The following is a 123,215-nucleotide window of genomic DNA, read 5'->3' as shown; positions in this document are numbered from 1 at the left end:
ACCTCATCTTGCCCTGACTCATGCACAAGCGCTGTCCCAAAGGCAGTAAAACACAAAATATTTATTGGAATTCAAAATGAGTTGTGGGTTGTTTCCTGTTTATGAGCTGTGGGCTCCTCAGCCCACACCAAACATGTAGCAAGCTCCATCTGCAGCAGGGAGGGCTGTGTTACTCCAGGCATGGAGGAGAGCTCTCTTAACCCCTGTTCTGGAAGTGATTCTTCTGAAGAACTTGGAAACATTTTGTCCACAAAAATGACTGGTGATGCAGAAAGTGGTAAAGGAGGAGAATCTATTCCATGTTTAAAATATTTGCACAAGAGACTGTAGTAATTCCTTTTGTACTGAAAGAGCTTTTAAAGTGTAGATTACTGATTTGATTGTGTAAATATCAGTTCAAAACTTAATCCCATACTAAATATAAAAATCCATCAGCTACTTAAATGTGCAAGCTTTTGGAAATCAGAAGTTAGATTATTTACTAGGTTTTTAGCTGGAATAACCTTGAATTAGTGTTATATTCTATTAATATGCAATAACCTTATTACAATTGCCTAAAGCTCGACACTTGTGGAAGAAGCAGCCAGATTTGTGCAGTTGTTGATTTTCCATCTTTCCAGCAGCCAGTTGGCTTTGTCAGAGGCCTGCACAGCCGTGCACAGCATTTCTATCACAAAACATTTTCATTTACAAAATAGAAATGCCTTTTCATTTATTTAAAGGCCAGATATGCAGTCTCTCATAACAATTCTCTGGGAGCAGATGAGCAGCTCCAAGTCAGCAAAGACTCATTCACAAGTCTGGGAGGACAGACCATACCAGGGAAAATTGGCAGCACCTTCACCACCTCCTCCAGCCACGGGTAGAATGCAGGAAGTGGGCTGACCCTGCGCTCAAATATTTGCTGTGGTTTCTCTTGCTGATTTGATGGTAGAGTTTTTAACAGACAATGGGCCCTGTTTTTGCTGGGTCATCGTGAAATACTTCCACTACAAAGTCGGTAGAGCCATAGAGCCTTCCCATTTGAGTATTTATTTGAAGTGGGAACTGCAGAGACCCAGTATCGTAGCCAGCACTTTATCAGTGAAATAGCATACATAGGGTTCTGCTTCTCTGTGAGTGCCTACTGAAGCCTTACAGAACCAACATGTACTAATGGAAAATTAATTACATTAATATTTGGATCATTCTTATTAAAAGAATAGAAGAGCCTGGACAATCAAAAAGCAACAAGTTTTATGAGCAGAGGTCACTAGCAGAAGTCTAGAAAACTGCCAGAGTGTAATTTGATTCTTTTTCTGTATAACTTTGTGCATGCTGGATCCTGCCCCTTTATGCCTGGTCAAAATATGTCAAAGCCAGAAGTTCCATGTGATAATGAACAGGAGAGGATTAAATCTGATTTATTCAATATACGCAGTATGCAAATCATTGTTAGAAGCACAATTCTCTCTCATTAAATCAAGCCCCTTAAAAAACCCCAAACAACTCTAGACATTCAAAAATCAGAGTGGAATGCTGGTATCAAAATGTACTTAATTCAGACCCAGTGAATCTCTGATTAAAAATAAAATACAATGATGATTTTTTTCTCCTAAACTCTAAATCCTTGGAGAGTCCAAGTGGAACAACCAACCATTTTTTGTTGTTTTTTCTGTCTCTAGTTCTTATATTGGTTTTTCACTCCAGAAATAAAAGCTTTACAGCTGGTATGTATATTACACTAATGATGCTTTGATTCAGAAATAGCCAAGAAAACTGGTGAAGAGAAGGAGGAGACAGTGAGATGTATCCACCCTGAGCTTTCCTTATGAAGCTCTTTCTGAGCACAGCAGTCTGGGTACAGAAATATCTGTGCTGCTTTGTTTTGCTGTTGGTTTTAAGTCAGGCTGGATTTGAGGGCTGGTTGTTTTTAGATGCATGTCTCTCTCCTGGATTAGAACAAAGCTCTAAGGCTAAAGGTGATAAATGAAAACATTTAGATAAGTCACATGAGACTCATCTGCCTCATTTTACTATGACAGGTTTTGGATGAAAGCAGGATGCAACTTACAGGTTTACACAAGCCTACTCTTCCACAAAACTATTTAGACATTCAATTAAAAAAAATCTAAAATGAGATTATATTTCCCAACAAAATAAGCAATGAAGCTGTTACTTACATTTAATTTCTGTTAGAGATGTTCACCATGCCACACCATCTATATAAGGCATAGCCTTGGTCATTCAGATAACTTCTTTTCATGTTTGAAAGTTACTTCGCTCATTACTCTTCACTTACTGAAACAATTCATAACTTGTCAGAGCGTCAAGATCAAACATTGCAGGTGTCCATTCATCTCTTCCCGTGTCAAAAATATTTCAGAGCAGTTGCATGTAAGACCATGGTGCTTTAAACTTATTAACCCTTCTTAAGACAAAATGTTTAGAATTCCTCTAATTACTCTTTATGCTGGTGCTGTCATTGTCATTATGGGTTTTCACTACATGACTGCCAGCCAGGTTGAGAACTGGTGAATTAATTTTTTTTAGTGTTTACCCCCTCATCATTATTACAGCCAGTGTGTTTCATTTCTTTGTTTTAATTAAAAATAAAGTTCTTTAAAGAAAACTATTAGCACAGCAAGCACCTTTCCTACAGTAAAGCAGGCTGTTCTAAATCTTTTTTCTGAGGGGGGAGCCCATGCTGGATGGAGAGGAAGCAGAGAGAGAATTACTGACTTGAAAACACCTTATGGCAATAAGCAATTACTCTTAAAACTCAGCTGTGGCTATTCTTTCCCAAATTTGCCCAACCTTCTCATCTGAATAATTTCTTTCTTCAGTGTAATATTGCTTTTCTATACATTTCTTTTTGTGCTGGACACTGCATTACCAGATTCAGCAGGATTTAACAGATTTATTTGTGCATTTTGTTTTTGGTCTCGAGAACTGCTAAAAATCAGTTAAGCTTAATATAATAAATGCATACATTTTTAGAAAACAAATCACTGCTTGGTATCTTGAACTGGGGAGAAGTTTTGTTATTCTCTTTCTGGGGTGGATTGCTCCTTCCTTTCTTTGATGAACGTGGTACTTGCCATAGTGTGACTGAGGGAAAAGGCTTCCTCCTTTTTTGGCAGATTTTTCCCTATTATCCTTGGAAATAAATATACTCTTAATTTAATTGTTTAAAGCATTTTAATTTATTTATCCCTGTATTTCCAGTCCTTTGAACTGAATACTATTTGAATGTTTTCTGTTTCAAAGAAAGAGTTCTTTCTGATCCAGGTTTCCCACTTTTGTTTTGTTGGCTCAGTGAAGCCTTTGTTGCCCCCTTTCCCCAGCTGGTGTTTCATCCATGTCACTGAGATTCTCTTCTTGGGTGATGTACTTCAAACTGTCCCTGTTGTCCCCCCATAACGGTGATTCAGACCTCACTCACAAGTGCCTATTGCAACACATCTTCTGGCCCTCGTTCTCCCCTGTCTCCAGCTAACGCTAACAACTTTCACTGTCCCCTCTCAAGTCTCTTTTCTATTTACGTCAACTCTGTACCCCCTTTGATGTCTGCTTCCAATTCCCAATTCTTCTTTCCTGTAACCTCCGGTGCACTCTCTGCTGTCCTTTACCAATGCTGCAGGAAACTGCTCCTTCCCTGCACAGCCTGTACATGAGCATGACACAGCACAAAAAGAAGCAAAACAGAATGTTTGGTAAATTGTGTTTCCTAATACAATTATTAGCAATTTCTACTTGGTTTTCTTTTTAATGTGCCCTCCTATGTACCTCTGCAGTGTGTATTTATTCCCTTGCATGCCTCGATCAGCTTATGCTGGCACTGGTCAATTTTCCCAGCATCAGTGCTTATCTATCCTTGTCTAGCTTTAGTTGTAGCCTTAATGTTAAGTAGCAGAAGTTTCTGGGCCTTCACTCATGTTTTATGTCGATTTCAAGAAGGAATTGCTGTGAAAATATCAGCTTGTCCTAAATAATTTTGCTTTGTAAATAATTCAGTCCAAGTGCAGAGATGAAAACTGAAGTTGCAGCTGCTGTTTGCCTCCATACCCTGGGCACCTCCTGCACCACAGGTGTAAGCACAGCTTTAGCAAGGTGTGCAGTGGTTGCACCGGTTGCACTGCTGCCAGAGCATGCAGGGAGCTGCAGTGGTTGTGCACACATTGTGCGACCTCAGAGCAGCTGAGGAGATGCAGTGCCAATCGTGCATGTGTGCTTGTTTTGGTGCAAAGTCCGGCGGCTCCTGAAGGGGAGCTCAAAGCTAAGCCGATTTGGGTTTGTTTGGTTTTAGCTGAGGCAATCAAAGGGAAAGTACAGGCTGCTGCCGTTTCCGGAGCTGGCAGCATGTGGCACACAGTAGGATATTCCCGGCTGGTAGTGCTGCTGCGTGTCCACACCAGCGCATTTCCCAGAGCTCATCTAATCACAGATTTGCAGTTCTCCAGGGTCCTTAATACAAGCAGCTTCTTTCCCTTGTACTGCTTGTCCCTATCTCCCCCGGAGGAAGGGGAGGTATTTCTACTGTCAAGTAAAAATGTTGAGTTTGGGTGCTTTGGGTGTGTAAATGTGAGACTTAGTCAAAGCAATTAGCTGAGTAACCATTGAGCTGAGATTGTTTTCCTACCCGGTTTCCAGGCTGTGATTAACACCTTGCTGTGATACACACCCAGCCTTTTCCAGCACTCACAACTGATACACCGAGCCTCAGCCTCAGCTGCCTTGGGATGAACAATCACACAGCTCATTTCGGGACTCTCTGCTCAATCATTGCACATCTAAAAGTCACACTTCAAAACAAAAGCACAGATAATGGGGCTGCTGCTTTGTAGGTACCAGTTTTCTTTTTGAACTTTGACTGTGCACGTTCTTGTTCAAGTACCTCTCACTGCTCTTCACACTGACCAGCTTTGCTGTGTGAATAGGAGCTGCTCATAACCAAGTCCTGGACAGGTTTTTTTAAAGCAAGATTGTACTTCTAAAATTGTTTAAAGTGTTTGATAAAATAATTTGTACACAAAATGTTAAAAAACATAGAAGAGGGAGGTCAGACGAGAGTTGAAAACACATTGTTATAAGATTAACAACAAGCTCATTATTGGCTAGAAATTGGCTTACCCCAGGCCAGCAAAAGAAAGGTCACAGTTTTCTGATCCTGTGGCCTCAGAAACATCCCAGCATTGAATACTACCTTATTTGTCCTCATGCCATGCTGCATCACTCCTCAATGTTCCCAATTCCAGCTTTTTGCCAGGCTGTGCTGTGAACCAGATCAGGGAACTGAAAAATAGTAGAAAATAACAGCAGAAAATAAGAATAATTTCATTATCTAATTCATGGCATGTACCTCACATCCAGGAGGAGCACTGGCTGAATTTTGGTCCTCTACACTACCCTGGAAATCAGCCCGGCACCAAACCCTGGTCCAGCCTCACCAAGAACATGGAAAAGGTGACTGTGGCAGGGAACCTGAGGGATAAGGAAATAAAAGGAAGAGCTTCTTTCAGTGACTGCAGGGAACCCTGGGAAAGGAGGTGAATTTCAGCTGGACCACGAGGAGCCAAGCCAGAGGATATCTGCTGGAGTGTGGGCAAGCCTGGCTTGTTTGGACACAGGAATGTAAACAGCAGCAGGAGCCTTCGTGGGGAAGGACGTCATTGCAGCAACACGAAAGCATCAACTGCTAACACTGTATTTATCCAAACCGTAAAGAACAATTTTAAATAAGAAGAGGTTTCAAAGCTGTGTTTAGCTGGAAGATCTGTGTGGGAGAGGGGTGGATACCTTTGGACTTTGTTAATAATTAAGTGGAGGAGTGTGTTAAAGCCTATGGAATGGACAGCATGGCAGTAAAAATACCGTGACTCATTGAAGCTGGAGGTTAGCAAACAGTCCCAAGTAAACAAAATTGCACATGACAGATCCTTGTGTAGCAAGACCCATCTCTCTTTAGTGAAACCAAGACTGAAATGCTCCATTTGCTTCTGAAAACCTCATGACTTTGTCAAAATGATTTGATGCTGAACGTGCAAGAAACAGAAATTGTGTTCAGAACTAGATGAAAATCAAGCATGTTTTCTAAGCCATACATCTGCAATATTCAGCATATTTTCCAAACAGTTTTTCTCTCATAATAATCCCTGAGCTAATGTCTTTTCAGGTAAAAACCCAAAAACTGTGAAGAAACTGTATTTTCTCTTATCATTTCATTCATTTCAAATGCAGCAAGAGCCAGAATTAAAAATTAGATATATGGTTTAAAAGAGGCAAGAACAAGAACTTGTCTAAGGAGCAGCCTGTGAAGTCTGCTTTTCTTTGTACTATTATCAGACATTTTGTTTTTAACTGAATTATTTCACAGTTTTTCCCCCATTAAAAAAAAAATAAAATTGTTACTATCTTTTGCATATCTTAATATATCTATCTCCCTTTTTACCTCCTGTTTATGTCTTGAGGTACATTTTGCTCTAGAAACTGGCAGACAAAATCCATAAGGTTTGAATGTAGAGCAGCAAATACGCCAAAGCTGGTCTCCTGCCAGCTGCCTCTTAGGGTGCACACACACTGGTTATGTTGGCTTCACCTTTTCCACAGCCATAGCTGGGGACCCCAGAAATTCCCAAATGCTGACAACAGGACAGGCAGATCACTGATGCCATTCTGGGAGCCTCCAAGAACAAGAGCCATCATACAAGAGTGGTTAATTAGAGCTGTGTCATATAGTTTTGCACCCATTTTGAGTTGCTGACAGCAGTTGCCCTGATTACCTAATTCATCTGTGTGCAACTCTGCAAATATTTGTTAGAGAACACAAAATATTTGCTGTTTATCCTGAGCTTCAGCATTACAAATGTTTGTTTAATGTTAGGCTTGGATTTTCAAATGTTTCTGAAATCTCAGTATTCCTCCAATTTATTTCTATTTAATCTGCAGAGAAAAAAGACCCTGTCAATATGCCTGCCCTGTACATTTACACTCTGGGAGTTTGGCTCTCAGAGCGGTGCAGCAGGTGAGTGCCTGTCACTGTGCCACACGTCCCAGGTGTGCCACGCGCAGGAGGCCCTGGAGGCCGCGCAGAGCGCGAGGGACGCGTGGCACCGCGCGGGGAAGGCAGGGCACTGCTCTGTGAGCTCGGGTGGCTGAGCTTACACCAGCCAGCCTGCAGTGTGCTGACATCACCTGATTGCTTGGCCCTGCAATTACGGGAGCTGTGCCTCCTCAGATTTTACAGTTAGATTAGCCATTACCTGTGACTGTGCTCCAGCACCAGCTGTAGGTAAAAACAAACACAAGCCTCTTGTTTTTTTCTTTTTGACCCAGTAAAACTAATTACAACACAAAGTGAAAAAGTGATTTTTTTTTTTTCTTATCAAGGGCAATGCCATAGGCTAGTGTTCAGAGTGGAAACTGAGTCAGGAAGAAAGCCTCAAAGCCAGGTGTCACACAACTGCACTTCAGTGTTCTGGCAGCAGAGGAGCCTTCTGGGGTAATATCAATGTAGCATTGCTGAAAATGGAAAACCACATTCCCTCCTCCTACCCCTTCTTTCAGGCACAGGCTCCACAATTTATCCTCTTTGGGCTTTAGTATTCATGTCCTTTTTCAACCCCCTCAAAAGACTGGCTACTTGTCTGCAGGTGAGGGATTTGCATTGCCTCAGCTGGGAGCCATGGAACAGCAGAGCAGGCTCAAGGGTGAGGAGAGGACACTGGGACAGGAGAGAAGGGAGATCTTCCCCCCTGCAGCTGTAAGGTGTTGCATCAGTTCACTTGTTTGTTAAACCATACTTTGGAAGAAGGTGGTAAAGGCCATATCCTCTTTCTCCAGATATTAAAAAACAGATCAAAGAGTGGTTGAAATCCCTGGTGGGTTGTTTGGTTTCCCATTGCATAAGTATTAGTTTTATTCCTTTTATCTTTCCCCCATCTTCAAACCCCTTGATTGGATCAATGTCCTTCTTCACAAGCACACACTGTCCTCGCCTGCTCTCTTTGTATCCTTCAAGACAGGATACAAAGGATAGCCCTTCAAGCCCTATTTTTTTTGCAAACTTTGTTTTTCCAACTGGCCAACTCTTCATTGACTACTTCTAATGTAATTATACTAAATTCTTGCTCCTGTTTACCTGACTATTCAGTTCTTTGGGGCTAAATCTTACCATTTCTCTCAATTCTGTTAAGTGCTGTTTGCCTGTACATAGCTAAAGATCCTAAGTTATTTTAGCAACTCTGATTTGCTCTTAGAGGAAAGACTCAAGTCAGTCATTACCCCACTATCAATCCCATGAACTGTATGCAGAAAAATATGATTTATTACCCAAATAAAGGCAAACTAGACATTCAAAAATCAGAGTGGAATGCTGGTATCAAAATGTACTTAATCCAGACCCAGTGAATCTCTGATTAAAAATAAAATACAATGATGATTTTTTTCTCCTAAACTCTAAATCCTTGGAGAGTCCAAGTGGAACAACCAACCATTTTTTGTTGTTTTTTTCTGTCTCTAGTTCTTATATTGGTTTTTCACTCCAGAAATAAAAGCTTTACAGCTGGTATGTATATTACACTAATGATGCTTTGAACAACTAACAGATGTTAAATTAATCTAGTCAGATTTGAGTTACCTTTGAGACCTGGCTACAGTGTTTGCTTCAGGAAGGTATGCACATTTAGTTTGTTCCCATGGCTCATGAAAGTCAGGCTGTCTTTGGATAAATGATGATTTCATGTTTTTCTCAGCTATCCACTCATGTCCATAAATTTGAAAGATGTGTATTGTGCTATCGGAGAATGTACTTTGAAGGCAGTTTTAGATTTGGTTGCTAATCTGGCAGCCCTGCTTTTCTCTTCTGTAAACAGTGACAAATAGTTTCCAGTGGGCCTGAATCCAGCAAGGCTCTTCACTGAATAGCCTCTAGGTAGAGTTACTTTGGAGTGAAGGGACAAACCCTACGTTAAAAGAAAAGTTGATAATACAAATGTATGAAAATGAACCTAATCCTTCCTGCAGTATGTGCAGTTTTCTGAATTTGCAGAGCTGATCTGCCTTGATCTGCTCCAGCAGAACAGCGGGTTGTACCCAGTGCAGTCTGTACCTGACACAAGGTTTCTGATAAGCTCCTGGATATCAAAAAGATTATTGAACGAATATGTTTGATACAGTAGGCTGCTGTTTGATATTGTTTTTCCATTCCTAATCACAAGCCATGATAGCACTAGTAGAAATTAGGCTATTCAATTCTAAGGCTTTGCTGCTCCAAGAGAATAAAATTGTACTTTTAAACAATATTCATGTTCCTCAGGAAAAAAGCCCACCTTTATTCCCTGGATTAATCACTTGGAGCAATGTGCTAAGTATACTGAGCTGTTCTTTTTGTGGAACGCGAGGATCAAGCCTTTGTTCTTGGCAGCCACATCCTTCATGCCGCGCATACTGGAACCCACCGCTGTTATTTTTCGTTCCTCATGGAGAGCAGAGAGCTCTGCTGCAAAAAAAGGGGCAGCTCCTCCCACAGTGGTTCGTGCTACAGCAGCAGCAAACTGCCAGGGAGAGCCTGAGGACACAGGGTCACAACAGAGGTCACAATGAAAGCCTGATGTGGCAGCTCTGCTCTGTAAACGCCACGCTGGACTTGGCACCCACATCAATTTTCATGGGTAGTATTCAGATTGAGGCTCAGCAGTGGGAAGCTGGTATTAAAAAAAGGAAAATAGTGGACTGCTGAGACGTACCAAATGCAGAAACATTGAGGAGGAAAGAAACAGAGGCCTTCAAATTGTACTTTTTTGACAGTGAAGAACTCTGAGAGGAGCTGGGAGGCAGGATGGCTACTGACATTTTCACACTTTTGTCTCTATCAGTACCCTGCACCCTCTCTACCCCACACCTTGTGAGCATGTTTTAACCTATTTCTGGGGGGTGCTGTGAGAGAATAATGTGGTTTTTTTTGCCTTGCCAGATTCACTGGTGTAGAAGAGAGACACAGCCAGAAAGTTATTTTATAAAACCCTAACAAACAGTAAAATTGCATTCTTGCTTTCCTCTTGTATCACTACAAAAAGCATAAGTTGTCAACACCACAAGAGTGTAGCTGATAGGAGGTCAGTTCTCCTGCACTCCACATGTACCAGTCACTTTATCCCTTTGTCAGGAATAGATGGATGCACATATTCCTTGTATATAATTCACCTTTGGCTGATGTGTCTCCAAACACCTGGGCCTGAACTTACAGAGAGATGAAGTCAGCATCTTGAAGAGAACACCTTGCTGCATTTAATTTAACTCTTCCAGCATTAAATGGATTTTAAGCACTGCTTTTCAGAAAAGAAAGGACTCATAACCACCTGCAGTGGCTTAGCTTTGTAAAGCTAAGCCACTCAGTGTTAACAAAGTTATTCTTTCTATTTGTCAGCAGGCACAGAAACCTCACAGGGCTGCACCCAGAACTGTGCAGGCCCTGTAGAATCATCAGATTTGGTGAAAATTCAGCCCTGCAGAAAACAGCTGCAACTGTGAGTGCAGATCTTTTGCCCTCAAGCTAGTGAAAATTTGATATAACAGGTGATGTTTTAGACTGACCTTTTAACACTCAAGGTATACACATGGCTTCTCTGCTAAATGAGGATGAATGCCTACTTATTGAATTTATTTTCACATTTGCTTGATAGAACCATTCCTCTCTCATGTAAAAACATTTCTCCTTGCAGTTGTCTTATGGCATTACAAGAACACAAATAGGTCATTTCCCATAAACTAATTTTTTTAAATCCTTATAAAACTTTCTATCTACAAATAACAAATAATATCCCCCTGGAAATTACTTAAGCCTAAAAATTAAATATTTGCTGTTTAAATTTCTCTCTGGTTGAAAAGAAAGCTATAGTCCCTCTTCTGAGCAGACAAAGCACGAGGCACAGCAGGATCTGAGCAATGTAGTCATCAAAGCCACGAAACAAACCCTAAATGCAGTTTTAGCAAACCATACAGTAGCAGCTTCAAGTACTCTGGGAGTAGTTTCATATTACCAGCAGCTGGTTTAAAATAGTAACAAGGCCATTGTGCCATCCTCTAAAATAATGTTTCTATCACAACAAAAATATTTGCATGCAGTAAATGGACATTGAGTAACTGTGGACTTCTGTACCGGTGATTGCACTGTGTAAAAACAAGGTGGAGAGAATAGAAAACACCTGAGACAAAACTGCTTGTTCCCTTTCCATATTGCTGCTTAGAACAGCAGCCACTCACCCTTGAACAAAGATAAAAAGAGTTCTTCTACCAAAAAACCCAAAGCCTACACTCCCAAACCTAAATAAACATAGTTCTTCCTTATTCCTAATGTGTATTCTCTGGTACTCCAAGCTTTTTACTCTTAGATTATTTTGTTTTTCCAGTTGTTGATAAAGTTACATCTCTCAAAAATTTGGAATTGATGTGCTTTGAGTATTTTCATGATGAAATTTCATACCACCTCTCACCCTGTCACAGTTCTAAGACATGGCACTGAAGGTCTCCTGCAATTTTGCATGGAGGGACAGATTAAATAGCAAATTCAAATTAGTTATTTCAACACACCTGGAAAATATTTTGAAAACATAGTGATGCCAATGAATAAAAGACTGTGCTCTGGGACATACTCAATGATTGTTGTTAGCATCAGAGAAATCTCTGTAAGAGAATTTGCTGCACTCTGAAAGAGGCAGTGAAGGAAAGAACAGGCTTTGAAGATCATCTCAGTGTGGTTTACACAAGATGTTCTGTATGTCAGGTGAAATACATTTTAAAATGAGGTTGGATACTCTCCAGGTTTTTCTGTGGAGATGTCTCAAGAGAAAAGCTTACAAAACCAGAAGTTTCAAGTGTTGGAATGGCAGTGATGCTTGGGGCTGATCAGGGCTGCATCCACATAGCCTAGAGCTCTTGGTTTGCTACTGAATTGTTTCTGACAGAAGACTGAACCCAACTCTTTCATTGAACAAAGGAAGGACAGCAGATGATTTTTTATCTCTCCTACAGAAAGCAAAATCGCTGCTCTTGCTTGGATCTGTGGAACAGGGGCATGCCATGGGAACACCTTTGTGAAAGAGAAGGATAAGGGGGAAGTTTCCTTCCTCGTGCTGGGCTGGGTTTGGGCCCTTCAGAAGCACCATGAATGAGCTGGAGTTTCTGGAGCTGTGTTATCAGGAGACTGCAACTGCTGCTTGCTAAATACCCTTGCACATGCCTTTGGCTTGTGGATCTATCCCCATAAATTCATTTAATACATCTCCCTATAGAGATGTGCAGTTGGGAGGCAATAACTTAAGTGGAGTTCTCTGATGTCACCACCCTGTGCTGGCTTAGTTAACTTAAATAACATCTCATTTTAAGCAATTAAATTCTTGGGTTTTTTTCTTAGGCTCTTGCTCAGAAAATCATCATGATCCTCCATAAAATACATAAGTATTGATGAAATGAGCCTACATTTGGACCTGGAATGATTGCTCTACTTGTGTTAGCTTCTATGACTATTCACTGCATTCACTGGGAAAGACCCAATCCAATAAAATTTTACATTTGTATTTTTGCACAGGGCAGCAATATTGACTGTGTAGTTACTAAAGAGCTTGAGAGCAAGTTGGAAAAATTAATAGAACTATTCCTAGCCATAGGAATTGCATGTGTGCCAGGAAACAAGCAAAACCTGATTTCCCAAGCATTTTTGTGGTGGGAACTTCAGCTGGCTACATCCTCTCGCCCCATGTCCTCAGCTCATGCTGCCTGTCCAGCTAGCATTCACTTTTGCAGAGACCAAAAAATTGGTCAGGCAAACACTAATTGTGTGAGAAGAATAATCATTACTGGTAAAAATCACAGCAGAACCTGCCCTATACCATTCCAAATCTATGTGTACTGTACCTAATCATTATTTTCATCACCATTACTGATAGCTTCTCCATTGGTTTTGGTGCAGCACCTGAATCAATGAATGTTTTCTCTGTCTTTGTTGGGAAATCCCATCTTTGTACTGCAGATTTCTCAGATGAAATCGTAACTAGATTTTAAATGCTGTGGTTTGTGAAGAACACATAACCGGGGTGTAAATTCACAGTTCCTCCTTGCTCTGATTTCTAGTTTGTTTTCAGGCAGGCTCGTTTCTAACCAGGCAGCAGGAGAGGTGACTGATGGCAGCGAGCAGAGCGATAAATACCTGACCTCTAGTGGCAGCTCTCTGGGCTCGGTGGGAAGGGAGAGAGCTGGAAATGTGAGGGGAAAAGGGATAATGGAGTAAACTGGACTGTGAAGTACAGCCTGAACTTCCATTAGTTGCTTTGTCAGTTTTTGTTTAATTCCCTTTTCTACTGAAACCTCAGTTCAGAACCCAGGGCATTTCTCTTCCTGAAACTTTTCTTCACGTTTATCACTATGCTTAAGAAGTGTGTGCACAGTCTTCCAAAACAATTACAGCAATATCCTAACAGATTTTATATCTTCATATAGAAAGCTTTTGGTAAGTTTGTCACTTTAGTTGTTTCCCCCCCATGCACAGACAATTATTCAAGAAGCCCCTTTGAGTCCTCATTAGACTTCATTCCTGCTCCTCACTGACACAGAACATTTCCCCAGTGAAAATACACACTTCACTATCAGCAATCTGGACATCAAAGCTTTTCTTCTCATTGGGCTACAACTACAGCAGCTATTCCATAAACAAAGGTCATAACCTTGCTAATCAAGTGGTTAACCCAAATATTAAATCCCCTCATGGAGAAAAAACACTCTTGTTTTTAACCCCTGTAGGATTAAATTTCAAAGCGCTGGCTTACACCAAATTTCTCCTAAGCAAAAATCCATTGTCTGGAAGCTGTGGTTAAACCAACTTTTCATGGCAGCTGGGTGAGGCCTTCAGACCACCAATACAGTCTGTTAATGTGACAGTGGCAAAGCTGCAGCAGGACTGGAGCAATGGCATCATTATTTTCCAGCTGGAGTTAGAGTAACTCACTCTTATTTCCTGAAACCATGGTGAAAATGAATCTACATATCACTCAAAGAATTCTGTACATTAGAAGTAAGTTGATATGGTCATATGAAGAGATGATTTCAGGAAAAAAACCAAAACAACAAGCTGTGCAAATACTTTGGCCCATTTAAATGATCACATTAATTGGGGCATGGTGGGATAAACTTGGGGTTTCCTTATGGCCTACAAGTGCTGACTTGAGAAGGGCACAGAAACAGTGCTATGCTGTTTAATTTTAATGTTTCTCACAAAAACCATTAAATTATCATAATTATGTGCAAAAATCTTATTATGTTTGAGCCATTTATGTGTTTTCTATTTAATGCAAAAAAAATCTGATATATTTTTCATCTCTGAGAATTTGATTTTTCTGCCCTCTGTTGAGACTAGTTCAAAATCTCCTTCCTTATCTTCAAGGTGCTCTGGCACAAGCCCAAGATACCCAATGGCTTGTCCTGCACAAGATGTCAATGTGAATTAACAAAAAAAAGATGTAAATTTAAAGTGAGTATAACTCAAGCATATATAATTTCTCTATGGACACTCATTTAGGAGTCAGCTGGCCATAATTACCTTAATTTAATTCACGCTCAAAATGAATTAAACTGAAGTGAACGAATGGTTTATCAACATGGGAGAGACACTGTACAATGAGCTCGGTGTAAATTCACAATTCATCAGCTGCTCTGCTCTGACTTCCCTTCCCTCAAGGTGCCTTTGTATGAGGTAACTTAATTTTTTTAGGGGGAAAAAAAAGACTATATATGGAAGTGTGGGCTGATTGATGGCAGGTGCAGAAGTGATTGGATTTCAATGGTGCTAGGCTAGAGAAAAGGTCAGCATACATCATCTGTGCAGTTGAAGTTTCTCTGCCATTTTGGGACCACAATGGCACCTCCTATGCTATGGGGTCTGTTCTGAACTGCAGAAAGCCAAACAGCATTTTTGATGTTTCTGTAGCAGGGGAACAATTAGTACCAAGTACCTGGTGTACCATCGACTCATATTTTTATTCACTATTCAGAAAATCACCATGGAGGAGTGCAGAGAAACCCAGGCCATTTCTGAATGAAAACAGCCAAAAGCAGCTACACACTAAAATTTACACAGTTACCCAGCTTGGTTTAACTTTACTGACTATCTCAGTATTAATTTCCCCCTAAATGACTTCCCTTCTTTCTTTATTAATTAGATTTAACAGCATTTTCTGTTAGCATAAGCAAAGCAGTGAGAAATATGGAGAAATATCCCTCCTTGCAGTACTCCTTTAAGCAGCCAGCATGGTCAGGCAGTCTGTGACATTATTATCCAGTTAGGAAAACATCCCTGGCCCCATTCATTCAGCCGTTCCTGCTCATTTTTCCAGGCACAGAACGTTTGTGCCGTAGCAGGCCTTGTCAGATTTGGAGCCCTTCCAGTACCTGATGAGCATATTAACAGTGCTCCCATTCATGGCCCAGAGCCTGCCAGTTCCATCTAATTTTAGGGAAGTTGCTATTTATAGTTGGATGGCTGTGCTGGCTCTGGTGAGAGCCTCGCTGCTGCTGGGCGCGGGGGGAATTTTATTTTTTTGTGCTGTTTTAGTTGGCACAGGGAAAGTTCATGGTTGTAATTTACCCCAGCCCAAAATACTCTGCCATCCTCCCCAGGGAGCAGCGATGCCCTGCCTGAGGATTTACACCAGGAACACTGTGGCACTGTTGGCTGCCTGGTTCTCATCCAGTTCTCTGTGCTGTGTCCAGGCACAGGTGACCCAGAAGTCAGACAACAGCACAGAATCACAACCTTTGCTAAATTACTACATGCAGAAAGGTTTCAAGGTCCAAAGGATGGGGGAGAGGGGGAGAATGTGGGCCCAAATCTCTCTGTGCTCTAACTCCTGTAGTACAGGTTGACCAAAGTGAATTCCTTTTGCCTTGTCCCAAAAAGTACAATAGCAGCAGTAACAATACCTGCCTCTGTAGCACAGGATTTTGTCAGAATTTATTCACTAACTGTGCAGGTAGTGTTAAATGCCAAGACAAGTTACAGGGAAGAGATCCTCCAATGTAGACTTGCTGGTCAAAATTACTAAAATAGGCTGCTATAACTTAGGCATTTCATTTACATACCAAGAACTAACACTACACTGTGTATATATGAACAGGTGTGTGTGTGTGTATGGAAAACTGAGAGAGCTGAGAGGAAATCAGCATTACAGTTCATTTTCTCTTGCAGAAAAACAGCCACATAAAATGTGAGAACTCCAGAACTATTTCATTTAGAAATACAGTGTTCAAATCATACATAGTCTGGTGCTATAAAGTTGTATAATGACCCTTGGGAAAACATAAGTTGACCTCTTCCTGTTCAAAAGATACTTCATTATGTGTTTTAGTAATTGCTAATTTGTTCCCAGTTTTATTGGTGTGACAGGATGGCGGTTGAAAAACTAAACTCACTTTTTGTAAAGTGAAATTGGGGTTCAGCTCATATTAGATTTTCAAAACTAATTCTGTCTTTGGTAGAGGAAGATTTGAGTCACAGAACTTCAGTCAGATTGTAGTGTCTTGGCTTTAAAACACCCAAAGGTGACAGTGTCTGCTCTTGTTTGTCTGTGCTAAGGGTAATATCCATTTCCTACATTTGTAGGAAGTGCTTGCAGGGGCTGTTTACTCTCTTTCTGATGTTGTAACTTGCTGACATAGAATACATGTTCTGCTCATCCCTCATTCTTGTTGCTATAGACAGGAAGACTTAGAAGCTGGAACAGATATGGCTGTGAGAGTAAAAAAATAATCCTTGTACTCATCAATCTTAATTGCATTCTGGTTCCTAGTTAATTGGTGTATGATAACAAGAAAGGAACATTGAACCAGCAGAGATTCTGGTTCAGCTGAAATTCATATTCAGCCTGGCTGAGATTCTGCTGAGACAGAGCTGAACTGGAACTGAACCAGAAAAGCAGCTGAAGAAAGAAATAATGGCATAATTCTGTGGCTAATGTGGTTCACAGGACAAAAAGTATTATTTTCCCTATTAATTTGCAGCTGACTGCAGCATGTGATAAAGCCCATGCCCCACAGTCCAGAGGCCATGGGCTGGCAGAGGACTGTCCTTTCCCTGGCACTGAGAGCCAGAAATGTGTTTTAGCTGCACAGTAATGCCAGTAAGTGTTCTTCTCCCACCCTCCTGTCCAGCTGAAAACAGATGTTCCAGGAAAATGAGGGGTTCAGATGTTCCTGCAGATACAAACTGCAGTTCTGCCCAATGAGAATCACAGGTAAAGCTGTAACACAGCTCTGAAAGGGCCCTGGATGAACAAATATTTGTACTGGTTGGAGCACAAGTTGAAGTCAATGAGGATGAGCCTTGTGTGTTACTGGCAAGGTAACACTGAGCAGTCCTTGCAGCTGCAGGAGTATTTGGGGTTTTTTAGGGGAGTACAAAGAAGTGGTGTGAGTCTAGAGGGGTTTGAGCTCCCTGTCACCAGCAGCCCCAAAGCCTGCAGGGTGGGTACAGCACACACACGTGTGCCACTGAAAGACACAGCAATGACGGCATCTCACCCCCATCTCAAAACTCAATGTGGGACCAGGGGAGTGCCCACACCACGGGTTTTCCTTTGAGCACTCAAGCCAAGGTGACATCCCCCCACAGACAAATTTCCAAATGCTTTGATTCAGCCACTTCTGAGAACCTCCTTCATGCACAGCTTTTCACAAAAACACCCACCACAATTGAGAGACTCTTTCTTCCTGCACAGGCTGTCAAATCTCCCTCCTTGCACTGAATTAGCCTTTCTGGGCTGCCTGTCTCGTGTGGCTTTATGTTGTCAGTTAAGCAAATTAATTATACTGCCCTATTGTTTGTATTTTACAGATCTTTGCAGCCTTCCCAGAAAAAGCTGACATGTTACTGTACTTCAACAAATTGTATTTTCCTCCATGTGCCCTGACCCATGGGGATATTGTGCTGTTTTTCATTGTTATATTCAGGCCCAGTGTAGTTTCTCTCCATAAATGCCTCCAGAGAAACCTAAAACATCATCACCTGTTGCTCTGAACTGTGTAAGAGAGAGTAAAAATCCCTGTATGAGGTGACCAACCCCAGAAGCTTCTCCTGCCACCATCTGGTGGGCTGGGGCTGGGTTTACAAGCACAGAAACTCAATGTTTCCATCCTTCTCCCTGGGTTTTATCTGCTACTGGCACTCCTACTCATCCCAGTCATTTTAGAGCATTGATGGGTTAAATGACAGTGACTTTGTGGAATGATTTTAACTTAATCAGCCAGTATAAAACTAGTGGCTTTTCATATACCTGTGGTACTTGAAGAGTTAGTGAATTTTCCTTTATGGAGAACATCTGGCTGGTAGCAAGGCAGGGATTATAACTTCAGGGCAGGCATTTGCTTATATGCTGAAATAAGACATTTTCCTCTACAGCTAATATTTGCCTTTTTTAGCTATTTTGAGGTAAAGTAATTGCTTCCATCGTTCCTATCCCCACTCCAACTCTTTATGTTTGAGGTGTATTGTAGTTTATTGTTCCCAAAGCAAGAGCAGCAAGATCATTCTTCAGTCTCAACTGATACTGTGCTTCTAGAAAATTTAAGACTTTTATAGTAATGGCCTTCCACTCTTTCTTATGGCAGTAATTTTGGGGTATATAAATACTGACATCTGTACCCAAAGTAAAAGAAAATCTGAAATACTGGATGGATCCTGTCAAGTAATCTTGACAGCTTTTAATTTCCTTTTGCAAGTTCCTTGCTGCTGCAGTTTCTCTCTGTTGGTATGAGCCAAAGCAGTTGAGTTTTTTGTACTTCCTTGCTGCTTAGGACATTCCTGATCAGTGGCAGCCAGCTGGCCAGTGCCTTTACCTATCCATCTCATATTTCTGAACATTACATCTGGGCTTCCTAATCTACCCAGACACTGTAGCTGCCCCAGAGATTTTATCTCTTCCAGTCTCTATAACCTGTAATTACTTCTTGGGAAGCCAAATGATGTTATTTTTTATAATTTTAGACAGCATACAGATCTTAATTAAGACTATTTTGGTATTTTTGATTTTTGTATGACTGTAAGAGTTCAGTTTCTTTAGCTGCAGCAGTTAATCAGCTTTTAAAATCTTGCCTATTATTTCCACTGGGGAGACTGACAAAGATACCACCTGCACTTTCCTTTTCTAGACAAGGACAACATCAGTTCTGTAACATTTTTCCCTAACTGGACCTGTTATACATTTTTACCATGAGCATCTCACTGTGCCTTTTAAGATTCCATGCTGTTTAATTATTTTTGACTAAACCCTCAAGGGGTTAAAATTAAACCTGAAAGGACAAAACTAAACCAAGCAGCTAAAACTGCTCACATCAAAGGCAACACAAACAAACTTCCACTGGGGACTGAAGGAAGAAGTTTTGCAACTCAGATTTTGGGGGAAAAGGAGCACAAAGTCAAAACAGCACTATTTAGAAGTGCTGAAAGGGAAAATAACTTCTATCAAAGAGCATCTTTCTAGTAAGTCAGTAACACTTGCTGCAAAAGAATTTTGTATAAAGGCACTATTGTACATGGAAAACTTGCTAAATAAGTAGGAAGGGAGGAAGATGTTAAGGCAGAATCATACTGGGGGTTTGTAACTCACAGCTAATGCTTCAATGCTGTTCTTCACAATTCATATTGCTTCTTTAGGGACTTTCTTAAACAGAATTTTCTCATATTTGAGATGCCTCAATTTCTACCTTTTGCCAGGGAGCTTCACATGCATCTCCCAGATTCTCAGACCAGTCTGCCAGCTCAAGCTCTACCCCGGATTCCCAAAGTCTGGATGCTGAAGTGTTTGTTTTGTAGTTGGGATGCATCTGTAGATATAACACTTCCACATCCATCCATCCATCCATCCATCCATCCATCCATCCCTGCTGCAGTTCCTGATCATTCTCCAGCTTCTCTTCAGAGCCAGATCAAGTTTATTTCAACTTGATGGGTTATATTAATCTAGTATTTAATTTTTCATTCTTGCCATCTTTAACAGACACACTGACAGTCCTGAAACATGATTTTCTGAGCAGCTTCCCCTTGTTTCTCCCAAGCCCTCCCTGCCAGTTCCCCTGTACCTCCAGCTCCTGTGGATGTTGACACCTGCAGTTTCAGTAACTGTTTCTGAAACCTCTTTTCCCCTGACCGGTTTCCATGACTGCCTCTTTCACATGAGGAACTGAAAAGTTTGACAGCTGCTGAATGTTGAATTGCAGGAGATCCTTCTGCTTGGTTTGCAGAATCTCACACTCTCAAGAGTTCAGATACTGCAAAGTGAGACAAACTCTCACTTTGGAGACCAATTCAAGTGGAGTTATTTTAAGCCAATGTACACTCTGTTAACTAGATGTCCCCCCGAGCAGGAGGAATTTCTATTTTGAAAAAATCAAATCAGATTGATCAGGCTCAGCTTCAGACTCTCTCTAGCATGAGATTTTTATCTCCTGACTGACTAAGCCAACTTCTTCCACTAGAGGTTCACTTTGCTCCCAGCTCAACTAATTATTTTTCCAACATGATCATGTTGCGCATATGCAATCTCAGTTGAATTTCCATCACCTGTTGAATCATTCCCTGTGTCATTCCTTCCTTCTGCTTCTAATTTTCTATTCTCAGGATATTCTCTTCTCTTTTAAGAGAGAATGGACTAGTATCATCATAAGGGTTTCATTCTTAGCTGGGCTGGCAGCACCTTTAGTCCACTAAAAATGTGCTTTACAATCAGGCTGGACACAGCTCAGCATTCAAAGCATTAATTACAAACACCAACTCATTAGTGCACATCCAGGCCTCACTCTGCCTCCAGGATCTCCTGTGCATTAGGCAATGCAAACTTAAAATAGATAGATAAATAAATAAATACTCTGGTACACTGACTCTATCATTCAACCAGAAGGAATGTAGAAGAAGAGATAGGTAGAATTTTCTCCTCATAATGTCCATTAAATTTTGTCTTTTACAGATTTTTACTATGCTTTGAATATTGAGATTTCACTTAAACATGTGCAGTAGTGTCAGTGTTTCCCAGAGATATTGGTTTTGATGTCATGAAAAACAGCACATACTGTGAGGATAAAGCATGAGAAATTCAGTAATCAGCTCAAAAACAGAGAGCTGGGGAACATCTCCCCTTCTGGCAAATGACATCACTCACCTTTTGTGGGATGCCCCTTTGGAGGAGACCTGGAGTCTCAGGAGAACACCCATAGCTGAGAGCTTCTCAGGCTCTGAGAAGCTGCACATGGGAAAGAAATGGCAACGGCAATGGGTGACTGACAAAGCAACAAATCTCTTGCAAATTACTTCCAGCAATTAGCTTATCTGTTTTAACCTTATTCTGTGTTGAAAACTAAAGGGGTGCAGCTTGCTTTATGAATGTGATTCATGTGTGAAACTGGTTAAGAGGAGGCACTTTTGTGGTAGCTGTCAGTGCTGATGTCTGCCTTACATCTCACAAGAGTCCAGGCTTTTAAAAAAAAAGGTGCTTCAGATGTGGACTCCTGGCCTGTGAAATTCCCAAAGAACATCTGGGGACCAGCCTGGCTCAAGTCTCACTGCTCTAGAAAGGGATTACACTGTGAGCAGCAACAAGCAGCTGGAAAACTGGAGAGGATGTAGCTCTGGAAGCTTAGAAGAGCAGGTGAACTATTATGCAAACTGTTGTGCGCCCTCCAAAAAGAAACAGACCACCAGCATCTCACCTGAATAAACCCAACAGAACCTCCACACCATGGAACCTTGCTACAGCCCTAGGCTAGAAGAGAGATAAATTCTTTTCCTCACATGGAGAAATAATAATAAATCTGAATGAAAGGGAGCACACCAAACCTTGTTTTACTAATGGAGAGACTGATCCTGTAGCTGGAGGGGATTACAGCCCTCACCCCAGAGAGAAGAGGCTCCTGTTCTTTGCTTCTGGTTCAAGACCAGGCTCTCAGCAGTAGTCACTGGCTCAGGAGTTGTTGGCTGTATTTATAGCCTCCCTCCCCCTTGGCAGCTGTTTCACTTTGCAGTTTGAGGCAGTGTTTGAGGCAGGCCATGGTGCTGCAGGTGACTCCCTGCAGCTCCACCCTTGGGCTTGAGACACCTTGCACCTGCTGCAGGTCTCACATTGCCCATCTGCAGGCTAAGGGCAAGGCCTTTTTTTCATATGTGCTACAGTTTAGGAATAATTGATGAATATCTGTAAATAAAGTTATAAAGTAGAGCTGCTTACAGCATTATTTTCCTTGTCCCACAGTCTCAGCATGGGAGTGGGCACAGCTTTTACTCCATGTCTCCATGAAGGACTCTCCCAAATGATTCTCCTCCAGCACTGAAAACAGAGATCTGCAGCACACCACTGACCTGGCAAACCCTCAGCTGCTGCCACAGCAAGAAATGTCAGGAGACAGAAAGCCTGCCCACATGAACATGGGGCTCCTACCTACCCTGATGCTGCGTGTCTTTCTGGCACTCTGTGCCTAAAACTCATTTAATTGACCAGCAGCATTTTGGGATTTCCTACATTTCCTTAATCATAACGAAAGACATCCGCTGATGGCAAAGTCTCTGGGCTCAGAGGATTACGTGGGGTAGGGCTGCCTGAGACAGCCCAAATCCACTTGAGACTGAAAAGGTGTGAGCAGTAAATAAAAGGAAATCCTGGATCACCATGTAGTGTTCAGCTCCCACACTTTGACCTCCTTTGGTCCCTTCTATATTTTGTTAAGATCATATTTCTTTACGTGCTGCCTGGCTTAAAAGCCGTCATAAATCTGTGCCGTGCAGCAAGAATAACAGGGAAGGCACCATGTAATCCAAGGCGCCCTAATTCCATCCCAGGCACTCACAGGGAGCCATAAATCACTTTGGAGAGGCTTCAGATGGGAGAACTGGGGGGGAATGCTGGGAAGGCAGCCACAGCCTGGCCCCTGCCACTGCAGCCCATCTGCCCTCGGGCTGAGGTGAGCACAACTGCCTCAAAAACAAAGGGTTCTGATGTCTCCAGATTGAACAGGGATCAAATCCCTCAAATACTCCTTGGGGAGAAGTGCACCCACCTGCCTTTGGTGGGAATGCCCCATGGGATGTGCCACACACTGCAGGTGGGAGCAGGGCCTCCCCCTGGCATCACCTGGGGGAACCAAACTCCTCACCTGGCTGGGCTCACCTGGGGCCAAGGCACTCTCCTGTGCCAGCTGCAGACACAGCTCTGGGCAGGGAAAGCTCCACCACCATCCTGGGCCTTTCACAGGTGTCTGTGAGCGACGGATGGTTCAGGGTGTGTGCCCACACCCATAACTGTCACATTTTCTGAAACATTTCTTTACCCAGGATTCTTCTCCTGGGAAGCTGAGAAGCCTCAGAGAAAAATGAAAACAATCATGATCTGATTTGCTTCTCCTGTGTTTTGCTGCTTTGGAATGTGGTTTGGACATTGTTTACCAACAGGTGATTGTTTCATGGGTTTCATGTAAATTGTTTTAACTCAATGACTAATCATGGTCCAGCTGTGTCAGACTCTGGAGTATCTTTTTTTTTTCTTTAGTATCTTTTAGCCTTCTGTCTGTATCCTTTCTCTATTCTTTAGTATAGTTTTAGTATTCTTTTATATAATATAGATAATAAAATAATAAATTCGCCTTCTAAGAACATAGAGTCAGATTTCATTCATTCCTCCCTCGACAGGGGACACAGGAAATACCACACAGACCCTCACCCAAACCAATGGAGATGTAGCTCCTCCACTGGAAATCTGGGAAGAGCTGGAGCTAGGGATATGCTACCATATTCTAGACAGTAAAATCTCTTTTTCTTTGCTCTGGTGGGAAAAAAACTTTGAAGTGTGGAAATTTTCTGAGGAAGACTTTCCTAATAATAATTTTGCTCAAGTTTTAAAAAAAATTGTGAATAAATTTTAGGTTTTTTTCTGCCAGCTAGTGTAACATGATGAATGTAATATTTTTATAAAGTTTCTTTGTGCTACAGTTAAAACTTATTACATCTTGGAAAAGATGAATTGCAAAGGGGAATGAAATGAGAACATATTTGTCCATTTGAACTTCCAAAGTCAGACTCTTAAGTTTTGCTAAGATGCAGGAATAAAAGGTAAACCACTGGATCCTGGAAAATCAAGAATTCTGTTCTACCCATTTTTTTCAAAAAGGAAAAAAGAGGGGAGAAAAAGAGAATACAACCAAAGTTGTAGCCATGTTGCAACTTTGGAGGAAAAAGCTGAATAAAAAGGAGGAAAAAAGTATGTTGCAACCATGAGTATCCCATGCCAAACCTCAGCGGAGGTCACTGGAATAAGCCAGCAAGCCAAGCCTAAATAAAAATAGGACCTGTGGGATTCCCCATCTGATTTTCAAATAGTCACAGCTACACTACCATTTGTCAAGTTTGCAGGGTAGTTTTTTACCAGATGTGAGGAACACAGCACCAAATTGGGGCTGGAGCCAGAGAGAAGAGTGTATCCTTGCACACAGAAATAATCTGCTTAGGAAGGACTGGACTGAAACCTCCCAAATCCCTGAGTGCTGTGAAATGTGTTTTCAGAATTTCACCACAAGCGAGATGTTTTTGTCACCAAAAGCAAGGTGTTCAGAGGACCTGTCTTACTGTGTAAAGGAAGGGTTAAACTGTCTTTTTTTCACAAAAGGGAAATGCCAATGTATTGTATCAGGAACAATTTTATTTTCAGTTTAGATGTTTGCATTAAGAACCATCTAAGAGTGGTACTTTTATTTGTGTTATTCAAAGTGCATCAAGTGTTTCTCACTCTCTTCCAAGTGTTAATTAACACCAGATATTAATGTGCAAACTGCTGCTCACTTTCAGCTGATTGAGAAACCTTCTTAACACACTTTTGTTTGCTTTATCAAATCTCACTTGGGCTCCTTGAGGATGGAACTATTATTGTTTACATTTGTATGAGCAAGCTGGACAGGAAAAACTCAGAGCAAGAACCCCTGGAACATGAACATAAGACACATCAGGGAACTCATTGGCAACTTTGTTTCTTGACCTGGTTCCTTGTTGGGTTTTGATTTGTGTTGGAGACTGGGCATGAACACTATCCCACAACCAAACAAGTCTTTATACCATCAAGTGCCTAGCATGACTGGTGCTCATTACTTTTAATTGTACAACAATTGGAAGTGTCCATTTGACTTAGGAACACAGATTTATTTGAAAACCAGTGGATATTTTGGCCTAGGTTTTTGAAACAAGTTTTTGATACACAGGTGGGCTGGCAGCACATGGCCTTAGGGTAGTTGTTGGGGTCATCTGCAGATGTCTACCTTTGCTTTAGTGTTTTGCCAAATGTAGTACAAATTTTTACACTGGGTAAGTGTTTTCAGGAATAAGGAGGTTTGCTCATGTTTAAAAACACAACAAAACAGTAAGAGCCTTGAGAAGGTAGAAGAGGCAGAACACTTCACACATCCACACAGTGGAGATCTAAAGTTCAATGGTGGCTTCAATATCAGAGAGCTGCTTAATGTCTTCTCTGTGCCTTCTCCCAAAACACCAAGCACTTTCTCCAGGGCACAGAAGGGAAGCTAATAACTGAAATCTTTGCCTCAGAGAAAATCCCATACCCATCAATTTTTACCTGGCCTGTTACAAGCAAATGTACAAGCTTTGTTCCAGCAAGATGTACTAAGCTTCTGCTTGCCAATCAATATTTGCAGGCACACTAAATCAAAGAGAGATGTTTAAGTGGACACAGACTGTAGAGAAGTGCATGCCATGACACACATTTCTCATGTGATGTTATGTGCACTCATGATTAGCTCCTTCCTCACACCTGATGTGTGCAACAAGCAGCATGACACCTCAAGAAATGGTAATGCTGACTGGAGTTTTAAAAAAACCCAGCTGTTCTTCCCTTGAGATTCCAGCAAGCCAAGCTGCTGCTTACATTTGGACACAAACATTTTCAGTCTGCAGTTCTGGGAAATACTCAGAGCCCCTGAGTTGTGCTTTCACGTTTCTGGTGGAGTGTCATTAGCTGCAATGCCAGCCACTAAGGACAGCCCTGATTATCTGCAGGCTCACAAGCTGCCAAGAACAGGCACATGGTTTTGCATTTACAGTTGATCCTAGAGAGGAGAACACTATGGATATTTTTGGCCCTTTATTTTAATGGCATTGCCAGAACAACTTGAATCTGAAAACTCACAGCTCATTACCAAGAGCAAAATGCTGACCCAGGCAGAGCCAGAAGATTTGAAAACTACTTCAGAGTTGGGATCTAACAGGCTGCTGTAGAACGTGGGCAGCATTTTCCCTCTGTTAACCCCAAGGTCCCAGAGAGAACATTCCCTCTGTAGTTACAGAATGCAAGACTGTGCTCTCCAGCCTGTTCTGCACCCTGGAGAGCAGCAGGATGCTTTAGGCTTCACACAAAGCAATCACTGCCCCAGCTTGTCTCACGTTCAAGCTGCAGCCCTGAGGCTGCAAGAAGGAGCTCAGGACCTGCAGGGCTGCATTAAGAGATGCACAACCAGACAAACAGAGAAGATTAAAACCAGCAACAGTACTGCCTGTTCTCCTGTGGGTGTTCCAGACATGCACCAGCTTTTCCTCCTGTACCAACAGCCTTTATCTGTCTCTTTGAGTCCAAGTCAAAAAGCCTTCCAAACCTTTGGTAAAGGTGTGAACAAAAGGCCCTGTTTTGAGGTGTTGAATGACCTCACATACCACCTGACTCCAGCTAACGTGTGGCATTTTTGGACCAGAGAGGCAATAAAATACCCACTTTTCTGACTACCATGAGTTATTCCTTTTCCTTCACTGTGCATGTCACAGCTCTCCCAGTTACAGAGATGAGGGAAAAGCTTCTCAGGGAAGGCAGGCTTGTCTTTGTGTAGCTGGCAGACAGAAACACAGGATTACACCTACCTTCAATTTTGACTCCAGTCTACAGTAACCAGCTGCTGTATAAAGAAAATATATACTGATGGTTATACTAAACCAGTCTGATACCTCTGGTCTCAAGATAACTTTAAGATTTACAGGACTCCTATTTTTGGGTGTATTTTGCACATAGGAGAGTGATTTCTATGTCTATGACCAAACTCAGCACCTTGTTGTTATTTTCCCCTTCTTCCACTGATTTTTCTTGTAAGACTAAAGAGCTCATATTCTTTATGAAATATCTTTAACTGACAAACATTTTTTTGTCCATAGTTTCTCAGATGCAATTTGAACTTTTTAGATAGCAGAGAATTCTTTTGGGGCACTAAACACTTAAATGAGCCTGTTATGAGAAACCGAGGGAAATAAGATGTCTGGTTTTGGTTTTTTAATTCTCACTCTTGATTTTCATTGTTACAGCTTTTCCCTTGCAATGTAAACCTTACCTGCTGAAGAATGTTGTGTGATTTAACCCAGAACTCTTTGTGAAACACTGCAAGATTCCTGAGGGAGAGGTAAGGTTGAACTAAACCAGGGTATTGCGAGTAAAATTTGTTGCACTCAAACTTAGATGTCAAGCAAATACAAACTTCCTCAATGCAAGTTTGCAGCATTTTTGGAATAATTTCCCCCAGTAACTTCATCCCACTCAAATGAACCAAAAATGAAACAGATCAAGAGCAGGCAAACTTTGAAATAAATAAAACTTCTTTAATTCAATTTTTCATGATAAAGACTTTAAAAAGGGTAATTATTTTGCAGGCAGTTATCAAAAATCTACACTTAAAATCTAAATTTAGAGCTATTAGGGACAGGATAGCAACAACTGTATCTAGACTTACTTTGCTGGTCTCAGAAGTATTTCTCAGGAGTGTATCTTAGCTCTTGTTCCTCTGTGAATTAAGACACTGAGGTCGTTATGCTGCCTATCAGGGAAGGCAGTAGGTTGTATAGTTATCTCCTGATTGGGGCAAAATCACTACCCTGAAACCACACAACCTACTACCTCATCCTGTTAGAGCATCACGTGCATCTTCTGAAGGAAACATCTCACCATTTCTAAGTAAATTACCTTATCACTCTCCAGCCTTAGAGAGGCCATGTGTGACCTCAGCCCTTCCCCACAGCTCCACCTGGGAGTCAGACAGAACTGGTGGAGGGACTGCAGAGACAGGAGAACTGCAGTGGCAAACACTGTCCCTCCAAAACTAGCAATATGTAATAAAAAAGTGCCCAAATAAAAAATCAGTGCCCAAAACTGACTGAAGAGACCTCTTACTCAGGGTTCAAGTATTTACCATTTCCAGGGCAGAACACGACTGACTGGGAAGACATCCTCTCAGGGTTTTGTCCAGCTCATCCCTTTGGAGTTTCTCAAACAGCCTACACCAAGTGGATTTAAACAGCTGCTGAATCAAAAGTACCATTTATGTTTAATATGAACACAGATGCCAGAAAACAAGGGAGAGATGGATCAGCTGTTTCCAAGTGGCCACTCCCATGGCAGTCCCACACAGCTGGGTGTGAGCAAATCCACTGCAGGCTGGGCTGTACCTCTGTGTCCTGCACTCACACCCCACCTGCTCTCCAAAAATGCCACAAGGAAATGCCTTTTGAGCCTGAATGAGAAATACAGGAATCTAAACACTCTGAGGAGTGTTACAGTACATTTGTGTACAAGAACCAAACATGCAGACAGAGCCAGAGAATGGTACAGTTGAAAAATATCTGTGTTGGCTTTTGGAGCCATCCAGCGTTGACATCACAGCCACTTCAGGAAAGACAGTAGATTGTATAGTTATCTGACAGGCAGGGCATAGCCCTAAAACTATACAACCTACTACCTCACCCCAAAGGACAGTCTCATTCTGATCACAGGAAGCACAGGCTGCATTCCCAGACAGCTGGATTGCTTAGTGACAACCTAGAAGACAAAAAACTCTGGAGACAAATGTTAACAGTCTTGAATGTGAAACGGTTTGCTATATACCAGTCAACATTCTGCTTAATGAGCTCCAGTTCCATGTTTGAAATGTTTAATAGATTTGCAACTTGTGAAGTCATGTCAGTGACAAGATACACAAGGGAAACAGGATACAGCATTCATTTTTAATAACTGCACTTGTGTACTGCCAGCTCCTACATGACTGTACCTTATCAAACAGTTTGTCACTTTGGGAAAGGCATCACTATGACTCAGAATGGATGCTGAATAAAGGGATTGTTTAACATGCTTCCAGATCCTTCTCCATTATCCTAATGGGGAAGAACTGAGGTTCTCTAAAGTGAATTTCCCAAGTTCTGCATAGGTAAACCCCAAAGACTGAGCAATGAATTTAAGACTGTGAGGAATTGTGGCTTAGTCAGCAATACTCCTAACTGAGCAGGAACCCAGCTCTGAATTGATGAGCAAATTAAACACACTCCACTGTACCACACAGGCCTTGGCTAGGGGGATTAGCAGAACTACCACTACAGCATCAGCTTCTGTAGCTTCAAACTTCTGCTCAAGTTTGAGGGGGTTGTTATTTCCTGCCACCTGGTTTGATAGACAACAACACTTCCTATTCAGGGTGGATTTAAAGAAGTTGGAATAACTGAGATATCAGTCTGTATTCTAATACAAACACTGCTTGAATATGTAAGCACACTTTTAAAGCAAACAGCCTACCTTAATCAGTGAACTAACCTTTTGCTAGTTAATTGAAGAGCACAATAAATGCTGCATCCATCAGCCCCACATGGATCAAGGAGAGCTGTTTCACTCAGCAAGTCTCACCCTGAGGTCACTTGGTCACACTGCAGGGGGACAGAAACCATCTGCCCTGGCTTTCAGCATCACTGCTGTGGGGATCTGAAAAGAGAGGAGCAAGACAAAAAACATAAATCTCAATTGCATTTCACTGCACACTGAAACAATTACAAGGTGGGTGACAGCATGTGCAAAGCAGAGAGCAGCTTCTTTCTCCAGGAGCTTTCCCATTCACCTGGCACTACCACAGGTACACCACGGCCCACAGAGACCCCAACTCAAAGAGACAGGCAAGAGAAAAGTATAGTGAAAAGAAAATAATTTTTTATTAGATTGACTTGAATACTAGGAGCATTGCAGAGACAGGCAGAGAGAGGTATCAGGTACTTCACCCTCAAGGAACAAACACTTTTAAGCAAAGCAGAGAAGGAAGGAGAATGCAGATATCTGATCAAATTGGATATCAAACTGTTAATCTATAAAGAACAACGTTATGCCATCAATGTCAAAGATCATTTCATGGTAGTGGAGACCATGGAGAAAGAGGTCACTGGCTGCTGTTAGCTGCACATGGTGCCATTTGTTGGACAAAACAGGACAGGTGCAACTCTGACCAAGCTGAGATCACTGCAGGGAAGGAAACACTGTCCAGCCCTGCACCTCACCTCTTGGAACCTCAGAGCCCCTGCAGGCCAAAAAGGGCAATGTTCTTTCAATACCATACTGAAGGAATACCTTGAGAGACTTCAATGTTTCATCAATGCAAAATCCCTCCCAAACTGGTACCTTAACTTCTATCAAGAACCCCTTTGGAAAGCTCTCCAGCAGAAAGCATGATAGCTTTCTCTATATACTTAAGGGTTTTAAATCTCAGAATTTTCTGAGTACCAGCTTTTGGCATGGTCAATTACTCTCCCAATAATCCTCTGAAAACAAACCCTACCCCGTACTTCCATTTTTTAGATAAGACATTTAAAAAGAAACAAGTTCTTTATGTGTGCAATCAGAGATCTCAGTATTTTTCCTCAGAGCTGAGAATGTGAAGTGGAGCTAAACTTCTGTGCAGTTTCAGCAAGGCTGGATGTGTTGCACAGTCAGCTCTCAGAAAGTGTTTTCTGTGTAAAATAAACCCTGTGCTTATATCAACAGAACAGAGTTACATAATATAATTGGAGGAAAGCTGAGTATTGTGTGACTTCAAAGTGTGACTTTTTGTAAGCATCTATTTCATAGTGGAAGGACAAAAACAACACAGCCTTTCAGAATAGTAGCTCTTTATGCTGGATGGTCCAGTGAAGCCAGTTCAAAGAACCAGTCTGGCTCTAAAAGGATACATTCACAGTAGTGAAAAGCCCAAACTATCCCACAGACCCATCCAACTCCAATGACAGGGAATTTTGGATGAAGAACCTTTACTTACAGCTGATCTCAGTGACTCAGATTCAGAGACAGAAATATAGACTGAATGAAATGCAACATTCTGGAATATGTTCTAGGGATTTACACTGCCTGTCTTTAATATATTTGGACTTCACTTACACTTTTGGGGGCAATATTAGGTGGGATCCTAGAAAATGTTCATCCCTGTTGAAAAAAGGGTGAACTTGAATTAATCATTTCTAAAGGATGCTCTCATTTTCTATGATAATGATATTAGAGATTCTTTTCTCTAGGTGCTGTGCTGATATAAGGTTGTCTTAATGTATATTTCCCCACAAAAGTAGTAGTTTTTAAATTCATAATGATATTGAGATAATTACTTGTAAAGTACCATAAACTCTGCGTAACACTGTTTTCTATAAGATCTGTTATTATGGGTATTAGTAATACTCATTAGCAAACAAAAATGGAAAAGAATGTGCTTTATCCAACACCTAAAATTAATTAGTCTTCTGTGCTCACAAGCTGCCCATAAACTTAATTTAATTGACTAGATCACCAAACAAGGATGAACTTTAAAATACTTAATGAAAGAAAAATCCATGTTCATTTTCCTTCTACGAAGACGACAGGCACAAGAAAGAGCTCTCTGGCAAGAGTTATGTTTCTAGTTTAACAATTGTTTAATACTAGGAAAAATATGACATTTCCATATTCCAACTCTCGCTGAAAAACATCTTGGAACTGATGTTAATAAGTACCTCAGCAGTCACTTTTCAAAAGGCAGGGGGCCAAGTCTGCTATTTCTGTGATGTTACAGGAAAGCAGACAGTTTTAAAGCAGGCTTGTTATATCACTAAAAGCCTTACTAATGAACAGACTGGGACAGCACAGAACAAGCGTTCTGTGATTTCAAGGTACCTTCCCCCCAAAACCTCGTGAGGATTTACAAAGGCCAAGCCTCCCTGGCTCCCAGGCTGGGTGCTCTTGGAGTGCACTGTGATTATCAGGGAAGAAGAGTTCTTGGAGGCCTTCTGAGGCAGGGACTTTTCCCTGGATGCAGGCCAGAGCAGCAGCTCCCAAGCTCTCTGCATGCTGTGATGATGTTCTGGCTTCCCAAGTGAAGCACACACACTCTGCTCCTACAGGCTGTTTGTCCATGATTAGAAATGTCACCTGTCAGACTGATCTGGGGGCTGTTTGGGTCCAACCCAGCTAGCTCTGGCCCCACAATCCTACATAGGACAAAAGTAAAACACTGGAGGTGCTCTTCTCCAGGGAGAAAGGGGACAATGGGACAAACCATGTGATCAGTGCAAATTACCAAACACCCAGTGCAAAACCAACGACTAAATAAGCTATTTAGTGCAATAAAACAGTCACCAGTGTGTTAGGGAAGAGCATTGTGGGGAAAATGGCAGAGGATATGCCAAGATGGACACTCCTGACCAAACTCAGCAGGGCTTGGATCAGGCAGAACTGCCACACCCTTCTCCTGGGGCAGGACTGTGGCAAAGCAGTATTGTGGCAGGTAACCTTCCTAGAGATTTTAGTAGAGATTACTTAGAGGATGGAAGGATTCAGTTTCCTTGGATTTACGTATGATAAACTCCACACAGTGTATTTTAAAATATATTTTTAACTAAATAAAACGAAAATGATACACTGCCTTCATAAAGCATGCAAACTTCAAGAAGAAAAAACAGCCTACAGACACAGATGTTGTGACTCCTGTGAAATACAACATGTACTGCAATCTCACTCATTACTTAAATACAGTTGCTTCTAAAATGGCAAACTGCTCTTTCCCCAGTTATGAAACTTTCCTTGGATTTCAGAGAATGATGAAACACTTGATGTCTCAAAGTCTCCCCACAAATACAGAAATTAAACCAGGGTTAAGCACTGGCAGCTCTGTATGTTGCACTTGTGATCTTACACAAATAAACATTTAAGGAGATCTATTTTCTGAAAAATAAGCTCTGAGAGACACAACAGAACTGCTCAGGGCATTACAAGCTATTAGTTTTGTAGGATTTAAAGATCAACCTCCTGTTTTCCTGGCATAATCTTCCCATGTCCTGGCTTCCCAGCTGAGCTGCTGTGCTTGCCCCCAGTGTCTCCCTGAGCTCTCCATGGCAGAGATGAGGACCCCCAGATCACAAAATCCAGAAATTGGGGCAAGTCCAGAGTCCAGGAGAGGTGAAACCTGTGTGGAAATGGCAAATCCATCAGGAAAGTGAGATACACCTTATGAAAAACAAATTTTACAGGTACTCCTGCTATCTTACCATGTGTAAAAGCAAAAGTGCAAGGGCTGAATTATCTGGGAAATGAACCCTGCAAGAGGAGGTGAGGCTGTGACAAATTAGGGATTGTTTTTTACTAGGAAAAGAACAAAGAGAATGTGCCAGGTTTATTTTCTCTTGGCAGATAGACATAGCAAGAGTAAAAGGGGCACTGAACACCTCTCTTACAGTATTTCCTAAACATTCCTCAGTTATCTCCATGCTCCTGGGAGGATAGTATTCATGCAGATCACACAAAAATGAAATGTTAATGACAACCCCCACAAATATTCACTAATTTCAGGGTGTTGAGCAAAGGACCTTATATTTGAAAGAGCTGAGCTCACGTAACTCAGCTGACATCATCTGGATTTGCCTTAACATCTCTGAACACAAAACTGGACACTTAAACTGATCACCCTCATCTTTGACTTCATATGTGATGTCCAGCTCTCCAAAACTGCACCTTTCCCACTCCCCCAAAGCCCTGTGAAAATAAAATCTGGGCACAGTCAATGATGCAGACAAGAGTCAGAACCACAGTCTTCTGTCTCTCCAGCTAAATACTCAGCCACCTCACCAGCAATTATCTGAGTGACATTTTTAATTCTTTTTGGATGGAAAACACCTTTACTGCACAGAAAATCTTAAATAAACCATCTGAATTTTAAGTCAAGTGGATTTGGCTTTTTAGTACGTGCAATTCATACAGTTTCACACCTAACCTATGACACACCACTGAGAAACAGCTATTTTTTTCAGTTCCTTATAGAAGCTAGGAAAAATGGAATAGAGTCACATCTTCTTAAAAAAATGCCATTGCCAATCTCAATCCACTAATTCCTTTTTGGAAAACTGAATTTTCACTCTGAAATTGATTCAGGTCCTTGAAAATTGTTTTTCTTCAAAAAGACATGCAATAAACTAGTATATACAAATCCTTACTTAATTAAACACCAAGAGGTGCTTAATTTGTCTGTCAGGTTAAGCCTCAACAAGAAACTAAATTCATTTTGCAGAATACAGCCATGCCAATAATTACAGTTGGTAGAAAAATGGCTTCTGGCCTTCCTCCCATAAGGCTTTCATTTTAAATTTTAGCCCTTAGTGAGATCAAGCTGACAAGTAGGAGTAAATGAATTAGTGGTCTGGGAGCCAGGAGAAGGTCAAAGCTCCAAATAAGCCAGTGGTAGTGGATTTAGACTAAAATTCTGTATTTACATCAATGCACCCTTACATTTGCCATCACCACAAACAAGATAAAGTTACTTGAGTGCACTTGAAGAAGGAGCTTTATATGATGGCAGACAAGTAAATCCATCCTTTAGAGAGTGTTCCATTTGTGATGATCACTTCAGAGCCTGCAGCATTTGAAATTGAGGATAACATTTTATGGAAAGTTGGCATGAAATCACTGTTCTGTATAGCATGTTTGTTTTACAATATTGTTAAAAGCCTAAAATTCATTTCTATTGCAGAACAATGTTCTGGAGTCTGGACTGCATTTGGGGCTGAGCCAGTGGCCTTGGTTCAGCCTGACAGTAAGCCAGCAGAGGCCTGCAAGTCCACATGCACTAACACGGAGAAAGCATTTGTACAGGCATTGCAAACCAAGCTGCAGTTTGTTTCTGGTTACTTTTGGGGCTTGGGGAGGGTGTGAGGCTACAGACATGATCAGACAAGCCTGCTTGCAAGAGGCAAGTGTTGTCCCTAACCCTGTTAAACATTTTGTGTCCCTGTCAGAGGACCTCCAGGACTCTGCCACTAGCGAACCAGCACTTATCGAGCTCCCTGTCTTCTTTCAGTGACTGTTTTAGTTTGGTCACCAGCACAGATCCCTGTGCACTTTGTTATCACCCTGGGATGGGGTGCTGCCTCAAGCTGAGTTATGATTTCAGAAGCACACACTTGTGCTCTGTTAGGATGACTTTGCCTCTGCTCTGAGCAGTTATTTTCCATTCGGAGCATTCCAAGGACACTGCCAAGAGCCTCACACACACACTCGCCCTGCCCAGCTTTACATGAGTCTTCCACAAGCAAGGGGGAAGCACTGAAAGCTGCCATTGGCACACAAGGCCCACCTGTGCCTGCATGCTGAGGGGGTGAAGGCTTTTGGGGGGCTGGGGTGAATGGGCAGTGCTGCTGGCATGGCACTCACAGGCACAAGAGAATTCCACGTGAATTCCAGGCTTGGGGCTCACACAGCACTGCCTGTGCTCAGCTCCACACAGCCCTCTCCTTTCCCAGGTGACTGTCCATAGATGGACACCAGTGTAAGTTGGTGTAGCTGAGACTCATTTCACTGGTTAAACATTCATGAGTGGGCTGAAGGGTAGAGAGTGAGCAGATCTTTGCCAGAGCTCCTCGGTGTGCTCGGCTCTCCGTGTCCATTATTCATGATGCTGCTGCCACAGGCCCTGATCTTACACAAACAGAAGTCACAAGAGAACTGTTACAAGGAGCAACCAGGAAAAGCACAGGGACAGAGTGCCTTGTCACTTGGCATTAAAAACACAGTTCAGTATTACATTTTCTGGTTGTAAAGCCTCTTGGGAGTCAAAATATGCAACATGTTTTCTCTGAAGAATAAAAAGCTGAAATCTAAAATCTTGTACGTGATGTTTAGAACCAATTTCTTCATGTCCTGTGCACAACTCCATTCCAATTCCCCACATATGAAAAATACATAACCTCTTAGCTCCAAATTCATCTACCTTACAGTTCCTTTCAGCTGCTGTTTAAAACCTACTAAATTCTATCTTGGCTATCATGTAAGCTATTGTTCTGTGGCTGCTCAGGGATGACAGACTCCAGAATTTAAGATCTGTGGTGCCAGGAGCAGATTAAACCTTCTCTGAAGACAGAAACATGCTCATTATTAGTATCAACTGAGAAATACAGCAAGCAGACTTGGTACAACTGAAATAATTGATTCCCTTCCCCTTATCACAAAACACAAAAGGTAAGAGCCATATAAAAGTACCTGTTTTTCTATCTCACAGCAAACACAGTGGACAGTATTTCAATATTTTCCTGTTGCAGAAATAAGCTTTAGGCACAGAATCCATGACATGTAAATTAAGACATACTTCACAAGACATATCTTAGTTGTGAAAGTAGGTCATGCATTTAAGGCATTTCTAGACTCTTGATGTAAATATTCTGAAAATATTTTTGTGTGTATAGAATAATATTTTAATTATTTATCAGACTTCATTCTCTAAGAACACTAAAGGAACAGATATTTCTAGGAGTCTTCATAGGGAAATAAGTACTTCTTGCAACCTTCTACAACTTTATGTAGTGCACATTTTGTTCTTAACGGAACTGCATGCTTGAAGCACACCTCAAAAAAAGTTAATACAGTAGAAAAAGTTATTGTATGAAGATCCCAGACTGCACAGGGAGCCTGACTAAACAATAGTCAGGAATGATATTTTCAAGTGTTTACTACCTTGTATTATTTTGGAACTCCTGGAATTTCCTCAAGACTGGTGTTGGGTATTTGTTCACCTGCCTATGAGCAAGTTATTCCATGAGCAAAGTTAAAGAGGGGAAAAAAAGAGAAGGAAAGTAGAAAACAAGAGAGTCTATGTGTTTGTGATGTGAATTGAGTTTCCAGGCCAGAACTATCAGGAGAATAAAAAAAACACAGAGGCAATTTAAATCAGCACCACTATCAATTTATCCACTAGGTGTCACAAAATAATCATGCAAGCAGATGAAAAGCAATTATATGGAAAATGTGTCAGTGTACTACATCAATGAAGTGCTGCTTCGAAACGAAATCTGTGATAAGAGCAGATGCAGGAAAATGTCATGGATCTCATGAATATGCATAAACTGTCAGGAGTGTATGGGAACCTGAGCCATGACACACAAAAGCTGTTGCTAACCATGGTGTACGTCATGTAATGGACTCACATACAAGCATGTAAGTGTTCCATTAAAAAAAAATTCTTCCCAAATCCTAAAAGCAGGATTTCCACTCTTCAGAACTGCAAGATTTATGTTTCTTGTTTTTTAATGCTCCAACTACTGGACAAATATACAAGTATCAGATTCTCTACATAAATGTAAAAATCCCTCATAGACTACAGGGAAAAAATGCCAAGAAAACAAGTTCTGAGGGCTAAAACATATGAAGATGAAAAACATAAATATTTTATCAATATTAGTATAAAATCACCACAACTGCCAAACACTGGAACTGGCAATAACATGTGACAGACACTCCTTAGATCCAGACTGTTCCTTTGGAAGAGCAGGGTAGAAAATTACCAAATGGTTTTGTAGCCATTATTTTCTAGAAATCAACCTCTACTGCATAGGCAGTATTTTTGCTCTTAAATATTCGTGGACCCTTTTAAATTTGTAATTACATAAAGACCTGCACTCATCCAAAACACTGAGTCCATGAAAGGATTAAGGCTGGGCTGTTGATACAGGCACCTTGGTGCTGCACTAAAAAATGGTTCTTTAATAACAGTAACTTTTCCTCAGAGTTGCATAAAATTTTTATGGGCCAAGTAGACTCCAGTGTGCATTTATCATTATCTGTACTCACACATAATCCAGACAATTAAAAATGCTGTAGTCACTAGTATATACAACATTATGAAGTAGAACAGGCTGTTAGATAAGAAGAGGAAACGTATCCTGGACATTTTTTATCATCCAAACATAACAGTACCAGGGCTCTCTATGCTCTGCTGACAAGTGCCATTGCACAAAGCCAGCCTAAGCAATGTCAGAACCCCTTCCCCCCTGTGAGAAATGCAGTAAAGCAACATATGCCCTAGCAGGGCACTGTATGTTTATACTGCAGTTTGCATGTTTTATCCTGGCTGTAAAAATCAGGCTTTTTCAGTGTGTAAGCAAGCTCATACGATAAAGTTCAGATTTTTTACATAGTCTTTCAAGATGAACTGTCTAAATGTCAGAGCTGGCCAACATTTTCCAAAGCTTGGAAACACTTTCTTACTTGGTGACCATAGGGAAGCTTTTCTTCCCTGCAATTTTCCTTCTTTTATTTCAGCCACTCAGTCAAATACTTGTGCTGCCAGGACCATAGGTACAAAGCTGAGAGAAACACCTTTTGTTTGTTTGTGTCCAAAACTAGCATAAGTTAATGTGCATATGCTAAAGGAGTCTGATGTTTAAAATACTATTCTCTGAGGTTCTCCCCACATTAAAACCATTATCTGACTTTAAAAAACCCGCCAGTGATGCCCATTCAAGCTGGCAGAATTCAGAGCCTCCTGAAATCAGTAAGAATTTTGTTATAATGTAGCAAAACTGTGATTTCCCTTTAGGCAGAGTCATACAGAAAAATGCTGAGGTTACTGTTCATTACATAAACTCTTGACTCTTTGATCCCAGAAGGTGAATGGGCCGATGTACAGTATTATTAATTCTATGTACAGTATTATTAATTCCACCTAAGGAACTTCAGTTGCTCCTTTTTGGTCCTTCAATGGTCCAAGTCTGCAATAATTTTTTTTAGTCCTTGTTGTGAAAGGATCAAAGAATGACAGAATTATCCAGGTTGGAAGGGGCCCCTGAAAGCATCCAGTCCAACCTCCTGATCAAAGCAGGTCTAATTAATCAGGCTGCTGAGGCACACATCCAATTGAATCTTGGACACCTCTAAGGATGGAGAACCCACAGCCTCTCTGGGCACCCCTTCCAGCCTTTGACCACTCTGGTTACAAGATTTTCCTTGTATCTGACTGGAATTTCCTTTGCTCCAACTTGTGGCTTTCAGCATCAGGACCCCCAGCTCCTTTTCTGCAGAGCTGCCCCAGCCTGTTTCATTAGGATCTCACTGATGACAGTTCTTACACCATTTCTCAAATTATCTATACTAAAAGGTTTTATGTATTTTTTTTTTCTTTAAAAATTTCATCTATCCTAGGCCTCACTTGGCCTTGAAGTGCTATGAGTAGAACAGCTTAAGAATGTGAATGTACAGCAAATGTGCTTCCCATTAGCTCTTAATGCCATAAATCTAAAATCCTTGATACTACTGTTAGAGCAGTGCTTCCACTCAAATCTTAAAAGGAGCTTTAGACAGCATAGTCAGACTAAGCAGCCACACAAGACACTTAGTGCTGCCTAGGACAGGCTTGCAAATGCACAAGGATCAGAGGTCCTGCCCCTGTGCATCACTATTCACTTACAATGGAATCATTTTAAATTACATTAAGAACTATACTCATATTCTAGTATCACTTACTTTTTCATACCCTCTGCCACCAGAAATATGCTTAAAGATATCCATCCAGCCCCAAGTGAACTATTCTGGGAAAGTTTCCATTTAGATGAGAACATTTACTCTCATAAATACATGATATTTTTTAAGCTTAATTCAGTATGAATAACTGGTTCAACTTGGTGCCTGCTCATGAGTGAGCAGTTGGAAGGATCTGGTTAATCATTGTTTGCCATCTGCTTTGGAGAATCAGCACTGTACAGAACCTTTTCTGAAGCAAATAAAACCCCAATGTACAAAGAGCACTAAAGGAAAATCCTGTTTTCAGATATGGGGTGGTTCCATCAGATTTCTTGGCCAAAAATGAAGGCAGCTCCTTTCAGTTATTTGTTGTTCTCTCAGAAAGGCTCTGAATTTTCTAATCTCTCCAGTCTATTAAAACCAACTCTAAGTTCTTCTGAACAGACAAGCCAGGATTTAAAACACTGTATTGAGTCAAAAAGCACATTTACCTCCTCACAGAAAAACATCAACATGAAAAAATAAAATTGGTTGACTATCTATGCTGCTTTCTTGGCTCATCTTCCCCATCTGGTGTGACTGACAAATGCTGTGTCATACTTGGAGAGGGAACAAAATTTCCATTTTTAGATTTTGGAATCCAGGATTTCCCAAAAAAAAAAAATTGCTTCAAAATGAGGAAAAATATATGTGAATGATGTAAAAAGGTTCCACTTAAACAAAGAAAAATTGCTGGGAAAAGGCATTTCCTAAACTGAGGTTTTATTAAAATACACATTCCTAACAAGTGGCAAAAATATCAGAAGAAATGCTGAGCATGAGAAAATCAGTACTGCTAGGCTCACTGTGATATTGAAGATCTAGCACTGGGGGCCATAATTCAGGTTATTAAAGTCCTTTTTCAACACTGATTAAAGTTCAATTCAGAAACATCAACAGGAAACCCAGGCTCCAACGTTCTTAATATTGAGAGGGCCAAAGACTGCAGTCTTCCATCAGAAAATCAGAATATGTTCCTCCAGGCCTTGCAAATACTGAGCTCTGAGTATATTCAGTCATTCAAAAAACCTGCCACTGAAAAATATTTTACCTTTGAAAAACTTCTTAAACAATCGGAAATGGTCCCTCTGACTTTTTGCTCCAGTCAAAAATTTCAGTTATCTTTCTTTTCTTTGCAGATTTTGTGGGGTACTGAATCATGGAATCACAGAATGATTTGGGTTGGAAGGGACCTCAAAGATCATCCCAAAGAGCCATTGACAGGAACATCTTCCACTATGCCAGGTTGGTGCAAGTCCTGTCCAGCCTGGCCTTGGGCATTTTCAGGGCTGGGGCAGCCACAGCTGCTCTGGCACCCTGTGCCAGGGCCTCAGCATCCCCAGGTGAAGAATTTCTTCCTAATGTCCAATCTAAAGCTACTCTCTGTCAGTGGGAAGCCTTTTCCCATTGTTCTGTCACTCCAGGCCCTTTTCCCAAGTCCCTCTCCACCTCTCTTGGAGACTCTTTGGCACTGGAAGGGGTCCCAGAACCTTCTCTTTAAGTTGTTTTATCCAATGACTGGGGATCCCTGCTGTTGCAGATTCCTGAGACCTGACAGTGGTTTGCTATTTGAAGTAACTGGTACCAACAGAGGTCTTGAAAAAGAGATTATGCAGTGAGCCTTTGGAGACTTTAGGGTTCCAGACTCAGTATGCTCTAATGAGCACAACAGGGCTCTCTGACAGTCCTACTGGGATTTTCCCTCTCTTACAGCTGGCAGTAAGAGAAAGAAAGATTTAATTAGCACAGAAGAGCTGCATTGCCTTCCAAGTACTCAGCAAAAAAATCTTTGGAAGAGGGAAGTGAGCAAGGTGGGAGAGAGGAAAGTCCTTTGGGTATGCAGAAATTTAATGAGTTGGATTAATTTACCAACCAGACCACATATTTCTTTCATGATCATGAGCAAATACTTGGGTCAAGTTCTCAGAAAAATAAGCTCAGTTCTTCTGGCTTCTTCAGATGCTAAAATAACTCATCAGACTTTTCAAAGACAAAGTGCAACTCAGGTGTCAATCTCCCTGGAAATGTTACAAGCTGACCCACACTGAAGACTTCTAAAGATCCATCCCTATCTGTTGAGGTTATGCATCTTAAAGTATCCACAGCTGGGCTTCACTTCCTCACCTGTAAAATATTGTGTTCCTCCTCTGTGTTCTGAGGAGAACAAGTTTGTAATGCCCATGAACCAGCTCTGAGAAGCTTCAGTGCTGGGATCATTTCACTGACACAGGGCATGTGTGTCACAGGGACCTCCTCCTACTTCTGGCTCTGACAGGAAGGGAACTGGGATTCTACAAACTCCAAAGTCATGATCACAAGGTGCCACAGATGCCAGGGTTGCTCTAAACTCAGTGAGGAGTCTGGCTGTTAGTTATGGGAAGGAGGAGAGCACTTTTCACTCCTCTTAACAGGGACTAGTGTCCCTTCTGGCATGTGTCTGTATTGAGTTCAACTGTTTGCTGCAAAGCCTGTTAGATAGTATCTCTCTATAAAGAAGAGATGTTTAGATCAAGACTTGACTTTCCTTTCTAGATTCAGCACTATTCTTTGACAGCTCCAGGATACTTAACCAAACAATTGAGATGCTGGTTTTGAGAGATGAAAACTATGTCAGTACACACATAGTGCATCTTCAAAGTCCCAAATGTGTCTTAAATACCCTGCATTTACCATAAAGGTCTCTAGCTTGCTTAAAATTTAACTAAAACATTGGACTTGGATGCAGTAGGACTAATGGGCCCACTCAAGACCAAGCTCCTGGCATTCCAGATCACCCTTGTAGCATTCCCTCAGAAGGAACACAAGTGTTGCTTGAACTTATTATTCCAGAATAATTTGCTTCTCATTAAGGTGAGATGAGTACAGGTGAAGACATGAAATACCTGCAAAAGTTCTCTCTTTGATCCCTCAGCTGGGTCTAGCAGAAGTCGAGGGTCTAAGGTCTTGCCAACAGGAATTCCACACAACTGATTCCACATTCTACAGCTGTTTCTCCTGAGAAAGACCTGTCAGGAATGTATCAATAGTTTTTTTCTGCAGGCATGAAAGAGTAGGGAAAGCAGATTAATAATGCTAGAGTATCACCCTTAAGCTGGGCAGGAATCAGTATCACCTTTAGGCTGGGCACAGTAAAATATCTCATGTGGACAACTAATTTCAGCCTGTATCTGTGCCAAGACACAGCTATACAGGGCTATATGTTCTTGTAGACACAAGCCAAGACAGAGAGAAGAAGTCTATTTTCTGATCCATTCCTATGGATATCTCCACAAGAACATCTCTGGTTGAGGATCATGTATTTTTTATAGATATATTTTCAACAGCCTTTCTCTAGTACTCAACTCATTATCAACACTCCCCATTTCGCCACATCAACATTTTATTTGAAGTATCAGTCATAGCACCCCATCAAAATTTAATAGCCACTTTCTATAATTAAAGCATATTAACTCTTGGTTTCACCTATGCTAAGGTTTATCTTTCTCCTTCTTTTAAAATTCTAATGATATTAAAAATACAGCACCTTTCTACAGCATGACTCAGAGTTGCATAATATTTCTTTCTTCAGCTCGTGGGTAAGGAACAGAGATACAAACAAAGGCAGAAGAATTCTCTTTCCAAGTCTATAGCTTTATACTGAATCCTGAGTGTCAAACCAATAGGGCTTTTAAGAAAAATGTCAACAACTGTAACAGTTACATAAGACATAGTTAGAAAAATACTTTGCAAGGAAAAATGACAGTTTCTGTCACTTGAGAAGATGATTTATACTTCAGCTTTAGAATGCAAGCATGTGACCTGACATTTACTAAAGAAATCAAAGAAATGTTGAGCAAGATTACAAAAGGCAAAGCACTGATTGCCCTCTACCAGCAGCTCCTCTCTGTACTACAGAAAGATCTGCATAGTCTTCCTCTCAACATTATGCAAAAAAATAGAGAGGGAGGTCACAACAACAGCTCTCCCTGTTGTCACTTTGTGCTGACTTGCCTAAGTTCTGAAGGCCATCTGGTGCTGTTTGTGCTGCCTTTATGCCTTGTGTCTCATTATGTTCTTTATGAACCAGAAGGATTCACAGGTCACATCAGCTGTGTTTTAAGTTTTTTTGCAATAGAATTTGATGGCTAAAACAGTGCATAAAGAGTGTACAGTTGCTGATGACAGAACATGGTGAAAAGGACACCAGGGGCAGGGGTGCCCAAGTAGGAAGGACAGCAGGTCAGGTGAGCTGGGCTTCCTCACTGGTTCTATTATACATTTCCTGTAGGACTTGAAGTGGTTACCCTTGGGGCTCAGTTCTATCACTTGTTAAATATGTTAAATCATAATTCCCTATCTCACAGTGATACTGTGAGGCTTATTCATTAATGGGTTCCACTCAGTGCTGGGCAGATGGTCAATACAAATTTTATGCATCATTGAAGTAACATTTAACCTCAGGACTTAAGTGGCATATAGCCTTGTGCTGGTCACTGAGCAGTCACTGGATAAATATTAAGCATTCACTTTACATAAAATATTTGAGAGGTATGAGTTGTTAGTAGTGCTGATTTTGCATCCCTGAAGTTACAAATTTTCAGGATGACAAATGTAAAAGGATATATTCTTCAAATGCAGTGCAAAACAGGTTCTAAGTGCATCTCCTTGTGATGGTAATAAATGAGGAAGAGAAAATGGTAACACTGCTGAACCAGGCATACAGTGATTAAATGAGTCCATGAAACAAGCACTTTAAGTCTCAAGAATGACCATTGATAGTATCTGGAGGGATTTCAATTTTACTGTTGGGAGAAGAGTTGTTTTTACTGGCCCCAGCCAAAAAACCAATTCATTGAATGTGATTGCCATTTACCTGCAGAAACACAGCTACAATTCAGCATAGTAATGAGTTTAAAGGTGCATCTCAAAGATATTTATAACCAAATAAATATTTGCTTTGCTTAGTGTGGGAAGCACAAAGAAGAAAAAAGTACTTTTCTGAACATCTTTTTCAATGTTTCTGAGGACTATTTTTAAACTTTATTGCCACAAGTAATGTACCATGAAGAGCTAAGCACCAGCAAGAAATGCATCTCCAGTGTGATTACTATGCATACCTTGTAATTTCCTCTGCAGAGATGACCAATCTTCACTTCTTTAGTTTTTAACCTGGTTCCCCAGTAAGTCATTCTTTCTGTTTCTAAAGAGAGAGAAACAAAAAAAAAAGTGTCATCCTTATGATGGAAAAAGAGAGCAACAGACATACAGATATTAAATACAGCCTCCCAAAGTAATTTCTACAGGTGAGGATTCTGTTTCAGAAGAAGGCCAGTGTCCCAAAACTTATTTTGGAAGCCTTAATTGAGGGTAAGTAGGGCATGAATGGTACTTTGTGGAGGGATGACTTTACCCTCAGGGAAGCACTATGACAAGTTCCTGAGACCAGTCAATTTAATAGCTGCAAACCTTGAAAGCTTTGAGTGAAAAAAAGTTTCCTCTACTTTCATAGCCAAGTGAGTTTAAAGAAAAGTTACCAGATAAAAATATTTCAACCTTTACCCCAAAATATCATCCTTATTTCCAGACCTTTAAAATTACTATACCAATCACCAGTAGAAAGATTAATTGTGGTCAGATTAATTGACCAGTCATGGACATCAATATATCAGGTGTAAATCACTCCTAAAATGTAGCATTCAGCAGTTTAGTCTCAGCTGCCAGGGACACTAACACTTTTGATAATGCATTTGTGTCAGTAATATCTTCACATATGCTTTGTAATCATAGTCAAGTACAGAAATGACTATCTCATATAAAAATACATACAGTATGGTAAAAAAAAATCCTAGTTTCTTGCATTGTGATGGTGATAGAACTATGGGGAGCCTAAAAAAACCACTCTCTCATGTCCCCACTATGAGAAGGGGAGAGGAGCTGAGATTCACAGAGCCCCCCAGTGTGGATTAGGGTGAGACAACACTCAAAGTCCATAATGACACTCAAAGTCCATAATGACACTGAAAGTCCATAATGACACTGAAAGTCCATAAGCAACTCTAATGGCACAAATGCTATGAAATGGTGACCCTGTCACAACTGTATCCACAAAAGCTATACAGAAACACCAAATTTAGTGGAACAAGTATTCACTAGACATTAGCCCTCTCAACAATTATATCCACTTAAACTGTGCAGGAACACCACCTGTAATGGAACAAATATTCAGTAAATGTTAACCCTCTCATAATTGAGACTGACCCTGGAATGGGCTCGAGGGCATGGTACTGATAACTCCAAGGTTGTGGGCTCCACCCCTGTCCCACCTCTGGAACTCTCCCTTAGTGCTGGCTGAACTCATAGTGCAGTTACCTGGGCCTCATCCCTTGCACACTGCACACAAATTACTCTGGGTCACTCCAAGGAAGTGATGCTGTGATTGTTCTCTCTCTCATCACATCAAATACTAAATTTATTCACTTCTTACTGCTTCTACTTTTTTTCCCAGCTAATTCTGCTGCTGTTTTACTAAGAAAGGTTACTTTTCTCCACAATAGCCTCAAAATTTGTATACATGTACCAGTCCATTCCAAGTCAATCTTCTTGGAATAATGCTTTCTTTCCTCCAACAAAAGACACCTCCCATTTTGGCATTCCTCACTCTTTGATCACCATAATATCCACGTGCTTCAGAACTCCTTTTGAATGTTATCCCCCAACCTCACAGGAGAAAAATGCCTTTGTAATGCCTTTGTTTACAGAACAGAAAGGCAGAGACAGAGAGAGGATACAGCTGACTTTTACTGTCCCAGTAAAGGTGACCTGATCATACAGTGTCCAGATACAGACAGGGTCCTTCAGAAAGAAATCTGCAGTACATCTCTAACATACATACCCTGAACCAACCCCTTAGGAGCCTCTTTTTCCTCTCTCCATAGCAGCAGCTTAGGAATAACAATTACCTACACATGCACCTAAATTAGATGTAAATGCAAGTGAATATTCTGTTCACTGCCAAGCCTGAGAGCAAAGTCCTATAAAGACTTAAGTATCCTAAAAATTAGGGTTGGGTTACCCACTGTGAGATGATACCTGGCTTTGAAATGAAAGGAAGTGAGGCATCAGAGTTCCCCACACCATCTACAAGGAGAGGTAACAGTCTGGTTTATCTTTCTCAAAGCCACCACCTTGGCACTGCTTTGTTTTGCTTCAGTGTTCAGAGACCACCTCCTCTTCCTCAGCTCTGTAGGTGATGTAATGCTGTGCTCTCAATTTAACTCACTCTGAAATGTGCCAGTACATCTGTGTACCATTCTGAACAGCTGAAAGAATTTATTTTAATTTGTCACTCAGTTTATTAATAGAGAAGAAAAATGCATGTGTATATTTTTCCTTAAAAGAGAATATAGGTACTGTACAAAAATGTACACAAAAATAATCTTTAGTCTCAGTCAGACATCTGGCCAATGGGAACCTACAGGCAGAAAAAAGTCCAGACACAAGATGGGATAGAAATGGTACAGATAAAGAAACTCTTCAAACTTGACAGCCTCAAGACTGTATAAAGAGCATGTGTTGGTACAGTGCCACACTGAGATTTTATAGACATGGTTTTCAGACTATTCCATTATTACAGTAGGCTACAATCCTGCAGATGTTTAGACATGAAGGACTTTATTCAGTCATGTCAGTGTTTTCATGACTGGGTCTTATTAAATTTCTTCTCCAGAGAGGTTAATAAGAAAGCCCTCTCTCTTGGACTGGCTAGAGAAGAACAACAGTTGCCAGATACATTTCTGTTGAAACATGAGAATGCACAACAAGAAACATCATATTAAACTTTCATCCTGAAATGCACAATGCCTGTGCTCCAGGGCCTTCAGGGGCTTGCTGAAATATGGAACTCAAATTAAAGATATTTTTATGGATTAGTCTGAAAGGGGGCATTACTGAACATCAGGGATATTGTTCCCAAACAACAAACATGATCTTTAGCAAGAACGGTATTTGAATGCTGTGAGTAAAAGCAGAAAGAGGTGAATAGCAGGAACATGTTAACTACAGTCTTTGAGGCAGCCAAGTGACCCAGTCAGAGAACTAATGATAATGCTGGTCTAGAAAAGAGTGTGGAGTTTCCTTTGTACTTAATATTTACACACCAAGACAGTTAAGCTCAAGTCTATATCTAGTTTTGGCCCAGAACCACCAGAGCTGGTGGTTCCTCACTAATGCAGTGCACCAAGAAAGGGCACTAGTGATAACCTCAGCCACTCATGGCTGACACTGGAAATCAAATGTGGGTTCAGCTTAACCTGGGTATGAACTTTTGAAGGCCAATGGCATAACCACCCTTCACCATGGCAGGTTGCAACAGAACAGGATTGCTGCTTTAACTCATGATTATTCACACAATACTCTTACACATCATGATGGTAGTACAGTATTGAGCACCACATGTAGAACTGACACTTGGTGTCTGCTAAAATGGAAACCCCCAGTTTAGTGTAGAGCAATGCAAGATGTTTCCTTTGTGGGAAGAAAGGAGAAATTATCCTTCTGATTGATTAATCCCCCATCCAACAACATGGCTGACTGGAACCCCACTGAAATAGGATCTCCATGAAATAGCACCACTGGCCCCATTTTAGCAAAGTGTTGGCTATTAACCTTTTCTGGAATACTTAATCTTTGCAAAAGATTAGTATTTGAGGTGTAATAACTACAGTTATTTCCTGTCCCCATAAGCTCTACAGCCTGAATGCAATTTTACTAAAACACTTCTGTGCAAAATGCAAATTTTTGTGACATGATGCCACTTCAACTAACAACAGAAAATAACTTCTACAGTCCAAGTCCTCAAAACACAGAATCACATAATATGCTGAGTTGGAAGGGATGTACAAGGATCATCGAGTCCAACACCTACAAAGGCTAAAGAAATGGGGTTTATGTTGAAATAATACAAAAAGAACCCAGACAAATAAAATCCATTATTGAAAGAAGCAGGTTACTAAAGTTATTTATAATAAGTTAGTAATTAATTGCATTTGAACATTCTTGTACTTACTGTCACTGAAGATGAATGCCCTCACAAATAGATTATTTGCAAATGGCTGGAACCCCTGGGCTTAGTCCCAGACTTGTCAGCTGTTTGTGCTGTGGCTGGTCCCTATGCCCAATATGTGACTGTGGATCCAAACATACAAATCCAGGATTTTGCCTAAGAATTCTCTGACCTGATGCACCTACAGTCCAGGGGGATTTTCCACGTGAATTCATCAACCACAACACTTCTGCCTATTTATTCCATATACCTAGCCCTTATATTTTTTCCATAAGCACAGATCACTGCTAGAAACAATAGAGTAGGTCCCTTCTGTGTTCCAGAATTCTTATGTTCTTATGATTTTTAACTGAGGAGACTGTTTCTCTCAAAGTTTTGTTTAACATACATGCCTATTGAAACTGCCACATGCTTCTCAGGCTACAATTCACAATCAAATGCTGCAACATGGTATGGGCAGAAAGCACATCACTGCAGACAGAGGAGAGCTGAAACTGAAGCAGAGCTAATGAAGCTCCTTCAGAGTCTCTGATTCACTGCAGCTCACTGCCACTGGAACTGCAGCCTCCTCTTAGCCATCAATACCTGCGGCTAGGATTCATACCTTACCAGAAATTTCCATGGAAAACTTTAAGAAACAAAACTAAAATGCAGGCATTACCAATGAGGTCCTATGAGAACAATGATGAAAACTGTGATTGCACCGGCAGGTGTGCCTGCTTGCAGGTATTTCAGCCCACTCACAGTGCAACAGGAGCCACACAAGCAAGGGGAGGGTGCTCCCTGGAAACCACCTGTGTGCAAGCAGGAGCACCTGAGGCTCCTCAGGACCAGCTTGGGGGAGCAGTATACTTTCCTCAAGAGCTTACTGCTCCTGAGCTCCTTTACACAAAATATGGTATGGGTTCAAAGTACTAGCAGGCAGTTCCTAATGTGTTTGTCAGGAAAACCAAGTGAGGTAGACAGAAAATATATGGCTTATTAGATATGTGAAGTTTTTGTGCCTCTGCTGAATCAGCACTGGTGTCTGATAATGGTTTTGATTCTTTGTTTTTTGTCTTTAAAAAGGAAGACATATAACTCTTGACATAAACCATACTGTAGAATGTGCTGAACAAATATTTCATCAAAGGGGGGAAGTTTATCTTAGAGTCGTTTTGCTGCCAAATGATTTATTAGAACTCAGAGCCAAAACAGGTAAAAGCCCTAAGGAAGTGCTGTATCTTTCTAATAATTCAACTCTAAGAAGAGTTAAACTCTGCATACTGGAGGGCTGGGGTTTGCTAGGAAGCAAAACAAATAAAGATTTCCTACACATGTGTCAATGCAATTCTCTGCATCAATACCTGAAAAAGGAGCAGGCATTAAAGAAATGCACACTTAAAGCCATGACTAATGAGGATACTTCTGTATCACAAAGTCTGGATTAGTCAGTGAATCTTTCAGACAATCTAAGTTGAAAGCTAGCATTTGGCAAGGTCCACTGACATCTGCCACCACTTTCTTTAGGCTCCTGCATTCCCTGAAGGTACCGCCTGGGAGCTGCCCTGCAGCTCCACAGCAACTGCAGACAGCAGGGAATGCAGACAGCCATGCAAAGGGTTTAAAATAGGAAACGCAGCCTCTGTGCTGGGGCTGCTACAACAGGTGGATACATATATTGGGAGCTCATATTAATGAGGCTTCTGTTCCACGTGCTGGGGGTGGCCGGCAGCCTTTTCAGAAGTAGATGGGTATTTTGGTTCGAGTCAGACAGAGTAACCTCGTAGTAACCTCCAGGCTGGCTCACAGCCACAGGGAGGACTCTGAAGGACTGTCCCTTGGTGCTGCATTGATTAGATTTCTTCCCATAATACACCCAGTGTTTTTGCTCAGTAAACCTTACTAACAACTGAATCAAGAATAAAGACTGAGAGGGGAAATAAAAGCCGATCTCCATGTGAAAATGGGCCATAAAATTAACAAGGTTCTCAGCATCAAGTAATTCTGTCTGCTCTGGCCAGAAAGTCAGAGCCTGCACAATACATATGCAAGCAAGTACAAGAAGAAAAAAACCCCAGCCAATCAAACCAAAGCAAAACCAAAATAAACCCTTACAAAAAACCCGCCAAAACCTGAAACAAATAAAATCAACCCAAACAATTCCAAATAAACACACCCCCAATTTATGCAGCAAGTCAAATATTTTAAGATATAAATACTTAAGAAATATAAAAGCTTAACTCCCCCCCTCCCATTTAACTATTACCTTGTATTTTAAATATTTTCCTTGTATTTCCATATGTTATACATGCATAAATTTTGGATACCAGTTCTGCTAGCAAACACACATTTTCCCTAATCTTTTATTGTGCTGTGGAACTGCTAATATACAAGTCTCCTAATTTCTATGTCTTGCAGCATCAACAGTGCACAGAAAGCACCTTTACAAAAGCAAACAAAAAAGTCACACACTCTTAAACAAAATGTGAGTGATAAACTGAGACATAACCAAGTCTACAGGGTAGTAATTTATCCTCTAAGAACATATGGGGGTATGATAATCCCAGAACACTTTGTAATCTAGATATTTAATATGGAGAGTGCCCTGTTGTGGATCACCAATATTTTTTGCTAGAATGATCCTTAGTTGCTGAAAAGGAAACCAAACCCCAAATCATTTTAATCAGAAAGACAACTGTAACACTGAACATTCCAAATGAACAGCCCTTTCTATCAATAATGAATCATCTAGGCTCTGAATAACAATTACAACATTCATGTACTTGGTAATTCATGTAAGAAAAACTATGATCTTTCTAACATAAACATAACCTACTACCAAGTATTAGAACTGAAAGGATGAACAGGATTGTCACGAGTTCAGCTCTCCACACTGCATGGTAACTGATGAAGTAAGCAGACTAAGTATTGTGCAATATCTAGAGTGAGACAGGAACATAATACCTAGGGCTGCTTTAATAAGGCAAGCGGGAATACACAAATAATTCATTTCTATCTTCTCTCATAACACATGCTCTCAGGAAGGGCTGTCTCCCCAAAACCATCAATCTAGGTATGAAGTGTGGTGTGCAACATAATTTTTAAAGGCCTGTAGCTGTAGCAGGATACCAGACCAAATCTTATGTAAATCTATTCATGTTATTACAAGTGCAACCTATTAAATTAGAAGCTAAAAAGCCCTTATTGTTAGATGAAAACAGGTGTCTAATATCAAAGGGAAACTATGGTAGGGACCTTAAAATACTGTCATTTTCTTGAGGTTTTCTCCCTGAGATCTTTTAAATGAATGACTCTGGTAAAGTAATGTCAAGAAGCAATAACCAGACACAAAATGGACAAGTAAAAATTCAGCACCACAAGAAGCCTAACAGAGCTGATGCTGAATGCTAGCAAGCATTTTTGCTTCTGGAAACATGGGCACTGCAAGTTTACAATTATGTTTAGAAAGCTGGTATGACAACTTCTGAACCTTTGCTGTTAACTATGGTAAAGAAATGAGAGCTGTCACTCATCTGGCACCAGCTTGTATTCCTACTGCCTTGGGGGTATCCAAACACTGGGCAAAATATGTGCTTCTGAACTACCTGCAAAAACTTGCAATCTATGTTCAGAGGAAAAGAACTTACTTCAAAATAATTTAAAAAATCAATTAGAAAAAAGAATCTCAATAACTTTTTTCAGGGAGGTTGTTAATGTGTTTTGGAGCTTAAAACAACTCTGTTGTGAATATATTTATATATATATATAGCATATTTTGCACAAATGGTGCTTCAAATATTGAAATACAACTGAAGTTTTTTTCAGTGCCATGCCCTTCCTATAACCAACATCTCCTTTTCAGAAAAGGGTGAGAAGAGAATCAGACATTTGATAATTCCCTGCTGTGGCACTCTGTCCTCGACCACTCAAGCAATGCTTGGAACAGCAGGATGAATTCAACATGCACTAAGCACAAACCTTGTAAGAGCATCTTTGATTTGTGCCAATAAGCATAGTGAACTAAACCCATATATACTTATAAATATATCTGACATAAAAATGTGCAATAATTAACAAAAGCATGTGTATCAACATCAAAATGAAACATGTAATGGGAGGAGACCTATTGGGTCACACAAACACAAAATACAAGCCCTCTCTACTGCTACTTCAAAAAAAATCCTTTCAGATACTGCCTAAAATATCAAGGTAAATGATTTAAAGAAGTTTTGGCTCAAATATCCTGATTTCTGGGACAGTTGTCCCTAGGAAGGATGCACTCACATCTGCAAATCAAAAATTACAGTATTGCTGCTACAAATGCATAAAGTTAGGAAGGACTATCATAAACTGCCTTGTATTTTCAAGGCAATTATTTTGAATTATTGGAAAAACACTTATTAATCCCCTAAGGAAGCCAGATTTCAGACATCACATAAAAAAACTCTTCTGGAAGAGGAAAGCAAACCTTATTAACCCCTAGTTACACCTTCAGAGAATTGAATAGAAATCCAGATGTCTTAACTCTGTAACCTATGATCATCTGTGCTTTTGGCTCCAATTTTACCTCAACTAAACTTGCTTCCATTGAGTTATTTTTTTGTTATACAAATACCTATTTATGCAGGCTACTGTTCAACTGAAACCAAAAATCTCTTTCAAAATTTCCCCCTTTATTTATCTTGGGGCAACAAGAATGGTTGAAATTAATTTTTAACTTCTTGGTCCAATGTAGTGGTCCTACCAGTTTCAGGACTGAAAACACTGTTTCTTGCTGGTCCTATATAAAAAAGCAAAGCCTTTGATCAATACAAGACTGAGGGTCAGTCTCAGAAAAAAAAGCAATCCACAGAAAAATTCACCCTTGAGAAAACCCATGTGGAAGTGAAAATAGAGGTGATGTACAGGTATGTTCTCACTGTAGCTGGTTATTTGCTGGAATATGGTGCTGATACATTTATATTCTAGTTGTGTTAAAAATCCTCTCAGTTAATAGGCTGTTAACATGACTGAGTTATGTATTTCACATTTTTATCACCAACAACAGTAACAGATATATTTGAAGCACACTGGAGGAACTTCAAAGTCATTTATAAGCACTAATGATAAGGAAGCATTAATCCTTATTTTGCAGATGAAGAACAGATGTACAAGACTCTCTGGTGCTTTTGTGTGAATCCCTGCAGCAGAGACAGAAACTGAGCTTGAATTACCTACAGCCTCAATCACCTCTACATGAACAGTTTTTTGTAAAAGCATGGTAGACATGGGACACCTTCCTGAGAAGTAAACAGAAAGGAGCAATTTTCATTGTAATCCTTAAAAGGCAGTACACAACTCCCACCTCAGAAGTCAAAACCAAACCCCAAAACAAAACAGCACATGCTTTATTTTTAGAGAGAACTTTTGTCAGATGGGGCAGTTTTTCTGTCCCTCCTTGCTCAGTTCATTATGCCAATCCTTGCCTGCTAATCAGTCTTGTTTGGAGTTACTCCTTGTTATGCAATTCCAGATATTTTTTGCAGCATTGAGCTTTTACTGTACTTAGGTAAGAAAAAAGGGAAGAATGACTCTGCAGAAGGGTTTCAGATGCTTTATTTTTACTGCCATAGACATAATTTTCTGAGATGTTTGGCACTAAGTTTGCAATGTATTAAAATGATTGATTGATTGCATTTTAAAAATAGAAATACTGTTCTGATACTGGGATCAACTATTGTCATTAAAATATTGCAGAATTCTAAACAGCTTTGAATTTGCACCCTCCTGTGAATGTAAAGTGCCCTTACTCATGTTACACACACAAACCAGAGCATTTCACAGAGAAACAGAGTAAATGCCACTAACTTTGCTCCTCACACAGCTGGTACTGCATCCCTAGGATGACAGGAACAACTCCACAGTATCCCTTTAATTCCTATCACACATTTTTAGCTTGATTTTAGCATATTTGTAATCTAGCCTGGTGTCTTTTTTTTCCTGAACAATGTTATGTGCTGCTCTATGGCAGAAGCTTAATTACAGCTATTTTGAAGGTTCTTATTTTTAAATATCCTATATTTTCTCAATCAAATCTTGATTACTGAAGGGGATGCTAGTAATATTTGGAATAAATAGCTGTGCTGGATTTGGCTGGGGTAGAGTTAAATTTCATTCCAGTGGCTGGTAGTGGCTGTGATTTGGATTTGTGCTGGGACAGTGCTGAGAGCACAGGGATGTTTTAGTTATTGTTTAGTGTAGGCATGCACAGAGCCAGGGACTGCTCTGCTCCTCTCCCACCCCACCAGTGACAGGACTGGGGGCACAAGGCCTTGGGAGGATGCACATCCAGGAGAGCTGAGCCCAGCTGGCCACAGGGACACCCCAGCCCATAGAGCATCACTCCTGTGTACAAAGCTGGGGAAGGAGGAGGAGAAAGGAGGGGACATTTGGAGAGATGGAGTTTGTGTTCCCAAGAGACTGAGCTGGGATGGAGCCCAGCTTCCCTGGGATGGCTGAGCACCTGCCTGTCCAAGGGAAGAGGGGAATGAATGCCTTGCTTGTGCACACACTTTTCCTTTATCTCTTAGCATTTATCTCATCCCACGAGTTTCCTCACTTTTACCCTTCCCAAACCCATGGTAGGGGAGGAAGCAGGGCTGAGCTGTCACCTGGGGTTAAACCACAACAGTGCCATAATTTGGTGGCCCAGTACAGAGTGAGCAGGCTCTGACTCAGGGCTGGGTGAGAGGCTGCAGCTCCAGGGAGACCCTGCCAGCAGCACATTTGTGCCAATAGAAAAGAACAGTTGATGGCACCTACCCAAGGTCAGCTCCTCAAATTTGGGAGCCTGTTTTCTTCCAGACACTGTAAAGTCACTTGTTTAAATGCAGCCAGTCGGCAACAATTAAACATCTAAACAAAACATGCAGATTTGGTGCTCCTTTTGAAATCTCCCCCATGCCATGCTGTTTATTTTCCACTTCTCACAGTCTTAATTATCCAACAATCAGGCTACAAAATGGCGCTGGGAACGAGGCAGACATTTTGTACCTCTCACTGAACAGGACAATGGGACTGTGCTGAGGGAAAGGCAGTGACCCAAGGGGACAAAAGGAGCATGCAGCTCCCTTCTATGATGGTCCAGCTTTTAAGCAAACCCTTTGTCTGATTTTATAGCAAAGCACTGAGGAGCCACCTGACAGCATTTGGCCACTGAGCATGCAAAAACATAGTCCAGGGCAGCTCTTTCCCAGCTGTTTGTGGTGAGTGCAGCTCATCACCCATCTGAGCAGACACTCTTTTCTGGGAGCCACATGGACTCAGGACCACCCATTGACACTGCCTCAGTCACTGTAATCTTAACCACATTCTTCCCTTGAAAGTCAAGGCACCAATGTTTTCTATTACAGCCCCAGGAACTTCACAGTCTTCTGCACAGCTCTGAAAGCACTTGCAACATAACCAGCAAATGAACATGCAAAGAATGAAGGGGAGCCTACACCTCCATCTCTGCAAGTGACTTCTGATTCAGATTTCACTGTCTTGTGTGTAATAAGCCAGGGACAGCTAGAACTGAATGAAGTAACAGCAGAGCTGATAAAAGCAAAAAGTATCAAGAATTAATAAGCACATATTTCCTTCAAATATGTGTCCACCAGCCTCCTTGTAAAAGTATTAGCACCTGATAGATCCTAAGAAACAAATATGCAAATCTTCAGGAAAAACTGCAAAGCACATGCTACTCATTAAAAATTTAGGTACCTGCCTAATTACCAGTTTAGAGATTTAGAGATTTCACACTGTTTCCTGAGAGGAGAAGAAACCACAAGCCACCTAAAAAACAAAACCAAATACCTACAACTTTCTAACGCAGAAAAACTATGGTATAAATAAAAAAAAAAAGGCTGAGGGGATTTTGTTTAGTTTTTTATAATGTAACAGAATAAAAAAACCAGCTGAGCTAGTGGTGTACTTGGAAAGGCTGAGAGATGTAAAAAAACCCCAACACCCTGGAATTATACAATGCAAAAAAAGATCATGATTAATTTTTATGCAGCTCTGATTTTGAGGGACTCGTAATGTAGAAATGAAACCAACAAAGAAGGTAAGAGAGGTACATTCCTATACAAAGGCACACTGAATACACAGGATCACACTGAAGCTAGAAGAGTTTAGGCCAAAGCACTTCTATTCCCTTTATTCCACTTGTTCTCCAGTGTGATGCTGCTACTTGATATTCAAAGGACCATGAAAAGGTGACTGAAGGGGCAGGGCTGGCCCTCAAAAGCCAAGGATGGGCGACCCCTCCCAGAGTGCAGGGCCAGAGTGAACCAGCTACCTGGAAAAGCAGTCAGAAGAAGTATATTTTGAAACTTCATCCCTTGGAAGAAATGGCAGAAAGTCTGACCATGTTAAAAGAAAAATACTCTGAGCCCCCAGGGACAGCAGGGTAAAATGTTCTCAGAAAAGGGAAGAATTTAGCCTAGAGTTGACATGCATTTTCCAGTAACCCATCTCTAAAGCCATGGATTTAAGATCAGCCTGGATTACAGCTGTCCTTTGCTTTTGTTACAAACCCCAAAAACTGTGGAAACAACTCTGAGTTTTGTTACAAACTTGAAAGCAGGTCAGAGTTTAGGAAGAAGTTCCCTATAGTTTGTGATCCTTCAGAGTTAAGATATCTCTAACCTGAGCTGGAAGAAAAGAGCTCTGAATTAACACAAGGCTTTACACTGCAAGTGTGGGAAACTTGTGGCTTGACAAAACTCCCCTGCAAACCCAGGTGAAGTTCAGTGGGTTCTGTGATATTTCACAAAGACTGTCTGGATGCCTTTGAACTTGACACTCAAAGTGGAATCCAGCAGCTGCAAACTTAAACACAGCAAGACAAAGATTAGGAAAAAAATGTTTGCATGTGCTCCTGGGAAGAATATACTAAGTTTCACCTGCTGACATTGGAAAAGCAGAAGTCTACACAGCCTCCAGTTCCACTTCAATTTAAATAAAGGCAGTAGGGAGGGTGGCAAAGGCACATTTGTTACGCTTTTGACTTACCTAAGAGGGTGGCATGAAGGAAGCAAAAGAAAAGTAAAGGACTGTAAGCAGAAAAAGAGAAAGGGAAAGTGAGATGATTACAAACAAATGAGAATAAGGATTAAAAACCAACCCACAAATATTGTGAAAAAGGTTTAGAAACCATACTGAAAATCAGGGAATAGGAATAAAAAGACTAAGTGTGGTACTTATGGCACATTTCTTTGCCATGCTTTTTTTCTTAATTGTAGAGAATTTTTTGAGCAGTAAAGAATTTTCATTCTACTATTAAATCCCTAGAGAAAGAGAAAAAAAAATCCTAAATTTTGTCAGCACGCTTTTCTTCTTCGGGGTTCCACTTCTTTGGTGCTTAGCCACTTGGAAATACTGGAAATCACATATGCTGATTCTAGAATAACAACCCCTGCCTCCCCAGGTCTCCAATTACCCTTTAACTGAGCAAAGCTGTAAGAAAAGTAGCCATTTGTATAAAATAGTCAGGCAGATCACCTCGGGGGCACAGCACCATTCCCACTATGCTGCCATTTCTGCCCATCTGACTGAGCGAAGTTTGGGAAAGCAGGAGCAGAAAAATATTTTGGGAAGAATTACAAAGTACCTCATCTGGGTTTTTTATTATTTTCGTAATATTTCAATAAATTTTCAATATATTTAATAATATTTTTATATTTTTTACATCTGGTATTTTTATTATTTTCTCTGTTTTTGACTAATAGATATCCTAATGGAGGAACTTAGTTACACAGACAAGAGAAACTGGGATTGATACAGGTGTGAACATACAAGGGCTGCAGTTTTTGATTGCAAACCTGGAGAATACTGAAGTAAAAAATCACCTAGATAAAATGAACTACAGCAACAATGCTGTAGTTAGTTTAAGAAAATGCTTCCTTGTTAGTTTAAGCAAAACTGTATTCACCATTATTACCTAATGTATCTCTTTACATACATTCCTCCTTTCTTCATCATTTATGGAAAAACAACTGCTGTGACAACTGAAAGAATTGCTTTAATAAAGCAATGTCCCCCTATATTTTAAATACTGCTGGTTCCTGAGACAAAGAAATCCACCCCACAACTCCAAAGACACAAAATACTACAACACAAAAGAAGGGAAAGGGAAAAAAAGAGAATCCTGCCCACCAAAGGAATTTTGTGGGGATGGTGGTATTTCTGGTTCACAACTCCAAGCACAAGCTTGCTGCCTTTTATAAGCTTTGTTACCAATACCTCCTACACCTCTAACTTCCTTCTGGGTCCCCATGGCAAACCAATCCCAACCTGTGTCTCCTGACTGGGCTCCAATAAAAGCACAGTGATGCAGAATATAAGTGTTGCAAGGATACAGCATTAAGTGCTGAGAGCTCTGCACCCACTGAGACACCTGAGATCAGGTGAAATGTGTGTGAGAGAGGCTCACAAAGGACCCTCTGCACATCTCAGCAAACAGCCTCCAAGGAGGGATGTCTCTGCAGGATCAGGTGAGTAACAATCCCAAAGTTCTCTCTTGGTTACAGAGACATGGAGATGTACTGGCTGCAGATATAACCAGAGCCTGGTGGGAAATTCAGGGAAGGAAATTGTGAACATTTCATTTCACTGCAGTGGAATCTAACTCTGCTGTCCCTGCACACTGCCGTTCTTCAGAGAGGGACTTCACTACTGTGTACTCTGTGCTGCCCTGGAGGGGCTTCTGCCTATAGCAAAACATCACCCAGACCACTAAGAGTTAACAGAAGATGTACAAAAGAGAACAATTGCACATTGTCATGGGAGATGAAATTAAATATCCCAGCAGACATTCCTGTTCATATGACATTCTGGCCAACAGCCTCCTCAGATAGTCCACTGATAACAATGCAACTACTTTCATTACTAATGCTAATTCAACGGGAATTTAACGGAGTAAGTCATTTAAATTAGCATTTTCTTTTAGGAATTCTGGGCTGGCAGTAGTAACATCTGTCTCTCTGAAGTGATAACAGAGAGCTTAAGCTTCAGGTCTGGCCGTTCTGCAACATGACGCATTGCATTACTAACCCAGAGCTAGGTAATCTCTCTCCTGCCAGCATTAATGAGTTTCCAGCTAGCTAAGAGTCCTTGGAACTAATGAGCACAGGTAGGAGGAGTGGCAGGGCAGGAGGCTGGGCCCAGATCTGATCTCATGTGCTGCACCTCAGGCAGGGCCTGGGCCCCACTCTGGGCAGGCCCTGGGGCAGGGCAGGAGGCTGGGCCCAGACCTGATCTCTTGTGCTGCACCTCAGGCAGGGCCTGGGCCCCACTCTGGGCAGGCCCTGGGGCAGGGCAGGAGGCTGGGCCCAGACCTGATCTCGTGTGCTGCACCTCAGGCAGGGCCTGGGCCCCACTCTGGGCACGTTCTGAGGGGCAGCTCTGGCACAGCCCTCGATGCAGCCCTTACTCGTGTGACTGCCTGCCCCCAAGCCAGCCCTGGGCTCCCAGGGAGACTGACAGTGGCACAGCCTGGCTGGATCAGCAACTGCTGTGCTGCACCAACTCCAGTTTCTTTATTGCTTTGCCCATTTTGGGAGCACTTGTCCTTCAAAGCAGGCTCCCAGAGGGCTCTCTGACTGCCAGGGAAAGCACGCTCCACAAACTGAGAGCTTCTGAGAGGATGAAGCCAAGGTCCCAGGAACCCTTGGGCTGGCTCTGTAGTTAACACTTCCTGCTCTCTTTTTTTTTTCTCCCATAAAGTATTTATGTTCTGAAATCCTTTAAGAACTGTGTCATTAACACTCTATTTCTGATTTTACACAGAAGATATTTTGCAGCATAAATTCTGCACAGCTTATTCCATACATGTTTTTAATTTTAAAAGCATCCCTCTCAGCCTATGTGTTTTCATCCCTCACACTATGTATTTTTGAGTAGGAATTACCTACTTTAGAATAAATTAAAGTTTGATGTAATAGTCAAACATTTGTATTTCTTTGCAACTGTGAAAGAGTTAATCTCACATCTTAATGGGAGTTTGCCCTTAATAAGAAAGCATTAAAATAAGCCAAGAATAATAAGCTAGATGAAGGCCGTTCTTTTACTTTTTGTCAATATTTTCATAGTGACAAATAGATCAAACACAAGATATTTTTTAAGGCTTCCCCCCGATCCCCCCTTGCAAATCATAAATGCTTTGGCATATTTAATTTCAAAATGAGTTCCCTGTGGATCAGGATAACACAACAGATTAAGAAAAACCTTCCCAAACCCTACTGCACCTTAGATGGAAAAGTAAAAATAAAATGTTCTTTTGAGGTTTCCCCCTGCTCCTTTTTCAACTGTTCCTTTTTCCCCTACACCAAAGGAACCAAGCTGTCAATGCTAATCAAAAGTTTCTTAGTCCTCTTCTCAGGCTTCAAAACACTGTAATGCATATTTTTTCTAAATAAATGAAGACTTTTAGACTATATTCAGAAGAAAATATTTAAGTGACTACATTTGCTACATCACACAGATATATCTGGTATATTTAGAGAAAGAAAGATCTCCTCTGCAAGATGAAAAGTAAAGGGAATACCTGTGTTTTGAGACAGTCTGCACAAGCAGACTGTTTGTGAGAGACCCACTGGACTGTTACTCTGGCATCTGTACCAGTTTTAAACTCTCCTAAGCAAGGTAAGGAGACAATTCTGCCCAGGGAGAGGTGATTGTAAGACCTGACCAATTTTTCCATGCAAGGGCATTGGCCAGACTCTGAAAATACTCCTTTGCAATACTTGCTTGTCATAAGGGATTTAATTTGCAGACTTGAATGTCCTTTCTCCTGTCCTTCTGTCCTTACTGGTTACACAACACCAAGGGCTCCTCAGTGAAATGCAGAGCACAGCTGTTCACAGCTGCTTTAACACATGGACCCCAGCCTTGTTACTGAACAGGTCAGGACTTGGTTCACTGCCCCACTAAATCTGTCTGATGGCAAGGGCTGTTCCTGGAAAACATTTCTGTAGGAACTGCAAGCTCTGGCCCAGCTGTGGGCAGATGTGAGGGCAGCAGAGCCCTATGGATGTGCCCCAGTGCAGAAGGGGCCTGCCTTCCTCCTCCTGCAGCTGGACCAGAGGATGGAGCCTACAGCTAGAAGCAAAAGTGACAAAACAAGCTCTCTGCTCAATAAATCACCAACTCTTCCAGCTGTGATGTCCCACCCATCAGAATGCCATGGAAGCAGCCTGGGATCATCACTTCCATAGGTGCTGGGTGCCACACTTGGCCCTCACCCAAACAGAAAGTGTCCCCTCTAAACATTTTGCAACAGTGGTAAAGGCAGGGACAATTTACTTAGAAATGGCACTGCAAGATTTACCAATGCCTTTGGAGACAGAGGCCAGCCTGCAGCCTGAACATGAAGGCTAAAAAGTTCTAAAAGCAGCTCTAAAAGACTCTGAATTTCAGCTTGGACATGGTTTTGGTTACTTACCACATATTTGAAATAATTGAAGTAGGTTTTTTCTGTGTTTACTTTGGAGCAAGCTATTTTTAAGGTCACAGTCCCTGCTAAAGGAGGAAACTGTGCCTCTGAGGTATTGGGAATTAAAGAGAGGGAAGAAAAAGGCACAGAGAAAGTAGCTGCCTTACAGAGAGAACTCCAATATTTTGTTTCCTTCCTTATGCAGTCTGTAATCAAAAAAGAACTTTACAGTAAACACTAACTCCTGTTTTATAAAAAAATGAATGTAATTTGAATTAACAGGAATTCTTTTTTAACTCCTGGAATCCCTTTCTGATAAACTGTAATACAAAGAGACATTCCCACTTGCAGATTTCCACTTGGCTTTTACAGTCTCTGAGAACATGCTGACCACTCCCCTGCCTGTGGTGACACATGATGGCACCTATATTCAGTCAAGTGTTTTCTAAAGGAGTTTTCAGACCTGAAGATACAGATGAGAAGGTGGAGAGGAGGCAGCAAATGCATTGAGAACCTTGGAAAAGCCAACCAAGACAGAAATCAGACATTGCAGAGGGTACATTGCTGTGACCCAGACTTTTGTGGTAAGAATCAGAGGAAACCAGTGCCAAAGGGATTGTGCAGGAAAGGACAGGAGTGAGCAGACAGAAGCTGTAAAGACAAGCAAGGAATTCCAGCCCAGGGAAGAGCAGGGTCTGCTGTAATAGACTGTGCTGTTACCAGCCTGCAGCCCGCCCTGCCCCTGGTCCAGGGGATCACACAAAACTTTAGCACAGCAGAGCTACACACTGTGTCTGACACCAGGAATTAACTCTGGAGCCTTAGGTCTTAAATAATGCAGAGAAGGATCAAAAGCCAGCAGCTGTATGAAAAGAGGCTTCTTTCATAACTTAATTGCTCATTTGCAAAATACCAATGTTATTTATTTAAGTAATTATGACCTTTTTGGATGCACTTCTAATGTAAATGCTCATGTGTGGTTGCCAGAAGAAAATCATGATAATAAATACTAATACTTTAGACCAGGAGTTGCCCAATTAACTTTGCTGGGATAGTATTCCTATAGAAAAGGATCTGCACTGCACTCTTTGAGGCAGGGGTTAAAGCTGTTTCCAATTCTGTCCCAGGCTCTGCACTTGCAGAAGACAAATCCATTTGGAGCCATTTTGCAGATGCTTTTTTCTCATGCAAGTCCCATGAGAAATACATCAAGATTTTGGGAATCCCTCTTTCAGCTGGCCTCTGCTGTTTTTGTCATATCCCAGATTATGGTGGATGCCTGTTCCTCCAGCTGTAGTGCCAAGAAGTATTTTTTGAGGTGCAGAAGATATCTTCCATGCTCTAATTAAACAGATCAAACATGTACAGGCAGGGAACAGCATGTGCATCCAGTCCAGAGGACATATAATGTCAGCTGGAATTGGAACAACATCAGGGAGGCCAGCAAGTGAAGAAGACTCTTCCAGGCCTTGACAGTGGTGCACCACTGGACATCATCTGTTCCTTATGTAGATGTCAGCAGCAAGATACAATGATTAAGGGAATATCATTAGTATTCACTTATTGCTTGGGCCAAACTGGGATACAGAACAGCAGTTCTTCAATAGAAGATGATAAATTCTGGGGAGAAAAAAAATGGGGATGGGGAGGGGAAAAATGGGAGGTATATACAAGAGTTCTGGTGGTAAAATAAGAATTTATATGAGTTACTCCTTCAAAAAGGGCATGCTCTGTCTCACACCCAGGTATTAAAGTAAGAATACAGCTTCTGTTTCAGTTGTTTCTCAAATCTCAGACATTAATAGAAATGGGACAGGAGCCCATGACAATATAAGATAATTTTCTCTTCAGAAATTGTCTTTCGATGCATCTACATGTTCATATGGAGCCTCACCTGAGTAGAGTACACACCTGTATTTATTTTCCAGTGACACCAAAGCCTATGCAGTCTTTTTTATTTTTTTTTTTAAATCACCTGCACAGATACTCTGTAACACACATGTATGTTAATGTAAGAAACCAAAAATACACATCAGAGCTGACTGCTACTGGTGGGAAGGGAAAATGTGTGACTTCTCAACCCCAAGTAAACATGTCAGTAGGCTTTAATAAAGTCAAGCAGTATTGTTAGATGTATTAGCAGGACTAAAGAGTCCTCTAGGTATAAAAGAACCATGCATGCAGAATGATAGCACCAGTACATTTAGGAACTTATAGTATTACAGCCATATCATTGCCACCTTAAAAAGCAAGATTTCAAGCATTCAAGAAAGAGATTAAAGCCCTGTAAATCATATTTACACAGTGAATATACAATAATAGCTATATTTTGTTTTGGGACTTGTTTTATTTAAATTCTGCTGCAATCAATATGTATTTTGGAAAGCAATGCAAAACTCCTCAAGCAGATGATATTCTGCAATGTTGTCTGAATTGAGAATATTCCTCTTGATGTGCTGAGGTAATGCAGGCTTACCATGAAAAATGTTCTAAGTGAAACAGGTGAATTAATAACTCTGAAAGAAGGTGGAAGTTGCACAAATAGGAAGAGCACTGTGCCATACTTGACCAAAACCAGTATGCCATGCTGCAGCTCTGTGGAGTTTTCCACAAGGTTAGGCTGTGGCAGGATGTTCTAAGCCTTCCTTGTATGAAGGTTTTGTTTTCTAGGCCTCTGAAGGGAGAAACACTTTCCAAAATGTGAACAGTCTACTGTGCTTTTTAGAAACGTTTCTTGAAAGTACATTTTAGGTATAAAGAGCAGAAAAAAAATGTGTTATCATGAATGATCACTTTCTCAACTACTTAATGCATGTTACGTGACTTACCAAAATACTTCTGCTTTTGAGTAATACTACATCAATTCTCCCTTGTTGGCTTTGACATCATATCTGGAACAGCCAATGGTTGACAGATTCTGATTTGCATGTCATCAGGGAAACTGAAATAACGAACAGAATTTTGTTCAGAATTACTTTTATTCTCCATGCCTCCAGGAACACAAGCACTTGTCAAACTTCAGCCACCACCTTTGTTTAGCAAATACATCACACTGATGTATTTGAAAATCCCAGTGAGCTGTTAAAGACATCATCCTGCTCATCAGAAGCCAGTACCAAAGGATTCCACACATGATGGATCTAAGTGAAGGCAATTTTAAAATAAGGTCTCATCTATGAAATCTTCTGCCTGGTAACACTTACTGTTTAGCTGATGTCCAAGACTAAGTCTGGAGCTTCTTTTTAGAAGCATGCTGTTCAAAATATGATCACTGCCTAAAAATCTAGAAAATTTTCTATTTATGATTCTCAAGATTTTCACTGTGACCATTTAAAAAACTTATGAAAGAATGCCACACTTGTATTTATGAACAGCATGGCTCATGCACCTTCATACTCACTGCAATATGTTATTAAAAGCAAAATCCTTCAGCTTGTTGTAGCTGAACCTTGTCAGAATGCAATGTAGCAAACCAAAGTACCCATCTCATTTAGCTTCATGGCCTTGGTTTTATACATTAATAATCTGATCACTATTTTTTCTGAAATCCAAACAGAGTCCACATGAGCTGATATTGGGATAATGGATCTCAGCCACTGCATGGCAGTGTCAGAGAGAGAGAACACAATATTCTGGTGGGCTCTGCAACAGTTGTGTAATTACACCTTGGGGCTTTCAACACTGACTGTAACCTTAGCTGTCCAACAAATTACATCATGCAAAAAAATCCTTTTGCATTGAATGCAAGAGATTTAACTGGTGGGAGAAAATCATCTCCCTGTAACACTATGCTTTGTCATCTGGGAACAATCCCAAATTGCTCAGGACCGCTCAAAGGTTGTACCAGAGCTTTTCACAGCATTTGAGATTACATAATTTAGCTGCAAAATCCCATTTTGGATGCAATAATGTTTGCTATATCTGGAATTACTGCAAGCATCCTGGTAACAAAGTAAGAACACACCATGTTCCTCTGCTAGGAAGTTGCTGAGAAGGTAGTTTTACCTTCAAGAAACTGTGACCACTCTTATTAAGCAGGACATATTATAATCATGGCCTTTTCTGTCATCACAAGTATGCAACCTGAAAATTGTCACTGGCAAAGTATCTTTTAGTTCAGAAGGAAAGCACACCCATATTGGAATCTGAATTCTGCTTTACTGCCTCTAAAACTTCACAATGTACTGGTTCCAAGAAGAGATGGGCCTCCATTTTGGTAAGCTTTCAGAGGTGGGTCATAACATTTCCCACACCAAAATTATTTTTATTGTCATCAGTACAAATTAGTCTCAAGTCTTCTTACACACATAATGTCAAATTGGACTGATCTAAATCTATTTTCTTTGCTTCACAGATTTTTCTTCCACAATGATTTGTGTAAATCCGTATTCTAAACCTTACTCTATTATTTTAAATAATAACTAGTAGTTTTAAAGAGAAGGTAAAATAAAATATAATAAATTATAACAACTTCTTAAATTATAAATAATAAATTAAAAAGAAAACCAATATTCAGCTTCCACTGTCAAACCTATCACTTCAAACTGCTCTGCTTCTATAAGGAAATTAAAGTTTTATGCCTCCAGTACTGGGAATCCAATAGGAGCCTGATCCTTTGCACATGAAATGCCTCCCTCTGCCTCAAATCTCAAAGCCAGCTCTGCTCTGGTTCTCTCCTTCCCATTCCATCTGAGCACTAAGGATTCCTTTCCACTTTCCTTGGTCCATTATAACAGATATACATTTAACTATGCACACACATATCCATAAAATAAATAACCCGTTCTTTGTTTTTATCCTCTGAAATTTGAATTAAAGAATTGTCTTTGGTGACAGTCTGCTCTTTTGTCTGTGCATTACCAGCAAAAGAATAACAATGCTCAATGGATTTCAATCAAGAATTAACAGGAGGAATGAAAAATATTTTATGCAGTTCCTTTTCTTCATATGCAGAACTAAACCAAGCATGTCTTCTCATATTCATGCAGACAGACAGAGTTTTCACACAACTACAAATAATCACTGAGAGTATCAGCACACTAAAAAGTTAGTGGGGAACAAACACACAAAAATTTCTGGTTTTCTTTATTTATCACTATTTCACAGCACTTTTTCCTATAGCAAGTCAACCATTTTGACATTGCTGAAAGAGTCCTTGTCCAACAACAGCAGGATGAAAAAAAGAAGTCTTGGAATAATTTAATTTTTTTTATAATTTATGATTTTTCAATAAACTAAAAGCAAACCAAAATAGGGCTCAATATTCACATAACATTTAAAATTTTACTTCCCAGATTTTACTGAGGGAAAAAAAGGATAAGCTAAGCACCCCCCTTTGGCTCTCCCATTTTGGTAATTCCTCACTAGTGTATGTACCTACAAAAGACTTCATCTGAATTCCAGTTTAATCTCTCCCTTGACTATCCTGGAGACATTCTGTTTAAACAAGTTCTCATTTTCTCCAAGTCATGTTATGTGTTTCTTCCCTGAAGTGCAGTGTGTTGTCCTGAGAGGGTAATATAGGTAACATTTAGTACCTAATTGTACAATAATAGTAGCATTTATCAACCCTGTGTGCCACTGGCACTACTAATTCTCACAACATATACCCCCATAACTGAGGCCACAAGCTCTGGCACTCCAAAATCCATTTTTATGTCCAGCAGCAGGGAAGGATGGAAAGAGAAGTCCATTTGCATGGAGACCAGTGACAAAACCAAATCTCTGTCCTGGTTCTGACAGTTGCCCTTAGGATTTTCTCTCAGTCTCCCTAAAATACAGCATTTGTAAACCACAAGGAAGTAAGAAAAGCAAAGGAACCATGAAACACATCTGAATTTCCCTTTTAATGGCAGCTCATTTTCCATTTGTAGTTTTGCAGTGAACATTCATTATTTCAACAACAAAACAGTGGATGACCCACAAAGTCTATGGGGAACTCTTTAATTTCAGTTTCCTTTGTGTAATTGCTGATAAAAATATCCTCAGAGCAGACACTTACTAGACACAAACAGCTCTGCACCTGGCTGCAAGGATATAGGTGGAATATGTAAACTAAACAATACACAAACTAATACACACCACTAATGCAGGTGTAACCTTAAAAATCACAACTTCTGTCTAAAATACATAGAATTTCATTTTACAAAAAGATCAGCACCTTTGCTAGTGGAATACACTGCTTTCACCTGAAATACTGTTGCATTTTTCAGACACCTGGAATCAAGTGGCTGCTTTGCCACATGCACTCCAACAAACAGTGTTTCAGCAAGTGGCACTGGAGAAGCCCTCATGTTAAACAGCTTACTGGAGGTCTGACACCCCAAAAAAAGACCTAAGAAAGCCTTCCTGTAGTTGAACACATATTTGCTTCATGTATTAATATGAAGCACCACAACAGTGCAACATTTATGAACATCTGAAAACATTCTGGCTGTGTGGAAACACTATGCCTGCATTCTACACTTTTAAATTTTATTTTGCTCTTGATTTTAATTATCAAAGCAGATAGAAGTTTAAATATTGAAGGATCTAAGCATAAATTCATTAAACTTGTAAGTTGTTTTACGTAAGCAGAGAAAAACAGGAAAGTAAAAACAACTGCAAAATATTTTCAGTAATTGAAATAAAGTAACTGACATTAAGTAGGGAAGAGAAATCTGTATTTTGTTTTAATATGCAATTTTAATATAACACCTACTTAGGGTGGCATTTGAGAGCTAACATAAATATTTTAACATTCTGAATTGCATCTTTACTGAACTGAACATAATCGCATTTATTATTGCAATTTTCACTGAAACAGAAACCTGGTAAACACAGATTTAATCTCAGTACCTTAAAGCAGTAACAGAGCTGTACCTTAGCCTGCACTCTGTGTCCATCTTCACTGTGCCCAGGACTATTTCCAAGTGGAAACGACTCCTTAAGCTATAAATGCACAGTAAGATCCACAAGTGCCTGCATGACTGAAATGGCTTCCGGAAGGAGGAGGCAAAATCTAAACTGTCACCTCCAACTCTGCTTCTCAGTGACACGGAGGCAGACTCCCACAAATAGCTGAAAGTTATATTAGGAGGTTCTGTGATGTCCTGCCAGGGTCTTTACCAGGCTTCTAGAGCACAAAGGTCAGATATTGTTTATTTATAGATAAGGAGGATACTGCACAAACCACGAGGCTTAGGGAAGCTTGTGATTCTAAGCTAAATAATTCTGTGAAATAATGCAATATGGACATTTTGAGAAATTAATTAAAAGGTGTCCCCATTAACTAATATACAGTTTTGATTTCAGAAGAAAAGACACATGTCTAAATATTGCTCAGCTAGGGCAGAGCTTACCTAAGTTACTATTAAAAATAAATTTACAGGAGACTCCTCCTTGTTCAGATAGACTGAGCAGTGTAGTGATGAGGATTCCTCTTACTATGTATTTGTAGAGCATTTAGCACAGCTGTATCTTTTATCTCTACACACAAAACCACTTTCTCCTCTGCATTTGATGGTTGGACTTGGCAATCCTAAAGAGCTTTTCCAACCTAAACAATTCCATGATGTTTGTAGCAACTGTAGATGTTGTAAGGACAATGCCATGTGTTCACCCTCGGCTGCAGGGCCTGGTTAAGGTTTGATTCTCACCCCAGTCCTGCCAATCACTTGGTCAAATCACTCCTGCCTTGCCTCTGCTCCCCTGGGACCAGGTAGGAGAGCGCTAATGTTTGCCAGACAGCTGCTGGCTGCCTTAATTACCTCCACAAAGGGAAACACAATTACTGCAAATTCTCATCCAAGGACCTTAAATGCACGCAGTGTCTGTCAGTAACATCAGCAAATCAGTCAGTATTTTGAGTGCATACAAACACAGGCTGTTCTCTAGCAAATAAACTTTTTTTTTTCCTCTTTCCAGTTAAGGAAAGGACTAAAGTAGCCCCCAGTCCTGTAGTGAATCCTGCTTTACCTCCCACTTCTCACTTATTAACAGGCTGGGAAAAGAAAGCAAATTGTGCTTCTCTCTCCAGACACTGCTTTTATTTGAAAATTTCTGATTTTCAAACCTGACAGAGCCTTTCATAAGATGTAATAGGCAAGCTGAATGTCAGTCCCAAGAGTCAGAAAAACACTCCATGTTAACCTGTCTGAAATGCAGCAAACAGCTTCAAGAAAGAAAACGAACAGACAGAACTAGTTCAGTATTTTGTATTAAGACATTTCTAATGTATCAGTCCGAAAAATGGGTGTACATTTGACATATATTGCCTCTGGAAAATGCATAAAGTCACTGATTTTAGAAGGTTATATTCAGGTGTTTTGCTTAGGCTTCATTCAGTTAGATTAAATACAGTATTTTCCCAATTAAATTCAGATATTAACTGATGTCCTGGGGTGACTTTATGATGCTTGTATCCCCATTGATCTGAAATAAGTTTTGCACCTTAAAGACAGGTTCTGAGAGTGAAGAGGAGAGAGAAGAAATGCAGAGTTTGTTATCAGGAACTGCAGTTGCTCCATCCTGCTCCTGGACTGTGCTGTCTGCACATGGACAGACAGCAGGACAGGGCTCTCCTTTGCTTTTAGTTAGTTTTTGGCTAGCTGAGGCAGAGAAGTTCCCTGGGCTGTGGTTTCTCTTTTCCTTGGGCCTGTTTAACCCTGCTCTGCACAGAACACCCAGCAGAGCACCGGCAGCTCCAGCTGTGGGCACCGGGCCGGGCCTGGGCCGGGGCATTTCCAGCACTGAGGGACTGACAGAGACTGAGTGAGCTGAGCTACAGCCATGGAGGGGCTTCCTGAGTTTGGCATCTCTTTGGAGCAGCAAGAGCTTTTATTGTTTAATATTGTTCTCTCTCTCTCTTTTTTTTTTTTTTTTTTTTTTTTTGGTGCTGGTGAGTGCTTTGCCTGTTAAAGAAACAATTTTTTCCACTTTTCTTCTTCAAGGAAATATTTTTCTGAAGCAGCTGGGGGAGTGGCCACTTGAATCTGCTTTCTGGAAGTTTTCTCCCAAATTTTCCCCAAACCAGGACAACTGATTTCTTACCTTATTTGAGAAGTACAGCTAATGCTCCTAAGGCACAGAGCTGGTCACTGCAGGTCACTCCTGTCCCAGAGTGGAGAGGTTCATGGTTTCCTATGATGATGGGCAGGACCATTTTCTCAATCTCTTGACCCTCACAGTTTCCTTCCAATTTCTGCTCAACAGCAACACCTATGGGGAAAAAAAAAATCCAATTTTTTACTGCTTCCAGCACCTCAAGCTACTTTTGACATGGCTTTTGTTGGGTTGCATCTTCTACTGCCATCAATGCACTGTCCATGGCATTTTCTTCTGACACCTGCTATCCTGCTGCCCTCATTCCTCTCCATCCTAATGAAGACTTTTCAGTCATTCTGTTTCCTTCCCCTTTACTCTCTACCAAGAATACTTACAAAAACCCAGAAAGATATTTTGCTTAGACACTGGGTTAAATGCCAGCATCCACATTTATCTCCTGCAGTGAAACAGATTTTCAAAACAGCTTCTCTATTTTCCACTGCTAGTGACACCACTGGTGACAGGTTTTCAAGTGAGCACAGCATCAACCTGTTTTTGCTCCAATTCTTATGATGGGATATTTGGAATAGCTCAGGGCCAATACAGCTAAGCATTTTTCAAAGTCCAGTCTTCTCTCCTGCAGTCTAAACAGGACTTCTGAATTTTTGACATCGTGACCCTAATCTTTCTGTGCCCCATTATGTCATATAAAAAATAAGGTATTTTGTCTTCTTGCAAGCTTAATCTTTTCCTAAGGAATTTAGGATATAAATAGATCAAATATTTTATTATACACAGCTTGTCTTGAATTTTAACCTGGAACTCTACTCATTTAGAAATACCACTGTTATGTTATATAATGTCCTGTCATGTCACGTCATGCATTATATTTATTTTATTTTGCCAAAAGAGAAGATTTGACTTTTAATACAGTTCAGCTTCAGCAGACTAAGATTTGCAAAGTCCATTTGCATTAAGAAATCTTCTCAAAATGAAATCTAGTAAGGAAAAGTTCCCACAGACAGCAAGACCCTACTGCAATTTAGATAAAAATCAGTCTCTCCATTATTATGACTTTGTTAATTTGTTTGGCTGGTCATTTGGTTTTGCAGGAATAATTTTATTAGTCTACAAAACCTGGTCAACAAATTGTAATTTTAATAATTTTCTCTTTCTAGTGTTTTCCATTTGAAGCTCTTCCTGTGTTCTTATTTCACAGAGGGTGCTATGAAGGGGAACCATTCTGTAGACACACTGGCTCAGGCAGCTGAAGTTACTGAAGTATTTATTAGCCCACCCCAAGGAGATTTTGTGTCTCAGGATGTAACAGACTCAGGATCCATGTTCTTCCTATCTTTAGATTTCAGGGTTCCTCAGCATCTTTACCTCTCTCTTCCCATTACTTCTCTGTCCCATTCATCCCTCCTATCACTGGCAAGCAGGAACATCCCAGAATATGTTGATCTCAATTAGCTCCCAATTAGAATCAGGGCTCTACACAAAATGAACACTATCCAACACAGGACAGCAAAGTCAAAAGCACATGGTGTTAATCCAGCAAACAAAAAAACCCCACCATAAGTGTTTTAGCAGGATTAAATTGTACAAACAGAGAGATACCTCCAGAGTAACACCCAGACTCTACTCCAGCACAACTCAGGCTGAAATGCTCAGAGGAGTTAAATGCATACTCAAATGATTCATTAACTGGAACCCATCAGGAGTTGTCCTGCTATTACCAAATATGCCCATGCTTAAAACTGATATGGCAGCTAAGACTTAACTTCTTTTGAAGCACACACCTTCTAGGTAATACTTATTTCACTCACAAGGCAACCTGGTCCTGGACTACTTAACTGTGCTATAGCCACCACACTAACCTAATGCCTAAACACAAATTACATTTCAAAAATACAATCTTAAAATCCTTCGCTAGTTTTGCTGTCAGATTCATCTCCAACTAGCACGAGGTAGTTTGAAAACAAACAAAAACCAAGTGGCTCTTCACAACAGGTGTGTTATGCTGCAGGACTCCTTGCAAGGGAGGCACAAGGCTCAGAGGGAGGTCAGGCAAGTTTACAGAACAGAAATCACTTCAGTTGCTAATGAGAAATAAACTATGCCTGACTGCATGTTTCTCTGGGGTGGGGGAGCACCAAGAGCTCACTTAGCTGAAATGTGATCTACCATTTCCTTGTCCTTACACACTTCCTTAGGCATTTGGGATCAGACAGGGCTGAGGACAGGTGCCCGTCTGAGCAGCTGGACAGTCCTCCTGCTGCAGATGAGTCCCAGCACTAAGCTCAGATGTTCCAGCCCTTCCTGAAGGGAACTCCGACTCCATGCACACTGCTGTGGAGTGAATGATCAGCAATAATTAAAATAATGCACAGTATTACACACTGAGGCTTAACCAAATCCTGAAATCAGCCCACTGGCTCAAACTGAGCAAAAAAGTTTCACAATTTTTAAATTTTAAGTTATCAGTTTTTTCAGTTCCACTCAAAACTAAAAAGCTCTAGATATAGTTAAAGAATAACAGAAGTTTTATGAATTTTAAATGCAGTTCACTTTTATATTCCAAATGAAATTTCATACTTCCAGCCAAATCAGAACTGCTCTACTGATCACCTCAAGTTCTACTGATCCATTACCAAGTTTATTAACTTTTAAATCAACCTGTCCACATGCACAGATGAGTACTTAGTATTCTTAGCTAAATCACGGAGCAAAAATGATTGAATCTGTGACAAACACACATTTGCCTCTTCCCCACTCCTATCAGAATCAGATGTAAGAAGAAATTTCACCAGAAAAGTTTTTTCAAGAGGCTGCCAACTGATTCTACAGATTCAGCTAAAGGGCAGAATTCAGTGCATTTCTCCAAACAGATTCTCCTCATCTCTCTGCAGAGGATACAAGAACAAAATTAGAAAAGGGGCAGGGGTCATGGCTATGGTAACACAGCAACTCCACAGATTTGTACAGGCCTTTGTGAGCAGCCAAGGTCTTATTTCCATTTTTTAGGTGAGAACTTTAAGATACTGAATCTTGAAATGGATTATAATTTGGCCAACTGAAATTTCAACCAAACACACTTGGCAATTAATTCCACCAATTATAACCCATACACAGAGTCTTGGCTGCAGCCTAGCATGGAGGATATAGTTACTTAGAAACATGCTTTCAGTTTCAGGGATGAAAAGCTAATCTTAATTAAGAAAACTGTTGAATTGTTTAGATTGAAGGTGAAAATTCTGTCTCCTTTTTTTAAGGAATTTTATTTTAAGGAATTCAGCTGTTTTTTTCCTAAATGATGAAAAGAGGACTGGTAACACTTAAAGGAGGCCAATGTGATTTAACCAGGTGAGACTACCTTGGAGTGTGTGCTCTGCATGTACTCCTGCAGGCTCAGAGTCATCCTAACTGTTGTGTCCTTCTTTTTCTAAGTGCAAGGAGAGAAAAATCTGCCCCTCTGAGGTTTGGGATCTAACCCATCTTTGTATCATTTCTAACAGTGATTTTCCTGTGGCTTAAATCAATTCTCCCACTGTGCACAGGAGGTTACTGGGATGTGTCCTGTGAACCCCCTCCTTTTCCCTTAGCAGACTTCTGCCTGATGATCTCATTCTCCACTCATATCTTCTCATCCCATCTGTAGGCCAATAACTCATAAATCTGTCCCTTCTTTCATGGCTTGTCTCATTTAATCTCATCCTGTCTCACGTCTCTTCTTGGGTGTTTTGTTGTCAGTTATGAGTCACTGTAACTCAGATTTAATTCATATCTGAAACTCTCCTCCCTCCCCACATTACTGTGCAATAAATGTGTCTTAGGTTCAATGAATGCCCAGCCTTCAGAAGAAAAAAAAAATAAAAAGGGAAAAAACCCCTAAACTAATTCATTTTCTGAACATTATCAAGGAAATCAAACATACAGACCACAATTTTGAGAACTTTAAAAATCTGAGAGTTTTGCAAAGTTTTATAATTAGGAAAGGTTTCTTTTAAAGCAACATCACCTAGAAATATTGATTGCAGCAAAATACTGATTGCAAGCTTCTCAGGACCCAAAATTACAGAAAATTTGTGAAATGGAACCACTCCTTCTGTGAAAGCAGAACCAAATTAAAAGCTGTATCTCTCAAACACAGCAACACTTGTAAGCAGCTTTATTATACCTGTAACTTGTTTAGAAAATAGTGTATCAGGGTAGTGTTAGAAACATGAAGGGTTTGCAAAAAACATTAAGCACATTTTCTTTCCAAAGAAGGAAAAAATATTCCTTTCTAAAATAGTTTGTTAGTCATAGTTACCCAAATCATATACATTCTGTAATTTCTTAGAAAAAATTTGACTTTTAGAGTTTTCTCATTTAGAGGAATGATCACAGTCTGAAATTCAAAGTCTATTTTCCCCGTAACGATGAGTTTTCAGAACATTAAGGAAGGTTAGTAATTCTCATCTAAAATACTGGATGTTTGATTTGACCACCACCTTTGGGTACAGAATGAGTCCATAATTTCAGCTTATAGAATGTTCTCAGGTACTATTCTTCCCATCTATTGTCAGTAAAATTGGTGTAAGGCTTGTTTCTCCTGCCTTTCAGTGATAACTATTGGGAATGAACTGCTTAACTGAGCAGTAAAACATTTTTTAATCTCAAGTGTACTTATTTTTAAAAGGGTTGAAAATTTAAATTATTTAGATACAATTAATCTTCTCACAAGAAAACAGTATCACTCCTCAAAGCCGAACAGAAACTTTTCCTAAATCTACATTAGGAGATTCTGACAAGAGTTTCCTGTTCTTACAAGAAAACTGTGGTTCTAAAGTGAGACTGAGGATGTTTCTGAAGGCTAATGAGCTGGCTCAAGGTTCTAAAACACTTGGTAGAAAACCAAGAATTTTCACCATTGACTTTGCTTTTTTGGGACACCATGGCAAGCAACTACTGCATTGGAGGTCCAATGCTGAAAAGGTAAAAAAAAAGTAAAAAGACCAAAAGTAAAATAGTTTAAAAAAACCCCAAACCAAAATAACCATAAAAAAGGTAAAAAAAAAGACAAAATACTGAAAGGAAAAGTACTAATAATACTAAATACTGAAATACTATACCATCATTCAGTGATCCCATGTGTTACATCTGCATTATGTGCAGCAAAACCTGGTACTCTGGGATTTGCTATCAATTTTTCATATAACTTATCAAAGTTCTTCAAATGAAGCAAACTGCATGAAGTCCCAGAAGCAGTTTGGTAGCAGAATCTGAAAGAGTACAGCAGTGTCTATGAACACACTGCCAAGACCATGGGAATGGACACATAAAAAATACCAATGTGAATAAATATCTGGAAGCTGATAGAGTGTGTAATTCAGGAATTAAAATAATACCCACAGTAACTTTGATGTTTACTTGCATCTGCTTTTCAGACAGTCACATATGATATAACATTCAACAAGAGTGATTTTTCACCTATCAGTGATATAACCTTTAAATATATACCCTTAGGAGATACCTCTGCTTTTGTGGGTTTGTTTAAAATGCTTCATTATGAACAACAGTTAATTATAACAGCTTAATCATTGCAATGAGATAACATAAGACTGCAAAGACTGTACAAATGAAATGTTTTCTCTGAATGCACCTTGGTATTGGTGCACTTGGCAAGCACAACTCTTACCTTTACTCCCATTAACTCTTACCTTTACTCCCATTACCTTTACTCCCATTAGCAGCTCATTTGCTTCCCCAATTAATCAGCTACAAAGCTGTGTACAGCCAAGCTCTGCACTTACACCACCATACAAACACATGTGGCTGACATTAAGCTGTCACTTTGGCATCCATGCCATCACCTGCTCACACAGAGCATGGAGAAGGAATCACACAAGAATTCTCCCTCCTTCAGAGACATGGAACGTGGACTCAACAGAGCTGTGCTACTTTCTCCTGTATGTATTCATAAAACAAAAATCTATTTTCCTATTATCTAGAAAATGACAACATTTCTCTGGATTGTTCTTGCTTTCCAACTAGAAAGTCTCATTTCTGCACTGAGAACTGTAAAAGCCTTATTTTCTTTCAGCTGTACACAGGACATATACGCAACCTGAAGGTCAAAAAAATCCTTGAGGCCTGGCAAGTGACACAGGACCTCTGGCATCTCTGGGATTCCAAAATTAATTTCTCCCTCAGTGTAGGCCTAGCCCAGGACCTAATTCCTGAGGTCACTGGAAGTGTCACAGTGCCTTAGCCCATCAGCACAGGAGGGGCTGCTCACTCTGCCCCAGTGGAAGGCAGGGAAGGATCCTCTTTCTCCCATCTCACTTCTCAGATGGCCATCATTGCACTGGGCAGTGACAGAAGGTAAAATCTGACCTGGCTAACAGATGTGATGGACAGCAGCATCAATGTGTGCTGAACGTGGAGCTGCAACTCTACCTTTACAAACCTGGCTCCATCTTTAAGCTGAATGGGGGCATTCTGACTAAACAACTTTCATCTTTCACATGACTTTTTGTTTATTTATATAATTTTCTCACCCACTTTGTGTGAGTTAAGCACAAGAACTGCAGAGCATACCATGTGTGTGCACCAATTACTGGTGTAGGATATGAAAGTGCAAATACCTGAATATCTTGCAGATCAGTCTCCAGTGGTTCCTCTTTGTGTGCTCTGAGTTCATTTTGCCAGATTACTTCATTTTATTTTTAGGGGCAGCCTGAGACACATATGCTGGAAGAGCAGAAGAAAAAGCCATCTGAGTATGAATTTAGTCAGAAAACACAGAATAAACACAGCAAAAATCAAAACATTATTATTAAAGTACTGTTACCCCCTACAGTCTGACTGATAAATGCAACATACATGCAGAACAGGTAAACAAGCAACAGCAAACCAACCATGTCATTTCACAGGAAAGGATGGAAAATATTTTCACTGCTCCTTTAGCAGTTGTTCTGAACCTCCTGAACTGAACCACCCTCAAGACTACTGGCAGTGCTTGAAGCTTTGCTGGATTTCGTGGCTACTTTGCCAACCCTTCTCCTGCTCCCCTTCTTTAGTTGAGCCAGAAACCTGTTTTAGCTGGGGTACAACATCTGCATACACAGACACCTCACTGGCTTAGGCCAACTCCCCTGGAGTGTGCACATTAAAGCTACAATCCAAACCTAACAAAACTTTCCATCTCTTGGTTACTCAGGAACTGGTGACAAATGATTTGTCATCAAGACCATATCACCTGCCACAAAAACTGGCATAAGCTTGCATTGAGTAAAGTGATGCTGCAACATTTCATACAAGCAGAGAAATTGGGAAAATGCCCTGTGGAATTGTTCTAAATTCATCCGAATGAACACCAGAGAATTGTTTTCTCTTGAGGCCAGTAAGAAAATGTGTGTTCTACCTCTGTGGAAGAGTGGTTAAGTGACCTTAACATGAAGATAAATCAACCTAAGTACACATATATTGCAACTTCACATAGAGCTGGGTGAGAACAGAAATGTTACACAATGCTCAGAGTATACTTCATTTCTCCTTCTTTGGTATTTGCCTTGATTCTGCTCATCTTTCAGAACTCCAGGCAGCCCCACCAACCAGATACTGCCATGGGCCATATCAGGCACAAGTCCAAGGCTCCTCCAAGCCCTGGCTCTCGTGGTCTCTGCCTCTCCTTACCATTCTGTCCTGATGACTGCATGGCAGATTGATGTGTCACCTCATCAAGGTCACACAGCAGCACAAAGCTCTGATTAAAATCCAGATCCAGTAGCAAAAGACCCACATGCTTGTTCCCAGTTTCAAACACTTCTGTTTGCTAAGTTTATGCCCTTCTCTGAACATAAAGCTCTAGACATCCATTTCAAACATGTTCAAAAATGCATTTACTGTGCATGTAAAGTACTTTCCATAAAGGCATTCTTTCATTAAATATCACTGAGCTTGGGTCTCTTATGAATATTGATGCAAGCCTGAGATTTTTGAAACTTGGGGCAATGTGATTTTAGAAGATATAATCTTCCCTAACAGCAATTTCTAAAGATTATGGGTCCCTCTGAAGACTGCTGAACCTGATCACCCAAAATCATCCATTGTTTTCAAACATTAAGGCAAGGTATATTGTGAAAAAGAATGGAGTGGCCACAATTTGGATGAGATTAAATGATTTACACATCACTAACATCCCATGGAGCTCAAAACCATGTCTTTTCCTGGTAGGCAAATTCTACCAGTAGCTGCAAATATATAATCTCCCTATAGAAAACTGTAAGGCTAGAGTGGAAAATTATAGATAAAGTAAACTGTGCACTGAGTAACTGCAGGGAGTCCAAAGTTGAAGATCTAATAATTAAGTCTTACTTCTATCAAGGTGCAACAAGAATAAGCTGAGAAATGCAAGAATGCCAGACAAGGCCCCAGGCTCTGCACAGCTGCAGAGACACCTCATTGTTCTGGAGAATTTTAAGGCTGATCTCATGTGGAGGGAACACAAGCCATTTCTTTTTGCTGCCATGCTGCTGAGGCAGGTGTCTGGAAGGGGCATTTACCCACACACTCCCCATCACACACAGCCCAGTGCTGCCTTCCCCTCTGCAGGGCTGCTCAGGCACAGGGAACAGATCTGGGGCAGCCAAACTTCTGCTGGCTTGTGGCAGGGAAAACCCAGGGGAAAACTCTCTTTACAGAAAGAGATGTCTTCCTTAGAGTTCTTCCATTTCAAGCTCTGCTTTGCACAAGCAACTATTCTAGATTTATGATTTACTGGTGATTATTACACACTCAAACAGCAGCTGGCACTTCACCCTGCAGACTGAAGGGAACCCCCAGGACAAGAAGGGGCTCACTCCTTCCCCATGCTCTAACACACACTCAGACAAAACACCCCCAGGCTGAAGGGCAGTTGCACACTTCTTGCTCTGGACTCTTCCTCTGCATTTCTCTGGATGTGAGTGTGCCTGAGTAACAAGTTTATGGGACTCTTCCTCCAAACCCAAAGCAGTTTCTCTCTGAAATGTGCAAATGATGTGGCATCCAGTTCTTTCATTTTACATTTACATGGTACTATGGACTAACAGCTTTCTCCTGCTCTGACAGACACTGAATCATGGGTTGCTTACAAATTCCCACTGAAAGCAAGTGGAATGTTCTCACTGGCTTCAAGGAGAGCCAAAATGGCTTTTGTGTTGTTTTAAAGTACAGCAAATGATATCCATGTCCTTGAGCAGCATAAAATACAGTACTTGGTACATAAAAACTGTTTGACTAAGAAAAAGGACCCAACATTTCTCCTTTTAGTGCTTCAAGCCCTTTCAATGGCTATGGCCCTCCAGGCAGCTGCAGTACTTTAACAGAGCAATGGAGGAAGAAAAACTGGAAGAAACATAACTGAAATATGAGTAAACAACCTAATCTGCCACACAGATCTGCAGCAAGCCTGGTTTCACTGCCAGTGAAGTCCAAGTTTCATCTTCACAGCAAGCAGCAGAACATTTTTACTCAGTAAAAATTTTTTTACTCATTTTTACTCATGAAAAAGCATGAGCACTTTACAAGTTCATATATTTAAAACATGTTGCCCGTAATTGGGTCAAGTGAACGTTTACACCACATGAATTTTCCTCCCAAGTTTCCTAAAGCTCTCACAAAGTCCAGAGCCTTCTTTTTGCATTTTCTGAGAGAGATAAAACAGTATGAGAAGTCTGGATTGCCCTGAACCTTCCTTTCTCAAGCAGAAAAAAATGTGTCATTCTTACTTCAAGATTAAGTTTTATTACCTGGGATATTGTTGTGGCTTTCAAGTCTAATTTAATTCACTCCATCATCAACTGACAAAGCAAAATCTGACCTTTTTTTACATAGCCTGCAAAAAAGTATCCCTGGCAGGCTGAAGCACACAGACAGGAACAAATACCTTTATCTGTTCCAGGGTTTGCACAAACACACACTCTTTGCATCCTGCAGAGCCCACATGGCAATTCTGAAAATCTAAGCTCTGCATGGTATACCAATGCTATTTGTACCACAATATCTGCTGTTTGACTGGGGGATGAGATCCACAAAGAATATCACTTAAAAAAAAAATCTGACCCATAAAGTCACTATCCTACTCCATAGGTGTTTTCTCTGCCAAATGCAACTGGTCCAAGTCTGTCATCATGTGTCCCATCTGCCTGTCCAGTGACCCCGTACTGGCAAATCCTACGCAGGTAAATCCCCGAGGAGCTTGTTCCAGGAAGGGCCTCTAATGCTGCATGTGGAGAGGGCAGATGGGATTTGCAGCAAGCCACAGCTTGATCATCCTGAGAAAATGCCACTCCTTAGCCAGCCCCTCTCCTTTAACACTTGTATGGGGGCCCAAATGACCCTAAAGCAAGGGAACAGCCCTGCTGGGCCTCACAGGGGCATTAAAGGCTGTGAAAAAATCAAATGCTACATGAATAACATCCAAGAATCACAGGCACAGCCTTTGTTAGTGCTGAATGCAATGATGATGATGATTTGAAAAAGCCAAACTTTACATCAAGAATCTGACTGAAGGGATTTGGACCTGACTAGAGGGTTTAAGCCAGGAGATGTTCCTCACAGTAACCCAATCTAACTCAATGAGACTGTCTATATCAAATCCATATTTTCATATCCACAGTGGAACTGCACTACCAAACATATTGACTTGAGCTGGCCATAAAGGAAAGTGCTGGCAAAATCAATTCTGAAATAATTTTAGTTACATAAAATGCCTGTGCTGCTCTGGCATGTTCCATCCAGAAACACTTCACAAGGCTCTGCCTGGAAGCTTACACTTATTACTTACATGTACAGAAATCAGCACTTAGGATGAGCCATTTGTGTTTTAAATACAGGGAACTGAGGCATGGAAAAAGAATAATGTCCATCCTCTCCTAAGAAACAGCGAAAAATACTATCAAAAGCAAATAGATTATTTGTGAACTATTACACATTGGACTTTTATTTTCAGTTAGATGTTTATTTCCTAATCCTTTTAGGACCAGAATATCATTAGTGTAATTGAAGACTATGTGCCTTTATTTCCTCCTTCCCCTCGGAGCAAGGCCACACCAATCAGCGTGTGCTCATCCTGAAATCAGCCTCTGGGAGCAGTGTGCCTTCCTCAGCAGCTGGATGCTGCCTTCATCACTGAGCTGCACTCAGCTGCTCTGCTCCTTGCCACTGAAATGCAGCACGTCAATCACTGGCACTGCTCATGAGAATGAGCACAACACAAGTCTAATTAGAAACTAAACACTGGGGTATCTGCAACCATTTGGAGATGGAGTAAGCTGATCTGTGTTTTAGGAACCTTTCTTGCCACACAGTAGTTCGTGATAACACCTACCTCACAGCCCATTAGTGAATCCAAATATTATACTGTATAAATACTACTTTGCTCTTTTCCTTTTTGCAGAAGCCCCAGGTCTCAGAAGCCTCCATTACTGAGCACATGTGCCTTGGTTATATTGGAACATTGTAGGAAATGGAAAGCAGCCCTTACTGTCCAAAAACAGCAAAATGAGAGCCAGTATACTGTATACTTTGGTCGTGTCTCTAGAGAAGCAGCCCCAACTGGCCTCCAGACATTTTACACTGCAATACCTATTGGCAGAACCAAAGAAACTCTACCCTGCATGACACTGCACGGACTGTGAGTCTGTCTGCACTGGGCCGATCCCTTTGCTCGCTCTTTCCTGGAGAAAACAATGTAACCCACTATAAATCCAGACAACATTACTTCAAACTTCAACCTGGAATCCAAACATGAGCGGGGGGGAAACCTGGCAAAGAGCTGGAGCCAGAGATGTGCATGTTTAACACAAGGGAAGGATGTGAAGGGATATGCAGCTGTTTCACTGCACAGGGTTTCTCCAAGGGGAATTGCAGAGCACAGATGTAGCCCACGTTCTCACTTCTAGCTGAGATAAACATTTACAAGCCATTCATTTTAAACAGGAAGGCATAACATTAGGACACGACCTTTCCTTCAGTGTGAAGGCAAGGCAGCCCAGCTCACTGCACTGCAGACATCCAGGAGAGATCCATACTGTTCCACTGCTCTGTTATTACAGGTGGGCTGGATTTGAGATTCAATGAGGAAGGTGCAATTTTATGGCTCTGTGGAAAAATCTCTGAAATGCTGGCGGCTGGATGTCTAATGATGCCAGACTGGTGCTGCAAAACATCACACGCAGATAAAGCGCTGAGGAAAACGTCTGTGTGCCAATGAACGAGCATGTGGGCAAATAATGCTAAACTGTACATGCAGATTTGGTGTCATTACACTGCTATTACAGATGCCTACCCTGCTTTTCTTCTTTAAAAGGGTGCAATTCTGATGCTTTATCATTAGCTTTCTAGCTGGAAGCCGATAGAACTTGAAAGACAGCAACAAAAGACACTGGAAGATTAATTTACAGAGGAAATCTGCAGATTTTGAAAAGCCACAATCTAATTATAGCTTGAAAGATGAAACACAATTCTTGTTTGTATCACATCCATTCTTCCTATATGGATGTATATGTGCAGACAATTTTTACTGTGGGAAACTACCAGATATTGCTTTGTATTAACTGGCAAGTAGATATTTACAGCAATTTCTTATAAAAACTGAAGTAGGTCAAAGACTGAAAGGAGGTAAGTTTGGGCTTTTGTATCCCAGCCTGAGACACTTTAATAGGTGGGTCTCCTGCACAAAGCTGAATGCTTTGAAACCTTTGAAAGGGCTATCAGCCAGTTTGCTAGATTAGCTCCTCAACACTGTAATTTTTACAATGACCAGTGATTTTTAAACCTTGGCTCACAATCTTTAAAAAAATCCTAGTATCCATACAAGCCATGCTAGAATCCGCTAATTCTGCAGGGGAAACAAAACCAAATCAAACAAAACTGTACAAATATATTAAATGTAAAATTCCTCCATGTTGTGAAACTGGCTTCTCATCACTAAAGGCCTTATGTGGACCCTCAGCCTTAGCTTGCAATTCCTTTCAATCAGGAGGAGACAGAGGAACCCCTCAAGAGGTTTAGTTCAGGCTTAGAAAACAATTAATTCCAACACCAACTGCAGAGAAGCAAAGCTCTGAAAGGTGCAATTCTGAAAGCTTGAGAATACTTTTTTGAAGAAGCACCAGACACAATCTTGACTTGGAAATACAAACTGTACCCAACTGGAAAAGGTCTTTTGAGTTATTTAATAACCTGGAAAAATGCTAATGCTGTATTTGATTTTTGAAAACTGCAAACACTCTTTAGTGGAAAGCAAGTATGCTGCTTTTCACTTTTTTCTGGTGAGACAGATATGCTGTGCTCTGTGAGGTTCCAGCATTTTCAGATAGGCCACTCAAACAAGTGTGATTTTTACTAGAAAGTTTTTTTTGCATTCTGGAATACTTTTATTGCCATTGGGTTTTCCTCAATAATAACACGTGTAAAACAAATATTTCCTGACTCTAGGAACTGCTTCAGACACTCTGAGACTGGAACTGCAACTGCATATCCATAATACACTCCACTGATATAGTGGATCTAAAAGCATAGATGAACTTGAAAATCAAAACTAGTGCCACTCTCTCATCAGATCAAAAGCAAATAATTAGGAACATGTTTTAGAGCACCTGGCTGGTACCTCATTGAAAAATGGGGTACAGATTTTTAACTTCAAACAAAAGTCAGTTTTGAACAATTTTAAGCAGGCGCAGGAATTGCCTGGGAGCTTCTGTTGATTTTCAGCTGACTTCCAACTGAAAACATGCAAGAAGTGAAATGACAAGGCCTGCCATGTCCTACTCATGAACTTTTGAAGAGAGCCTATTTTTATACACAGTTCTAGTAAAGGAAAAACAAAAGACAAAAATCCAAATTTAAAGCACTACAAAGAATGGGAATCTATTTGTAAGCATTATGTCAGCAATTACATCAGCATTAATTAAGATTAAAAATTCAGGAAAAAGAAAGATGAAAAGAAGGACCAAAAGACTTTGGGAAACACATAAAACTCACAAAGTTTTCCTTACTTAATTAAAGAATGGTGCTGGTTGGCATTGTCAAGCTCTGCAGTGGCTCTGGCATATCTCAGTTTGCTGGAAAATTCTCATTTTAATTTTCTTTTGTGAAATTTACTGCTCCTGTTTAAAGGGGTTTTCTTCCTATGAGATTCCTATTCTGTTTACATGCAGATGAAAATTATCTAACTTGAGGTGGCTGGAATAATGAATAGAAAAAGGAAAAGGGGGTGCCTCTTCAGTGCAGAAAACTAGTACAATCCATTTGCAGTTTAACAAATCAGTAGGATCTTAGTACAAGTGTATAAAGCTGGATGTTCTTTTTGTTCTAGGCTGGCTTTCAGATTATAAAAATCATGAACCCTTTTTTTCTGAGAATTAATTGCCATAAATCCAGGTCAGTCTGGTCAGATGAAAAGCAGCACAGGGCAAAACTCAGATATGAGAATTTCAGTTAAGAGTCAAAATACATTAATAAAGTTATGACCTTTATAAAAAAATAAATGTTCATACCTACACAATGTATATCTGTATGTTTTCGATTGTCCAGCATTTCTGGTAATAACTGTGGTTATTGCACAGAGAGCAATAATTTGTCCAAACCAAACCACAAATAATGAAGGCCAGGATTTTGACATCGGATCTGTGTGGGTGGATTTTTGCACCCCCGCGGATTCAATGGCAGGATCAAAGCTTAGGAAAGCCAGAAATACACTCAGAATGTGACTATTGCTCAAGTCCATCACCTGGCATTTCCAGGGCAGGGAAGGCTCTGCTTTCACTGCCACCCTCCCATCTGAGGGCCTGGGACAGATATTTGCAGAGTGGCAAATGAAGGCATTCTTGTCCCACCCTGCCCATAGCAGCCAATTCCCACCCCATCCACCTCTAGTTATGAGTTAGAGCTAGGAAAACAACCTGGTGCTTGGAGTTTCACTTCTCCTGATTATTCTCATCAAATAAATTTAGCCTAACCTCTCCTCTCAAGCTATGTATCAAGCTTATATTATAGGCTTTATTTTTACTTCCTAAAAAAATAATGTTCATTTTTATTTCAGCTGTTCTGAAAGCAACCAGAGAAAAGCAACGTGGATTGCTGGTGTTGATGGTGGGCAGATCTGCTGAGGAAGTTGTGGATGGCTGTCACACAAAAACTCACTCCATGTTATCAAATACCCTCGTTTCCCTTGATAAAAGAGAACTTGTTGCAGTAACATTTGGGAATCCTGACTTAAATCATCATCAAAATACAGCCCCCATTCACATGGAATAAAAGGGAAAATATTACAGCTGACATTAAGGACACAATCAGCTCAAATGATGTTCCCCAGTTGCCTTAATTTGTGGGAGAAATTCAAAGCTTATCAAAAATTCAGCTAATTTCCATGGAAACGGGATTTTAACTTGTGAATCAAAACTGCACAAGGGCAAAAATGCCAAACACAAATTATAGAAATATTTTTCCACACTGGGATTCTCAAAATAAGAGGCAAATAGTTAAACAGAATAGAAATAATGAATTCACAAGGGGCTCATTTTTCATCATCTACACGATCTTTTGTTGTATAGTGCATATCTACCTATACATGCCTATGTTTGGAATATTTCATTAAATGTCCTAATATTAAAATACTGACATATTTTTTAGGGTTTTAATATAATCTCGAATAACTTAAAAATAAAATGTGTGGAGAAGATACATCAGCATTTAGTTCAGCATCTCAGTCATGATCTGGACTTAAACTTTGCTCGTACTCTGTTTATGGAAACAGCTAAATACATTTTTAGTGAGTATCCCAGTGGAAACATTATCAATAGCATATTCTGCTTCAGAATTATCACTTCACCTGAATACCCACAAAAATGGATGATTATTCCCCTCAAACACATTGGGAGTATATGGTTTCTCTAAGCAAACAAGGCTCACTGTTGTACTTCTGTCTTTGCAGTAACTTAGGTTCTTGCAATAAATACCTGCAGTAACATTTAACACTGGCAATGACAAAGCTATGTAAGAACCAGATTATTTTATATTTTTCAGTTTTTCAGCATAGGAGCTTTTAGAGTCCTCTTTCAGTTTACACAATTATTCATAATCTACAAAACAAACACAAAAGTGCAAATATCCAGTTTAGCCCAAGGATACAGAGCAGCATGTGGTGTTCTGCATTATACCAAAACTGCTGAATTTTTTAACATCTGACTGTCTAGGAAGAGCTTTTTCAGATCACATAACTTGGAGAAATTTAAAATTCTCTATAAAGATTGCGCAGTGTTAAGGCTCTGACACAGCTCAGATTCTAAATTTATGAAAATAAGAGAAAAAGTTTAGCAACATTGTTTTTCAGCTCTTAAAATAGTGAACAGATTCCCTTCCAAACTGAAGAGTAGTAAAAAAAATTAATTTAATTAAAATTACTAGGAGTCCTTCCATTCCATCCTATGACAATTTTATCCCACACATACGTGGTGGTTTGTTAATTTTTTTTTTCCTTTGGAATATCCTTACCATTTGATCGGATCTTTAAGATGTTTCAATATTTATCCACTAATTTTTCAGTTTTATGCCCAATTTTCTTTTTTAATAAATAGCATGCACTGCAGATATATATTGAAATACAGAAGAATACTTCAGAATTGTGTATTTGTTCTGCTGTGGTTTATTTATTTTTTCTACATAACTCTGTGTTTAAGAAACTTTCAAAGTACTCCCAAAATAAAACAGTGATGTTACATGTAACTTTTTAAGTTAAGGAACCATGGTTTCCTAAAGATAGCTTCTAATGAAAGCCAGGGGGTTTTTTACACCACCTTTACTGATGCAATTATATTTAATCACTGTTAAGAGTCAAGATTTTTAGCAGCTAGATGAAGTATACTGGATTAGCTTAATAGCCATATCTTTCTCAGACTTTTTAAAACCTGTTTTTCTTTCCATTGAAGCAGCGAGCGAGGGGATTGGAAACTTGCAGTGATTCTTTTGTAGACTAAAGTGGTTTAACTCTGCCTGCTCATATAAGAAGACAACTCTAATTCTCACGGGTCAAGAAAGAGAACAAACAAAATCTACATTCCCTCTCTACATTAGCCAGAAGCAGGTATTGTCAGAAATGAAATAGGACAGAAAACATTACCTGCTGTACCAAAATATACAGGCATAAAATAAAATCCTTCAGGAAATATGAGACCCAAATCTTTTCCAAGTTTTATGAAAAGGAGAGCCCATGCATTTAGAGCTAAACTGGATGAATCCATCACTTGCCTCAATACCCCAAGGAAAATGTGGCACGTAGTATATTAAGTTAATAAAAAACAAACAAATGTACAGCTAATAAGTCTGAAAATTCAAACCTTAAGTTCCTCATTATAAAAGCCACAAGTGACTTTCTAAGCAGGACTACCCAAACCACTATGCTGCATCCCTGGGGACAATCAGTTTTCCTTCTCATCTTCTTTGCTGCTTTTGTACTGATGTATAAAAGTTTAGTTGTCTGGGGCTCAACCACTTTCAGGCAGCTTTGAGCAGTCACCAGCCTGGTGATGAGATGACCATACGTGATGAAAGGACAAGGTTAACTCACAGTTTCAGAGTTAGTGTTGGTGTTTCATGTGCCACATGATGAATAACAACATGAGAGGCCCCTATTCTTCTGAAATATAATTGGCTTTTCTTTAGAGAACGGCGTAGAGAAACACAAAAAACCGGGGTAACATTCAGGTCACGCTCAGACAGATTGACTTCCTGGTGCCTCTTTCAAACCTTATCTTCCTCCTTCTCCTCTCTCGGAAATGCAAATGGATCCCCCAACTTTCCTTTGGACAGAAGTGCTTTCCATGCAAACATTTGGTGGTTAACTGGAGATTGCTCACGCAGAGACCCCTAAAAGCTGACTCTGATTCCATTTTCCTTCAGAATGCTGAGCTCCAGAACAGCCTGTTGCCTCGTCCACCTCACTGCCCTGTGGTTTCCTTCTGCCTCCCTGCTCAGCCAGACACAGCACCACTGCCCACTGCTGAACTAAATAAATCCTTGTGGCTCCCTTCCCACCAGTCCCAAATCTTCACTTCTGTGTACTGCTCACAGGTTTATCCCCCTCTTCCCTCTCTCCTGGACTCTGCTGTGTCCTGCAGAAGTGGCCATTGTTTTGTTGCTTTTCCTGGATAGTTCAGCTGCTCTTATCCTTTGATTCATTCCTTTAGGGTTAGATGCTTTTTTTCTCAGCAATTCTCCTGTAAACTGGAATCACATGTCCCACAAATGATCCTGTCTCTAATTAGGGGATCTTTTATGTCTCTAATGTACATGTGCATGCCAGAATTTTCCACCACACAATGCAAGCATCTATCCTCTTCTCTGCTTCTTGCTTTTGGGATTTAGAGAAAAGTATCCTTCTGCTATCTCCTGTACATTTTCCTCAAATATTTTTCCCAGCTGTTCTCCGGTTTGTGTATTCAACTCCTGGCAATTTTATTTCACTCTTTTATTTTGCCTGGTGAAAGTGTAAGAAAGCTCTACCTTCATCTTGTCATTTTTATCCCCTTTGTTAGGCTCATACACAGACACAGCTCTTCCACATGGGCCTGAAATCTTGGTCCAGCAGTTTCACATTCTGAGGGGTCTGGTTCCTTGCAGGGGGTTGCTCTGCTCTCTCTAGGTGCCATTAATCAGATTTTTTTCTCTTTGTGGATCTCTCAGCCTGCCTGATGCTAGCCATGCTTCCATGCACACCATGCTAGGTAAATAACATGAGGGCTGCACATTTTGCAGCAAATTCCATTATTCAGAGAGCTTTACTGCCATAACATGTGAATATCTCAGTCAGGTATGACAACAGTAAAATATTCAGTGTTTCAGACTATGCTCCTCTTTCTAAGTTCCAGTTGGGCTCCCACAGTCACTGTGACAGGAGTTTGCTCTCACATGTTTGGCAAACACTTCCAAATCTCCTCACCTCTGTCCTGCCCAAGCAACAAATTTCTTTTCCTAGACTTCTAACAGCCATCTTTAGGAAAACTAAAACATTCTCTAATGGCAAGTGATGGTGTCAGTCAGTCCCAACTGCAGATAAACATTCTTGCTTGAAAATTCTGCAGGTAAGGCTTATCCCTAACAAATCACCGGGCAGAACAACTTCTCTCTTCTGCAGCACAGCTCCTTGACTCCACAGCAGACACAACATGTCTCTCCATTAATTCATGCCTCTAAAGCTTCCAAGCTCCATAAGCTGAAGGGAAGTTATGTTTTAATCAGGTGCATAAGCTCTGGTAAACAGTCAGAGGCTGTGCTCTGGGAAGATGCTCAACCCCACAGGAGCAGAGCACCCGTGTCCCTGGTGCTGGGAGGGGCCTTGGAAGGTGGGAGCTCCTCACTGCCCCAGGCTGAGAAGCTCCAGTGAGTCTCCAGCACAGATGCACCTGCCTGGGGTGTCCTGGTGCTCCCTGACCCTGCACCCTCAGCTCAGGGCTGGAGGAGGCCAGAAGGGATTCCCAGGACAGGTGGCACATCCAGGAGGGTCCAGTGGGCTGCCACACTCACAGAGGCACAGGTCATAGAAGCAGTAAAAAATCCTTTAAAGCAGTAAAAAATCCCTTAAAGTGCTTTATCAGAGCAAGTGGAAATTCTGAAAATGAGGATGTCAGAATTTAAATTGATCTGCGGGGTCACCATACACTTCATTTGGCCACAAGCACCACCAAGCCACACCACCAAGTGACACATCCAGGAGAGCAAAGTGCTGACATTCATTTTTAAGAGCTGAGTTCTAAGATTTGGGACTGGCACAGGCCTTTCTTTTTGCAAATTCAATTTTAAGGCTCGATTTAATTGTTGCTAAAAATAAGGTAATAGAAGGGTTCCGGTCTTGCACTATAATGAACTGCAGGCTCAATTGTTTGAAGAAGGAAAATTGCATTGATGAGACTGGATCAAAGACAAACAAAAAAAATCAGTTATTTCCTCTTGAGGGTAAAAAATTTGGGAGGCTCACGCTTTTTCAAGCAGCCCTTACTGTGGTTTAGAGGCAGAGAGATATTGTAGTCAGATTTGATTTATTAACAAAACAAAAGAAAAAAAAAGAGAAGTGGGCACATGAAGACTCCAGTGTCAGAGAAGACTCAAAGAAAACCAAATGTAGCAGTTCCTATTACAAAGTGGAACATGTTCCCAAGCTTGCTTTGTTTCAGAAATGAGCTGCAATGCAGACAAGGGAATGGCATTTGTAACAGCTACAACTGCCTGCCATCCCCAAGCAGGAAACCTCCTGCTAAACTTCAGAGGCACCACCATTTTTAATTCCTTGCCAACATACACACTTGTCACGACTGTTGGGATGCCAACCATTTCATGACAGAATACAAACAGCAAGAATTTTTAATTCAGGGAATGCTCAGAGCAAGTTCTGTCAGTCCCTGTGCCTCATTCCAGAGTCTGAAAATAATACATGGCACAGCCATTACAATTAAATCTACACACATTTAAAATTCTTTAGTCTTTCATGCCTTTTTTAAATGACTGTTTATTGTAGCCAGTTTACTAAATCTGAATTTTGTGGACACACGATTTCCTTGTTCAATAATACTGAAATTTAAAAAAATAAAAAGAGTAGAGAGGCCAGGTCCTTGAATCCAGGCTGTATGAAATCCGTTTTATAGATGCCTGTCCTGATTACATCAACCAGCTCAGGAGCCCTAAACTTGCCTGCGATTTGTGAAGCTCTTCCAAACACAGCTGAGTGGTCTCATGGTATTGACTGATCATATCAGGCTGCTGAACCATGTCTGGAAATGGGAGAAAGATACAGGGCACTTTCTTTAAACTACTATCCTGTAAGGAGTATTTGTAGTAGTGCTGCATGAACCTGTGAATTTCAGGCAGTCTGTGTGCCTGTGACCAGCAGCTCCACATTCACACTGAAAACAACACGTTCTTAAAACTTACTTTTCAACAACAGTGTGCACTCTGGAGTTTGCACAGAGCAGAAGCAGCTCCCTCTCATAAAAAAACAACACAAAAAAAAATTTAAAAACCTTCAACAAAATAATTTAAGAGTTATATCCAGAGTATTGCATGCCTAGGTTTAATCAATCCCAGATATACCTGCAAAAGGGCTCCTTTAGCATTCCTTCCTTTAGCATTCCACCTTTTCCTATTCTGCTACCTGTCTCAAGAATTGCTACAATCCCCTGACAGACACCAGGCTGGAAGTGCATGAAGTCTTTGAAAATGTGAGACAGGGGAGACAATGACCTCAGAATGGTGGGGTTTTACTCAGCATCTGAACTGGGTTTCTTAAAAGCCACTATCTCCCATCTCAGGATGGGAAGACAGAGAAGTGACAGGAAAAGGGGGAATGGTTTCACACTGATAAAGGGCAGGGTGAGATGGGATATTGGGAAGAAATTGTTCCCTGTGAGGGTGCTGAGGCCCTGGCACAGGTTCCCAGGGCAGCTGTGGCTGCCCCAGCCCTGGCAGTGCCCAATGCCACCTGGACAGGGTTTGGAGCCACCTGGGATAGGGGAAGGTGTCCCTGCCCATGGCAGGGAGTGCAACTGGATGGGCTTTAAGGTCCCTTCCAACCCAACCCATTCCATGGTTCTGTGATCCTGTGGTTCAATGTAAACGAAAAATTAGAGACCAGAGGTGTCCTGAAATTGTGCTGTTAAAAGCAGCACCTTTTCCCAGCCAGTTTGGCAGGCACTGGTTCCATTTCCAAGCAATGTGGGTGTGGGGATTAGCTCCTGGCACTTCAACCTGCTGGCCATGGGATGCCCAGCAGTGGGCACTCACCACACCTGATGGGGATAAAGCATTTCCAGAAACCACCCTTCCATCCAGAGCAGGTCTGTAAAGTAGGTGGGGAAGCCCACCCATCTCATTTCATCACCTACAGAGAAATGATGCTTCTGGGTGCTTTAAATACAGGAATATCAACTTATTTGGTGTATATCTATCTCACATTTTGCTTTTGTTGGGTATGGAGCTTCCAGAGATAAGAATTCACAGATGCTAATCATTATTTATTTAAAAAATTGCTTTAACTGATTACTAATACAAGCAAGTTATTGGAAATAGTTGAAATTGGAAAATAATTGAAAAATAACATTACAAGACTACAAAAGTACTTGGCAACTTGTTTGGTAATTAAAAAAATATGATATTTAAGAAAAATTAAGAACATTACTTTTACCAAAATCTTTGAGAAAGATCATGACTTGCCCAAAATACTTTACATTAACATTACTCCTGTTCTACCTTTCTCCTGGTTACCCAGAGAATTTAAGCATCCTCTTATGCTATTTCTTGCGAGATCTTTTTGTTCCTTAAAATCTTAAAATAAAATTTCTTTTCTTTCCAATGGCTGATAGAGTTTTTTCTCCCAGGACCTCCTGCACAGGAATCCTGTACAGAGACAAAGAGGCACATACTGAAAACCACTGCTGTGTTTAACTCAAGCTGTCGGCGCTTTTTAAAACCCATCAGGAACAGGACTGAACACACTCTCATCTCGTGATCATTTTTCAGCTGCACACTGAATCAGCCAGCTGACTGCACAAATGAAGAATTTCTTTAGAGAAGAAAAAGGTTATAGCTAAAGCAGAAAGTTCTCAAAATTTAAAAGATGCCAAAGGAAAGGCTGCCCTCTGCTCAGGAAAGGTGAACTGTTATGACTGAACTTGCCTGTGGCAGCAAATCTGAATAATACACTCAGCACTGAAAATTCGCAGCAAATATTTTAAGTTTTAAGGAACTTTGTTATCTATTCTAAGGAACAGATATGGCAGTAAGAGGCAACTAGGCTCTCCCACAATTAACTTCCCTTGTTTCACTACCACCATTTTAGTTGGAGAAAGTCAACACCTTTGCAGTTATCTAACTTAAGGACATGTATTAATCTTTATGTTGCACGCTGTATTTCTACCACAGCACATTCCTTCTCTGGGAAGAAAAAAAAAAAAGGATTATCAGTTATTTCCTGTGGGTTGGAAAGAAATCCAGCTTGAAAGGCTCACAAGAGCAATTTAATATTGGAGCAACTGCACTGTCCATTCTCTGTATTCACTGCTCACCAGCTGAGTGAAGATCAGTTGTGTACAAGGGCATCTGCTTTTCACAGGTGGGTCTGACAAGCTCAAATTATTCTATTTCTTGTGGAATTACAAAGAAAACTGCAGCTAAGGGAAAAAAATCCCACACAACTAAACCTCTTTATTCACCTGAACACATCCAAATTAACTTTCAAGCAATTTAACAAGCATGGGGTCACCCTTTCCTCTCAGCTATTATTTATTGTATACACTGATGATGTTCTGAATACGAATTTATTTTAATTATTTGTGACAATATAATTTGTCATTACCTGATTTTATTGTTAACTGGGTTTCTTCCTCACAAAATGAACTTCAGCCTCCAGAGACTTTAATCTTAACAAGACTTCATACATTAGAGTGCTTGGAATAGACCACTTCCTTAAAAATATATGAGGATCAAGTTTTAGAAGATTTTAATTTAGTTTCTGATGTTGCAATTTATTCTGAGGTCTAGTCCTAAAGAGATACATGTATTACTAGACTTAGATACATCAGAGGTAGCAGTAAGAACTCACTGTTTTCTTAATAAGAACAACCACCTCTTAACCAGACTGATAGTTTTTCTTTCTCTCCATTTTTAAAAAAGAAGACTCTTATGATGAGATATTTGTGTTTTAAATTCAGTGTAAAATATATGGACACACAAATCTCAGCTTTTTAACACTGCTGGCACTAACTAAAGACATAAACCACGACAAAAATCATCAAACTGGTAACATTTCCTCCATAGAAGTCATCTCTCTAGATAATTATTAAAAGCCTCAAATCTCCTGACCCCCAAGTACTTTTTCATCAGATACACAGCCCCAAACTGCTGTCCCCAGGTGAGGCAGACATAAATGGGCTTCACAGCCAATAAACACAAGCTGGTTTGGTGGTTTGGACCAAGCTGGGAGAGGAATCAAATCACAGATTCTCTAAGGGCTCTTAGAGAAGCTGTGTTGTGGCAACTCTCGCACACCAGTGACCCCCCAAGACTGACATTCCAGCTCACCTCAACTGCCTCAGAGCTGACATAAAACATGTACAACCCCTGAAGTTTAAAGATCTGCCCCACACAGGGCTCTGCTCTCAGACACAGGCAATCCAAACCCCTTTACATATTTATTGTATACATGTATGCATGAACACACAGGTTTTCTATGCAAAACAAAATAATCTCATTCTGTGCCAGGATTCCTGGGCAGCTTTTTCATGTGCTTGATGTAATCCACAGTTGGGCCATGCAGGCTCCAGATCAGCACGATGGATTCCTCAGCCAAATGGTAATTTACAGAGTCATTTCCAGAAATAGGACACTGATGTAATGGTTACACAAGTCTTTGCCTGTGTTCATTAATACCTCTGGTGTTCTGGGGTGCACAGTGTGGTACTTGTGTCCAGCTATCATTCTTATCTACAGCATTTGGAGTGATAGCAATGAGAGAAAATAGGAATGCTTTGCCTTTATTGCAGAGGCACAGATGATGGGAGGATAGGGGATAACCAGATTCAATAAATAAATAAACAAATGGATCTGCATGCTGTTGATTCCCCCACACTTATTACTGTGTGTTCGACCACAAATATTCTCTTTGATGCTTACAAGAAAGATGAGCTACAAAGGCTGCAAGAATCCTTATGCCCATTACTGCCTTAATTATAAACTTGTCTGTCTATAAACAAATGGAAAATCATGTCTGTTTGTAGGCCCAAGCCAAACTCCTAGGGCTATGAAGTGAGCATTCCATTATTTTTCATTTGTCATAAGCAGCATTTTATATTGCCCTGAATGTGAACACCTGCAACATTAACAACTGTGCCCAACACACATTTAGAAAACAAAGTTTCTGGAATGTGTTTTAGTTATATACATAATCTAAAACAAAACAGAGAAAAAAAGTCATGTATAAGAGAACATACTGATAGCCTCTGGAAAATGCTCTTTATATAAAATCCTTTGGCTACAGTCATGGAGAAGGGATCCTGATGACACCCCAGCAGCCTGTACTACACTGACAGAGAAATAAGGAAATACACTGGAGGGGTTTGATTCACTGAATGTAATGGACACCACTACAAAACACAAACCAAAAGCACTAAGGACAAACAATGGCATAACCTGTACACAGTTCATGCAGCTATTTCTATATTACAGCTATTGCTCAGGAGCTAAGCAAAACAAAATACATTGTCCTACCCAGTGGCTCCTATTTTCCCTTCTTATGCTAACACTTATTTTTCATAGTTGAACACTTCTGTGCTTTGACACATATTTTCAAAAGAATAAAGAAAACTTAATACATCCTTTTATTTCTTAATACTAAGCAATTTCTTTATATATACATATATATTTATATATATGTAATTCTGGTAGTAAACTTGGGCTTATTGTTCTTTCTGCTTTAATTATTTAAACAAATACTGCACCGAAATTTTCTAACAATGCCATTGCTCCTATAGACAGGAGTCAATGCACAAAAGGATCCTCTCTGCCTTAGAATTATACCTCCATGCTTTGCACCAGCTTCTACTTTGCAACTAAGTTGTTTGCTCTTTATTTTAAATCTTACCTTAAGCATCAGAAGACCTGCAGGAGTCCTGCAGACAGTGGGATGGAAAACTTCTCCTTGGCGACTTTCACTGTGCATTTTGAATGATGGTTCAGATGAGTAAGAGCTTTTCCAGCATTAAAATAATTTCTGCTGTAAATTTTACACTCCTGACAGGGTGACTACCTCCAGGCTGATATGCTGCAAAAATAATAAAAATAACAACTTTCACCACCCAGAAACAGGCAAATATGTATCAACTGAAGCAGTAAATGTCCCTAAGGGTTTTCTTTTCTCTGCTTTTGTAACTCTGGGGCAGGATATCAATATTAGCTGTAAGAGAAAGGCTGCCTGCACGCTGCATTTAGATCTTGAACACACAAAGAGGTCCGTAGACCAGTGAGAGTATAAAGTCAGAGCTTTGCAGAAACAACCACTTTTTGAACTGGGTCATATGTTGGAGTTGTAAGCAGCAAAGAACAAGACACATTTTGTGCACACATTTTAAGTTTGCAAGGGTGGTGATTCCCAAACAATGCCCCAGACAAGGATTCTGCTCTTTCTGTGTCCTCAGCCCGCTGCTCGCTGCTTCACCCTCTCAATCCATGAGCTCCACAATGGCACTGCACGAGTGGTGCCCTTTGCTGGGACACTGCTCTGTGCCCCCAGGAACAGCAGCAGCTCTCCAGCTGCTCCCTGCACAGGCTGGGGAGGCAGAGCAGCTCCCTGCACTGATGCAGTGAGCAGTGCTCTGAGTGCTCACCGCACCTGCTCCTCCACTTCCACCTCACAAAGGAACAGAGCAAACCTGACCCAGTGAATCACGGCCTCTCAAGCATCTTGTGGAATATTTACCAAGATTTTCTGGCAGGCAGAGTAACCATGGTACAGGCTGAGGTGGCACTTCACTTGATAACTGCACAGGCTGTAAACTCACACTGGAGACTTCTCCAGCTTCCTGTCCTATGCCCAGGAAGCTGGAGATGGAATGAACATTGCAAGCTTAAATCTAAGCTAAAACTCATCAGTGGGTGCAGAATTACCACTCTCTCTCAGCAGCCAAGGGCCTCCCCCACACAGCTCATCTCAGCACACTGGTGCTCCATGAGAAACCCACTGTGGATGTGCCAGGCTGGCCCTGGGTGAGCCCCACCTCACAGAGGCAGGAATTCCTGCTGCCCTGCTCACACAATGCTTGCAGACACCTCAAAGACTCCTTGAGCAGCATTTGAGCTGCTTGGCAATTCTATCTTTAGGGGTTATTAAGGTGCAAGTCTTACCTGTAAAAATTCCTCTCCCACACTGGAAAAATATGTAAATAACCCAGCTCGGTAGCTTTAATAAAATTGAATGTATTATTGTACTTATATTTAATAAAACATATGAAATACTAAATGTAACTGTACCCATGTACAATACACTAACTCACAGCTTTCTATAGCAGCACATATGCTGTTGGACTCATCAAGCAATTTCTATAAGGGCAGGGTGATTAATTTCAATCCATACTTCTAAACACGTGTCTCACAGCATTAATGTATACTTTAATTACTGTGCCAAGCAGATGAGCACATAATAGCAGCTATCATTTCAGAACTTTACAGACGTGGTTCACTATTTGAAAAAACCCCTCTTAGATGAACATTTGCTTTACAAAAGCAGCAGATTCTTGATCTTATCGATGCTGCTTTATTTTAAAATCAAATCACAATTTCATGATACTCAGTATTGTTCTTAAAGCCTTGGGTGCTGCAGTTATGCAATTACATGACACCTAACAATTTTTAAGACTAAGTATATCTCTAACTGTTGTGTTCTATGCTTAAAACCTGTACTCAGCAGCTCAAAAACCCCTCTGCAAAGAAACTCTACACTGCTCTAACATCTTCTAGCATTTAAACTATGACATGATTTTCGAATCCATGCTAATATTTTTCTATATTAATACCTGAAATTAGTAACACCACACTATTAACCCAGGAATTTGCTGTGAAGGCCAAGGCCAGCCAACAGCATCAGCTCCTGGCACTGCTTCCAGCAGATGGTCAGCAAAAACACCCACACCCCTTAAAGGGGCTGGTCAGGAGTGATGCAGCTCCCAGGGAGCCACTGTGCCTGTCCTGGTGCCAGCAGCCCATGGGACAGCATGGGTCAGCCCCAGCACTGTCCTGAGAGGCTCCTGTGCCAGCCCTCGGCCTGCTGAGCAATACTGCAGTGTAGGCAGAGTGACAGGGACCCCCACAGTGACCCCCAGCCCTGTGAGAAGGGGCTAAGGGACCCAAGCAGGCTCTGGTGACAGCCCCTCCACACCCAACAGGAGGCCAGGAGAAGCCAGAGCCAGGTTATTCACACTGGGGTGTGGTGGGAGAACAAGGGACAACAGCCAGGATCTGAAATATGAAAGGTTCAGGTTAGAAACAATGGAAAACCTTCCTGCCATCAAGTCAGGCAAGCAGGAAGGGGCTGCCCAGAGGCTGTGCAGAATCCATACTCAGAGGCTTCCATGACCCACCTGAACAAAGCCTTGAACCACCTGCTCTCAGCTGGCCCAGCTTTGAGCAGGAGGCTGGACCAGATGCCTCCCAAGGTCCTTCCACTCTGAAGGAAGAGCCTATGACCCCCTTTTGCTGCTGACCATTGCTGCCTAACTGGAATGTTCTCTGGAGCTCATCTCTTCTCAAAAGATTTTATTTGCTCTGCTCACTTCTCAGAGACCCTTACTCGACACCCTTCAGGCCCTGGGAAATGTCTTATCTGACACCCATGGGACTTTTCCCTCTGAGAGCCAAAAGTTTCAGACAGCTGAACCTCAAAGTATTTCAGCAAATACTCTACAGCTCACAGGCTGGTTTGGACTTTACTGTTCTATACACTGAGTAACAACACACACACACAAACAGAAACAGCATTTAACATGCACAAGAGGAGTGAAATACCTGTTAATTTTTTCTCCATCATGAACAAAATCCAATTTAGTTCAGGACATTTTCCCCTTATCTTTTAAACATACAATTCCATATCTCACCTTGACATATCTTTTCTCACTGAGGTAAAAACCACGGCTGAAACTGCTGGTATAAATGTACTTCCATTACTTTCCTCCTGCATATGTTCTACATTTCCAGCTCCCAAAGCATAGTGCAGAGCTCAGGAAGAGCCCTATGGCAGCTTGCATGCAGAACAGAAACCTAGAACCCACTGGCAGCCTGGCCCATGAAGCAGATTTCCACACATGGACCTGTTTTTATGGCCACTGGAATGCTGAGCATTACACCACCAATACAACCATACACAAAGGAACTAACAAGCAGCATGCTGAGCTACCTAGAATGCAAATTATCTGATATTTGAAAATGCTCCTTAGGCTCTTACACGAGGTTCTGAGGACATTTTGGTACACAGACTTTACTGCTCAAGTCAGAAAATGGGACAGAATTCGCTGAAACAAGTCTTACAAGCAGTTAGAAATACACAGCTATAACAGGTGACCCCAAAGCACTCACACACACAGTGAGCACAAACCTACCATACTCTTATTAGAAGACCACCTGCCTAAAGCAACTGCTTTAGCTCCTGGAATACTTCTGCTTAATTTCTTTGTCTTGTCCAGCTGGGCCCTAACTCCACTCTGCCAATGTGTGTAACTTCCCCTTAGAAAATATCAAATGGACAAATCACGTTCCAGCCTCTGGAACCAAGATATTACTGAGCTCCATAAGCTATTAAGGGGTTTCAAATTATGGCAAACAAATCCCTCAAGGCTCACTTAGAAAAAAAAAAAAATATAAAAACACAGGTCTAAGCTTGCCAGACTGTCTGCCTCTCACATTCACACAAACCCGCCTCAGAAGAAAAAAAAAAAATCTTTATTATGTATGAGGTACAGACCATCTGCGATGGGCTTTGAGAGCCAACTTAAAAGTGGGGGGGAGGAGAGTGTTCCCAACTGCATTCACAGTCAGTGAAGAGCTTGAGGCTCAGCAGCTGTCTGTGAGCAGGGAAGAGGTGCTGGGTCAGGATGAATGAGGCTGCACAAGACCTGCCAGGGTCAAGGATGGAAAGGCACATTGTTATACACAAACTGTGTGGAGAAGCATATGGAGAACAGCAGCAGGAACCAAGAAAACCTCGTGGAGACAGTAAGATCATCCTATAAACAAGGTATTCTAGGAGTGCTGCTTCTCTGTCACTGCAGAAAAGTAAGGGATGATAATATTATTATGTGATTGTAATACAGACCACTGAACACCTCGTGCCATGGGAAGTAAGAACAGCAACAGCAGTAAACTGGTAGCAGCAAAGCATATGAGGAGGTTTTCTTTTTTACCCTTCCTTTTAGACAATTATACACATCTTTCCATATCAGTCTTCAAAATTTTCATAATTCTTTTGACTCCTCTTTTCACTACTCCACTACACATATCTGTATTAGCCATCTACTGTTATGCACACCGTACAGCTCAATAATGTTTCATTTCTGAAAAGGAAAAAAATTGTATTTTTTTAAATTTTAACCACCGAAACTAGAGTTAGAATTAACCCTCCCTGCCCAAAAAAACCCAAGTCCCATGAGAACATTTTCTAACCAAACCCATGAGAACATTTTCTAACATCTAGCAGATTGCTGCACTTTTGTGTGTTTGCAGCTCAACAAACAGGATAGTTCCTCTGGCTGCAAATGAACTGTGACCAGGTTAATATGAGTAAACTCTTACAAGTTGCTGATTCTGTCAGGAAGCGAATCTATTTACATCTCCACTCAAGCCAAAATCATCACAAGTATTTGTCCTGTTTCATAAAATTTTACAGGCTTTTTACACACTACAAATGAAACCCTGCATTCACTGATATCGCTGGCTAAAACTCCCTCATGCCTGTGGGGCCAGGCTGTCACCTGGACTGTGAGTGTGTGTATGGGCTGATCCTGTGAATACTTACCGGCTGTGGAAGAGGCCCTGGTGAATCTTGCAGTCATGCACCAAACTCCCTTTTGTCAGTGGGCTGCTCCACCTGGCTGCTGGAGATGAGGGCTCCATGCTGAATCCACGGGCTCCAGTGGCTGCTGGGGATGAGGGCTCCATGCTGAATCCACAGGCTCAGACCTCGGGCGAGCTGCAGCAGCTCCACAGCCAGCGATGCCTTTCCAAGGGCCAGAGCAGGACCTGCGGGTTTGCAACGAGGCAGTTCAGGTGCAGGTTCTGCTGAGGAAGCACTAATCCCCAGGGAAAGGGTGGGGTGGGGAGTTTGGGGCAGTAACAACTCCAAGCAGCCTCCAGGAGCCTTGCCAGAGGCTGTCTGCCAGCTCTGCTCCTGCGCAGAGCCCGAGCACGCCAGGACCTTCAGCAACGCCCGCGCCTGCACTGGAGGCTGAGGCCTGGTGAGAACAGGCACCAGGACATTGCTTTCACTTTGCTCGAGCACTACAAAAACCAGGAAAAACAGTGCAGGAGTGCTGGGCTTAAATTTGCTCATTTATTTAAAATAAGGTCAATTTTGCCAATATCTGTAGAAAATTCACTGGCTGTGCCTCTGCAACTCCACACTGCATCAATTCAGATGAGCCCTTGCTACGAGAATGCCTTTTTACCCACCTATCTAGGAATATGGTTATGCCTAAGCAGGGAATTTTAAGTTGTTTCCCAGACTGTTCCTGAATCCAACTGCAACCTGTTTATTTTGACCTCAGTTCTTAGAAACTGTTGATGCCACGGTAGAAATATGCTGTGTGTTCCAACAGGCAACAAACAGTCCTAATGAGAGCACACTCCATCTGTGCTGCCAGTGCACACAGCCTCAGCCTATAGCTCGGATCCGCTGGAGCTGAGCGTGCAGGGACGAGCTCGTGCTGCAAGGGACGTCCTGGCAGGGCACAGCTCCCCGAAACAGGCCTCTGGCAGAGTCCTGAGGCAGCCAGGGTAGGCACCAGCAGCACTTGAGCTCTCCCCTCCCCGCTCTGAGCTTGCAGACTACAAGCGCTTACGTTTTTAAAAACGTTCCAAAACTACAAAGTAAAGAAAGCTGATTTAAAAACTGCCCAGTGCTCTCAAAAGGTAGGAGTTACAGCGTGCAGAACATATGGCACTATTTACAGCTGGCTTGCACACTGGATTCAAGGGAATTTTCCATCAGCCTTGTACTCTGCAAAAGGTACATTACAGAAAAATGCATGTGGGGATCCTTTAATTTCTCTTGCATCTTCTCTTATAAGATGCAGCTGGGGAGCAACACCCACTGGTATTGGTAGCATGAAACGGCGATCCTTTCCTGTTACCGAGGTCTGGTACAAATTACCAAGGATTTAGAGGCACTGTATAAAAGACAGTGCTGATTTGTTTCTAAATTTGTATCTTGATTAAACTGTCAGGCTACAGCACAAATGCAGAGCTCACCTGACTTTGAAATCCTACAACAATAAATTATCCAAAAGTGCAGTACAATTTGACAATGCTTATAAATGGATCAATACTACGCTTTATGTTTAGATTTTACATCTCGGTCAATGCCAAATCAAATGGAATAGAAGCAGCACTTTACATTCAAACTGTAAACTCAGTGTGCTCCAAATGAAACTGTATGTGAGGGGAGACTGTGAAGCAGGATTTTAAAAACCACCAAGCTGGCCAACAGGATAACAACTGCATTATTATTTTCAGAATAATTTTTAACTGTGTTGTGGTAAACAAAAAAACAAATATAAAGGGCCCAAACTCCTATTCTCAGGAACTCACATGCAAACTTGCATGGGTCAGATCAGTGTTTTTCAGCATTTATCCCTGTAAATAGAGCAGAATTTGGTCTCATCCATTAAATCAAAGTCATTTACTCCAGAATAGCTTCAATGATACTGAATATATTTTAACTATCCAGAATCTCAACATCCAGGATTAGTGCTGCAAACACACATAGGCATTGCAGTCTAATGAAAGAAAAAGTCACCACAAATACAGTGCAGCAAAAGTGAGATCAGCCATGTAGAACTTCCAAAAAGTGGCTTAGGAATTAAACTACTATTATTAAAGCTACTGTTATTGAACTATGTTAGAGCTTTCACAGTTTATAGAACCATTCTGCATAATGCAAATATTATAAAACAGAATAGATCAGTTTTCCATCATAATTACAAGCCACTGCTGCTCCTAAAGCTTTTGCTTTTTTAACTGATGTTCTTGTATGTTTGAACACAATTTTTCTGCTTGCTTTTACAGGGTATCCATGTAAGAAAAGAGCTATTCTAAATTAATTAATCAACACACACCCTTCCAAAGAGGGAGTATATGATAAAAGTATTACATAGTGAAGTTCAGGCATATTTTTATACTCACAAAAGAGGGTAATTGATCCTCCCCTCTCCCCAGTTTCAAATGTGGAACTTGGCTGCTATGGATTCTTTCCCACACAAATCAAGCCCTAGCTCTTTTGAATTGAAACAATATGGGATGATTATTGTGGGAAATTTTTTACTGTTACTGTAATTTAAAACTTTCTGTACCTAATTTTGCATTTTCTATAAATCAAAAACCCATTTCACTTAGGGCTACAATTAAACAGAGGAAATCAAAGACTAACTTCTAAGCAAGTCTTGCTATTAATCATAGGACAAACTAGTAGTACAACTACTTTTACTGCAGTTCCTTTCTGCCTGGGAACTACATTTTCATCTGAAGCTCGAGTTCTTTAGAGGAGGCTGTGCCACAGATGAGACAAATTAAATAGAGGTACAGCAAATGGGAGAGCACATTGTGCTGTGGAGGATGAGCCTGCCCAGCACAGGCTACTGCAGAGAACGCTACTCAGGGTCTGATGCTGCCATTCCAGAAGCTACCATGCTTCTTCCTCTACCAGGAGTCACGGCTCTTGCTTTACATATCTGAACTGAAATCAGCATCTTTGTCCTTTTAAAAGAAAAATCTACAAAAGTAGTGGATTTCAACACTGATGTTTGTATTGAAAACAGGACACACAAACTCAAAATTGGGAGTGCAAAATGAAACCGTGTGGAATATGGAAACATAGGTCTTCTGGCTTTTTTCAAATTGGAAATCAGATGATGTATTTTTATTTTCTAAAAATAAAAAAATGCATATTGATTGCTAGACAAAATAAAACATGAATTCTCAAATCAACAGAAACATGTTTCCCCCAGCTGTCTTTATTTTTTTTTCCCGTCTCTGTTTCTCAAAGAAAAATTTTTATGTAATTTCTTTTTTTTCATGTATTTTAGAGAGAGGTTTAATGTCTCATGGTGTTAGCCACTGCAAAACTCCCACAGAGGTACAAGTCATACAAGTCATCACATTATTTACAGCAGTATATCTACAATAAGAATAGGTGATACTAGTAACTTATTCATAAAATATATGCTCAAAAATAAATTGGCTTCCAGATAAATAGTTCTCAATGTGCATATTCCATGTTAAAGAGGAGCCTTTTACTGATTGCAAAATAAAATTCAAATATATTTTGTAAAAAATGCCACTTTTTAAAACCAGACACAAAGACAACAGTTGTGAGGAGTTTGAGGACTTATTGGAAGGGCTTCTTACACAAACAAAACAAAATCTTCCCAACACTGACTTACAACTCCAATACTGTGATTCAACAAAACCTGAATGGAAATGGCTTCACCTCTGAGCACAACTAGATTTCAAAAGTAAATTACTTACTCAGGCTATAGATTGAAACATTGCTTTACCATTGATTTTCTTCCTAACTAAGATCTCTCACGTACTCACAACTCTCATTATCTCTGACAATGAACTCCTGCAGCAACTGACACACCTGTTTCTCAAAAAGTGCACTGAAACCATGTCAGCGGCTGTGGCACCAGGAGCTCCCAGGCCTTTGCTCGTCCCTTGGAGCACACCTTTCACTGAGGACAACAGGAGCTTCCTCTGCCTTCCTCTGATCTCCCTCAGTCCAAGGCAGGCACCCACCACACAGGAGGTGCACGAGCAAAACAATGCCTGCCAACACAGCTTTGCCTACCAGGAATGCTGGAAACACTGGATATCAAGTGACCTAAAGGGTGAACAAAGAAAGAGTGGGGAAAACCCAAAAAATCAAACACAGAAGTTTGGAAGTCTCGTGCAAAGAGCAAGAAAAAAACCCAGAGCGCTCACTTGATGTAGTTAGCTACAAACCCTGCCCAACTCCACAGTCCAGACTGGGACATCTACACCTTCTCTGTTTATCACATTCATTTCTCCCATTTGATCTCAACTGATACTGCAAACAATGGAGGGGAGCTGCCTGCCCTGGCCAGCTTGCACACCCCTGGTGCTCAGGACATCCATATGCAGCTGGGCCTGGGAGTGGGAATGAGAGTCCAGGACCACTGGCTAACAAAAGCACTCCTGAGCCAGCTGGAGACACCAAAATAAACACCAGCACCTCAATACAGGGGCCCAACAGCACTCACCCAAAAATTTTCAGAGCCATTAATAATCAGACTGTAAAGCTGCCAAAGTGGGCAGAGGAATACTAGGAAACGTTTCAGAGAAGTCTGGCTGCAGGACTCCTGTATTCCTACCTTTGGTTCAAAGCACTGCTTTGCCAGTCAGCACCAAGCAGCTGGGGATGAGGGGAGAGGGGACATGGAAAGAGGACACAGAGTCTCACTCCAGGACTACATGTGGGTGCACAGGTCAGTCCTATGCATACACACCTGCAGGACTTGGTTTTCACAGCACATTTATTAAAAATGCAGGGGAAAACTAAACCCAAACAGCTTTTCCAGTGTTTCTGATACACCCTGGCCTGCTGGAGCTGTCCACACGGTGGAACCAGCGTGGCTCTGTGCACTCAGCTGCTCCTCACTGAGCACCCCGTGTGTGTCTGGGGCTCTCCAGGGTGGCCACGCTCCTGGGGAAGGGACACTGGCACAGAGTGACCCAGACATCTGCTGCTCCAGCCACGGCAGGGCCACAGTGCCACTGTGGACAAACCTGCCTCCTAGGAGCCAAGCTCCTCCTGCAAACAGAGGAGAGGCTGCTGCAAAAAGAAAGGAATCCTAAACTCAATTACATTTAGGCAGGCAGGAGGATAAAAAGAATAGAATTGTCAGAGAGAAAAAAGAAATCCAGCAAACAAAACATGTAAAATGTGCTTATGTCTTTATTTTTAAAAGTTGCCTCCCAGCTTTCTGTTCTGCAGGGAGCACATAAAATGTTATGATTTGTAAGTTCTAGTTTGCATGGTCATTGTTTAGTATTCTGTAAAGGTTCAGAGGATTGTCTTTTTTTAATTTTTAATTTTTTTATGCAATGATCTACCTAACCTCTTCATAAAACCTTAAAATGCTATCAACACACCAGATTTTAATTACTTGCACAGCAAATCCTAAACTGGAAGGATAAGAGACCAGGCAATTTCACAGCATCCTTCTCCCAAGCTGTTCAGATCCGACCTGGACTCTGACTTCAGGTATACTGATGCAGATGCTGAGTGTGCTAGTCTCTCCTATTACTTATCAGTGCATAAAACAGAGTGATTGATTTACAAGATAGTGGTGATGAAAGAAACCTCACGGCAAGCAATACATAACCTTTCCACTTTGGTCAGGAATACCAGTGAATTTTGGGAGGCAAGGCCTCCCAAAGTTATGAGAAAAAGCCTCTATTCAAAGGCAGTCAAGCCTAGAACAACAGCTACACCCCAGATGTAAACTATGAGACACCCCTTGTGCAAGGGCAGCACTGGAGCCCTCAAATTCTGCAGGCTCTGCATCCTGAGCAACTTTCCCTACCCAGAGCAGGGTGATTTCTGTGCTGTGTGCTGGCTGTACATGGTTTACTCAGACATCAGCTGTTTCTCACACCAGAAATCTCATGGGCAGCACCAGATTTATCTCCAACTTACAAGGGGAGGTGCTGAGGCATGGAAAAAGGAGGAAACTTGAAGAGGTTCTTATAACCAAGGCTGAGTGAAAAAGAATCTCCCAACTTCTCACTCACTTTTCCAAACAATGGCATCACAATTCCCAATTCATCAAGGCCTAATTTCTGGACAATAGCATGTCTAGATGCATATTTTACAAATTAAAGGGTATTATAAAAAAAGATAGAAGAATGACTAAATAAAGTCTGTGATCAAAATAATCTGCAGTCACAGAAGTGTTAATTATTCTTTGTACCCATTATTTCTTCCAGTGGCTTCTACAGTGGTAGCTCATGGTACACAACAGACATAAAAAAGCTGGGGACTATCTGAAGTGATTTGAGTGGGGCTTAAACTTTATGCAGGCCTTGAAATAGCCATCAGCACGAAGCTGAAATTCACTCTCTGAAGAGTGGCTTTACTTTTTGTTTTTAATTGCCATTAGAAGCAGACCCACCCAACAGCTACTGGTCACCTGTGGAAACTTTTTTGTCCTGAGCACTCTACAGAAATGCTCATACAGGGCCAAAACTGAGGCTGCAAGGGCACTGGCAAAGTGGTTTTGGAGTCTGATCTCCTGGTGTTAATTGAATTTTAAGATTTTTCTATTTGTTCTTCCACTACTTGCAACCTTAAAACTAATAGACACAGTTAAGGTGTAGGCCTAGTTTTTCACAGATTAATGTTCAGGAGAGCTTTTTAGCTCTTCCTGCTGAACCTTCAATTGCTCTTCCATTTAATATTTTAGGTTAGATTGTATCTCAGGAAAAACCATACTGAATGAGAAAAGTTACAAAACTCAGGCACTGGAAATAGGTGCACTCACATCCCTTTTCCAGGCGAAATCCAACCCACCACCAGGCCTGTGTGGACTCTTTGGCATATTCAGCTCAGCAGGCATCAAAAGTTAAAAAGCTTGCAGCAATTATTTCAACAATAATGGAATTTTAGTGCTTCTGTGTCCAGCCCAGAACCTTATATGGGTGCAAACCAGCCATATCCAGCTGACACTGTAAAAAATCTATTTTGGGAAGAGAATTATGCCCATACTTTAAGTTCCTTCCAACTTGATAAAACCGATTGTAGGACATGGCCTGCAGTGTCCTGGAGCAAAGGGACCTGCACAGCAAGGACACACACACATGTGTGGCACTCTCCACAAACATGAAGGTTTCCTTACAAATTACACTTATTCTGTGTTCAGGGACTTCCACTCTGGCCTGCTCCTCACAACAGTCACAACCACCTTCCAGCTGGCTTTCCTGTCCCAAATCAGCCACTCCTCGAGACTCCAGGCCACCTCGTGCCCAGCTGGCTGCACCTGCAGCTATGTGCTAGTCCTTCATAGATTTTAATCAATTAATTAGATAGAAATCCTTTATCTTCTCTTCAGCAACACTGCTGAGCTTTGATTCCTGAAAGAATTTTGGGGAAAACAAAATGAAAGCACCAGATAGATACCATTTTAATGCTGTTAAATGCCACCCCCAAATACCTTTTGTGTTATAGAGAAGCAATCATTACTCTAAGTAAAGTGCTAAATAGCATCTTGAATGTGTACATGTGAATACTGTACATGCAACTTCACTTTTATTTACACCAAATAGGAGCACGCTCATACAAAAAATACTCAGATCTCATATGTGAGACATATACATGGTAACGTAGGTTATACTTTAAATGAAATAATTTTATAGAGACATTCAAAGGTACCAATAAGACAGTAGAAATAATTGTTTTAGTATAATTTAAAATGTAAATGTCATGTAATATGTAATTTAAATGTAAATCTGCACCTTAAACCTTCAATCCATCAATGTAAATCTCCATTTAAGAAACAAAATTTCCATGTGATCATGTTAATTCCTCCTTCTATAATAATTATAGAATGAGAAACGTATAACCTTCAATTAAAAACTGGTAACTAGCTATCTTCATAACAGATCGAGTTGCAAAACTGTTTTTATAAAATGCTTACTAATAAAAATAAATTTTAAAATGCTAATTATTTATTCACATAATAACTAAGTAATCAAAAACCCCTATATGTCACACTGCTTTAAAACCAAAACTAAACCTCACGATGAACCCCTGCAGCAAAATTGTATCTGTCCTTTGGGCCTGTAACAGAGTTTCCATCCGTTTTGGGATGTGATCAATTCCTTCTGTGCACCCTGCAATTCACAATGCATGCTGGATTAGGAAGAACACTGACGCCGTGTCCCTTAAAGGTGACAGCAGGATTCTGACACTCCCTGGGTTAAACTGGGTAAAGCAAGGAGGTACAAAAGCTCACTGCTCAAGTCTGAAGGCTGTGCAGAATGCAGCATTCTTTAAATGCACTTTAAGAGTCATTCGAGTTCAGGCTTCCTGCATCAGGTTTTTAAATTAGTGTTAGTTGGGTTTGAGAGTACAATCCAAAACCCTCTGATATCTGTGGGAGACTTTCCACTGACTCAGGACTGGATATACTATTTTGTTTCCTATAGACAAATCAGACAATACATCTTATCTGCCAAAGGTAACAAAATAATCATGAGAATTCTCCTTTCTTAAAAAAAAATCTGCAACCAGAGAGAAAAATAAATATATACATAAAAAAGAAAAAAATAAAGAATTATTTATCAAAGAGGAAAATCTTTTGAAAATTATACTTGCTGTATATACAAATGTAGAAGTAAATATACCAGAGCTCTTTGTGTTTGGGTAGCAAAACAAATACAGCGATCAAAATCTCTTGGATGCAACAAAACAGCCTTCCTAGCCTTTTGCAGACTGCATTCCAAAAAAAAACCAAGAGCAGCTCTGAAAAGATTGCCAATGCATTCACAAGTCCATGTCAAAGCTTCGTGTTCACCAACACAGAACTGCCTGAACTGAAACAACTGTCCATCTGAGACACTGTCAATATTTGTAGCTGCTTTATGGTTATTACACCCTGCAGATGAAAATGCAAATGAACTCTCCCACAGAACAGCCCCTCCTCGATCACCTATGCCACTGCCATGCCCTGAGAGCAGCCACTGTGAGCAGTGCTTCAGAAATAATAACCTAACTTGTGTGAAAAAACCAGCATTTGGTGACCACTTTTACAGCTCCCTTAAAGTGACTCCTCTCTCTGAGGAATTAAGTTCAGTGTAAAACACCTTGGCCTAGCAGGGCTGTGAAAAACAAAAACGCTCTGCTCTCACGTATTTCTCTAAGCTACTCAGCTCAGCAGCCTGTCCCCCCAGCATTAAAATAAATAGACTTGATGGTGCTGCTCCTTGTCTTCCAGCTCCTGTTTGCAGGATATTTTTCTACTTTTGAAACTACGTAAAATGAGGAAAAAAAAACCAGAGAAAAATAAAGAAAACAACACCAGTCTAAATAGTACTATTTCTTCTAATTTGGCACTCCAAAAATATTTGCCTCTCTAGTTATAAAACCATGTGAACTCTTTTATTATTGAAATTGTAGCTGGCCTCTCCTCTGGAAATGTCTGCTTACATTGACAAAAGAACTTCAGGAGCTGAATGAATGCCACAGCAAACATATCTGTGTGAAGGTATCTGAATAAATGGGCAACACGCTAAGTGTCCTTCAGATTTAAAGTATGGCAAAATATCAGTCAGCAATTCAAATGCAATCAATCAAGGGCTGTAGAAAATGATGACTTAATTAATATTTGATAAAGGTATATTGGTTATTATAATAGTAAATTCGTTTTTCCTTAGCTCTTCTTCCCTCCCCTTTGCAAAATGTTCGATCGGTATGCAAAGCAATTTACTTTTCTATTTGCGCTTTAACAAGTTTGAAAAGAGCAAATCACTTTGAAACTCCACACAGATTGGACAGGAGCTAAATGTTTTCCTTGGCAGATAACAGGATACGACGGTTGAGGTTAATTTAAATTTACGTGTGTAAAAATAAATAGGCAGTACCTTGCCATCTCAGATCTATAGACTGCTTCCAAAAAGGCTGCTCTAATTTAAATAAAGAATGCATAAGGTAATGCATCAGCTACATACCAAATATTGACCCAGCATTCCCTCTTTTTTATTCATAGAACACTCATTTGGAGCACCAGTGAGATAAAGCTCTTTGGAGCACCACCTCCCCCCCCCTTTTTTTTAAAGCAAAACAACAAAACAGGATTCATGCTTAGATGTGTATTTTGGAGCATCACGCCTAGACAATTTTTATGAGAGTTTTGAAAAGTTCTGTGAATAACTTCAGCTGTAGCACTCAGATCTTTATTTGAAACTATTATGTATATAGTCTTAATTCAAATCCCATTTGAAGTCAGTGAAAAAACCCTGTCGCCTTCTGAGGCCTTTGGATCAGATCCTTTGTTTCCAGAGGTACAGAACAGCAAATTTCAAACGTATGCAAGAACGAGGAGTATACAACTACTAAATAAATGGTAACACTAATCTGTGAAAAAAGACAGTTTTTATAAAGGGCAACTCAAAATTATGAGATCTCATATTTGATGGTGTATTTTTTAAAAAAGACAGGCTGCAAAAGGCCTGATCTGGAGCATTTTATTCCTACATATCCCTCTACAAATGAAGGTGTCTTGAACAGAATTACATTCTATTTTGGAGATCCTAAGTCAAATTTAAATAAAACCCTTCTAGAACTGGAGATTTAAAATAGCCTCTGTGAGTGCAGAGGAATACCTGTGGACAGATTTCTGCACCATTGCTAAGAGAATCACGGACTGGTTTGTTCTCTAGTGAGAAGTTACAGGCCAGAATCATTAGTGATTCCACAAATGTGCACACAGACTATGCAAGTGAATATCTAGTAGAGGGGGATTGCTCCAAAGCCCATCAAACTCAGCTCAACAGAATTCAATGTATTGTGGCTCAGGTATGGAGCCACATGCATAAACAAGCACAGATCTGCACAGCCCAGTACAGTTTAGAGCAGATAAACTCAGGACTTGCTGAAGTGCGTGTGCACTTCCAAACACCTACCCGTCCATTTGCTATCTGCTGGGATCACTGCTGGGGAACGCCCATTGTGCTGGCTACAGGGATTCCAACTTTTTGTCTTCTGGCTGCAAACGTGAGTCTAGCTGCACACACACTGAATAAATGAACACTTATCTCTGCGACAATCAAACGCGCCGGGCGAGCACACGCTGCACCAACACGCATGCAGCTACGAAGGAACACACTCCACACTGTGTCTTGTTTGAGAAACAAAACATATGCAATCATATTTTTAAATTATTTTTCCCCCTTCTCAGACAGGTACAGGCACCATAAAGCAGCATTAGAACTGTGGCAGCGTGGCTTTGTTGTGCATGTCAGACCTGCACAAGCACCACCACTGCAGGGGGAGGAGGGAGGGCTGATTACCGGCACCTGCTTCAAGCTGCGAGGGACTGATGCAGTTAGCAGGAAAAATGCCTAATTAGAGCACATTTCCATTTTCCTGAGGGAAGGTGTCACCATCACGGGCCTGCCCCTGCCCTGAGCACCCGTGTGCATGGCAGGCTCTGAGCACCAAGGCCCTGCCAAGCTTTATGGAACATGTGGCACACGGATGGAGGCCGAGCGCAGCACAGAACCCATTCTGCTCGCAGGGGAGCTGATGAAGCACTGAGTGGATGTGAATTACATCCTCCCCTCCAAAAAAAAAACCCAAAAAAAATTTTTTTTTTTTCCCCAAAGAATACTGGATGAGAAAAGGCATTCCTTCCACTCCTTTTACTCCTCCTTAGCTGCCACCGAAGGTTTATGAATACCTGGCATGCACTCTGAGAAGACAGTGCTGTACCCACAGAGCCACACAAAATACAATCCAGCCTCTCAGTCCTACTCATCTCACACATTCAACAAAGGCGAGAACCCCGGACTGCACTCACATCTAGAAGAGCTAACTCCCGCTCCATTCTCTTTCCCTTTCTCCTTCTCCCTTTTCCCTCTCCTTTACCCACAATAAAATCTCTCTTAACCTGATCCGAACCTGGCAACGTTCATTGGGACGAAATTACAATTAATTTGCAAAAGTTCAGCCAGATGGCCCAGTTGCTATCTCTGGCAGTGAGGATCCCATGGTAGCCTGCCTGCCTGCAGATCCTGCTCCTGTGGGATCACTGCTGTGCCACGCACAGAGCTCGGCTCTGCCCAGCACCCTCTCAGGCCTAGAGCACATGGACCTCACCCTTGTGTTCCCCTCGCTCTCCACACCAGCAGGTAAAAGCCACATTTTCAGCCAAGATAGGTGGGAGGTTAACAAGAGACAGTTCATTTATCAGCAACTCCTTAAATTTCCTTTCGAAGGACAAAACTGCATTTTGAGGATTGAGATGAGGGAGAAACGCTCATTTTGCCTTCAACTTGCTCTATCATAGATTATTTTAATTTTGTTTCACTCAATTATTACCTGAAAATATGCAAAACTTCGTAATTATTATCTGAAAATATGCCAAACTTCATCCTAGCCAGCTATAAAATAAATCTTTTAATTAAGCAAAGTATTGTCTATGCTTTTCATTTTTCATTACATGCACCAAACATTTTGTACGAGAATCTTGGCACTCCAACACAAAACACTTTCAAAATGTAAATGCTCCAGCTCACATGCATAATTTCTGCACACATTCATCTGAGGGGCTGAATAGTTCTATCAGCAGTTATATTTCAAGTTACAGACTAAAAATAATTTTAAATTTAAACCCTGGAAATTGCCATCTAATGAACAGATTTTAATCCCTCTTCAATTAACATGCACGTGGTCTTTATACACTGCTATGATCAGCACACTTATAGAAACCCTCACTGTGAAATAAACCAGGCAATTCTGCTGCTTTTACTTGCGGAGTTAATTTCTAGCAAGCCTCCGCAAAATAATGAACTAATATGTGAGAAACAATTTTATATTCCTTTAAGCTAGTCCTCATCAACAAAGCAGCCCCCAAGTATTACAAACCTAAGGATAAAAAAAAACCTTCTTTAGATAAATAGCATCATTAGCAGCAATACTGCCGAGTACTCTGAAATTTCTCAGTGAGGAGTGTTCAGCAGTTTGTGAACCCTCAACTAAGATTTTATTTGCATTGTACCACGTAGCTGCTACAGGCCTCTAAAAACTCCTTTGAAGAAATTAATTTTAGCTATCACCAAGCCATATGCTCCTAAATTCCTTTCTTAATCTACACAGTTCACTAAAATATTCTCTAGTTACTTTGAGTATGATCAGCCAATAAATACTGCTTTACTACTTAAAGTTATGAGTTGTATTTCAGTTTATGTTGCCATAAAACACTTCTAATGCAATGCCAATACGGAGATGGTTTTGATACAATGCTGTCAATGGCCTGAATTTAAAATTATTTTTATATAAGTCACAAGGTATTTTCAAATTATTTTGGGGTTTTTTTGGTGGGGGGGGCTTTATTTACTTGGTTGAGTTTTTTTTTGGTTTTTTTTTTTTGCAGAGAAAGCCTCTGAAATCATTTGTATTTGGTCTGTTATTTACTTTAAATACTAGACATAAATAAAATTAACAGGAAAAGATTACAGTATTTTACACAAGTCTCCCATTTTTTCCAGTGTGCAGAAAAAGCATTTTGGTTTAGAAATACATAAGAAAGGACTAGTTTCCTCATAAAGTGCCCTAAAATATATTTATTTTCAGATACTTTAATTTCCACAAAGATTACTCTATATAAAGAATTGAAAATACCTATTATTGTAAGTCTGGCAATTTCACAGTGGTAATAAATCCTAAGTGTTTAACTATCTGTCAAATTGCACCTAACTCACTATATCTCTATCCACATGCTACTTTGGTCTATAAATGGCATTACTCTAATATTTAAGTATTCTACTTGAAATAAATTCCTTCATTAACACCCGAAGAGAAAGAGAGTGGGAGTGTGCGTGAGCAAGTGCCAGGTCGCATACGTAAAAAGATAAAAAGAAAATACACTTTTGGCACTTATGGACCTTTAAAGGCCTTGAAAAACATCATTTTTAAAATATATGATAAAAATTGTAATTAGAAACTAATCATGAACAATTCCAAGTATCAAAACATTTAAACATGAATTATGAAAATATTTACGTTGAAATTCACGTCGCTAAGAAAATCAGGAAATGTAACTGTGATGAGATACAATCAGTGAAGAGCATCAGATAGTTACCTGCAAAGCCAGGAGTTGAGCAATGCCACCAGGTCCCTTCTCTCGTATGTGTCCCTACAAATAAACCCCATGCACTGACTGGTGGCTACGTTACAGCTGCTCTGCACAGGGATGCTTAATAACGCTTCACACAGACTGAAATATTAAATAAATGTAAAAAACTTGCACCGCCCAACTTTGTTTCTTCTCTTAAGCTCCCCTTCTATTTTTATTTTTTAAAAGGGAAGGGGGAAGCGCCATTCAGGAAAGCAGTTATATTGTGCTCAATGAAGGCAGGACTGGCACAAGTCCTAGAACATTTGCATTCAGAAATAAAAGCTGTGATCGACCTTTGTCTGCTAAGAAAATGAAGCTTGCTGGTTTTAAACAGGCTAGCGAAGGGAGGGGCAGACTCGATAGAGAGGGAGAAGAGAACCTAAAAAACAGCAACAATAGCAAATATTAGTCTATCACATCCTTAATAGGCAGCAAAGCGATCCTCCCGAACGAGCCTGGACCTCGCCGGGCTGATAACGCACTCCTGGTTAATCATAAATGATCAGGCAGACGCGAGCCAATGTGCCGATCCCCACGTAGTTCCCGAAACTTGATTTTCCCACTTGGCATCCCCTGCGCTCCGGCGGGAGCAGCTTACCCTGGCAGGGCGGGACGGCGGCCCGCGAGCCGCCGGTGGATGCGGCGCTGGGTGTTCCCCTGGCGGCTCCGCAGTCCCCGGCAAGGCGGGCGGGAGGCTCCGGGCGAGGCGGCGCATCTGCGCGGCCCGGCAGGCCCGGGAGGCGGCCTCGCCCCGCGCCCGCACCGGGCCCGCCGGCAACAATGGGCGGCTGCGAGCGAGGGGCGGCAGGGACGGCGGCGGAGAGAAGGGAGCGGAGCGGGCAGAAGGGAAGGGAGAAGAGAGGGGAGGGAGGGAGCGAGGGAGGGAGCGAGGGGGGAGAGACGGAGGGAAAGAGGAGAGGAGGGGAAAAAAGAGAAGCGTGTTAAGCTTGTCTGGTAGTTAACAAGTCTTGAATGAAGAATGTTAGCAAACAGACAAACAGCATGTCTGATGCATGCTAATAGTCCTGGCTTCACCACTGACAATATGAATAATTCAGCAGAAAGGAGGGAAAAGAAGAAGCGAGGGGGGGTGGGGGGGGGAAGGAAAAAAAAAAAAAGGCATCCTCCCTTCATGCTCCCAAACGTCTGCAGAGGAGACGGGAATAAAAAGTGTGCCGCAACTTTCTCCTTCCCACCCATCGCACACAAAATATTCAGCAAAAAGGCCGCTCGGGCACCAGCCCTTTCGCCAGCCCAGCCTCTCGGAGATTTTCGATTCCTATTTTTGTTGCCTATTAATTTCCCCCCCGTCCCCAACCCCCTCCCTCTTTACCGCCTATTTTACTTCTTTTGTCTGGGAGCTGGCACCTGTCCCAGAGACGGCATTTTACTGCACATCCCCTTTTCCCTCCTCAGCAGAGAAAAGGGGAGGGGGAGGCGGGGGGAAGGTCTGCAAGGACGAAACCGCCTGTGCACCCCCTGCCCCCCCAGACATCCCCCCCATATTTCCTTTTCAGCCACGGTCCAATTACAGGGGGTTTGGAGGGATATCACACGCCCTATTTCACATGGTGCAGATACCTACAGCCATTAAAAATATATTTCTACGAAAGAGAAAGGCAGAGAAAGCAAGAGGCTCGTTCCCTGAGCAGCACTGTGCACGGGGACTCCAAGGAGGAAAATCACCAGCAAAAGCCTCATCCTCAGAGCACACAAACCTGCAAAGCCCGAGTCATTGCTCAGGCAAAGGAATCCATTTCCTTAACAGAGGGAAAAGGGAGTGAGGGACAGGGATGAGCAGAGGGGCGAGCCCTCGGCGCTTTGCCCTCTGCATTGGGATGTACAGCGCAGGAGAGGCGAGAACCAGCCCCGCTCGGGAACGCTGGGAGAGGAGAGGAGGGCTCAGGCAAGCAGAAGAAAAAGAAGATCCTATCTGCAGCATTTTTAAAAGTTCTGCTCTGGCAAAGGCCGTCTGAAGGGGAGGCCCTTGCAGCAAGAATGCGAGCAGCAGCCGCCTTTCCAGAGTCCAGCCTCCTTCTTGTGAGCGACTGGAGCAGTCTGGCGGAGGAGGAGGAGGAGGACGACGTGAGCCAGCGAAACGCAGCGGGCTGGAGCTGATGATGAAAGCGGCACGGCCCTGCGCGGACAGGCTCCTTTCCATCCCCCGCAGCCACGAGCACACGGACACGCAGCGAGCCCGGCCCTGCTGCCACCCCCGGCGGGGACCCCCGCGGGCCGGGGGCTGCGATGGGGACGGCGCCGCCGGGAGGGGACCCGGCAGAGAGGCAGCGATGGGAGGAAAGGCGCTGCGCTGGAATGTAAATGCACCCACGCTATGGCAATATGCTTGACAGGGCAGTGCGGCTAATGAAGCTTTTAATTGGGGGAGGTGGGGGTGTGTGTGGGGGGGTGGTTTCTACGGAAATATCTCCCGGGATTAAACGGAGAGAAGAGGCTCCTCTCTGCAGTCACACACCTACACCGCTCTGCGTAACACAGCAGTCCGCAAGGACCACGAACTACAGCACACACACACACAAAACCAACCCCAACGTACCGAGCTGAAAATGGCTATTTGAAAAAGTAAATACTGTATGTGACAGAAAAACTTTGCGATTTTGTTTTCTCATGCCCTTACTTCCAAACCAGCTGCACAGCCAAGCTCAGGCTGCTTGGCCCTTATAACTCTCTTGGCACCGAGTCAAAAGCTGATAAGCATTTGGGCGAGACAGCTCAACTGCTGTGCTGGAAGAAAAACAGCTGCCATGATTGCTGTTTGATTGAGAGCGCTCGCACACACTCACAAAAAACATACCAGGCTGCAAGGACGGGCCACAAATGCCTGAGGATTCAGCTTCAGAAGATCAACATACATTTCCTTAAAAAAAAAAAAGAAAAAATTATATAGTTTTGCCTCCAAACACCCTCCCCTTCTTTAAAGAAAACGTGCTGCGTCGACTTGCTTTTCTTCTTCCCATCCCCCTCCATAACCTCAAGCAAACTCAAGGAATTGTGCCAAAAGTCCCGTTGCTAGTTACCAAGTGCATTTTTTTAAACGTCCCTTTGATACTTCTTTCCCTCCTGCTTGCCATGGAATATGCAAGTAAGATAATCTTTCAATTACTTACAAGAAGTAATTAAAAAAGAACTTCTAGCTCAGCGTTCCTTTCCCTCTTTCTCTCTTAAGGGGCAAGAGGAGGGAAGCGAGGGGGAGAAGGATGTTTTTTCTCTTTGCCGAGTCCAACATTTGGCTTTTTCCATTTGTGGCAGATCACTGTAACGCTATTGTAAAACAACTTCCTGCCCCTTTTGGCTCACGTTCCAGAAGCTGCTAGGCTAAGTTCATAGCACAAACTTTTTTCCCCCTTGCCGAAGAAGATAGACAAAAAAAATTCCTGCAAATTATTTTCCCCTTTTTCTGGCTCATGGACTCACAAGGTGAATTTATTGCAGCTCTTTAAGAATATCACACAAGAGACGTCGGTATCCCAGCTGGATAATTCATAAGATGAAAAGGTGGGGTCATTATAAATATATGTCTGTGTGTGTCTGTGTGTGCCTGCATTTTAATTCTGTCATTTTGAATTGTTAAGTCTCAGTACCATCAGGTGGATAATGAGCTAAGCTGCTTCATCTGCCGTACTAATTTGTATATCTATCATAGCACAGATCATTGGCTCAGTACATACAGCCTCCTACTTTGCAATTGCTTTTGTGCTCTAAGGTGACCTGCATCTCTCTCATCTCCCTCCTCTCCTCTAAATGCTCAGCCTCATGAAAATACCCACTGGAAGCTCCTGAACCCTCCCTGCTAGAAACGGGAGACGTTGCAGTCTCTCTCTGCTATAAGCCAAAAAGGAAAACTAAGGCCTCCACAAGTTGCTCTCTCACGGTCTCTCCCTCCCTCCCTCCCTCTCCCTCTGTTTCTCTCATAGCAACAGCATTTCTTGGTGCGCCTGCTTTGGCATACATCAGCATTTCCACCGTCCAAGTGTCCTTTTGCGTCACATCTCGCCATTTCATTCAGCCAATGAAATCTCCTTCTTGCAATAAAAATATATAGACTTTTTCTGTTATTGGTATATTCAAATTTTTTTTTCATGTGCTTTCCTAACAAAAAACGTTGTCAAGCATTTGATTTGCCCTGCACTGGGGGGGGTGGAGGGGGGGGAGGGTGGAGAGGGGGAGGAGACTGTACAAGATTCAACCTTGAAGAATCTTCTTTGTGGAAAATATGTTACCTTAAGAAAAAAGGGATCAGATAGTTACTTAAAGAAAGTCATAGTTGACCCTCTCACTTACTATTCACATTGCTTATGCCATACATTGCTTCCCTGATGTACTTTTAAAGCAGCTAGGCAGCTTCAGCTGATTGGAAAAGTCAATACCATGTGTATTGAAGTTTGTAAAATATTCTTCAGGAAAAACAATATATTAATTGATATTTAATTCCACTAAGTATTGATCATGAGGTGATAGAAAAAACTGCAACGTGAAAAGAAAACCCATAGACATACATCTGTCTCTATCCCATCCAAAGCAGCTGCTCTCCAACGCACTATCCTGCAAAATGGAGCGGAGGGTTTCGCACTCGGAGGCTCTTTCCAAAGAGCATTTCCTCCTTCCATAACCTCCCGTGCCCAGCTGTGGTGGAGATGGTGACAAAGGCTCTGTGCCAGGCCCAGGTACCCGGCTCAGAGGCAGCGGCAGAGCCGTGGGCGCTGTGCCTGGCACGGCCAGCCCAGCCCGGGCTGCAGCAGCAGCAGCAGCAGCAGCCTGGCCCTGGAGCCCAGTGCCAGCTCCAGCCCCAGCCCCAGCTCCAACCCCAGCCCCAGCTCCAGCTCCAGCCCCAGCCCCAGCCCCAGCTCCTGCCCCAGCCCAGGCCTGCCAGCAGCCAGCCCTGCTCTCAGAGTGCTCAGTCCCAGCCACAGGGCACGGGGTGCCACACGTGCCTTTCTCCGAGCCCCACCGACTCCTGCCGTGGCAAATTTAGGGAACCTCTGTTACCCACTTCCATCCAGCCTCAGATCTCCAGAAAATGCTCAACCACCAGCATTCTGAGGAGAATACACATTTCTTCTGTAAGCAAAATATATGTTTTATGGTTTTCCCTTACCAACTTTTTTTTCTTTTTAATGGTGTGAAACCACAAAATGTTTCTAATATTTATTCTTAGGGAATTATAGTAAAAGCATACTAGAGATTATCAGGACACAGTTGACAAGATATTTAAACAGTAACTTTCCCACAAATATTTATTTCGGTAAAATGACACGTAGTAATTCTGACCTCTTCTAATAACTGGTCTCTATTGCACATAGACTGTGGATGCAGAGGATGTGCATAAATTCTGGGTGGTTAAAAAGTGAAAGCAAGCAAAATTTCAGCCCTAGCAGCAGATAGCCAGCACATCCAGCTAAAACTCTTACAATTTTTGTTTTAAAATGATGGCATGACATTCCTGATAGTATTTATTTTAACATAACATCCACAAATGAGAATGTTAACCCTGCACAGTAAAAAAGAGACTACATGTAATAGAGCAGTGAAAAACTTTTAATGCCCACGAAATATAAAAGACAGACCTATATTTTAGAGAAGGATCAGACTTACATAGACAAATTGCTTAGTTCAGAGTGTTTTACTTGTATTTAATCAGCTTTCTGAATTACTTTCCCCCTTGTTTCTCAGGCACGACTTTTAGCTCCCTATTTATTTTTCTACTTTCTGTATAAAACATAGGTCCTCCTGTTTTTTACTCTCCATACCTATCCCTTCCTTTCTCATTTTTTGTTAATGTGAAGACAGCTGAGGTTCATCCCTTCTTTTGCCTGCCCCTAATGTGGATAATTCTGGTGCATTTGGAGGGTTAAAAGTGCCGTGCCTTTACACAACTATGGCTCGTATTCATCCACCCAAAGCTCCCCTTCCTCAAGGAGACACAAAAATGCATTGTCTGTCACCACAGCTGTGAAGTAAGGTTGAAAGTTGTCTAACTTTAGGTTACCACAGAACTGAAAAATTAGGAATTCAGGAAACAGGAAAACAATCACCTCAAGTCCAGCTTGTAAGCCTCACTTAAAAGAAATGGAATTCCAAAATTCCAAAAAGGGAGGTGGAAGAATTATTTAAAGATTCATCATGCCTGAATAAATTCAAATTATGCAAATAGTAGTAAGCTACTATTTTCATACCATAGATTATACTATTACTGAATTTTATATCTCCTTTCTTTTCCTTTATCTCAAGTTCTGTCGATTGGAAACTCATTATAAATACTCCTGATGAACACTAATTAATTTCCTTGTATTTTAACTCAGAGTGGCATCTCTTGTTCTTTGCTCTCAGTTTAGTATGAGAGAGACATCCACACTGAGGTCACCTCTAAATAGATCATGATTTTTTGCTCTCCAGATAATACAGCTCATTTGCAATATGGGGTGGTTTGTAATCTAACAGCCTTCAGAAATATTTAATATAAGATGATCAGGTGCAGTCTTAGGTTGCTTTTTTTAAAAATAATCCAATACACATATTTCCTTTTTTTTAAGATTAAGTTATCCAGAAAAGTGTAAATTCCTCCTTTTTTATTTTATTGTATCACTAAAATAATGCCAGTGTAGATTATAAAAAAATCACCAAGAATAATCTTACTTAATGTTTAGACAGCTTTTGTTTTTAGTGGTACTATCTAGGAATTGAAAATAAAAATAATTAAAATCTATCTAGAAAAGCAAAGCAGCCTTGTGCACCACTCCCTGAAAGGAGCAGTGTGGGGATTACAGGGGTGCACACTTCAGAGAAAGGACAGCAATTACACACAGTGCCTTTGTGCAGGTCACTTAGGAAAGTTCTATTTACTGCTGGATAACTTGCATTAATTCCAGTGGATCAGTGGCCTACTAAATTATAGGGGGAAAACACTGAAATACCAAATAGGCAATTCTGAAATGATCTAAACTGTAAAAGCAAGCCGAAAGGGGATGTATTTCTACACCCTTCCCTTCAAAACATAATGAAGCATTTTGCAAAAACACTTCCTCCAGTACACTGTACTTTAACAATACTGTTGTATTGCATAAACTTCAACCATAGTGTTGTACAGAAAACTTGGCATTAAACCGGTATCAACATAAGTGAAGCTCTGGCACTAGGACGAGTGATTTATTTTTTAATTTTTTTTTTTTTTCCTCTAAGAAAGGAGTCATTAAAAGGGGTGGTTGCACGAGCAGGTTTTTAAGGGTGCTGCCGACATAATGTTTATCTTGCAGCTTTTTTTTCCCCGGTGTTTTTTTACTCTACTCTTGCCTCGGGACGGGCGGGCGCTCGCCGGGCGCAGGTGAGTGAGCGGCGGTGCCTTGGCAGCCCCGCACGGGGAGCCCGCTCTGTCCGTCTGTCCG

At 41.1% G+C, this 123,215-nt stretch overlaps 2 long non-coding RNA genes across 3 annotated transcripts; both read right to left on the bottom strand.

The window, feature by feature from the left end:
• Positions 1 to 1,477: 1,477 nt before the first annotated feature.
• On the bottom strand, positions 1,478 to 21,952 carry LOC135456463 (uncharacterized). The gene is made up of 3 exons (XR_010442555.1): positions 21,851 to 21,952; positions 5,186 to 5,274; positions 1,478 to 3,646 (listed from the first exon to the last, which is right to left on the bottom strand). It is a non-coding gene; the product is annotated as an uncharacterized LOC135456463 (long non-coding RNA).
• Positions 21,953 to 44,719: 22,767 nt separating this feature from the next.
• On the bottom strand, positions 44,720 to 118,676 carry LOC135456448 (uncharacterized). Of its 2 annotated transcripts, XR_010442552.1 has the most exons (7): positions 118,631 to 118,676; positions 101,700 to 101,923; positions 96,783 to 96,962; positions 77,758 to 77,863; positions 71,132 to 71,299; positions 64,930 to 65,042; positions 44,720 to 44,802 (listed from the first exon to the last, which is right to left on the bottom strand). It is a non-coding gene; the product is annotated as an uncharacterized LOC135456448 (long non-coding RNA). The 2 variants fall into 2 exon arrangements; XR_010442553.1 differs by lacking the exons at positions 44,720 to 44,802; positions 64,930 to 65,042 and having other exon boundaries at positions 70,972 to 71,299.
• Between the last annotated feature and the right edge of the window lie 4,539 nt (positions 118,677 to 123,215).

The sequence above is a fragment of the Zonotrichia leucophrys genome, chromosome 1A, assembly GCF_028769735.1.
Source record: "Zonotrichia leucophrys gambelii isolate GWCS_2022_RI chromosome 1A, RI_Zleu_2.0, whole genome shotgun sequence".
Taxonomy (NCBI): Eukaryota; Metazoa; Chordata; class Aves; order Passeriformes; family Passerellidae; genus Zonotrichia; species Zonotrichia leucophrys.
The sequence above is the reverse complement of the archived record's forward strand: the minus strand, read 5'-3'. Positions and strand labels throughout refer to the sequence as shown.